This window comes from Vulpes lagopus, chromosome 5 (assembly GCF_018345385.1).
Source record: "Vulpes lagopus strain Blue_001 chromosome 5, ASM1834538v1, whole genome shotgun sequence".
Lineage (NCBI taxonomy): Eukaryota > Metazoa > Chordata > Mammalia > Carnivora > Canidae > Vulpes > Vulpes lagopus.
The window spans coordinates 92,544,696-92,688,874 of record NC_054828.1 but is presented as its reverse complement, the minus strand read 5'-3'; the positions used below and the strand labels follow the sequence as shown (position 1 = coordinate 92,688,874).

At 36.1% G+C, this 144,179-nt stretch overlaps 1 pseudogene; it reads left to right on the top strand.

Annotated features, from left to right (window-relative positions):
- The first annotated feature begins 28,514 nt into the window (after window positions 1-28,514).
- LOC121491846 lies at window positions 28,515-101,544 on the top strand (annotated as a pseudogene).
- Window positions 101,545-144,179: the final 42,635 nt, after the last annotated feature.

Here is a 144,179-nt window from a genome sequence, read left to right as displayed (position 1 = left end):
AGGGACATAGTCTTCTCTGTCCAAATAAGAACTCTAGAACACAGAATTCTAGAGGAGAAAATACCACCATCAGTGAGTACTTTGTTTTTGATAACTTTTAGGTAACTTCCTGACTTCCCTCTGAGCATTGTTTTCAAATGGATGCCTGAGCATGTTTGGTCATTTAGTTCTTGGTGACAGTGGTAAACAGACCCTCTGTCCATTTCTCCCTTTACAACAAGTTTCACTGTCCGCTTCCCTAATGCCTTTCACAAAGTAGGAGAATAAAATCATTATGCATTTTATAGCAACACACAGATTACATTTTGTTGCATCGGTCCCTTCTATTCCCAGAGATATTCTCAACTTTATTAATATCTCTCCAGACCAATATATATTACCAGTTATTTAAAATTCCCCAAATAGGACTTTGCACATGTTTATGACAAATATTTACCGGGTTGAGTGGGGTGCAATAAAAATGCATTCAATATTCCATTTGCATATGATGTAAAACCTATCTTTCTAGGAGAAAAGTCTCTTACATCTCACTTGTTTTGGTCAATAGATAAAATTAAATCATATGTAGTGATTAATTTTAACATTTTAATCTAAGTTTCTACTTTTCAAAATAGAAATAGAAAATTACCTTGCAGGTCTGCTGGGATATCAAATGTGATTATATATGTGTATTTGTGTGTATATTTGCATATGAATACATATATGTATGCGTATGTGTACACACATCTGTGTGTAAATGCCCATACATATTTCTTAACCTAATATTTGTGTTGTATTAAGAATTTCATCTATTTTAGATATAGTAATTGTTTTTTTCTTATAATTACTGTGTACCTGTGGAAATCAGGTTTCACTTGAATATTAACATGATTCAGGATACAATCTCTTACAAGAATAATTATGGAAAAGTTTTAAGACAGATTTTGGGGGAAAAAAAAGTCTAAAAGTATCAGGGATGGCATGCCAGGCAGATGGAGCAAAAGGTGAGGAAAAATAAATGTAGATGTACAAAATGGTGAGGCTTCTGATTTGAATAAATCATTTGGGAAGTCAGAATAGTAGGAGTATGAGATATTTGCTATAGGAAATTACATAAGGGCTTTGAATCCAAGCTATGGTACAGTCATTTTGTGCCAAACAGCCAAATGTTAAAGACCTTTCTGTTAAAATCAGACACATAACAATCCAGCTATGTGTTGGGACAAGTTAATTACTACTTCTCTCTGGTTGGATTGGTGTTTATAAAGAAAATAGATGCAATGAATAAAATGTGGATTGGTTATCAGCTTTTTGAATGAAAACCCTCAAAGAGGTTACCAATTTTTTTTTAAAGATTTTATTTATTTATTCATAGAGACATAGAGAGAGAGAGAGAGAGAGAGAGAGAGAGAGAGGCAGAGACACAGACAGAGGGAGAAGCAGGCCCCATGCAGGGAGCCCGATGTGGGACTCAATCCCTGGTCTCCAGGATCGCGCCCCGGGCAAAAGGCAGGCGCCAAACCGCTGCACCACCCAGGGATACCCAAGGTTACCAAATTTAAACTGGATTGGAGAATATACGTAAACCCAATGCCAAAGTAAGATATCTTATTATCTCATCTTGAAATAATATTTTAGCACCTACATATGGGGAAGTCCAGGTCATAATGCAGTGTTAAAATATTTACCAACCAGGTGCCCAGAGATCATTGTCTATTTTACAGACCTGTGTTCTAGGAAGATAGATCCCACAATGTCTTCTCAATGCAGTGACCCTGTCAGCTGGGAAACACAGCCCAATGAATGTGAAGGCCTTACTATCTTTACACAATTGGTAAGTTATTAATCTCTATAAAAGCAATTAGAAGAGTACAGAGGAACCTTGATTTTTCAGGAAAACGGAAGTTCCCACTTCTAGGGAAGCACGAGTATGGCAAGATTAGGGTTTTTCTTTTAATCATTGTGAAGTATCTATAGTAAGTATCATCATTCTTATTAGAGTTCTAGCTCATGTAAATATGATGTGGAAATAAGAATAGAAATAAAGCCATAATTATTTTATATACAATGATTTAATAACGTGTTTAGAAGTGACTGGGAACAGTAGAATTACACAAAGTAGTGTGTCTTTATGCCAGAAATCACAAGTTAGAAAATAAAATTTAATGAAATCCTATCCACTACAATAGAATTTAAAAATAGATATAATTATAGAAATATCTAAAGCATATTCCCAGAAATAAGTAGGCAGAAACTTTTAAGAGATAATATGTATATCTGACTAAAGGAGAAACATAATGGTGTTATATATTTGAATGGGTTAATCAAAAAATTTAAATATGGGGGTGCCTGAGTGGCTCAGTCAGTTAGGCTTTGTACTCTTGATTTTGGCTGGGGTACTGAACTCAGAGTCATGAGATCCAACCAGGAACTGGGCTTGGAGCCTATGGACCCTGCTTAGGATTCTCTCTCCCCATCTCCCTCCACCCCCCCCACCACCAAAAAAGTTCAAATATGGCTTTCCTCAAATGTATCCATTTGAAGATTTATGATTACTAAAATATAATGATAGTTAAAACTAATTTCATTTTAAATAGGACAAAAATAATATATTTCATTTACATACATTAAAAAGAACTATCTAGAGAGTATATACAGGACACTGTAGTGCTGAGTATCTTACAGGAAACAGATTCCAGGCTTGAATATCAGACTTAATAGAAATAATAAAGAAGATAGTCAAGAGGTATGAGCAAGGTTAAGGGGACAGACATGGGGTAGTAAACACCCCAGAGACAGGCAACAATGGAAGCCACTGATCACCCTAAGTCCAAAAGGACAAGAGAGGCAAGTGGGTCACTGGAGCTCATTGCCTTGGAATAGGGATGACTACCTGACAGGATTTGTCCTGTCAAACTGTGGAGTGCAGCCTGGGTCAGAATGGTGAGGGAGAGGACTAGGGGAAAGGACAACTACCTGTCTTCTTTCTCTTTCTGCATTTCTGGCTCTTGTTGCTACTACCCATTGCCCAAACCCAGCAAATAATCACAGGGCAGGAGTGAGTGGGTCAGGCCAAAAACATGGATGGGAGAGGGGAGAAATAAAAAATATCTTAAACAGGAACCACAGATAATAATAAATATAATAGGGATCCCTGGGTGGCGCAGCGGTTTGGCGCCTGCCTTTGGCCCAGGGCGCGATCCTGGAGACCCGGGATCGAATCCCACGTCGGGCTCCCGGTGCATGGAGCCTGCTTCTCCCTCTGCCTGTGTCTCTGCCTCTCTCTCTCTCTCTCTGTGTGACTATCATAAATAAATAAAAAATTTAAAAAAAAATAAATATAATAAATATAATGTTTAACTCTGATATGTGAGTAATACAAACAAAAATAAATGTTATTTTATTTATTTAAAATGTTTATTTAAAATATTTAATATTACTTAAAATAATACTTATGTAAAAGAACATTTTTTTTTAATCTTTTTTTTTTTTTTTATGATAGTCACAGAGAGAGAGAGAGAGGCAGAGACACAGGCGGAGGGAGAAGCAGGCTCCATGCACCGGGAGCCCGATGTGGGATTCGATCCCGGGTCTCCAGGATCGCGCCCTGGGCCAAAGGCAGGCGCTAAACCGCTGCGCCACCCAGGGATCCCAAGAACATTTTATTTTAAATAATATTACATATTTGCATCATGAAACACTGTAAAATAGTGCACTATAAAAGCACTATAAAATATTTAATATAATGATTAACTGACATATGAGTAATATATTTATATAGTGATATGTCTATGTGAATTGAGACAAATAGAAAATGCAGTAGAAGAGTACTTACAAATATACCTCTGTAGATTAGTTACCTTATATTACATTATGCAATGGAAACAAATAACATCAAAATCTCAGTGGTTTATAATGACAAAGGCTTATTTTCCTGCTTTAATCCTGCCCACTGCCTGTCAGATGCAGCTTTGCTCCAGGCTGCTTTCACTCCAGTCCCAGGCCAACAGAGCATACTCAGTTTGGAACATGGAACATGGCTGGTCTCTTGGCAGAGAAAAAAGGGACATGGCAAACTATATGCTGGCTTCTAAAGATTACAAGCATAATGTTATCCTTAGGAACATTTCACGGGCTAAAGAAAGTCATGTGACCAAGCCCAGTGTCACTATTGGTGGGTGGATTTAAGCATTCTTTGAAGGGAGGGTGGGGAAGATCCTTAAAAGCTTAGTTTTTTTGTTAACAGATAATATAATTTATCACATTCCATTATTTATGGATTAATATATGATAATGGAAGCATATCAATTGAAAGCCCATCTAAAAAATTTATTCATATGATTACATAGCCATAGTGAGTTGAAGGTAGAAGGGAGCTAGAGCAATATTCAGATTCCACTAATGTAGAAAACGAGTCTCAGAAAGATGTAATGATGTGTCCAAGGTCATTACTTTAACAAATTGGATCAGATTGAGAATATCCAGTTCTGCACTCAGGCCTCTTTCCAGCTTTGGTCAGTTCTTCATGAACAGGTTTTGTTAAGGTGGAAGGAACTTATATTTTGTGAATTTAAACACTACTTGTTGAAGGTCAATGCCAATCTCATCTTTAGCTAGGAAATATAACACATTTTTAAGGACCTGGAGAGAGAGATCACTATCAATTCATCCTTCCTCAAATCTCTCTTCCATACCTACTTCTTTATATGAGAAAGTTAATAATCGATAGATCACTTGGTCTTTGGTAGGGATAAAGAATATAGGCACCAGGCTCAGATTTCAAAAATCACATATTGTTTTTTCCATAAAATTTCCTAGATTAACTATGGATAAGCAACTATTTCCTGGGCCAAGATTCTAAATTGGGAATTATAAAGAATATACAAATAAATTGTTCTATTTAGATAGGGAGGTAATTAAAACCTCTTTGTTGCAAAGGTTGACCAGAAACCCTTCATTCATGCTGTGAAACCACTGAAGAGTTTGTTGATTGCCCTGTTTGAAATGGCAGGCCAAATCGTAATCCTGGAAAAGGAGGAACTGCAATGGCAACTTTCCCTTCATCACCTGAGAGGACAAAACACAGCATTGTCTATTGTCTTTATCCTTCAGAATAATGAGAAGACAGCTTTCAGATTAGCCTCCTAGGAATCACTACCCTTTATAAGATAATCAAATCTGATGTGTTATTTATCAGTTGAATGTTATTGTTAAGTTTGGGACACTCATAATGCATAGTTGTATAATATATTCTAATTTGTTGGCATTTTCTCATCTGACAAAACAAAGTAACTAAAAAATAACAGCCACTCCAGTGTGTGTGTGTGTGTGTGTGTGTGTGTGTGTGTGTAAGTGAATTTGTAGCTGCTAAGTATACTTGTAACATTCAATGATTTGGTAAGTCCGTGACATTTATTCCTAACTGCTCCTCATAAAATAATACTCAAAATTGCCTCTAACTCCTACCTCCATCTGTGTGGCATTATCAAAATTTGGTTAGACCAAAGCTTTCAGGATTTTAATGAGGTTGAGGAGTTAGACAAACAATGATTAATTTATAGGAGGTCACCTGGAAAGTACAATGAACACAGGGTTGTAATATGGCAAGAAAGATGGTGCAAAAAAAATGGGAGTTAAAAAAAGTTTTCGTATGTGCTCAAGATAGTAGGTTTACTACTGAATTATAACTCATCTGATAAGACAAAGGATATTTTATTCATTGTGTTTAGACATTTTGATATGTTTGGCTCAACTATGTTGGAAAAATTAGAGCGGGGCTGAATCATCAGAGCACACCAACCTGACTGAATATCTTTGTGCTTACTGATGTATCTACTTCTCACTCATTAGATACAATGGACATGCTATTTTCAAAGAGAGAAAGTACTTGCCAGCCATAAGCAGAATCTTGCCTGTGACCTCTAGTATTCTGTTAAGTGGTATCAGCTCTTTAGAGAGATTCTCATGTACTTCAAGAAAAACTCTACCTACAATAGGAGCTTCACCAGACAGTTGAAATGTATAAGACTGAACATGGGTTCTAATTCCTATAAGGCCAAACTGCCTGCCTCAAACATTTAAATATTCAATGAAATACTAGTTTAAGTATTCAATGAAAAAATATATGAAGAAATGCACTGTTAAACACAGTAAAAACATGCATATGGTAAAAAAGAGAAACTATTCTCTTTCCTAGACTTTAGTGCACCCAATCAAGAATTGACCGGACTCATATAAGACATTTTTCTAGAGGATAATTTTTGCCTAAAATAACCCAGAGGAACATTTGGGAATGTCCCAAACTATAGTTGCTATGTCAAATAAATCACATCTACTATTTTGTAATTTTAACTATTAAAACATATTAAGAAATATGGCCTGTCATTCTTTTGGCAGAAGCACATGATTAAGCAGCTTGGTGAATGGAATGAACAGGTGCTGGAATAAAAATCAGAAAGCCCATTCGTCTTCATGCTACCAGAGGAAACTAAATCTTTGGGGGATTTCAACCAGTAGGACATCATTTTCTTGTTTAGGTAGTTTAATGTACTTTGGGTGGTTTCAGAGCTTTCTCTGATGATTTCGGGCTAGTCCATGTGGGACACAGTCATATAATGAATTACTTGCAGTGTGTTTAATGCCTCATTGTTAAATCATGCCCAGCATTAAGAGGGAAGAAAGCTGTTCCCTACCATTTGGGCATTACTGAATTATACATATATATCTTTTAGGTACCAAGTGATAACATTAAACAGTGAATTCTGAATTCAGGAGCATGTCTAAATCCTTAATATCATATGTTCTTTGCATATTATAGTATTAAAAATGTTGGTTGAATGACTGAGAAGAAAACGATAATTAACTCAACAGGTAGGTAATGTTTTTGTACATGTCATCTTCTAATCCTGGGATGTCCTTCCTATCTGCTGTCCCCTACACCTGGTCCATGCTCATTAATCTTTTAAATTTATCATCAGACATCTCTTCTGACAGGTATCCTACCCCAAACAGATATAATTACTCTCTTCTCTGAGCTATCTCTATACCATCTGTATGATTTTGTGATATATATATATATATATATATAAACATGTGCATGTGTGTAGCTTTAAAGTTTGTTTAAATGTGTCTTCTCTTTGATGATTGAAGAGAATTCTTTTTTTTTAATTTTTATTTATTTATGATAGTCACACAGAGAGAGAGAGAGGCAGAGACACAGGCAGAGGGAGAAGCAGGCTCCATGCACCGGGAGCCCGACGTGGGATTCGATCCCGGGTCTCCAGGATCACGCCCTGGGCCAAAGGCAGGCGCCAAGCCTCTGCGCCACCCTGCGCCACCCAGGGATCCCTGAAGAGAATTCCTTTCGGTCATAGAATAAGTTTTTCTCTACCTCAGTGTGTGTGTGTGTGTGTGTGTGTGTGTGTGTGTGTGTGTGTGTGTATTTCCTGTGTAATAGAAAATTCTACAGGCTATGTAACAGACTTTTGATACAATTCAGGATGGGTAAATGAGTTAAGAAAGATACGGTGTCTATACATCTGAATTTCCAAATATCTTTAAATAAATATGATGTGTCATTAGCATGATATCAGTTGAATGTGATATGTGAGCTACTAATTTATTCTCTATTTGCTAAGGAATTCTTTGAAGATCTACTTTTTTCTAAATCCTGGAAAATGAATGTATGTTATATACATAAGGGAGGAATGACATTTAGGGCAAAAGTCACTGCAAATGCAAAGTTATTGACCTGAAATTTGGTCTGATTTATACAATGTGATGAATAGAAATTCACTGCTATACTAATAGTAAGAAATGAGAATATAAATGTAGACAGAAATAGGAATAAAGGTTCTATCCCATGGCTATGGAAAGTGGAAAGCCAAAAAGAAATATTCATTTATTTCTTTATTTCTTTCTAAGCAGAAGATGTGATATACCTTTGACCTAGAAAAAAAAAATGGAGCAATATGACAGATGGATTAGAATGGGCATAAATCTGTTTATATGGAGAGCAGTTAAGAGGTTCAAGTACAAGATAATGAGGACCCCTGGTGAATGAGTGGTTACATGTGTAGAAAGAAAAAAAATTCAGGGGATCCCTGGGTGGCGCAGCGGTTTGGCGCCTGCCTTTGGCCCAGGGCGCGATCCTGAAGACCCGGGATCGAGTCCCACGTCGGGCTCCCGGTGCATGGAGCCTGCTTCTCCCTCTGCCTGTGTCTCTGCCTCTCTCTCTCTCTCTCTCTCTGTGCGTGTGACTATCATAAATAAATAAAAATTTTAAAAAAAATTAGATTTAGAGATACATCTAAATTAAAATTGACCAAATATGTGACTATTTACATAGGATTGAGAGATATATTGCACATCAAGTTTTTTCTTGTTATTTTTTGTTGTTTGTAGCTCTAAGGTAATTATTGTACTGTAGTATCATTAAGAGATATAGAGAAATACAAGAATTGGGTGGAAAATGGTACATGATTTGTAAGAGACTAAATTCTCTTGCAGAAATATTGTTACTAGATCTGCAAATGAAATGTCCCGTAGGCACTATGAAATGAATGTATTTCATGGGCAGGCTATCAGATTACAATCATAGATTCTGAACTTAATGACCTGGAGATAGTAGCTGAGGAACTGGAAAGAAATAAGATGTGTATGGAACAAAGACAAAAAAAAAGTTTAGAATTTTGAAGATGATATTATTCTTACTATTAAGAATTAAACAGGAGAAAAGAAAAATGAACACACCAAATAAAAAAAGAGTTGAGCACACTAGTCAAAATATGTTTGCCTGATAGGATAACCCTTGACAGTGAGAAAAGTGAATACCTACGTACTTACCCATGTGTTAGGTTTATGAGGGAGATATGCTGAAAGGTTCCTACAAACAAAATTACTTTAAAATTTTTGCCATAAAACATTGTTCCTAGGTCACAATCTACTCTTTAGGTAACAGTGCTGAATCATATGGAGTTATAAGAATTCCTTCTGTCTTTTCTCCAGGTAAATGTAGGTATTAGAAATGTAACTGTGTGTCACATCTCGGTATATTTTCTTAGACCTGTACCTTAACTTAGACCCTACAGATTTTACTAATTCAATGATGAAGAAAGGAGAATACAAAAAAAAAAAAAGTAAACCAAGGAGAACAAGAGGTTTTCCCCAAAGGTGTACAACAGATCTTTTCTAGTTAGCTAGAAGTGTCTCCACAGAAGAGTAACACCTAATCTTGAAGTGACCTATGCAGATTTTAAAAACAGTTTAGAGTTTAATTGAGTAGAATAGTGAGCTTTTCCCGGAAGTCAGCATCAAGGGAGGGCAAGAGAATTGGAAATGAGGAAGAAAAGTTACAAGGAGTAAGATTCATTCAAAAGTAACAACACACACACACAAATAGGTTTAATGAACAGTGAAATTAGGTTTTGAAATTTAATAATTAAGTAGTAATAGATGGCCTATAAGATGTGATACACACATGACACTCAAAGCAAATATGGCAAAATGTTAATAATTGTTGACTCCAAGTGGAGTATGTATAGTTTTGCTTCCTAGAAGATGCAGCTCTAAAGAGCGAATGGTGGAGCACATGGGAAAATAGTGTAATGTGGTCTTCCTTTACAATGTTAAGAAGAAGAAAATAACAGATTTAAAGAACATGAAAAGCAAGATGGTAAGTTTAAAATAATAATGTAAAACTATGTAGAACAGAAATAGATTAGGGAATTAATCTCAGAAAGGAAGCTCCAGAGAAGCTAAAGGAAATTGATAGTTGAATAAGAAAAATGAACAGTGATGTTGGATGGATCAGACCCTTTGAAAATTCCAGCAACCTAAACTATGCAAAATATCAGATTAGGGAAATTATAGGAATAGTTGACAGTATATAAGATTTCTCCCTACACAGAAGAATATTTTACTTGTACTTCAACCTTTTCTTCACTATTAATTTTGGGAATTCATTTTTAAAAAATTAAAATTGATATGTGAATCAAAATGATAAATGGGAAAACCCACTATTCTACATTTATATACATTTTGTGCATCATGACTAATAAATGTTCTTTAAAGGGAGCTTTACAATTCCTCAAAGCTTTGCTTTGAATATATTTTATAAAAACGCATTTCAAAGATGAGGAACATGTATAAAGCTCAATCTTTTTATTATAGAATAAAACATCTTGGGTGCAAATGTAATAATCTCTTTAATAATTTAAGCAATTTTGTATCAGTGCACTCAATTCAAGTTGTCTGGATAATTTGGTAGGGAAAGGACTGATTGCTATGTAGAAAGAAATCTCTGAATGTAAAGAGAATATCTGCTACTGGATATTTAGCTAATTAATTAGTTTCTGTTGGCAATTTCAACAGTCTCATAATTCACAATCATTGACAGATCTTATGTCAAGTATGGAAATACCTCCTTGTTGCCCAAGGAGGAAAAAATAATGAACAAGGATCATATTAAGTTATAAGAAAAGATCTCCTTGGTCTTCACTCATTTTATATGAGCATAGTGAGGCTCAAAGTCACTCACTAAGTTGGTAGCAAAATTAAGACAAGAACCCAGAACTTCACTTTCCCAGACCCATATCTTCTCTGCAGCATTAGACAGGATTTTTTTTAAAAGGCTTGGAGTTTTGGATTTATGTCTCCTCCTTGGAGTCTCAAGATAAACTACTATGGTGGGCTCCTAACAGATTTAATGAACCCAGTTCCTCTAGTTTTTGAATCTTATTTTATTAGCTTGCAATGGTGTAAGAACCTTAGTGAGCAAAAACAATCAACCAGAAATTTCACCGTATTTTTTATCTTTTATTCATCATAGTACTAACTTCTGTGCTTTAATAAATATATACATAAATGAACAACTGAAATCCATAGTTGTTAATTCAGTAGGATAATTCCTAGGAGTATTTCCTAGTTTAACCGTTATTTTTCTATATTCATTCCATGCTACTCATTAGATTCCTGTGCTCCAGTTGGCAGGCCATAGGTATAGCCTGGATTTGGACTAGTGTGTAGCATTAATTGACGTATGTGACACTGGAATCATGAATTAACTTTGTTTGGACATAACACTATGGCAGTTGTATCTGTCAGGGTCCAAAATGGAAAAAGAGAAACTGACTCAATATTTAAGATAGATGAGATTTAGCAGAGGAAACAGCAAAGCAAAAGTCCTGAGGGAACAGCAAAGAAGTCAAAACAGCAAAGAAGTAAAAAAAAAAAAAAAATGTTTGTGTGACAACCCAAACATTAACAAAAGCAAGGGAAACCTTTACTCTTAAGAAGAGAGAGACAAAAGGAAAATGTTCCTACAGCCCAAGGCCCAAGAGTCAACTGATGGAAGATGGAAACAACATGTAGGTCTCAGGTGGGAGTTGGAGTTGTGAATACCTTACCTACAATATATTCCAGGACTGTTAGACATTCAGCCTGAGGTGGGGGGAACAAAGTAATGAATTTTGTCTTCCTCTTGAGATGTAATCTACTGCCAGTGTCTGCAGCACTGGGTAGAGCACAGCAAGGAATTGAGGTAAAACAAAAAAGATGAAGACCAGAGAAACAGTGTTTCTCAAAATGTGATCCAAAGAATAACCATAACCATTATAGAATCAACAATTGTTGAAAATACAGATCTGTGAGACTGAAATCTGAATTAATTATTCAGAATCCCCAGGAGTTGGTTGTGATTAAAAAACCTGCATATTAAGGGAGCTAAAAAGTTTTTTGAGCTCCAAATGGGAAAACTCCAGAATTACAGCTGACTAGAAATTGCTGAGGAATCAGATGACCTTGGCTTAAAGTTTGCTTTACTGACTATGGGATCTTTGAAAGTTTAGTTAAACTCTCCAGTCTCATTTTTTTATACCTAAATATAGGAATGCTATGACCTATCATATATATTGTAAAAGCCTGGTGTGTGAGTTAAATGAGATAATGTGGAATGTTAGAAATTATAATATTAAACATGCTTTCAGAAGTCCAATCATCTACAATAACAAAACTAAATCCAATTCTACTGATAAGCAACTTATACAGTTCCCTGGGGCAATACTGTATGGTCACCTTTATATACTGGGCATCTTTTGGTTCTATAACCATGATTTTTCTTGGACCTTAAAACTTACATTTTATGTAATATACCAAATACTTTTTTGCACAATAAGAGTTGTGCAAAAAATAATATTGTTAGTACTTTTCAGTTCAAACCCAGTTTATACTTTCTCTTTGATGTATTTCTTTTTTTTTTAAAGATTTTATTTATTTATTCATAGAGATGCAGAGAGAGAGAGAGAGGCAGAGACACAGGCAGAGGGAGAAGCAGGCTCCATGCAGAGAGCCTGACGTGGGACTCCATCCAGGGTCTCCAGATCATGCCCTGGCTTGCAGGCGGCGCTAACCCGCTGAGCCACCAGGGCTGCCCTCTTTGATGTATTTCTGACACCTATTATCCATATGTACACTATGCTACGTCAAATTGCCAATATATTTCTTTTCTTTCCACAAGTTAATGATAATTCATGAAATAACAAACTGGTTTTCACATAGAAAAAGAATATGGGGATGCCTGGGTGGCTCAGCAGTTTGAGCATCTGCCTTTTGTTCAGGGCATGATCCTAGATCTGGGGATTGAGTCCTGCACTGGGCTCCCTGTGAGAAGCCTGCTTCTTCTGTCTGTGTTTCTACCTCTCTCTCTGTGTGTCTCTTATGAATAAATAAATATTCTCTTATGAATAAATAAATAAGTCTTTAAAAAATAAGCAAAAAATGTGTACATATTTAAGCTATTTTGAAATGAGAAAATGAAAACTCCCTGAATTGACTGTTAGAGAAATTATAAATGTTCTACATGAATGCAAGATGATATTAAAACTTCAATATGTTTAACTGAACACAATAATAATCTAAACTTTGCAGTATCACAAATACTGCAAAGATGGAGAGAAAGGGAAGCAGCATTTGTAAATGTGTATTAATAGCAGAAATGCAGAAATAATATCTCTACTATATATTGATCATTAAAACACTACATGGAAATATATATTCCCCAATCTTAGAATTATGGTAACTGAGGCACTGATATTTGACATATATTTCATGCTCACGTCTAGTATTTGGCTGGGCCAAGATTTGAACTCATCTAGTTCAATTTATTAAAATGCCCATGACAATTTTCTTTTTTTTTTTTAAGATCTTATTTGTATATTCATGACAGACACAGAGAGAAAGGCAGAGACATAGGCAGAGGGAGAAGCAGGCTCCCTCCAGGGAGCCTGATGTGGGACTTGATCCCAGGACACCAGGAGCATGACCTGAGCTAAAGGTAGATGCTCAACCACTGAGCCACCCAGGTGCCCCCAAATTTTCTTTTATTAAATAAAAAACTATTACACCATTTTTGTCTATTTATTTTACTAATTACAGCAACTACATAAAGAAAAGTGCCAACATTAAGTGTATAGCTTGACGAATATTGATAAAGTGAACATATCCAAGTAACCAGCACTCCTTATAGCATCTTCCAGGCATTAGCCACCTAAGGCAAAAAACAAACAAAACAAAACAAAACAAAACAAAACAAAACAAAACAAAAAACCCCTCTGTCCCTACTTCTGAATAAGTGAAAGTCGAAGTGAGATTATTAAATTCACACAGGGGGCTATATAACCAAGTTCACGAAATCCCAGATATGGAGAAATAGATGCTGTATTAGCCAGAGAGAAGGGAACACATGTTTGGGCTCATGATATTTACAAGAACACTTTGTTCCTTCTAAATATTGGCAGAGTATTCCCATGATACTTACAAAAAGAGAAGGGAACTCCACCATGTTGGTTCTAAATATAGACAGGATAGCCTCATGATATTTACAAATCCACCATGTTATTGACTCTCAGTGGCAACCCATTCAGGACTCCTTCCACTCTAGAGAGCTCTCTTCTTTCCTTTCTGTTCTCACCTTTACTTAATAAATTTTTACTTCAACCTTTTGTGTCTGTGAGATTCATTCTTCAACTCTGTGAGACAAAAATCCTGCAAACCTGTGACATTTTTAAAAAAGATTTGATTTATTTGAGATAGAGCACAAGTGGGGATGGAGAAGGAGCAAAGGGAGAGGGAGAATCAAGCTCCCCACTGAACAGAGACCCCAAAGAGGGGCTTGATCCTAGGACCCTGGGATCATGACATGAACCAAAGGAACTCCAACCTGCAGCACTTCTAGTGTGATATATTTTTACCTGTTTTGAAATGTAAATATTATTACATTTTAGGTAGTATTTTTCATGTAGCTTCTTTCTTTCAGCATATTGTGAGTTCCAAACATTGTTTTGAAGTAGTAGCAGCAGCTAGTTCATTCTTATTGTTGTGTAGTATTTCCTTCCATGAGTATCCACAATTTAGTTATCATTAAACAGCCACGAAGTTTTTGTTGGTTATTAAAAATACTACAAATTTGTTCTGAATATACACCTAGAGGAAGAATTTCTGGGCTATTAGAATTGGCTCTGATTTGAATTAAATTCATATACATATACATGTGTATGTAATTATGCATATATAGTTTTATACATGAATATATGTGTATATTTTATATCCATATATATTCAACATGCTGAATGTAAGGTAGACACCTTGAGCATAAAAATATATGAAATAACATTTCACACTTAACATTTCACACACTATAGGATGGCTATAATTTCTTTTTTAAAAAAAGGAAAATAACAAGCGGTGATGAGAATGTGGACATATTGGAGCCTTTGTACACTGCTGATGAGAATGTAAAAAGATACAGGATTTATGCAGGGGAAAAAGGTTTAGTGGTTTCTTAAAAAGAGAAACCCAGAGTTATCCCCAGTAATTCTACTCCTAGATGTTTACCCAAAAGAATGGAAAGATGGACTCAGACCGATGTTTGTATGCCAATACAAACACTGCAGCTTTGTTCACAATAGTCAAAAGATGGAAACAGCCCGAGTGTCCATCAGCAGATAAATGGATAAATAAAATGTGATATATACATATGATGGAATATTATTCAGCTATAAAAGGAATGAAGTTCTGATAAACGTTAGGACATCAGTGAACCTTGAAAACTTTATGCTACGTGAAATAAGAGAAAACAAATTGCATTATATGATTCCACTTACATGAAATATCTTCAATAGGCAAATCGATTGAGGCAAAGTAGATTAGAAAGTTATCAGAGGCTGAAGGGAAGGGATCAATGGGGGAGTTACTGCTAAATGATCATAGAGTTTTTGTTTGGGGTGTTAAAAAAGCTTTGGAAATGCACTTTAAAAATAGTTAAATGTGGTTTTGCTATATATAGTTTACCACAATTTTTTAAAATGTATGAGAATCAATGACTTGAAGGAATTTGCTATTTATTTGAGAAGAAAATATGGAGACATGTGAGATAATGCACAATTTAGAGTAATTACCAAAGACATTTTACTTCCCCAATTTACCCCCTCTCCGTGTACACTTCCACACAAATACACAAACACACATAAATATACACCTACATCCTAGGCCAGTAAATCTTTCTGCATTGTCTGAACATAATTGCGTATCAGATTTCTGCTTTCCTAGGTCTGCTCTACATTTTCTTTTGTTTTATTTTGTTTTTGTTTTTGTTTTTGCTCTACATTTTCTTTTGTGTGATTTACTTAGTTTCTCAGCTTACTCCCTTGCCTCCAGGCTTTGTAGCCACTCCCCTCAGCTGTCTGATTGAAATTCTATTCATATTAATCATCTATTTGAAACCTTTAATAGATCTCCATCTTGTTTTGTCTATATTTTTAGATGTCTTAGAATTTATTATAAGATTTTTTTTTGATATGGCATACAAACCTATCTCCAGCCTCTTTATTCATTGTACAGAGATACCAATTACATATTTTCCACTTAAGAAGTGTGTTCTGGGGATCCCTGGGTGGCGCAGTGGTTCGGCGCTTGCCTTTGGCCCAGGGCGCGATCCTGGAGACCCGGGATCGAGTCCCACATCGGGCTCCCGGTGCATGGAGCCTGCTTCTCCCTCTGCCTGTGTCTCTGCCTCTCTCTCTCTCTCTCTGTGTGACTATCATAAAAAAAAAAAAAGAAAAAAAAAAAAGAAGTGTGTTCTGCTGGGCTTTGTAGATGCCTTTCTGCCCATCTGGAGCACACTACATCATCTATCCCTTTAGGAAAAAAATCTTAGCACTTTTCTCCTTTGAGCCATATCAGACCTTAACTAATTAGAACAACTGTACTTATAAAAGATTGTTCCAATCCTTTGCATATCTGTTTTCTAATGAGTAATACAAACTTTGAGAAAAGAACATTACTCACTCATCTTTGTAATCTCCACACCAAATAAATTTGTGTTAAATACATTAGAAATTTGATGGATAAAAGAAGGAGAGATCATTTCTAGCTGCAGGGAAAGGCTCTGTAAATAAAGGACAACTTTACTTTCAAAATCAAATAGTAACCAGAACATATTGCTCAGGAGTTGTTTCCAAGGAGTCACTCTTTTCAATCTATCTATTGGCCTCATTAGTAGCAGAATCTATCTGCATAGAGATAGTAACTATGTTAGAGCCAATAGATTGTTTTGTTCCTTTAAGTAAGCTGAGCATGTCTTTTACTATATCACTTACAAATGGGGTTGTTCATCATATCTTCTCACAATAGATTGTGTAACAGACATTAATTCTTGTATATTGAATCCTCACAAATCTGTGTAGCTCAAATTTAGTTAATGTCAGTGAGGGTCACACAGTTCCCTAACAAATCAGATGAATTGTTACCATACTGACATGTTCAACAACTAGAAAGCTAGTGAATCACTGATGCTAGAAGCTTAAAAGGAAGTTCTAAAATCAGTCTATAGTAATCCATTGTTAAGTCATAAATTGGTGTGTCTGGATGTCTTTAATTTTCAAAAAAGAACCCTTATTACATTTTTAATACTATTATTTCTTAAAGAAAAAAATTATGCAACTTGAAAGGCCCAAGTATAAGACAGAAGTAGCCTAAAAAATGGCTAATCCTAATTTTGCTAGTATAATTTATTTCCCAAGAAGAAACCTCTTTACTATAAACACAAGTAATTCAGCTGAAAATGCCAAGCCACTGCCAAAGCTTTTGGAACTTGTCTTTAAAAATAACCAGCATACTTATAATAAAAATGAAATTATATAGAAAATAAACAAGTTATCACTACTTAGTACAGCAAAATTGGCCTTTGAATTTTTAAAAGGGGACAGATGAAGAGTTTTCCAACACTTATTTGTGATATGGGAGATCACAGGGCAGCAGTAAAGAGGGAGAGGAAAAGAGAGAGGAGAGACAGAAAATTTTTAAAAAGATCTAATTGGGCTGCACAGACTTTGGAATCAGTGATGAGCAATTTGTAGCATGCAAGCTAGAATGGCACAGAGGCAGATTAATAAAGACAGAAGTAGCAATCAGCATTCTCTTTCCTCTTTTTTCATCTCTGCTTATTTCCACAAGTTTTCTCTGATGTCTTTGGTAGCTTTATGCAACATGAGAGACAACATATAACTCCCTCAAACCCTTAACCAGAGAGCAGAGTCAGAGTGAATTACCAACATCTAAAGAAATGTACAATATCTTACATTATATTTTAATCAAAGTGGAACATGTATAAATTGTAAAGTTAAGTCTTAGAATAGTTTAGTATGGAGAACAGCAATTTTCTCCCAAAGTTCACTTTGAGCCCAAATTTAGTTCACCCAAAAAAATACATAGATATACACATGACCTTTCTTCTATTCTTGAATGTGTTTCATGTGTTTTGTTAAATGAATATTCTTTTTATATTAATTACCATAAGTGTGAGCTATTGTCCCCAGGTGTCAGTTACAAGCTCCATATATTTTTTTTTCTTGAGAATTTTTACATATAAGTAAAAATTGCCACTTACTCTCTTTTTGAAATTTCTTTATGTTTATCACTATTACATGCACATGCTTTTTGATAGGAGTCAAAATCAACTGTCCATGAACATAAATACATTAATCATCCCCTTTTTGTTACTGTTTGGTGATGGAGCTTGAGTTATCTGGCACTATTTTGGACTGACTGTTTCCTTGGCCAGCTACGGAGCTGTGGATATGTGAAATCTGCACACTTCACTTCTACCTCCAGTCCCTGTTTTGCAGAGAGCTCAAGCTCTTTGCTATTGGTTTATTTCCTTGATTTTGAAGGACCGCATCCTACTTTCCTAAGACAAGTTTCAAGAATTTTTTTCTTTTTTATAATTTGCATGTATATTCATTCATTTCTTTCTCGTCATATTTGACTGTTCCACTGGATAGAGAATTTAAAGTCCAAATAATTTTCTCACAGAAGTAGAAGGCATGCTCTATTATGAGGTATTGATAGCTGGGAGTCTCATGTTATTTTGAGGTCTAGTCCACATTTGTAACTTTGTCTACATTGTGAAGTTTCACAGTAATCTTGTTTAAGTTTTCAAGTTGTTTGTTTCTTTTTCTATGATATGATTGAATTCTCTGAGGATAAAATCAAAACATTCCCTCTGGTGGTAGATAGGCCAATGGTGAATTTTTTTAATTTAATTTTTTATTTTAGTATAGTTGATATCAGTGTTATGTTAGTTTCAGGTTTCGGATATAGTGATTCAACATCTCTGTATGTTATACTATGCTCGCTACAAGTATAGCAACCACCTGTCACCATCAATACTATTACAGTATTATTGACCATATTCTTTGTGCTGTACCTTTTACTTCCATGACTTGATACTAAAGAAGAAGCATGAGATAGTTGAGAACACAGTAAAAGCAATTGCAATACACTTATTGTTGAACATTTATTGCTTCTTTTCAGTATCAGAGTGGGCTAAGAATATTCACTACATTGCTTCTGCTATAGGTAATATCTCTCATAAGCCCATTTTGTTTCTTAAAGAGAAGGAAGGAGAGAGGGAGAGAAAAAAAGATAGAGGGAGATTTAAAGAGAGAGCGAGCACTACTTTAGTATATGTTTCGTGGTTCATGTGACATCTTCCTGACCATGAAATACTGTTTAGGAAATGCAGAACCGGGAGAATAGTATAATTAACAGAGTCCATTTAAGTAACAGAGGCCTGACCAAATTAAATTGATCCCATTAGGATTCTATCCTTGCTTTAACTCTGAGCTAAGCAGTCTCAGAACAAAAGTCATTAAAAATACCATGAATATGCTTCAATCTCCAGGGGAGATTAAAAAAAAAAAAAAAGAAGCAACTCACCTAAACAAAAAAACAAACATTCAGAAAACAATCTACTCTAAAAGCCACTGAGTCATAAATCACAGGTGCATCAGAAAGGGAGACAGAACATGAGAGACTCCTAACTCTGGGAAATGAACAAGGGGTGGTGGAAAGGGAGGTGGGCGGGGGTGGAGGTGACTGGGTGATGGGCAAAGAGGGGGGGCACTGGATGGGATGAGCACTGGGTGTTATTCTATATGTTGGCAAATTGAACACCAATAAAAAATAAATAAAAAAAAAACCCAAAACGTTAAAAAAAATCACAGGTGCATTCTTGCTCTTTGTCACCACTGACTCATCGTCTTCTTCCCGCTGAGAAACTTATTTGCTCATGGGTTTCATCATAACACAAGTTGCTATGCAGATGTGAAAGTAAAGCTCACCCCTTGATTCTCTAACAAATGTTAAGTGGCCTCCCATGGAAAGGAAAAGCATAAAGGAGGGGTATACACATTCTGGATTACTTTCCTTGTTTGTAATGAGAATGGCATCTCGATACACAAAGCAGCTCTGTATTTATGTTTCTTAAAATTCATTTTTCTTCTAATATGTTCAGTTCTGTTCTTCTTGGAAGTTTCTACCTCAAAGCTTCCTCTATCTTTTACATCTATAAATGGATTCATCTCTTCCTAAGTCAGGCTTTTAATGAACATTCTTGCTACTTTTAGAAATCAAAATATCACACAATCTTCTATTGTGAATGGTAAGAGGTATTCATTTGCCTGTCAGATGAGTCCTTTCTGAGGCTGGGGCCAAAGAATATTGCTGTCAGATTATTTGTTTGATTTCTGCAAAAATCCATTTCCTTATAAAGAGGCTCAGTGAAGCAAACCGCAAATTCTAAATGTCATGCCTGTCAATTAGCAATATGACCTTTACCAAGTCACTCTCCTTCTCTGAGTCTCAGTTTTGCTTCTCTATGGCCTGTAAGGTTTGCTGCAGCCCAGGGATTTCTTTTCTAGTGATTTGTTTTTTAATGATATGAACAAAAGTATTTGACTTTTAGCATCTAACAGGAAGAGTTTGTGTTTTAGAAGTTAATGAAATTATTTGTTAGAAATATTTCATCGTTTTCAAATAAATCATTAAATTTATGCATATAATGACAGGCTTTAAAATGAGAAGGGTTTTAAACATTTGTAGAATGTTCATAATAGTTTGGTATATCCACACAAATTACTTAATTTTTTTTCTTAATTGGTTAAAAAAAAGAATACATGTGTTGGTAGAATTAATTAATAAAATAAGCATTATCAAGTTTAATAAAATCTCTGATGTTTATAAACTCATTAATATGGTATTCTAAAAAAAGATGAGCCCAAAGATTCTTGGTATTGTACACCAAGCAGGCCAGATTTTGCCAGAGTCTCTCTGGTACCAACTTTACCTTTCCCATCTGTAGTTGCTAAATAGATCAGGTCATGGAGATTTGGACACAGTTCTTGTTGCTCCTTGGATCACATCATCTATGAGCTGTCCTCTTCCTCAAGAGATCTAGTCAGACTAACTTACCTAAACCCTACTGCTTATGTCCCTGGAAGCACCTCTATTGTAGCAGTTATCCTGCTTCATTATGATGGCTTACTGTTAAACCCTCTAGACAGTAAGCACTTTGATGTTGGGGACTATGTCTTGTTTCTTTCTCCTTCACTTTCCATTCCTCCTCTCATGTCTGGTGTATATTACTCATGAGAGAATATACTCATGCAGCTCGAACTTTGTAACAAATGAGGCAATAGAAGTTTTAAAATAAATACAAATATAAATATAAATACAAATACAAGGAGGGGAGTGAGCCTGGGTGGCTCAGTCAGTTAAGTGTCTGACTCTTGATTTTAGCTCAGGTCACCATCTCAGGATTGTGAGATGGAGTCCCGCATAAGGCTCCAAACTGGGCAAGAAACCTGCTTAAGATTCTATCTGTGTCCTTCTGTCCCTCATTGCCCCTTGCTCACTCTCTCTCTGTCTCTCTCTTTCTCAAAAAGTAAAATAAATAAAATAAAGTAACTACAAATACTCCCCATTCTATAGTTATGAATCATACATTTGGGAAACTGGAAATTTCTGTAGGTACTATGTTCTCTGAAATTTCTGATGGACTGTCAAAAGGGAGCCATCTTACTGTACCATCTCTTCTTCTAGATACTCTTCTGCAATCACTTTTGCCCTAAGAGTGTCTCTCCTTAAGCAGGAATCTTCTGTCAGAAAGTCACATACTTAGAAGCATTATGTAGGTCCTGGTGCTGCCTAAAATGATTTTGGGCAGATCCTTTCACTGACCGATACACTGATACACAATTATCTAAACTAGATTTTCACTTCTTTCAAAGTTCTATTGCATATTTTATTTCTTCTGTTTCCATTGCTACTGTCTTAATCTGAATTAGTCCAAGCCCAGGCCCTCTACTCTTTCTAAGGATAACTGCCTTCCTACCACAAGGATTAGAAATAGCTTTGTCTTATGTGATAATTGAGTATATAATTCATATTGTAACTCAATATATTTGCAGAGAAATTGTAAAAACCAATTTGGACATTGATAAGAATTTCATTTTCTTGTATTATATCAAATAAATCTGAACAGCCTATAGTAATAATGATACTGGAATGCACTGTGAGAGAAAAGCTTTAAGAAGGAAAGAAATAAAAATCTAGTGTTTAGATTTCTCCAAGTCTCAACATCTCCTAAAAAGCCACGTTGAGAAATTACTATTATTATATTTATAATATGCTATATTGGTGTCCCACCCAAACTCATATGTTGAAACCAATGTGATGGCATTTGGAGGTGGGCCTTTGGGAGGCGATTAGGTCCTGAGTACAGAGCCCTCATGATTGGGATTAGTGCCCTTACAAAAGAGACCCAAAGGTGCTCTCTTGCTCTTTCTGCCATGTGAGATGGTAGCAAAGAGATTGCAGTTTATGAACCCCGGAAACTGACTCTCATTAGACATTGAATCTATTGGTGCCTTGATTTTGTACTCCCGAGCCTCCAGAGCTGAGAAATAAATGCTCATTGTTCATAAGTAACCCAGAGTATGCCATTTTTGTTTCAGCAGAAAACTGAGACAGGAAAATGATACTGAGAGGTACAGGTGCTGCTTTATCAGATACTTAAACATGCAGAAGCAACTTCAAAACTAAGAAATGGGTAGAGCTTAAAGAGTTTGGAGGTGCATACTAGAAAAAGCCTATGTTGTTATAAGTGGACTATTAAAAACGATTCTGGTGAGATCTCAGAAAGAAAAGAGGAGAGATGCAGAGAAAGTCTCAATCTTCATAAAGAACACATAAATAATTCTGAATGGAATATGGGTCGAAATATGGATGGTAAAAGTCATTCTGATGAAGCCTTAGATAGAACTGAGCAATATGTTATTAGGCAATGGAGAAAAATCTATCCTTGTTATAAACTGACAAAAACCTTGGTGGAACTGTTTTTGTGTCCTAGTGTTTTTTGGAAGGCTGAATTTGTGAGTGAAAAAACTGACGAGAGGGCTAAGACAATCTCTAAACAAAGTGTTGATAGAGCATCATCCTGGTTTCTTTTGATGACTCATGGTAAAAGCCAGAGAAGAAAAATTACTTAAATGCTGAATTGTTAAGCAAAAAGGAAATAGAACTCAAAGATATGGAAAGAGGTAAAAAAGGAAGAAGTGAAATTATCTCCATTTGCTGATGATGTGATCATATATGCAGAATATCCTAAAGGCTCAATAAAAAAAATTTAGAACTAAAAAGTGAATTTAGGGGGTGCCTGGGTGACACAGTTGGTTAAGCATCTGAATCTTGGTTTCAGCTCAGGTCATGATCTCAGGCTTCTGGGATTGAGCCCCATGTTGGGCTCTGTGCTCATCACAGAGTTTGCTTAGATTTTTCTCTCCCTCTTTGCCCATTCGCCCTCCCTCTCTCCCTCTCAAATAAATAACCCTATCTACATATTCACGTCCTTTGTAAAATTATGACCAAACAAATTGTATCTTTACATACAAGCCTAGAAAAATAATTTGTAATTATTGCTTTATGCATTTGCCTTTTAACTGAGATGGAAGAAGATGAATCTAAAGAAAGATACACTTATTCTATCTTCGTATTTACCTGTGTATTCAACTTTACTAGGTTATTTATTTGTATTGTGGATTGAAATTACTGCTTAATGTCCTTTTGTTTGACCTTGAAAGCATCCCTTTAGTATTTCTTGCAGGACAGATCAGTTGGCAACAAATTTTCAGTTTTTGTTTAACTGGAAATGTCTTTATTTCTCCTTTGTTTTAACAAATAGTTTTTCTGGATATTATGCTTAGTTAATAATCTTCTGTTCAGTACTTTGTGATGTTTTATCGTCATTTGAAATACATGATTTTCAATTAGAAGTGAACTGATAATCTCATCAAGGATTCCTGATATGTAATGAGTCACTTCTGCTGCTTTCAGGAATCTGTCTTTGTCCTTTGACAATTCGGTTATAATGTGTTCAGACAGGATCTCTTTGAATTCATTCACTGAGCTTGAATGTGTGGATTTGTATCTTTCACCAAATTTGGGAAGCTTTTAGCCATTATTTTTTCAAATATTTTTTCTGCCCTTCCTATCTTCCCATTCTGGGAATCTAATCATGTGTATGTTTGTACAATGATGGTATCTCCCAGGTTTCACTTTTCTTGATTATTTCTTCTTTCTTTTCCTCAGAATGGATAATTTCAATGATCTTAAACTTTATTATTATTCAACTTTATTTATTCTATGTTCTGTCTGCTTGTATCTGCTGTTGAACTCCTCTAATTAATTTTCATTTTAGTCATTATACTTTTTGGTTACAGAATTTTTGCTTTATTTCTCAATATAATTTCCATCTCTTTATTGGTGTTCCCATTTTGTTCATACAATGTTTTCTTCATTTCCTATAGGTTTTTTTGTCCATTTTATTTCATTCTCATTTAAGACAGTTATTTTGAAGTCTTTTCCCATTAATTCTGATATCTGAATTCACTTGGAAAGAGTTTGTCAATTTATTTTGGTCCTTTGTTTTTATTATTTTAATAAATTAATTTTTTATTGGTGTTCAATTTACCAACATTCAGAATAACACCCAGTGCTCATCCCATCAAGTGCCCCCCTCAGGGCCTGTCACCCACTCACCCCCAACCCCCCCCTCCTCCCCTTCCACCACCCCTAGTTCGTTTCCCAGAGTTAGGAGTCTTTATGTTCTGTCTCCCTTCCTGATATTTCCCACACATTTCTTCTCCCTTCCCTTATATTCCCTTTCACTATTATTTATATTCCCCAAATGAATGAGAACATATAATGTTTGTCCTTCTCCGATTGACTTACCGCACTCAGCATAATACCCTCCAGTTCCAACCACGTCAAAGTAAATAGTGGGTATTTGTCGTTTCTAATGGCTGAGTATTCCATTGTATGCATAGACCACACCTTCTTTATCCATTCATCTTTAGATGGACACCGAGGCTCCTTCCACAGTTTGGCTATTGTGGACATTGCTGCTAGAAACATCGGGGTGCAGGTGTCCCGGCGTTTCATTGCATCTGAATCTTTGGGGTAAATCCCCAACAGTGCAATTGCTGGGCCGTAGGGCAGGTCTATTTTTAACTCTTTGAGGAACCTCCACACAGTTTTCCAGAGTGGCTGCACCAGTTCACATTCCCCCCAACAGTGTAAGAGGGTTCCCATTTCTCCGCATCCTCTCCAACATTTGTTCTTTCCTGCCTTGTTATTTTGCTCCTTTGAAAGGGCTATATTTTCCTGTGTCTTTGAATGCTTTGCAACTGTTGGTTGTAAAATTGAACATTTGAATACTATAATGTGTTGACTCTGGAAATCATGTTCTCATTCTTACTCAAGGCTTCTCTCTCTCTCTCTCTGTTTCTCTCTCTCTCTCTCTCTCTCTTTTTAAGTTACTGAAGGCTAGTTAGAGACTTTTTAAAAATTATTTTTGCAGAGACTTTATTTCTTTTTCTGTATTGTCAGTGAAGTCTATGAAATTCTAGCTGAGCAGACTCAAAACTCTAAAAAATGTCTACCAACTTATAAAGTATGAGGTGAGGATTAATCAGGAGATCTGATTTCATGGTCAATAGAAGAAATGATGAAGGTGTGTGTAAGATTTTGAGAGCCCTTCAGAAACTAAGAATATGAGGGAATAGGCAACAAAATTTTCCTTTTCCCATAATGCTCAGTGAATGCTGTGTTAGTGGACCAACTACCTAAAAGGGATTTAGTAGGCCAGAGATTATATTCACACTAGTTTAAAGTAATTCAGTCAAACAAAAAGGGGAAAAAAAGAGTATACAGAGCACTAAAATTTATATTTTGTGGGATGTGTAGACATGTTACTCAGTGATCTAAAACCAAACCAAAGTTTTCATTCCTCCCTTTGACTACTTGGTCTTTGCTTTTTAAACATAATCCATGGAGGCAAGACAGGAAATATTGAAATATGAAAGTGGCAGGACATCAGAGGGCAAGGAAGTGACTTGAAGAAGAAATGAAATTACAAAGCAAAGCTGAATTTTTTTCTGGAAAAGCTACTTTTGAGTGCAAATTTCTCTCAATTTTGCATTTTATTTTCAAATCAATTTTGCTTGTTTTCTGCCTCTAACTACTAGATCATTGATTTTAAATACTGTACTAAGCCCTGGAGATACAACAGATAATTTAAATGGATAGAGGTAAATAATTCATGGTAAATCTAAATAATTAACCCCTAGATACATACAGAGGATACTCCCTAAAAAAATTCTTTACAGTAGTGTGCAAAACACAAGTTAACCTGAATAAATCTAGTGTTAGCTACATCTTAAATTCCACACATTTTGTCCATCCAGAAAGTGTTTTGTCTGCAATACTTTTCTTTAAAGTCATGTTTCTTACTCATTTGCAATTCATTATGGAAACAATGTTTACTAAGTTTTCTTTGAGTCTTCTTGTTTTATAATTACCTGACAAATAAGATTTTATTATTATTTAATAAAGCTTGGTTACATTTAACATAAATGCAATAAAATGTAAACAATAAGCCTAATATATACCAGAATTTTTTTGAATGAATAATAAATTTTTTAAAAATAAGATGAAATAAAGATATAAAGATCCATATACTATTCAAGATAATAGATGTATAGTGGTAAAGTTTAGGGGAAATAATGAACCCTATATCTTTTTATGATCATATCTTTTGCACAGAAGTAAATGCCTCCTAAAACTTTCTCATATATCAACAGCCTAGAAATTTAAAACCTTCACAATATTGCTATTAAAATATGAATAGTTAGAATAAATTATAGATGCCCAAGGTCATAAAAATAGTCAATAGCAAAGCCAAAATACAGACAGGATTCTCTGGACTCCTCAATCAGCACTCACACATTCTACTTTCCTCCTGCTATCCTGGAGCATTTATCTACTTTTTTTCTCTAGAGAAGTCCATTCTACTACAGTCTTACTCAATTCTTTTCCTACAAGATCTACATTTTTCCAATGTCTTGCTATCAAAGTAAAATATAAAGCAGAAAGAAAAATATATTATTTTATTTATTTTTATTTTTTTGAAAAATATATTATTTTAATATGAAAATGATCAGTAACAGTATTTCAGCTTCCCCAAAAGCATGCCATTTTCAAATAGGATGCTTGTTTTCCCTTTAGGGATAATCTTTAACTCCAAGCTATAGGCTCCTACTGCAACTTGTGACTAAGGTAGTGTTTCATTCCCAGTGCCAACAAAATAACAAGTGATCTGTTACACAGCTTGTCTTCTCTGAAACATCACACTTATTCATGAATAATGCAGTCCCTAAACTAATACTCAGTCTACAATTTTCATAGTGTTTCTACATGAATTATACCATTTAATCTAATGTCATAGAACATCACATATTCTGTCCTGATAAACTGACAAAGACTGTGAGAAAAAGCAGGTGGAGTCCATGACCATGTTCCAGACGAGTCCCAAAATATGTAAAGCAGTGTGCCATTACTGCTCAAGCTTTTACTTACCATAATTAAGTTTCCAGAAACCTATTGGTTTTGCATAGAGTCGGGTAAAGAACCCACCACAATCTTCAAGATATACTGTTGACATTTTTTGTCTGAAGGCCTTTTTGACCACTTTTATCTTTTGTCATGCACTCTGAAATTATAAAGTTTCTACTGATAATTTTGACATGTATAATCCACCAATGAAATAATTTCAGGGTTAATATGTCTTTGAATAAAACTAATCTGCAATTAACTAATGTTATTCTTAAAAATATCAAATCAAATCAAATAAGTATCTTTTTCTATTTCATCCAATTTTCCTTTTGCATCCAAACTGTAGTTTGATTGAGACTTGTTTCCACAGCCCTTCAACCCACAAAGCTAGAGCCACTTAACAAACTAACTACACAAATGAATTCCTACTTTTTTCCCATATTCTCTATTACTTTTCTGATGCTGAATTTTCTTTTTATTACTTGTAAAGTAGAATAATAATATAAATAACAGAAAAGTTATTTGGATATGAATTTTAGTTCTTGTTCAATTTGTCTTAGCTTGAGTTCCTGCTTTGCTTTCTTTTTTTTTTTTTTCTTCTTTTTCCTGCTTTGCGTTCTTGATATGGTCTTTCTCACACAAGGAAGGGACTATTGCCAATGTGGCTCAAAACTCATGACTTGTTTTCTCCAAATTTAAAACTAGATTACTGTTTTTACTGCTAAGATAATGCTTATTCTTTGACACCATATGGTAAAAATTTTGTAGGCTCTGTGTTGTTATAAAGGAAAGATGCTATAGTCATTTTTATTCTTAATGTGTAGGCTTCAAACATAGGAGTTGCTCAACAGATATTTGTTGAATTATGAATGAATACACAAGTAAATGAATAAAGGATGTTTTTCATGATTTAGTCCGCAGCTCACACTCTGGGGTTATATATCAGCATATTTGTATATATTATATAGGTATTTCTTCAGTCAGCAGATCCACCTGAAATATTTCATAAAGTCTTGTCATTCAATAAATCCTTGTCTTTTTGTATCCCCAACGAATATACTCAGTTTTTGAGACAAAACGTGAGATTAAGAAAACTGCCTTCAGTTAAATCATACCAAATGGGTTTGAATTTCTTATTTTTTTTATACAAACTGAAAGAAAATGTGCTAGCTGTTGCTAACTCCAGTCACAAAGGTCAGACAACAGTTTGGTTGTGGGTGAGTGACCTACAGAGTTTACTTGTCGTTTTGATGAGTTTGGCCCTCAATCCCAAAACTTTCCTGGATGGATTAACAGGGAACACAATAATGGTGAAACTTAAGTGGGGAATGGACTACAAAGGCTATGTGGTATCTGTAGATGGCTATATTAGCATACAGCTGGTAAACACAGAAGAATACATAGATGGAACATTGGGCATTTGGATGAATTTTTAATAAGGTGTAATAATGTCTTTTAGATTAAGGGTGTTGAAGAAGAGGACAAAGATGGGGAAATGAGAGAACAACATTTGTTGTGGGGAATTTTTAAATATATATTTCTAGAAAATAAACATTTTTTAAAAAGAAATTGAAAGTAAATGAAGGATATATAGTCTAAATCACATCTTGGGAAACTGAGTAATTTTCAGTAAAGTATCAGCCATGTGACCATGTTAGCTTAGGTTTTCCTTTTATCTAAAATATTTATTCAGAGGTTACTTTCGATATATACTATGCATCTGGTACTCATGGAATATGTTATTCAGAATTTTGAGGTGGAAGAAGTCAGTCATAATTATTTAAAACTGTAAAATACCAAATCTCCAAATCTTACAGTGATAGATATAGATACATGTAAAATGAATTTGAATGGATGGATTTAAACTGTTTCTTTTTAAACTGGTTTTTGTGAAGGATAACATATCACTTATAAGATAAGAGTCTTACAGAGTGATTCTTAACCAGAAGTGAACATCAGAATTATGTAATTTTTTTGGAGAAGTACACATGCCTGCTATGCTTTCACCATCAACCTAAGTTTACCGGGTCAGATATTCATTTTCTTAAAAGAATTTTCTAGGCAAATCTCACACAGCTCAAAATAAGTATGGTGGTTATTCAACTTCTATTCTAATGATGACAGGTGAAAAGCTGCATTAGTTTAAATCATGGAAACATCTGAAATAAGCACTCCCCAAAATGTCAGTGGCTCAGTTAGTTTCTTAATCAAATCTCATTTGTTATAGGTCACTCAGGGACTAATATCATTTCATGTAGTAGTTTCTACTATATGGAGTTCCTTCACTTAATACTATGCATATAGCCTTCACAGAAAAAAAGGGTAGGCCTGCTTGTAATCACCTCATCTCAGAATATCATTTTGTTAATAGAACACATTACATTGTCCAAATTAAATGGAAGTGAGGCAAGAAATATCAATTAGTAATGATCCAAGAAGAAAATATCAAACTTTGATATTGGTGATACCCTGTAACATAATAAGTAGCCAATAAATATTTAAAAATAAATATAATTCTGAAACATTATTTCTTACATTATGTGATCATTGTAAGTCTTACATCTAAATATGTCTGACTTCAGAAATGTAATAGATCAATATGATGACTACTACAAAACAAATTTCGTACTACTCTGGTCCTGGCTATAAAAATAAATAAATTACCTACTTTATCAAAAGTTCTAAAATCATCATTTAATTTGTTCAACTCTTATAAGATATCCACTTAGTTTAATTGGAAAAATAGGTCAAATCTATTTTTCATTGCATCAATCAACTGTTCTAACAATACATGGTCTTCTACCCAACAACTATTAATGAAGATAATTGCTCCAAGTATTGTGCAAAAGGGAAAGAATCATTTCTTAATGGAAAATTGTACTAGTCTATGAAAATTGCACTTTGGCTACAGATACAAATTTACTTCCTGTACTCTAATATTTGACTCATTTTCTTCCATGTGAGTAAGCTCTGATATACATTTTTAAACCCCGAATATATTTCGGTACCAAGAAAGGAATCCATGCCATTTGGTTTTCAACTTGTGCAATATGCAAGTCTAAAGATTAAAGGTAAAATAACCTGAGCCTATAGGATTGGTGAGATATTTGTAGCTTCTGTGCCATAAATTTCTACCTACTTTGTGCTTTTTTTAAAGGATATTGTGAGAATAATATATAATGTGCATTACATTATAAAATACAGCTATAAACAAACCAAAAACTTAATATATGAGGTGAAATTATTCAAGATGTGGTAAAACTAATATAAAAGTTTCTTGACCAATATTTGTTGAAAGAGTGAATACATACAAGAAGATTAATTTGATAGAATCTCCATATAGCTCATATAGAGATACTAAGGAGATCTGACACAGTGAACAGGTAGGAGATGTTTTTGACTAAGCAAGTGATGCACTTATTTCTTTGAATTAACTCTTGTCTTTAAGAGAAAGAGCCACTGTAAAGTCTGATATTTTTGCTATTCACAGTCACACAGAGCATACAATAACTTCTACAAAATAGCTGGGGACAATTGTTTGCAACTTGGAACTAATAATAGTTTGAACCATTTAGCTAAAATATATTTTCAAGAAGTCAAAGAGAGATCCCGAATAACCAGGGGAATATTGAAAAAGAAAACCAGGGCTGGAGGCATCACAATGACGGATTTCAGGTTGTACTACAAAGCTGTGATCATCAAGACAGTGTGGTACTGGCACAAAAAACAGACACATAGATCAATGGAACAGAATAGAGAACCCAGAAGTGGACCCTGAACTTTATGGTCAACTAATATTCGATAAAGGAGGAAAGACTATCCACTGGAAGAAAGACAGTCTCTTCAATAAATGGTGCTGGGAATATTGGACAGCCATGTGCAGAAGAATGAAACTAGACCATTCTCTTACACCATACACAAAGATAAACACAAAATGGATGAAAGATCTAAATGTGAGACAAGAACCCATCAAAATCCTAGAGGAGAACACAGGCAATACCCTTTTTGAACTTGGCCACAGCAACTTCTTGCAAGATACATCCACAAAGGCAAGAGGAACCAAAGCAAAAATGAATTATTGGGACTTCATCAAGATAAAAAGCTTCTGCACAGCAAAAGAAACAGTCAACAAAACTAAAAGACCACCTACAGAATGGGAGAAGATATTTGCAAGTGACCTATCAGGTAAAAGGCTAGTATCCGGGATCCCTGGGTGGCGCAGCGGTTTGGCGCCTGCCTTTGGCCCAGGGCGCGATCCTGGAGACCCGGGATCGGGTCCCACGTCGGGCTCCCGGTGCATGGAGCCTGCTTCTCCCTCTGCCTGTGTCTCTGCCTCTCTCTCTCTCTCTGTGTGACTATCATAAATAAATTAAAAAAAAAAATTTAAAAAAAATTAAAAAAAAAAAAGGCTAGTATCCAAGATCTGTAAAGAACTTCTTAAACTCAACAGCAAAGAAACAAACAATCCAATCATGAAAGGAGCAAAAGACATGAACAGGAATTTCACAGAGGAAGACATAGACATGGCCAACAAACACATGAGAAAATGCTCTGCGTCACTTGCCATCAGGGAAATACAAATCACAACCACAATGAGATACCACCTCCCACCAGTGAGAATGATGAAAATTAGCAATACAGGAAACAACAAATGTTGGAGAGGATGTGGAGAAAGGGGAAGCCTCTTGCACTCTTGTTGGGAATGTGAACTGGTGCAGCCACTCTGGAAAACTGTGTGGAGGTTCCTCAAAGAATTAAAAATAGATCTGTCAAAAAAAATAAAAATAGATCTGCCCTAGACCCAGCAATTGCACTGCTGGGGATTTACCCCAATGATACAGATGCAGTGACACGGAAGGACACCTGCACCCCAATGTTTATGGTAGCAATGTCCACAATAGCCAAACTGTGGAAGGAGCCTCGGTGTCCATAGAAAGATGAATGGATAAAGAAGATGTGGTCTGTGTATACAATGGAATATTACTCAGCCATTAGAAACGACGAATACCCACCATTTGCTTCAACGTGGATGGAACTGGAGGGTATTATGCTGAGTGAAGTAAGTCAATCAGAGAAGGACAAACATTTTATGGGCTCATTCATTTGGGGAATATAAAAGGTAGTGAAAGGGAATAAAGGGGAAAGGATAGAAAATGAGTGGCAATATCAGTGAGCGTGACAGAACATGAGAGACTCCTAACTCTGGGAAACAAACAAGGGGTGGTGGAAAGGGTTGTGTGTGGGGGTTTGGGGTGACTGGGTGACAGGCACTGAGGGGGACACTTAATGGGATGAGCACTGGGTATTATGCTATATGTTGGCTAACCGAACTCCAATAAAAAAATATACGCAAACAAACCTTCAAGAAGTCAACAATTAAAGATATGTGAAACAAAATGAGGTCCTTTATTAATCTTAATCTAGGCTATAGGATCTTAAAATCACAGACAACTAACCAAATTTTAAGTGCATAATGTTAAGTGGAAGAGTTTAAATTGATCACCGAAAGACAGGTTTTTAAAGAAAGTATGAAAAATTAAAGTTTAAGAATCAGAGCTATTAAAGAATAAAGGTACTACCATGGGGAAATATAAGTGGCCTACAAAAGGACATTCTGAGTTAAGAAATTCAATACAAACATTCATGCTTAACAATGTCAAGGTCAGGAAAGATATGGACTCTTTCATTTCAAATTTGCATATTCACATTTGGTAAAGCCCTGTCAGGTTTGTAGTTTCAAATACTGTTATGACATTAAACTAATTCCATTTAATTCCATTAAAAAATAAAAATAATTTATTATTTCTATACGTATAATTCCTGCGTTTTTTTCCCCAAATTTTTCATTTGAATGCAGTTGGCAAACAATATACATTAGTTTCAGGTGTATAACATAGTGATTTGACAAGTTTAAACATTACACTATGCTCACCAGAAGCATAGTTACCATCTGTCACTATACACTGTTTACCTCACTATACAATGTCACCTTATAATATCATTGACTACATTCTTTTTGCTGTGCTTTTTATTCTCATGACTTATTCATTCCTTAATGGGAAATCTGTATCTCCCACTCCCCTTCATCCATATGCCCATTCCCCCTGCTCCCCCTACCTACACCCCCTCAACCCCCTGGGGCCCTGGCAATCATCAAGTTGTTCTCTGTATTTAAAGGTCTGATTCTGCTTCTTGTGTTTCTTTTTCTTTTTAAATATTTTATTTATTCATGAAAGCCACAGAGAAAGGCAGAGATGTAGGCAGAGGGAGAATCAGGCTCCCTGTGGGGAGCCTTATGAGGTACACTTAACTCAGGACCTGGGGATCAAGACCTGAGCTGAAAGCAGATGCTCAACCACTGAGCCACTCAGGTGCCCCTTGTTTTCTTTTTAAATGGCATCACCAGATTCATAAGTAATGCCTGATTTCATAAGAAAATAAAAAGTTATCCTTCTCCCCTCTTTTTCCACCAGTAGGTATTCATGGTATTTTTTTTATTTTTAAGATTTTAGTACTTGAGAGAGAGAGAGAGAGAGAGGAGGGGCAGAGAGAGGGAGAGAGAGTGTCATATGAAGACTGCGCTCAGCACTGAGTCTGACATGGGGCTCAATCTCAAAACCCTGAGATCATGACCTGAACCAAAATCAATAGTCAGACACTTAATTGATGGAGGCACCCATGCACCTCTACTCATGGTATTTCTAAAGAAATACCAAGTCCTGCTTATTGTACTTCTTTAGCTCAGGGATTATTACATCCACTGATTGCGTTAAGAATGTCCTAACAAGTTTCACTATCGCTAGTTTGCCTCAATTTCAACAGTGCTATCAGATTGGTCTTTCCAAACTTCATGTCTGATATGTATTTTTCCTAAATAAAACTTTTTAAAAAATGATTGCCTATAAAGTTCGAAATGTCTACTGCATCAGTTACCAATATGACCTATGGTACAAATCCAACTTACAACTTATTATGGTAAGCTTGACAAGCTAAAATGATCTTTACATTGATTATATTTTAAGTAATTATATAATTACCTAAACAATATCTTTGTGCCTGTAAAGCCTAAAATATTTACTCACTGGCTCTTTATAGAACAAGATTGTAGACAACCATGCTAGAAACCTGTGGAAAGCCCATTACATACACTCTTACTCTGTCAGCCTTCTCTCTCACTACACCATTAACATTTAACTTTCTAACCAAGCCAATCCTGGAAACTGTTGAATTTTTAGAAAGTAAAATGCTCTGTTTTCAGCTTTGGGCCATACCTCAGTGTTCTTTAAGTCTGTAATATTTACTTCTGCTATCTTCATCATTGGACAAGCCTTTTCTTCCCTCAAATTCAGTTTACCTTCCAGAAAACTTTATAGAACTTCCTCGCTCTAAGAAGGTGACAGTTTGCTTCTCTGGTAAACTATCATTTTTAAATCTGTGTAGTACTTGTTCTTCAGTGGAATGTGTGGTGGTCTTTACCTGGTCTTCGCTAAATGGCTACCATAGTATCTTCATCTAATATGTTCCTCTGCACTATGACTTGTCACATCCTATTAAGTGGTAGATGATAGATCTCTATCCTCTGGATCTGGGCAGGATTTGTAACTTGAATAATAGACTGTGACAGAATTGACACTGTAACAACTATGAGAATATCTCTTATGAGGCCTGGCAGCTTGAGACTCCTGCCGCTTCAAAGCCAGTGCCCATGTAAGAACTGTTATTATTCTGGATCCATCAAGTGTTAATTAGCCTATCACCTAATAAGCCTAGTATGTGATGAAGCCATGGTGAATGAGATGTCATATACACAGAGAGGGGTGTAGGAGCAATGAGACACCAGCCACGTGAACGAAGAAGACACTATGGAAGCAGATCTGCAAGCCCCAGTGCTCTACTTTATACTACATAGATCATGGGCAAATTGCCCACCTGAGCTCCTTCTACATTTCTGACCTATAAAATGTGAACAAAATGAAATTGTTGTTTCAAACCAATAGCTTGTGGGGTGGCTTGCCATAATGCGACATACAGCCAGAACAAAATAACTGCCTCATTGCTAATTTGTTGTTCCCATTTGAATGTAAGGTTTAGATGACTGAATAGAATTCTCCCTTACTGAGTTTATTTCATGAAGCTTGGCATATGGGAAATACTTTTACATGCTTACTGAATGAGTGAGTGCATTTTCAGAGTTGAATATAAGATTGAATATGTAAACGGCTCAAGTTGCAAGAAGTATAGAGCTTGCAAACTCTGTCTTCTTTATAGAGAAGAAAAAAGTAAGGGAAATGAAAAGAAAGTGGCAAGAATGGTAAGGAGGCATAAAGTGGACTTATACAGGGAAGAGGGTAAATATTTGGTAGGAGGTGGTATAAAGGAGTGTTGGGGGTCACCGAGACCAACTCTAGTTTTGGTGATTCATTAAATGGATTTAACATATAGTCTAATTCATGACTATGATTTATTGTGGTGAAAGAATATAAAGTAAAATTACTGAGAGAAAGCATATGGGGTGAAATCCTGGGGAAACCGGATACACATTTTCAAAGGTTCTCTCCTGGGGGAATCATACAGGATGGCACTTAATTCCTCAGCAATGAGTTGTGACTGCATTTGTGAAATGCTGTCAATTAGGGAAGTTCATTACAGATTCAGCATCCGAGGTTTTTCTTCTAGTTTGGTAATATAGGCAGCTTCTGCCTATCACATACAGAACCTCTAGATATTCAGAGTAAATCAAGTGTTCGGTATAAATTATACTGTTTATACAAATAGTTTAGACATAGTAAATAAGCCACTCTTATCAGTTCTAGGGAAGGTGGGAATCCTTCTGATATATAAGTTTTTAGATGACCACTAAGGCACAAACTTTTAAGTGGGTCTTTCAAAGAATGACAGTCAGACCTTCTATTACAACTCTTTTTCTGCAAAGAAGGGAAGGTATGGTCCTTGGAGGCTACCCTCAGCCCCTCAGACATTGTTATCAAGACAATGTAATAATTTGTAACTCCAGAGGAAAAAAACCTACTAAATGTTGTGTTAACCTTATATTAAATAGATTCTTTTTTTTTAAAGATTTTATTTATGAGACACACACACACACACACACACACACACACACACACACACACACAGGCTCAATGGAGGGAACCCGATGCAGGACACGATCCTGGGACTCCAGGATCATGCCCTGGGTCAAAGGCATGATCTGAGCCACCCAGGGATCCCCAATAGATTAATTTTCAATTCAGATAATCCTCCACTGACAGTCTTTAACAGAACACTTAAAATATAAGTTTTTAGTATGAAAGATAAACAAATTCTTTCCAAATAATTCTTATATTAAAAGAGAATCTTTGATTTTTTTTGACTGCAAATATTTTTTAACTATCTGCCATGTACAAGGCATGTGCTAAGGATCTTCAGTGATGGTTGTCAAACAGAGACTTCCCATTAGGACTTAACGGTGTGGAAGACTGACTAATACAGAAATAACCACAGTGTAATCTGGCAAAGGCTATACTAGAGACCTACATAGTTTGCTTTTCACACATATCAAAGGAAACATCTAATGTTGGAGTGAATGCTGAGAATATCCCTCTTCTAAAGTGCCTAGTGGGTCAAAAACTTAATTATGAGTGGGATTTATTATGGCAGAAACAAGAATGATCTTGCCTTTTAAACAGAATAATTCAACCAAAGGCTTTACAGTCCATAACACATTTAAGAATTGCAAGTAAAGTCTGTTACTAGAATACCGATCTTTGAGGGGAAAAATTAGAAGTGAAAATAAAGAATCAGGGGAATTGAGATTATTAAACAGATTTCATGGGCACACTAACAGGTCTAAACTTCAAATAAAGGCAATGAGAAGTCAATGAAGATCTTCAAAGTGAAAAGACAAGGTTAGAGTATTTTAAAATAGATTTTTTTCAAGTCCTGATGTAAAGGATGGATTAGAACAGGTTTTTCTTATCTTAGTTCATCCTTTTTGTAGGACTTTATTTTTAGAGCAGTTTCAGATTCACAGCAAAGTTGAGGGAAAGATTGAGATTTTCAATATACACTCTCCCCTGACACATGCATAACCTCCTGCATTACCAACATTCCCCACAAGAGGTGGGGAATTTGTGAAAACTGATGAACTACACTGACATAAAATCATCCCATAGTCCATATAATGATTCACTCTTGGTATTGTATATTCTATGGGTTTGGTCAAATATATGATGACATATATCCATTATTATACTATCATACATTTTGCTGCCCTAAAATCCTCTGTGCTCCACCTGTTTATCTTCCTCCCACCTCAGCCCAGCAATCATTGATCACTCCATGGTTTTGCCCTGGATTTCCAGGATGTAATATATTAGAATCATACATTATTGTAGCTTTTTCAGATTGCAGTCCTTCACTTAGTAATGTGCATTTAAGGTTCCTCCATGTTTTTTCATGGCTTGATAGTTCATTTTGTTTAAGTGCTGAATAATTGTACCACAATTTGTCCATTCACCTAGTAACGGGCATCTTTTGCTTCCAAGTTTTAGCAGTTATGAATACATTTGCTATAAAAATGTGCATGCAGTTTTTTGTGTGAACACAAGCTTTTAACTCCTTTAATACCAAGGAGCACAACTACTCGATTACATGACAAAAATATCTCTAGTTCATAAAATACTAACAACTGTCTTCCAAAATTGTTGTACCATTTTGTATTCCTACCAGCATTGTATGAGAGTTCCTGTTACTCCACATCCTTGCTAGCATATGGTATTATCATTGCTCCAGATTTTGGCTATTCTAATAGGTATATAGTGGTTATTATTGTTGTTTTAATTTACATTTCTCTAATGACATAAGTGTGCAGTATTTTTTCATATGCTTACTTTGCATCTGTATATTTTCTTTGGTAAGATGTGTGTTAAGGTTCTTGTCTCTTATTTTTATCAAGGTATTTCTTTTCTTATTGTTGAGTTTTCAGAGTTCTTTGTATATTCTGGATAACAGTCCTTTATCAGATATGTCTCTTGAAAATATTTCTTTCAATCTATAGCTTGTCTTTTTATTCTCTTGATATTGCTTTTTATAGAGCAATTTTTAATTTTAACTAAGTCCAGCTTATGCATTATTTATTTCATGGATTGTGCCTTTGGTGTTATATCTAAAATGGTATCACCATACTTAGAGTTCATCTAAGTCTTCTTTTATGTTATCTTTGAGGCGTTGATAGTTTTGCAATTACATTTAGGTCTGCAATCTATTTTGAGTTAATCTTTGGTAGGGATATAAAGTCTGTGTCTAGATTTAATTTTTGGATGTACATATCCACTTTTTCCAGCATCATCTGTTGAAGATACTAACTCTGCTCCATTGCATAAATGTCCTTTGTTCCTTTGTCAAAGATCAGTTGACTATATAAATGTGGGCATATTTCAGAGCTACTTTTTCCATGGACTTATTTGTCTATTCTTTGTCAAAATTGAACTGCCTTCATTTCTGCAGCCTTATCATATGTCTTGAAATTGAGTAGTATTAGTTCTTCAACTTTATTCTTCTTCTATATTGTATTGGCTATTCTGGTCTTTTGCACCCATATAAACTTTAGAATCATGTTGATATTGACAAAATAATTTGGTGCAATTTTTATTGGAATAGCAATTACTCTGTAGATTGAGGTGAGAAGAACTGATATCTTAACAATATTATTTCTATTCCATGAACATGAATTCTTTCTCCATTTATTTAGTTTTTCCTGATTTCATTCATCAGACTTTTGTAGTTTTCCTCAAATATATCTTTACAGATTTTGTTAGATTTATACCTAAGGGTTTCAAATTTTGGTGCTAATGTAAATGGTATTCTTCTTGACCTCAAGTACAACTTATTCTTTGCTGGTATACAGAAAAGCAATTTGGCTTTTGTATATTAATTTTGCATTGTACAGCCCTGTCACAATTGCTTATTTTTTCCAAGAAGGTTTTTTTTTTCCCCACATAGATGATCATGTCACCTATAAATATAGACAGGTATTTCTAGGTATGTATGTATGTATGTATGTATGCATGTAACTGTCAAAGAGATCAAGAGATCACAAGCAGGTAGGAGGAATAGAGGGAGAGATAAAAGCAGGCAACCTGACGTGAGACTCCATACCAGAATCCTGAGATCATGATTAAGGCAGAAGCTTAACTGACTGAACTACCCAGGAACCCTAAACAGGGTATTTCTTCCTTCCAATTTGTATACCTTTTATTTCCTTTTCTTATCTTATTGCATTGGCTATTACTCCCAGGATAATGTAACAAGAATGGTGAAAGAAGACATCCATGTCTTGTACCTGATTTTAGTGGTAAGCTTCAATTTCTCACTATTATGTAATTTGTAGACTATTTTACATATTTTTTATTAAGTTGAGGAAGTTCCTCTCTATCCCTAGTTTACTGAGAGCTTTTATCATGAATAGGTTTTGTATTTTCTTGAACACATTTTTTTTTTACATTGATAAGATTGTGTGAGTTTTCTTCTTTAGCATATTTCTGGACATAGAACAAGTTGACTATTTAAATAAATTTTTCCAAATAAAGTAACAAGTAAATTTTCAGTATAAATTATTATTTTTTTTTAAAAAATCTTAATGCCTGGCTTAGCTAATGGCAAATAAAGGAACTCTTCAGAGAATAAAAAGCACAAGAAAATGAGAGTTCTGCCTAGAAGCAGGGATGCCAAGTCAACTTTTCCCATGAGCTTATTTATCAATCATGATGGCTTAGATCCAGAATTTGTAGTTATATGACTAAGTTATTGGGGGACAAAGAGAGAAACCCAACAGGATGGGAGTTCAGATTTAAGGACCCCACACAAAATCAAATCATTCAGGAAGCAATTCTCTCAATAGGTGAAGTTGAAAGAAAATCCAATTTTATGGAAATGGGGAGGATGCCTGAGTGATTAAGCCTTGTTTCTTTGTCAAAATAAAATGATCCTTAGAGAATTCATAAGTCTCTACTAACACGGGTTTATAAGTTGTAATTTATATTTGTTTGTGGGCAGCCCGGGTGGCGCAGCGGTTTAGCGCTGCCTGCAGCCGGGGGCGTGATCCTGGGGACCCGGAATCGAGTCCCACGTCAGGCTCCCTGCATGGTGCCTGCTTCTCCTTCTGCCTGTGTCTCTGCCTCTTTCTCTCTAGCTGTGTCTCTATGAATAAATAAGTAAAGTATTTTAAAAAAATAAAGTTTTAAAAATATTTATATTTGTTTGTATTACTCTCCCCCATCTCTCTGCCAAGCTACTTTGAGATTTAAAACAGCTCAGAGTTGGTAGAATCCACAGGCACTTGATAGCAATAAATGCAAGTCCTCTTTAAATTAAGATATCTTTAATCATAATTTTAAATAATTCTCAAAGCTGACAATTCAAGGCATAGAGGCTCATATTCAAAAACAACTGAATACCCGAGGAGCTGCAGCCATAAACAGAAGACATTAATGAAACAACAGCAACAAAATAATCATACAGACACACAAACCCTAAACTGAATACTGGAGCTACTAAGTATAAAAAAAATGGGTTTTATATATTTAAGAATTTTTTTAAAAAATGAAAGTATTATAAAGGTATAAGACACTAACAAATCTGACAGAATTGAAAATAAACTAAATAAACTTTACGGTTGAAAAATAAAAGAAATTATATAAAAATAAGACAGTGATTTTAAGCTTCAGATTTGTCACAGTTGAGGAAATTAGTGACCTGGACATTTATAATAAGAAGTTACACAGAATGAGGCAAAGGGACATAGATAGAGACAAAAATAAAGACACAGTCATTAAAAAAAAATAGAGTACATAGTAAGATGGTCGAGCATAAATGTAATTTGTTTCCCAAAAGAGAGACAATAAAAAATGAACATAAGCAATATTTGGAGAAATAATAGCCGAGAAATTCATTCTGGATGAATGAAATAGCCAAATTTCTATGTCAGTAAGTTTAATTCATCCAAAGTCAAATTAAACACACTCACACACACACTGACATAGGTTAATGTATCTATAGAAAATCAGACACCAAGATAATTACAAAAATAGCCTCAGATAAAATATAATCTAAAAATAACAATAATTATATGAAAGCTAAATGCTCAGCAGAAAGAATGCCTATCAGAGAATAGTAGAATAATATCCTCAGCTATTGAGGGGATATAATTGACATATAATAATTTTATACCTTGTGAAGTTATTTTTCATTTTTTTTTTTTACTTTTTTAAAAGAATGTTTACAAAATGTGACTATAAATCTCAGGTTTATCTTAAGAAAAATTAAAAAAAAATTCTGGGAAAAAGGTTTAAGAATTGAGAAAGGTCATATTATAGCCACTCCACAGAAATGAGATGAATCCCCAGTCAAAATCTGGTTGGGACTTATAATACTTATAATGTGATTCACTATAATAATGCATTAAAAATGCACTCCAATGATGATAATTAGGGTTGTAGGGCTGGGGTGCCGGTTTTTCTAAGAAATCAGGGTCTTGTATGCTTTGAACTTCTATAGTATTCGGCCATTTTTTTTTTTTTTTTTTTTTTTTTTTAGCATGCCCAAATGTGAGGCAGAATAAGAACAGGGAAGGGTGGGCCTTAAGGGGCATGGATAGATAAATATAACAAATGGGATTTGACTCTATTTCTGCTGTTAATCAATGACGATATTAAAAAACAACAAGATTTACTTATTAAATGACATGTCTGGTTCTGTAATTTAGCACTATTTTAGTCTCTACAAAAGTGTGTAAGAAAGGGTATATTTTAAAAATATAAGTGAGTGCATTAATTAACTACTATGAAAACAGACAAAAAGAGGATTAGGCTCCTCAGAATGAAGAAAAATGCCATTTTTTAATAACTTGGGTTGGAAATTAAACTTTTTTTTTGATATCATAAAGTGCATAAGGAAACAACATCATGTCACACCCACAGACATCTGTGTAACTTCTTTATGGTACTAAATAGATCATAAAGTTTCAGGAGCATTTCTTATCTAATTTACCACTAGGAAGAGATTTACGTAAGGAAATGAACTCCCAATTGTTCCTTTGCTGAAAGATCTTGACAACAACATCTATTCTTTTGGATACCATACAGTGTCCCACACCTGTTGAAATAAATGGTTAATTTGGAAGGAAGATAGCTTGTGCATCATTATTGTGAGGCTATTTGACTCTTCCATGCCCAGCATTTTAAGAGTTGCTACGGGGAAGTAGACATAAGAAGAAGATATAAAATAAAGTAGAAATAACAGGGGGCATCTGGGTGGCTCGGCTGGTTGAGTATCTGACTTTTGGTTTAGGCTAGGATTCTGATGTCACAGGTTTTCCAAGCTCAGTGGTAGTCTATTAGGATATTCTCTCCCTTTGGTCTTTCTCCCGCGCTCTCTCTCTCTCTCTCTGTCTCTAAAACAAACAAGCAAACAAATAAATAAATAAGAAACAACAAGGGCACAAAACCTCTTCAAGGGTTATATTCAAAGTGAAGGTAGCCAATATACCATGAGGAAATGTGGCTTGAGTCAGGAATTGAAGGAACACACTGATTAAAAATAGGAGGAGAATTCCTTAATTAAAATACAAATATAGAGGTGTTCAGGATATTTCCAGAGTGTGAGAAGGAAAGTAAGGTCAGAATGGTGAAACTGAGAAGTCCTTTTCAAGATCCACTTGGAGAAGGAAGGCTGGTGCAGCCAGCAGTAAAATTGAAAAATTATGACAAGAGCAGCATGATAGAATGCTTTAGTATTTCCAATTCTGCTACTTACAAAATCATCTTCTAATTTGGAACTTTGCTTCTTGGCTTCCCTCATGGAACCAAATAATTTTTAATATAAAATATTCAATTGGCTCTTTTAATATAAATATTAATTTTCTGAGTTTTAAACAGTTTTCCTAGATTTTATCTTATTACATTCTTTTAAAAAATCTATAAACCTCATAATTGCCTTTGAATAAATCCATATTTCCTATGTGCCATTCAGAATAATAATAAGCTCCCTAAGAACACATCAATATTTCTAACAAAATCTCTTTATCTCTACCCCAATTATACTGGTTTCCTTTTCTCTTAGTTTTCCATGTGTGAGCTTACTTCCATATTGATGATGATGTTCTTGTCATTTTTTATATTTTTATGTAATATTTTACTACTGCTACTCCTACTTCTCCTTTCCTCCTCCTTATTCTCCTTCCCCCCCTCCACACACACAGACACACACACACACACACACACACACACAATCCACCTCCATATAATCTCACCTCTGCCAAAGAGGGGGACATTGACATGATTCCAAGATAAAAAAAAAAAAAAAGATTAGGGCATTATGGGGCAGAGTTTGAGTGTGAAAAAAAATATTGAATTATCATTGTGTCTGTAGGACATATGCACTTTAGAACAAATGTACTCTGGTTCTTCAACTCCCTCTCCCTAAAATTATGTTGTTTTATTTGTTTTCTCTTTCTAAGAACTATGGGAAAAGACTGGCTTGGCGTAACCTCAATTTCATTGGGAAGTATATCTTATTTTGCAAAAGCTAAACTGGTCCCCGAAAAATAGAGGATCTATAGAGGCCACTTAAGTATGTCTTTGCCTAAGTCTAATGGGAATTCTCATTTCACAATTGGCTTTGTATTTTTTTTAGTTCTGAGGAACCACACTTGTACTTGGAGCTGATGTCTCATGAAAGCAAGTAAAGTGATTTCATTTCTATGACATTGTCCTCTATCAGGATTACAAAAGTGACATCTTAACCAGCACACTACCACTTCCCACCTGAGAACACAATTTTCATGAGGGCTTTTACACGTTGCCTCTTTCAACAACATTTTAGGGCATAGTACAATGTCTTTCAGGTTATCAAAAATTTAATAATTATTTATTGAATGCATGAAGTAACAGATGATAAATAAAGCATCTTTCAAATATTTAACAAGCTTTTTATGATGACCAAGATTCATAAAGCAAAGTTGTAGGCTTTGTTTAGGAGCCTGAGAAATTATTTAAATATTTTAAGCAGGGAAATTACAATAAAATTTCCACATGTATATGTCCCTTATGGCTACAAAATGGATAATAAATTTTAACAAGATGGAATTGGATGATGAAACCAGTAATATAGTTATTACCACATATAAAAGTGGTCTCAATGGATAAGGAGAGAAATGGACACATTCAAAATAGTTTTATGAGATAAAATCAAGAGGCCTTTGTTATGGATTATGTGCAAGCAGAGAGGGAAAAAGAAGTTTCAAGGATAATTCAAATTTTCAGGCTGCACAATTAGATGAATATTGGTGCCTCTTACAAAGACAGACAGAAAAAAAGCTTAGAGGAAAGCATGAATTCAATTTGAGGACTCTTCCTTTAGAAGTTTTCTTAAAATGTCTGAATAAAATATTTTATCAGGTTATGTATATGATTCTTTATGTCAGAAAGGTTTGTGCAGGGAATATTAGTTTAGAGGTCATCAGCACTGCATCATCTGTACCACAGGCATAGATAACATGGACAAGGGAGTCTTGAAGGGTTGGGGAAAAAATGCAATCTTTTTTTTTTTTTTTTTCAGAAAGGAGGCTTAGAAATTTTAGTATTCAACATCATGGTGAGAAAGAACCTCAAGAGTGGGAGGAGAGGCTACATTGTCATTGAAGATGAAGGAAGAAAATTTTAAGAAATAGATAATGAGACATATTTCAGGCATTTTTGATAAGTTAGAAGATCAACATACGCCCTCTGGATTCAGCCACATATAGTTTACTGATGACCTTAGTAGGAGTGTGTTCATCATGCCTGGGGACAAAGGGGAATGATGGTAGACTGAGTAAGGAACAGAAGGTAGGAGGAGAAAAAAATGGACTAAGTCTAGGGAAAAAAATATTTTTATAAGTTTGGCTTCAAGAGAAGAAAAGAGAACATTATCAGCCTCAACCCTACTCCCCCCAAAATAAGGAAGAGCTGAGTGAGTGGTATGTTTCTTTGGTTGTTTCATCTTTTTCCTCATTTAAACTGGTTTGATTTGAAAGGGACTTGAAGATGTTTAAATCTCCCTGGTAAGCATCTTTTGTGAATGAGACAAGATGAAAGACATCTTGGAGATGATCATTGACCATCTTTTGGTACTTAATGGGCCCAGACACAAATTCAAACATACAGTGATCTCTAAACAAGTTGATATGAATTCCTGCAATACAAACTGGCCACTATAAGCCTGTCTGGACTGCCTTGCCTGAGTGGGAACAAAGAACATTCATACTTCTCTTTCTGCCTCCCCACAATGCTAAAATCAGTGTAGGAAACCCAATTAATGTTAACCAAGCATATCCATCTTCTCCTGATTTCCTATTGCTTGGCACAATTCCTGGCATGGAGGATGCCCTGTATAACTATTTGTTGTTTAAACAGTCAAATAAATGAGTTGATAAGGAATAAATCCAGTAAGACAGTCCCTCAAGAAGCCTCTGCTAGCTGTTTTCTTAATTCTACACAATCAGAGAATATGTTGGCTATGGGGTAGGTATTCTACACATTTCTTATTTACCTGGAAACTTTTGTGTTCCTGGAAAAGAACCACATAAATAATAAAATCACACATTTCCCTTTCTATGTCCAGTTAGTGTAATTAATCTGATACAGATCTAATGGCTCTGATAATCTTAATGGGTACTTCTTTTAGGGTTTTTACTTTTTTTTGCTCAACTTAGTTTGTTTTCCTGCAAATAATTCTGGGTAAGGATATCCATACACCTCACTGACTTTTATTATTACATTAAATGTAAAATGAAACACATATTTCAGATGGACTTAATGTCATTTGTTTAAATGTATTTTTTTCTGATTTTTGTCTTCCTTACTATTATCGCCTACATGTTAGATGCACAAGAATGCTTCCAATCAGTATATTTTAAAATATAACAGCAAACTGTTGAAGCAAAATAACAGTATGCAGAATCTGTTTGGAAATTTAATTTTTAGTGCAAAGAGAGAGCTGGGCTTGATCTAGAAACTCTCATTCCAGTCTGACATGTTCTTGGTTTTAGGGAACAATACTTGGCAGCTATCTTCTTTGCTGTTGGAAAATGATTGGAAGACAATTTCTTTTCTTTAGCAGGGTTTTCTGAGAGCTGTATGATGCTTCACTTACTTCATTCTGGTATACAGTAGAATAGCATTTTCCCCTCTATCTCTCAGAAAGATAGGGGAAACACGAACCATGTATGTCCCCTCTCTCTTTGGGCTCTAGATCTCATTGTAATGACAGCAAATAGATCCATTCTATGACTTTAAAAAAGATTGTTGATAAAAGAAAGAAATAGAATGAATTCAACAATTTTACAATAATAATAGCTTTTGTGACATTCCACTAATAAAAACTCTTTTACCCAGCTCAGTCATATAGTTTTAATTTCATGGCCATGACTTCCAGGTACTTAAAAAAAAGAAACAAACAAATCACCAGAAACATGAAAATTGATGTAAATTTGGATCTCATATAGAAGCCAATCACTGTTTCAATTAATTCCTATCTCAAAAACCTAAAGTATGATGTACTAGATAGATTTCTAAAGAAGTGCTACTAAGTTTTATACATGACTTTTGTTTTAAAAATGAAAAAAAAATGTGCTTATTTAAAACACTGATTAGTGCAAAAGGGCTTTAATGAAAAACAACACTTCCAGTTTCAGATATCTCCTCTAGCTGATAGTTGTTCCTTCTGGTAATTGCTCTTATATCTATAATGTCCATGTTATCTTAGTTTTAATCATGGAGGTAATATCTTTAAACTTCCTACTAAATTATTTTTATTTTTTTCACTTACACATCTCCCATAGCTTCCAAATATCTGTATCTCAAGTACCAACTTTATTTTGCCTCTTTTGATTTTCTTTCATTTTGGACATCATAGCTTAAATTTCTAAAATTCTTAGGTTATTCCTTTTCTACAGAATTATTTTTGTGTAGAAAAGGAATAGTGGATACAGTGTTTTCATGATTCTCTTTGAATATATTTACTGGGATAATTATGAAGTTAAAATTCACTCAAATTATTTGTTTCCTCCAGGGCATATAATATTTTTTTCTTGCTCTTTAGTTTTTATCCTTCATGACTTCCTAAAATATATTTTGTTTCCTGATTGAATGTACATGAGTGTGTGTCCATCTGTGTGCCTTTATGTGCATGCATATTTCAAAATGAATCTATTGAAAGTTAACAGAAGTCTCTAGAGCTTGTTAAATGGTAGGTGTCACCATACTTTCCATGAAGCCCACTCCAGGTGGAGAAAAGGAATAGTTAAGAACCAACTGTTTCATACTTAGATCTTTAAGTAATTCCCCTCCTTTCTATCCGAGGTCTCGTGTCCACCCTCACTTTGGGACCTGGTACTTCAGAATCTTTCCAGGGGAAATATGTTGGGCTGATTGCTTCTACCATTTGCTCTGACCTATCATGTCACATGCTCAAGGATACTACTTCTTCTCCTTTTGTCAAATATGCCTCCATTTATTCTGTCTTGATGTGGAAATTTGTTGAATTGCTTAGTATCTGAATCTCCATCTTATTTTCATATCTTTGTGGACTTACATCCTTTAATTTTTTGACATTATTTTAGTACAGCCTTTGAAGGAAAAAGAGATAGCGTGTAATTGTGTCAATAACTATAACACGGTGTTCTGTTTGGTTTTGAGGTTAGGTTTATTTTCATTCTTTTAAAATGTCCCTTTTTTTAGGGGAGAGATAACAGCTTCAAATAATCTAAACACAGCTGGTGGGATCCCTGGGTGGCGCAGCGGTTTGGTGCCTGCCTTTGGCCCAGGGCGCGATCCTGGAGACCCAGGATCGAGTCCCATGTTGGGCTCCCGGTGCATGGAGCCTGCTTCTCCCTCTGCCTGTGTCTCTGCCTCTCTCTCTCTCTCTCTGACTATCATAAATAAATAAAAATTTTAAAAAATGAAAAAAAATAAATGCAGCTGGCTCTTGTACGAAAGAGTGCCAAGCTGCATGTATTGCACAGAGCTGAAGTCCTACCCAATTACATTGTCTTTTAAAACTGCAAAAACAGACAGAACCTGCCTGGGGAACTTAAACTGTGTCCAGTTTACAGATTCTCATTACAACAATTAAGGAGAATAATCAGTAGGACTTTCCTACTGATTGTGCAAGACCTAGCAGAGTGCAATGCATGAATTAAATAATGCACTATATGTGTATACATTCTTCAAAGATTTTATACTTCTGAGTGTTTACAATGTAAAGACATTTAAAGCATGACATTAAAACATCAAAATACTGTGTAATGTGACATCCATAGTTCTTTCCAATGTATAACTATACCAGATATTTTGAGGCTAACAAAAATGCAATGAAATAGACGCTATCTCTCCTTCCCCCCCCCAAAAGGAAAATAAAATATTATACTCTAAGTCCACAGATGTGAATAGTTGAGTTCAAGATAAATTATCTCAGGTCACACAACTCTGGGACCAAATTTAAATACATTTAATGACTCTTTCAGTGTTTTACATTTCCCACAGCCTTGTCTGCTAAATCTAAAGATACATATCTCCTATCAAGTATTACATGAGCCTTTACAACAATTTAATACATTCAAGGCAGCTATAGAGTGTCAGTATCTAAATGCTTGCTTTGTAAAGTTTAAATGTATTTTGTCTAGCAATTTTTTTTTTATTTCTACTTAGTAATCATGCTTTAAATTCCACTACTAAAATTTCATTTTGTTAATTTATCCTAGTAGGTATTTTGTCCACCTTACAACACCTTCTTCTAGGACATGATGCTTTAAATGTGCTCAAACTGAGTTGAAACATTCACATCAGATTTAAAACACTTCAATGTGAAAAAAGAGAAAAAGGTGTTAGCTACTATCCACCAGAATGTATTTGAACTGTTGTTTTTTTAAGATTGTATTTATTTATTCATGAGACACACACACACACACACACACATACACACACACACACACACAGAAGCAGAGACACAGGCAGAGGGAGAAGCAAGCTCCACGCAGGGAGCCTGATGTGGCACTCGCGATCCAGGGACTCCAGGATCACGCCATGGGCGGAAGGCAGGCACTAAACCGCCGAGCCAGGGATCCCTGAACTGTTATTTTTAACCAGTGTTTATCTAAAGGATAGATCTAGAATCGGGCGCACTAAAGGAAAATAGAAGGCCATTTCATAAATTTCATTAGGCTCAGTCCATTCTGGGTGCCTGGTTAGGATCAAGCATAGCATCAGGCTCCCTGCTCAGAGGAGGGCCTGCTTCTCCTCTCTCTCTGCCTATTGCTCCCCCTGCTTGTGCACTCTCTGTTTCTCTGTGTCAAATAAATAAATAAATAAAAATCTTTAAAAAAAAAGATCAGTGCACTTTGAGGACATATAAGCAGCCCTATCTTTACAACACATTCACTAGCCAGTTGTAATTGCATTTCAAGCTACCATATGAATGGGAGAGAATGTGTGATTTCCTTGCAAATTACTCTTATTTTTTTTTACTGAACCCTCCTCTTTATGACAATCTTAAATAGAAACTGGATTCATTTAAAGTAGTTAGTAAGAGCGAGAGGCATATCTACATGACTAAGTAGATTGATTCTTTTCAGGTCAATGAATGAGCAATTGAACAGATCATTGCACAATTGATTCAATCCGAGGAGCAAATTGACCGTATTTCAAAAAAGCCAGATCTCTCATATCAGGGGAGTTAAGCACAGCACAGGAGTTCTGGGATACCTGTATAAATGTTCTAACAAATTAATAGCATTCTGATGTCCTTATTCTAGTGACAGAAGTATAAAGGAAAGAAAACTAAACTAAGTCTCTAGGGGGCATTTAGAGTCCCTGTACTTCTATTAATTAGCTGTAAAAAGTTGGAAGACACAAAGAACAGAAACAAGAAAGCAAGGGATAAGAGAGAAATAAGGCTTCAATCTGAGATGCTTCTCTTTAGAAGGGCAGCACTCACTAACTTTGAAGTAATGCTTCCAAATACTGGCAGTACCTTTTAAGTATTCTGGTGTACAGAAAAAAATATATATATACACACACATTTATGTATATATACATATATATTTATTTTTTTAGTTATGGATCTAAACAAAAGATTTCTTCCACATTCAAAAAGTTTAGAACACTCTATTGATTCATAAAAGCCATGCATGATGGCTTTGTGATATGTCAACTTGGTTAGGCTAAAATATATTCCCCAGAATTCCCTTCCAGGTATTTTTAGTAGGGTGAACTACAATGGGAATTCTCTCATTAGATCTGGTGAGCAGAGGAAGGCAGCAGACATTTTGTAGCATACACATACTTCTCCTAGTTACTCAAAGACTAGTACATGTGCTGCTGCAGAGGTACTCTGTAAATGTAATTAAAGTCCTCTATTACAGTCCTCTATTATTAGTCCTCTATTAGTTGATTTTGAGTTAATCAAAAGGAAAAAATGTCATGGGTGCTCCTGACTTCAATAGATGGAAGGCCTTTAAAAAGGGACTAATGCCCCCTACATAAGATGCAGAGACTCCAGAATGCAGAGAAGAAAGAAAACTGCAGAATCTTTCTTCATTCTAGGACCCTCACATTCACTTCATTGCTTGCTGATCTGGTTCACCTTAATGGTATGAAGCAGCAGCTGGAATATGATCTCTATCTTCCCCCTGTAACTTTCTTCAGTTTCTATGACTTTTGGGTCAGGTGTACATATGTGTTCAGCTCCATGACAGAGATACCAGCTTCTGTGGGATACCTTGTTAGGTAAGAAGAAACAGGAATTGGCATGGTTTTGAGTCCATTCTTGTTAGAGTGTCTGCTCATGCTCATGGGAGTCCAGGCTGCACTTGGTTTTCTCTTCCTATCTGTCATGGATCATATATGGATTATAGCATTAGTCACGTGAGGACAGTCATGACTGCTTAGCCAGGACCCACAAATTCCTACAAATATGAATACATATTTTATTTTATATATTATAAATATATACTTAAGCTTATATATTAAATTTGTGTAGATAATAAATATGTATAAATAAATATATATAAATATATGCATAAGTATATAGGTTATATAAATACTAATTTCTCTTTTTTTCTTTTTCTTTCTCTCTTTTTTCTCTCTTCTGCAATGAACGCTTATATCACAGGGGTGATCTAAGTGTGAAAAAAAAGGGCTTCTAAGCAATTAAATTATGTAAATATATATGTATGCTTATTCCACTGATTCTGCTTTGCTGCTTGAACTTGAAAAGATAAACCTTGTAAGATATAGTGAGAGGTGATAGGAACTCAAAAAGTTGGACACTCAAATCACATCCACCAATGACTGTCATTCACTCTTCTGAAAGGCACAATAGAGAAATGTGCAAAAATATAAGCTGAGTACCATATTAGCCCCAAATTAGATTAAGCCTTAAATCCTATGGTATAACCTAAGTGAACTAAGACTATATAGCAAGAAATCTCAAACTTGACTACATATTAAAATAACCTAAGTCATTTTTACAAAAATAGACTCATGCTTGGACTCTACCTACATAAATTCTGATTTAACTGGCTTGTGTGCAGTGGGACCTGGGATCAGGTGTATTTGTAATGCTCCTCATGCAGCCATAATATATATATATATATATATATATATATATATATATATATATATATATTATGGAGAGCTACTGTGGAGAGCTACTGTACCAGTTAAGTAGAAGATTCATTTTGCCTCATTTAAAGGTAGGCTGAGGTGACAACTTTTCCCTTTTCCTAATTAGCCCAAGGCTTAATCTATTATCCTCTGCAATTTGCCACCATACAATAAGAAAAACCAGGCCATTTAAGTGAAAGTCAACAATTCAGTATGAGAAACAATTTTATTAAGATATCAAAGGAAAGCTGCTCACCTTAGATATTTTCAGGTTGCGATATTTCCCAAACTAGAACTGCCCTCTCAGCCCATACTTTGCAAGTAAGTTTTGTAAGAGCGAAACTCATTTGAGGTGTAAAAACATTACTCATGCTAAAAGTTGAATCACTTTAGTTCTTTTTTTTTAAAAAAAAGATTTTGTTTATTCATGACAGACACAGAGAGAGAGAGAGAGAGAGAGAGAGAGAGAGAGGCAGAGATACAGGCAGAGAGAGAAGTAGGCCCCATGCAGGGAGCCTGATGTGGGACTTGATCCCAGGTCTCCAGGATCACACCTTGGGCTGAATGCAGGTGCTAAACCGCTGAGCCACCCAGGGATCCCAGAATCACTTTGGTTCTTACAGTATTTTCTTGTACTCACTTACACTGCATCTCAGTAGAATGTCTTTTCCTGTGACTATTCCTCAACCTTGGTGGAGGAATGAGAACAGGGTGGGGAATGTCAGAGACTACTTGCCCTAGACACAAATGTTGTGCATCTAAATTCATTCAGCATCTGGGAATAAGGAAGGAATAATATTGACATTTACAGAACCCTTCACTGAAGAACACAGTCATGATTCTAATTACGGTGATAAACAGATCAGGGTAGAGTTTAATTGAGCCACAGCAAGGAACTGAAGCTCTTTCGTCCTTTCTTCCTTTGTCCATCTCTGTTTTTCATTCAAACTTAGTATGCCTAATAAGATAGAGTGATAAAGAAGTCAGCTTATCCCATTTGCAATTATCTGTATACTAAGAGTCTGAAGAGAGGTATTTTTGTATAAATGGCCAAAATTGAATCAGTACATTATGCAACTTTTTGAAAAGATGCAATTAGAATTTCTCTAGGCAAGGGCAGCTCCAGGTAGCACTGTGAAATGGGTGGGGCTTGTTTTGTATATTTCCATTGGTCCACCTCCCATACCCTCTCCAATTTACATTAACCACACAGTGATTATCTCCTACTTTTCTAGACCTATATATTAAAACATCATTTCTGGAGAAAGCAAAGATAATAAGAAACAGACATTTATTAAGTATTTTAAGCCAGGCACTGAGTTAAGCATCCAGAGGAAGCAAACTGATGGAACTTAGAGGATTTAGTTACTTGGGCTACACACATAAAGACAAGCAAGGCTGACCAATCTGTCAGGTAGACCATCTAAGTAGGAGGGCTACAGTACAATGTTATTACTTAAACTGGGTCTCTGCTTATTTCAAGACACCCAGACCACAGGAACCAGGCAGCTGAAGATGAGACTATTTCACAACTCCAATGACTAATAGAGCAAACAGCAAATATCCTATCAATTAAGTTTCACTGGTGTTAGGTCTGAGCAAGATTAAATTCTCAAGTGATTTAAATTTATTATAAGCATCCAATAACATGGACTTGACAAGTTTATATGGCCTCCAAATGAATGTTCCACAGTGGCCACTTACTGCTGTCCCAAATTGACCTCTATATTTTTATATTTGCTAAACATGTTTTTCTCAGTTCCTTAATTCATTCCCCAGTCTTCCAAGTTATAGAGCTTGTAATGATCATTAACTGTTCCTGCTTCTTCACCCTTACATCCAATAATTAATTAATCAAATATCTTCCCCATAAATCATTGAAAGATTGCTGTTAGTTTACATTCTAGCACCATACTTACCCTAAACCTTGTCTTATTTACCGTGAAATTTTGGAAACTCTCTTGACTAATCAACCCTCTTTTAGTCCCTGAAAGTAGTCTGAGTTGTGTACTTGAATTATAAAGGCACATGTTTGACTCCTATCTCTATCATTATTTGGTACATTTTATTTGAGAAAGTAACAAATCCATTGAAAATTACTATTATTACTATTATTTTTGCAAAAATGTAGACAATGATACCTTTTCCACACATTGCATTGCTTATGAAACAACATGGTAGGCATTCCAGAAGTTGTGGTGGATTCTGAATACTTTTCTTACTCTTCTAGGACATAATTTTGATCAACCAGTTGTTCAATTAGAAACTATAATTTTTACCAAATGCGTTATAATATTTAATTAAGCTTTGTTCCCAAAGTTCCTTACCACATTATCAGTTTCCTCACCGTTCAGCTAACAAACAGATTTAATTGCATTCTCAAAACTTAGAGATGCATAAAGTGTCACCCAATCAAAACCCATTAATCATAGGGCCTTGTCTCAAAATAAGGGAGATTAGGAACCTGTCTTTATGATCAGGCAGGAGTATATATCCTCAGAATTACAGGAGTGGAAACATATGTAAGGATTCTAGTTCCAAGGAAATTCAGGTAATAGTCATTTGTATTCAGCACACCTATGCAGTAAGTTATGTGTTCAGGAGTGTTTGGTTCATGAATGGTTGATTTTCAGCGAGGTCATATCATATCACATTCTTTCTGATAAAAGTTTAGTTCCTGTCTCATCTTTTAGAAACTCCTTTAAGACCAAGCTAACTAATCTTTAAATTCTACCATGGTCCTCTCATCTATCAAGAAGGACATATGCTGCCTCAAATTGATATCTTTCTGATCTTATTGACTCTTTCCATTCTTTTTCATTGTGTTCTAGTCCTGAAAGAGGTTTCCACATATCTACCTACCTACCTACCAACCTACCTATCAATGATTAATAACTTGCACATTAAAACAATTTATTTTTGATGCTTTCTCCCTCAAATATCTATGGATAAGCATTCAGGCCATGTGATTTTCTCAGAACATACATGTGATGCACAGAGAAATTAATCATTTCTTCTATTTAAGTAGTTTTACCACACCTTCTCATGGGAGTGATAGTGGTAGGAAAAAAGAGGCTGCATTCTAATGGATATGAAAAATCTTTTTCTTCTTGTTCAATATTTCATGGTAACAAAATCAACACTCTCATGAAGTAAAAGCCATTGGATCAGATAATGAGGATTTTTTTTCACCAGGAAAAAAAAAAAAGGACATATCTTAAACTATAATTATCTCAAATCAAGATCAATTCTTATTTTCATTTAGTACCTTTTATATGGTATATTCTTTCTCTGGCCTTGTTGGGAAGACTTCTAATCCTACAGAACTTCTTATTAAATGTCGACTGAAATTACAAGCTCTTATGCTAAGGCAAATATGGTAGGCAGGAAGGTACTTAGAGGTAAAGTTATGGAAGAAGTAAAAGGGGAAAATACACAAATTATCTGCCTGTCTGTCTGTCTATCTATATAATTTTGAGGCTCAACATACAAATGATCACACCTGATCCAAACAAAAACATCTTCTAAAATGTTGAGGGGTTTAGTAAATTGTACAAGATATCAAGTAGATGGGTAATTGAGGATTAGAGGTAGGATTCTCTTATTCTTTTGTTATTTTCTGGCTATTTCTAAAAGGGGATATGCAGAAATCAAATGAAGCTATCTTTTCCTGGTAGGTAGAAAAATGGCAATTACAAAAAAAAAATGGCAATTACTTTTGTATATGGGGTAATGTTTCATGTTATAATTATCACTGTAGGTCACACACATTCATTTAATTTTATCCAAATAGTTTTATTTTCTTTAACTTATGGTGTTTTATCATCTAAAATATTTCTGAGAGATTTAATTATTAGGCAATGATAATAATCCATAACAGAAGAAGGGAAAGGAAGAGGCCATCCCTGTGGAAACCCAAGTTAAATTTTTTTAGCAAAGTTTCTTCCATTTTAATGTACCTCCAGGAATTACATAGTCTAATTTGCATGTCTGCATATTAATTTACTTTGTCTTTGTTTTCCCAGAGGAGCACAACTTATTTTCATTGTCTCTTCTCTATTATCTCAATGTTTGTGGTAAGCTCAGTTGGTTATTATCCAACCATTTTAGCAGAATGCATTATTTTCCAGAATTACAATGCTCTTATTGTTGGCTAGTAGTGATTAATTACTGATTGCATAATTACTTTATCATAGAACCCACAACACAGATGAAATAAAATGCTTGAGTTTGTTTTCCTGTTTTTATTTTGAGAGAATTACTATTGGATTTTTCTTCACTATCACTTGAATGGATTAATTCTTAACTCAAAATTATGGATTGAAAATACCAACATCATTTAATACAAAGCGACTATGTATATATCTGACTTAAGGATTTTAAATGGCACTACAAAGTGGAATGCTTACTAAGTAGTGCCTAGGACTAGCAAATAAAATATGTAATAAACCTGCCACTCTTGTAAATTGATTATTTTTAATTATAATTAGAAGAAATAAAATCAATCTTGGAGTTTTAAAAGGACATTTCTTTTTATAGGATCATGGATCCTATCAGCTTAAAGTAGTCTACTTTATGTCTTTCTGGATAAAACAAGCATATTGTTTTCTGAGCAGGCTGCTCACAGGGAATCTTGCATTCTAGTTCCTTTTACATCTTCAAATGGAACAAAGGAAAATACAACAAAATAAACTGTCCTCCCTTTTAAAATAATTATATACCTATTGAGTAAGTATCTATTATATGCTATAGATTATATTCAGCATGTTACGGATGAGAATACATCATGAGATTTTGTATCTTGAATGTTATTCAGTTCTTGTGAGCAGGTCTTAAGAGAGTTCTATAGGCAAAATAAAGGTATAATATAATTATACATATGTACATACACACACCCCTACATAAGTAAATAACTGAATTGACCTGAGTAGTGAGCAAAGATATGCTGCTATCTAAGCACAGACTGAATAATTAAGAATTTGGTTTTCCAGGAAAGTGTGAAATTCAGATAGAATCTTTGGAGTCTACATTTGGCCATAATCTTGCTATGATATGTATTACTCATTTAACCAATCTCAACATTAGTGTTTAGGTTTATATAGAAATCATTTAATCTAGGTCATCTCCATTATCTATCTTTTGAAGTTATGAAGACTCCTCATTTAAAAGATAGACATCAGGAAAAAAACAATTGGTAAATTGGACCTAATTTAGCATAGTGTATTACTGAGATGAAAGTTTTTGCTAATGTGCAATATTGGACATTTTATACCTCTTCATATCCTTGCCATTCATCTGCCATTCACCAAATTAAGCATGATTTCATGTCCCTTCACAACAAACCTTAAAGAGATCTCTATCTCAAACACCTGGAAGATTGAAAATTCAACTAAAAAAACATTTACATACCAAGAGGTATAGCCTTATTGAATTCATCATCTCAAGAAGTGATAAGAGCCAAAATTATATTAAAAGTTTCAAATTAGAAATGATGTCCAAAATTTAAGAATTTACTTTTACCAAGCATTTTCATACATGTTGACAAAAGTTTTTTCTTAATGAATTCTGGGAAAACAACAACAACAACAACAACAACTAAACATGAACTATAGGGATTGTTCCTTAATTTTGAGACTGATATCAATGAACCCAAGCAGAGCAGTACAACATATTCCTCAACACTGTTAGAAACCAATTCCCTAATTGAGATTCTCCTTATTCTGATCCTATGAGATAACTTTTTTTTCCCCATGAATTTTAATTTCTTCTCTCTTTGGGCATAATTAAGTCAGAACCACCTTATAGTAAAATCATTAGAAACAGAAATTTAAAAACACCATAGATTTCCCACCAGAAAACATGGATTTGATACTAATTTTCCCTAAAGTGGGATATTTCTATAAAAACTAATGTCTTCTATGGAACAGCATAGGGAATATAGTCAATGGTACTGTGATAGCATTGTATGGTGACACATGGTAGCCACAGTTGTGGTGGGTATAGCATAACATACAGAGTTGTCAAAGCACTATGCTGTACAGTTCAGACTAATGTAACACTAATGTAATCCCGAACAAGAGAAGACCTTGTTAATTCAGTACCTTATCCTATGATACTTTTGCAATTACTAAAATATGAAATCCAGCCCAAGTTTGGCAATTACTAAGTATGCAATTTTGATCATATCATTTAATCTCTAATTTTCAAATTTTTCATCTGCTGTGAAGATGGATATGTGCATGAAAACTACTTAACAGTATCTGGCCAAGAGTAATTGCTCAAAAACATTTTGCTTTTATTTCCATTGTTCAAAGCTGCCATTCATATTAATCTAGTTTTATGTAGATTCATATTTTCAGGGTACATATAGGTTAGGAAGAGTGTATAACATAGGAACAAACTGCTTTATACTCAAGAAAGTGTTTACGATTTTTCAAGAATTTCTAAAACTATTATGAATGAGGTAAACCCTACTTCCTAGATGATAACAATAATCATCCCAAGTAAAGATGGAATAAATAAGTGCCTTCTTATATTTCCTCTTGTTTTGAAGAAACTGAATTTTATATATATCCAAAATCATGTTTTAGACTTTAGTTACTTTACATTAAATAAAACATAGTCTTCTCTCAACCATCAATCCTTTTCTACCACCTTTGTAGAAAATTAAAAATTTATCAACCTTCCCAAGTCTAATATAAGTGCCATATTTTCTGTAAAGCCTTTGAAATTGCTAAAGCCAAATTGTTTTTCCCATCTTAGAACTTTTACAAAATTTATATACCTTAAAATTAATTTTAGTGTCTCAATCAATGTGTATTCATATATTGGTCCCAGAATCTAATCTCTGATGTTAATAAAGGGACACAATAATTGACGGATACTAAGTGACAACAAAAACCTGTTTATTTGAGTTTTTATATTAACCTAGTACATAAATTGCTACATTATATTGCACTATGGTGGCCCCCAAAGTGGCATGTGATTTACTATTGAATTGCTATTGAAATCCATTAAATTATTATTGAAAACTTAAGTACATAAAAAAACAAGTGCTAGATTCTGGAAAAATTAAAGAGAAAAACAATTAATTTTATGTTAAAACTATCATTAAACTGATAAACACTGGCTTCCAAGCCTACTGTATTGCAAAAGTCTTAGTCTTTGCATTAATTTAGTTGTGAAGAGAACAATAATCAGTCCAGTATCTCTGACATGGTTCAGCAGAATAGCAGTGTGCATGCTTCTTATCTGCCATTATAGAAACTTCTTAGCAATATCACAGCAGGCTCATTGAAGGGTCACATTCCTTTAAAATCAAGAGTCTACAGAACCAAGAAATTACAAAAATATATTATTTAATGTTAAACTAGGAAAATGGGTGCACTTAAGGGCTGAATTTCTTTTCTCTGTAAGGAATATGCTGGTGTACAATTTGTAAAAATCTGCGTTTAAAACATCCAAACTAATTAAAAAATAAATTTTCTTTTCTTTTTATTACATGTTAGTTATCAATTTTAAATATTTAAATAAATATTGCTTCACACAAATTGCTAAGTCAAGTCATCAATGCTAAAAATAAGCTTTTAAAAATAATACTAAATTCTGTATTATCTACTTCAGAGTTGAGGTACATAATGGCAGGAATATAAAGTGACGTCATGTGTCATTCAAACATTATGCATGCAATTAATTTTCACTGCATTCCACTGTAATGCATCAAAGTGGCCAGGTTAAGTCACAGATAATTTGGTTTATGATGTTTAATGATTCACTTTACGTCTCTGGATAATAATTTATAGTAAAATTGGGATTTGGACTACATGAACTCTCAGGTGGCTTTGAATTGATAACACTACAAGGATTAATGCTTTGATCAACCAACAGCTACTTTAATACACACAATCAACTCCCTCAAATTTTTTTTTTAATTTTTAGAACTATTACTACATAGAAGAAACTGCATGTATGCAATTTATTTAAGGATACATGATTTATAATCACAAGCATAACAATTTGCCAAGTTACTTTTTCTTCCTAAATTTCTACATGCAATATTTTTAGATAAAGAGGACTGAATAGGAGAATTACTGAAAAGCATACTTAAAGGGTAAAAAAAATGAATAGGCTAGGAACTAGAATATTACTACTTTCTAGATTATCTGTAATCATTATTACTAAACAAATATTTGATGAAGTCTTAATATGCTATGAGGTTATACTTAAAGCAACCATGGCCCATATCCTTCTTAGTTTAGAGTGTGTTTACAGAAATAAGGTTCTTTGAAATTACCAAGTGATAGTACATGGTATTCTGTATTAAACAGATACATTAGGGATACTAAAACTAATTTGAAAGACAATGATGATAATATTAGAAAGTGCAAGATGCTTAGAAAAAAAGTAGGATTGGATGGGCCCTTGAGAGATAGGTAAAATTTAAATGGTAATAGGAGAGATTTTAGGTCTTAGTGACATGCAGAACAGCTTGAAACACATCTGAGTGGGTTCCTTCAAGCTATTCTCTGTTATTGAGTGTGTAGGCTTCCTATGTAATAACAGTGTATAGGTCTCTGAAAACTCTCTTGTGTTTCTTACCATTTAAAACCCCCATTAATTCTCTCTACTACCTTCAGTTCCTCAAAATCCTATACACAAATTCCCTATGTGAGACAAAACTAAGAAAAAATACTAATTCAATTTTACTATATATTTTATAAAGATAGGAAAAATATTGGTCCGGTAGTGCTTAAGAGATGGAATTGTCTACTGAATATAACAAGACTCCAACATATCTTCAAATATATGCAAACTTGTATTAATCACAATTTAGAAGTAATCATGTACTTTCAGGCTGGCTTTTCTGCCCAGAATGATCTCTACAGTCACTCACATAATAATCATATTCATTATTTTAGGCCTATCACAAGTTAACTCATCTGTGAAGCTGTTTATAGCTTCTCATTAATCTATCTTATATTTTCACTTCAAAAGTACATTGTGCATAGTTAATTCTATATAACACTTATACATTTTCCACAACCTGGCAAGTGGAGTCCTGAAATGCTAAGTCCAGACCAAGATACTATGTAAGGACAGCCCTTTCACCTTAGGAGGAAAAAGGTGGAGTTGAGAGATGACATCTGAGAAAATATTCATGTAAAAACTGGTGAGCCATCTATAAAAATCTACCATATTGGTAGCACATATCTTTGTAGGTAGTTAAATACTACAAATCTCCTCCTCTTTTTCGTTGTTGTCATGGATAAACAATAATGGAAGCAATTCTTAGACCAAACTCTACCAAATGAGGGAGTGGACACATTAAAAAGTATGTTACCTGTTGCTGTACAGGGAATACATCTTTAGACATTGAAAATAGCACACAATTTTAAGGGCTCATTCCAAGGAAAACACAACAATATTCTGATGATGGGAGTGCCAAGTTTTGTATGTAGATCAACGAAAAGTGTCCTCTGAGACTGAAGAGCTAGTGTGACTGCCCAATGGTAGGAAGTTACTGGGCTTGCGAGATTTTCATACCTACTTCATGAAAAGTGGTGGGGTCCTTACTATGTTTCTACCAAACACTCTCCTTGAGCATTGCCCATTTCACACACACATACATACACACACACACACACACACACACACATAATTTAAAAATTAATTATGTTAGTTGACAAAAATTCTGTTATCCGGTTCATCATTGAATGACATAAGCAACTGTTAGGGATGCCAATTTTCTGGCCATCTGACAATCCGAATAAAACGTCTGGTACTTCCAAAGCTTAACTACTAATAGCCTATTGTTGATCAGAAGCCTTACTGATTACATAATCATTTAACACATATTTTGTATGTGTCATTATATACTGTATTACAAAAAAGTAAGTTAGAGAAAATAAAATACGTTAAGAAAATCATGAAGGGGGATCCCTGGGTAGCTCAGCGGTTTGGCGCCTGCCTTTGGTCCCGGGCGTGGTCCTTGAGGCCTGGGATCGAGTCCCACATAGGGCTCCCAGCATGGAGCCTGCTTCTCCCTCTGCCTGTGTCTCTGCCTCTCTCTCTCTCTCTCTCTCTTTCTGTGTGTCTCTCATGAATAAATAAATAGATCTTAAAAAAAGAAAATCATGAGGAAGAGAGAATACGTTTACAGTACTGTACCATATTGATAAAAAATCTGCATGTAAGTGGACCTGCATAGTTAAAACCCATGTTGTTGAAAGACCAAATGTACATTTAGATAAAGAATTTTAAAAGGTGAATACAGTTTCTGCAATGTTAATATGTGATATGAATATTTTGCATACAAACTGCCCCTCAAATATTAGAGATATACATCATGGTATGTTATATATACACATGAATTTTTAAAGCAAGCATGCTATTACAGAAAATATAACAACACTCAAAATATGCCCTGTTGCAGGAGAGAGAATCTTGGTAAGAAATGAAAGGGTGAAAACTAGGGTAATAATAGAGAAAAAGGGGTAAAGGGAAAAATAGAACAGAAAAAATAAAAAAATAGAAACAAGTCCCAAGGAGAAGGTGAGGGTAATTTTCTGGCAAAAGGCATTAGATGAAGAAAGCTTTGATGTCACCAAACACTAAGCATATGAAGTTGTCTAGATGAAGGTAGCCTTTATTTGCTCCTAATATAGGAGCAAATATATTTTCTATATTTTCTATTTTCTAATAGAAATATATTTTCTATTTTGATTTTAAACTTCTTTTAATTTTTTAATTGGAGTTCAATTTGCCAACATATAGCATAACACCCAGTGCTCATCCCGCCAAGTGCCCCCCTCAATGCTGGTCACCCAGTCACCCCAACCCCCGCCCACTTCCCTTTCCACCACCCCTTGTTAATTTCCCAGACTTAGGTGTCTCTCATGTTCTGTCATCCTCACTGATATTTTCACTCATTTTCTCTCCTTTCCCTTTATTCCCTTTCACTAATTTTTATATTCCCCAAATGAATAAGACCATATAATGTTTGTCCATCTCCAATTGACTTATTTCACTCAGCATAATACCCTCCAGGTCCATCCACATTGAAGCAGATGGTGGGTATCTGTCGTTTCTAATGGCTGAGTAATATTCCATTGTATACATAGACCACATCTTCTTTATCCATTCATCTTTCGATGGACACCAAGGCTCCTTCCACAGTTTGGCTATTGTGGACATTGCTGCCATAAACATTGGGGCGCAGGTGATTTTAAACTTCTTAAAAGCCTGGGATGCTTTGTTACCACTGCATTCGTCTTTCTCAGTGCCTATTATAATGCCTTACATAGAGTAGGCATTTAGCAAATAATTATTTACACAAATGAAACTACACTGTTTTCTTCACACATTCAATTTGGAACAGTCCCTACTGACTTCTGATGGTTACGAGGTATGATGCTTATGGTAGCCCTTGGATAATTGTTTATAGTTATAACCATTTTCTTTAACATTGATAAGAGGAAATAATAATATTGCTCCTAGAAATATACCCCAAATAGGCAAACACTTGAAACTATATTTGCTGTAAAGCAAATGCAAATGTATTTAATAAGATTCCAATTCAGAAGGCACATTGCTTCCTGCAAACCTTCAGCTATCTTCCAAGAACTGATAACTTACAGACTAACCCAGGAGAAGGTATAACAGAAGCATAATTGAATAATATTACAAGATCTTAATCATACAATGCATTTAATTCCAAGGGCAACAGATTGATTTTAAGTGAAAAAAATTCCTAAATCTTGCTTTATTGCTGAAGAACATCAATATATACAAGGCTTTTTAATGCTCTAAGTTTTTCTTGTTCCTTATTGAATGCACTGTGGATATGATCCTGCTAATGGTTAATAACTGCAAGTACAATGCATCTTAATACTATTGTATATCTGAATTTGCTAAGAGATTAAAAATTTGCTGAATGAAAGGGCATGATTTCTGTAACTTTCCTCCATGTAATGAATGAAGTAAATATCACATTCTTTTACATGCTAACACATTTTAATTAAATTGCTTCAACAATTAATCAAAATGTTTCATTTTATAGATGAGAAAGGTTAAATTATTTCCCCCACATCAAATAGCTGTCAAAAGAAGAAATCCAAAGATTTCATATGATTATATGAACTTTATTTTCTTAAACTGTATCATCTACTAAATGATATTAATACTCAAGGTTTATTATTATTTCCATTATGCAAGGAATGTATTTCTTAGATTTTTAGCTGGGGTTTTGAGAGCATAACCAATGGCAGAAATATTATAGGGGGCTTATAGGCAAGTGTAAGAAATATTAGTAACATACAAGATGGATAACTAAAACTACAGACTAGGATATGCCAGCTACCAGGTACAGACATTGAATGTTAGCCAGGTTTGGTGCAATAAAAATTTTTTTATCACTGCACCCCCCCACCAAACTACTCCACACCTCTCCCACACACACACACACATATATAAACATTCATACACATACAGTAAATGAAGAAAAAGTTCTAGGCTTGGCATGGTGTGGTATGTACCTTTCTACTAGGGGAGAACAGATACTGAAAAACGATGGACACCCCCCCAAAAATATGCTAAATTTCAGAGTATTGGAACTGACCAGTTTGATCAAACACAATTATGAGGACTTATTGGCAGACTTTTGGAGCCACCGAATATTTCAAGATACTTATTTAGCTGAGACCTTCATTTTCCCAACTGTAGCTTTCTTACTTTCTTCTTCCAGTTGATCACAGGATACTTAGATATATACCTATGCATCAAAATGTAAAGATGCTCTGTTTCTGCAATAATTTTAAGTGCAGGATGCTTGCATAAGAGTAAATGAGGTGCATTGTACTACTAACTTTCAAATATATGGATGCCAGCACATCAGGTTCCTTCCATTTAGGTTAAGTTTAAGCATAAACTTAATGTTTCTTTTTTTTTTGTGTGTGTGTATGTGTGTGTGTGTGTGTGTGTGTGACAGAGGGAAGAGGACAAGGAGAGAGGGGGACTGAGAGCAAGAGATGGGGGGACAGAGAACAAGCATAAAGAACTCGAGCACATAAAGCTTCACTGAGACTTAATTAAAAATTAAAGAGGTGATATTTATTCTTTTCCAAGAAATATAATAGAAAATATAACTAGAAATCAACATTTTCCTTTATTGCCAACCCAATATCTGAATTAGTCCTGTGTCTGATAAGACCTCAAGAACATGTTCGGGATTATGTTCCCATGTTCCACTCTCATTGTCTTCCATGAGCTTTGGCTTGTTTGCTTTTCAGTCAGAGATAATGGCACAGTTCACGTGTGACTTGCTAGGCTGGCAAAGTACTGATATGACCAATTAGTTGGATCCCTCTGGAAATATCAATAATATACTCAGAATCTTGTGTTGCTAAGTCAGTCTGTCTTACTCACTCTCCTTTATTTCTTAATTAATTGAGCCAGAAGGAAGGGATATATATGTAAAAATACATATATATTTGTTATTTGCATATAAATTGGAAATTATTCTTTTCCCCTCCATGGGGTCACAAATAATGTTTCCTCTACTTGTGTCGGAACAACAATCTCCATCTTTAGATGAGGCCTGTCCAAATTATTGGAAAATTATAACATTTGCTGACAGCCTGCTTAGAAGTGATCAATCAAATTTCCCCAAGAGAAAATTGTATTTTTAAAGGAAGCTTTATAACTTTGATGGCTTCAAAGGTCAAGTTATTTCTTTTCTTCAACTTAAGGACATATCTTGGAGTCAATCAATTTTAATTCAACATAAGACCTTAGTCCCCTCTTTCACCTCCTACATTAACTAACATAATTAAAGCTGCATTGCTATGCAAAATGCTGATTACCTTTTTCTGGTGGACAAAGTACTGCATCTGGATTTTCCTTTTTTTTTTTTTTTCAATTTTCATCACTTTGAAAGCTATTCTTCTTGTACTGAACACAAAATAAAAACAATTACCCAATACACTTTAGCATTTGATAATGAGTTTCGAGGCTTTCCCACCTCCATCTTTCAGGCATGGAACTAGTTGAGTTGTAGTGAGTGGTAGCTTCCTAGGACGGTGTCTAGTGAGTCCTTGCTTTTGAAGACTTAGTGAAAGTCATAGAAAAGATCGACTCTCTGAGATAGAGCTCAACACCCTTTAAAACTCTGTCTTTTGACTTTCTCCTTCTCTGCTTTTAACACTATGAACATTATCCTGAATTAGACTGACTTGATATTTTATTTCTTCATAATACTTCCCATGATGTTTTCTGGAATTCCCAGTGACTTTCCTTACTTTTATCTTAGACCTCCACTAACTGATTCAGATAGATTCCCATTCTTCCATTTCTTCAGTGCTCGAAGCCCAGTGCAATTTTGCTTCTCCAACAGTAACAGTAGTAGGCCTCACTGTACCTACTACATGCACCATTATACATCTAGAAATTCCTTAATACTAATGGAAAAATGCTGATACTTACTTTTAGAAAACAATTATATCTAGCAAAAAGTGAACTAAAATGTAAAATCAGGTTTTTCATTCCTAATGCAACATTAGGTAATGTTTGTGAAAATTCTATGAAAAATATTGAACACATGTAAAAAATATATAGATGTATGAAATTATGTATAAAGACATAAAAAGTGGAAACACATATGCATAAAACATATAAAAAGCTTTCCTATATATAATTCACACTGGACAAATGTTTTTCTATACCAAAGAAAAAATACAATATAAATAAGGAACATAAAATAATAAATAATTATATATAATTATATAATAATAGAATAAAATATAAAATTCTATGTACCAGAAATTTTGTGTTTTGACACATATAGAAATTTGGGAAGATACATATTTTTATATATCACATTCTCAGTGAAGTTTTACTATCTGTCTCATTAAATTGTGATCATTCCCCTCCTCTCCTTAGATCTGGTCTACCGTTCCTATTTTATTTTTATCTTAGTACTTACCGGCATCTAACATGTTACATACTGTTCTTGTTAATTTCTATTTGTGTATCTTTATGACAGGGACAAATCCTCCACAAGAACAGAAATTTTAATCTGTTTTGTTCACAGCTGTGTCTGTAACACCTAGAAGAGTATATGGTAAGTGCTTAACAAATATCCTTTTATATTTTTAATGATGATGCTTTTAATGATGCACCATTTATGGCATTCTTAGTATATGCCAAGTATTCATAATCTCATTTAATTTTCACAAAAAATATGCTTAAGTTGATATTATTCACATTTTTAATATTGGAGAATATTGATATTAGTGTTTTTAAGTTATCTGACTAAGGTCATATTGTGGGAGAATATCACCTCAGACGCATATATGCTCAATGTGAAAATTCATGTTTTTATGCACTGAACGCTTTCAGCTTCAAGATATAGAGAGCACATAAGAGGTTTTGCATCTTTGCTGAAGTTGCTTATGCTACTAAACCTGTTAATACGTATTTATATTCAGGATTTCTGCTAGAATTAGGTAGGTTATTGAATCACTAAAGTGAGAAAATAGTTGATTCTAACAAAGGTGAAACAAAAAAGGGAATTTAAGTACTATTTTAACGAATTCATTTGTCAGAATGCATTAATAATCACAGGGAACAATCTGAGCGATGAGTTCATTCCTCTAAATCACAATGATGTCAGTCCAGATTTTCTTTTTCTCCCTTCAAATGTGTATGAATATAGATCTTCAGGAAAGTGTAATCAACCTTACAGAACAAAAGTAACAAAACAATAACAACAAAAAACCAAGTGATATGAATTTTTAACTTTCTTTTCATTAAGTTACATTTCCTGTGTCATTTTTAATAATACATTCAACTTTTATTTATATGTTATAATAATTAAGTTTATTCATTTTACTCCTTCAGTTATGACATGCTTATTGCTTAAAACATGCCAGATATTCTTCTTAGGATTGGCGATGTAGCAGAGAACAAAGTTGAAAATACTTTCCTCTCCCTCAAAGCTTATATTTTAGTAGTTTTTTTTTTTTTTCTTAGTTCAGGTTAAATTATTTTGTGAGACCAACTGGTAGGATTCTTCTCTGTTCTATTTTTGTTCTTCTCTTCTTCACTGAGTCCAAAGCCATAAGAATTTTCATTCAAATTTTTATATTTTATACTAACTAAGTTTAAACAAAGAAAAACATGCAAAATTCTTTCCACCCACTTTATTTTGATGAATCCACTAACTGTATGATTCTTTTTCTTTTTTATCAGTTAATTAGAGCATAATTAATTCATGTTTCTTCTTCAAAGACATTTGTTTTATTTGAGACCAACCTCATAAACTTCAAATTTTATCTTCTACTATTTTAGGAAGCTGAAGGAAATTTGTCTAAATTATACACCTGAATAAAGATTTAAACCAAAACAAAAAAGAAAGAATCTCACAAAGACATTACAAAGGATCGCTACCTAGCTGTTATTTTTAATATTTGATACTGATTTTTTTTAGTTGTTACACTCTTTAGAAATATTTCTCAGTAACCTAACTGGATTTTAGAATCAATTAACTATCAAATGACACTAAACTTCCAATTATTTATGATAAAAACCACTCAAATTTCTGACTAAAACATTATTATTATGTCTTTTTTTCATTGTTGTTATTTCTGTCCACAGAGAAGTGGAGCATTAAATACAATGGTAGGTTATTTTGGGTAGTGTCCCATATTTGAATCAAATTGTGGAGCCATTGTTGAGCAACTCAGCAATATTAGTTAAGTGAACTAACTTGCATTAGTAAAGTCTTCAACTCAACAATAGAATATTGTGAAATTTATATAATTATTTTGAGGTTTGAGGTAAAAGAATGTAGTAAAGAAGCCAAAAGTTATAGCAGTTAATATCGTCATCATCATCATTACTAAGTTTCAATGCTTTTACCCACATCATCATCATTATCATCACTATCAATGCTTTTATTCCACTAACTAGTATCATTAACTATCACTAAATATCAATGCTTTTATCCCACAAACTAATACAGGATGTATAGGGAAACATGACTAGATTCAGACATCATGGCAAGTTGATTTAGCTCTACATGTTATCCTCAATATGATATCTATCCTGCTAATTAGATATAAAGAAGTTTCGGTTGTTCTGGGGCATCTGGATGGCTCAGTCGGTTGAGTATCAGGCTTGATTTCAGCTCAGGTCAAAATCTTAGGGTCATAGGATCGAGCCCCCAGTCGGGCTCCATGCTCAGCATGGAGTCTGCTTGTCCCTCTTCCTCTGCTCCTCCTTCTTGCTCACACACACACTCTCTTTCTCAAATAAATAAATAAATCTTTTTTTTTTTAAATTCAGCTCTTCTGCTTTCTTGTAAGTGCAGATTCTTTACCATGTTTCTTATAATCAAAGACTAAAGAAAAAGGAGCAATTCAGTATCTCAAAATCCAGCAATGCTACTGGAGATGATGCATTATAAAAGTTTAATTGAAGCCTTAATTCCCCTCTTAAAATAAGTTTCTAAAATCATACACTTAACTAGAATAAGAGGTAACCTGCAAAGCAGAATAAATATCTGTTAAATAGTGTTTATTCACTGATGTGATTAAGTGAGGTAACCATGCTGCATGAAGGTTTTCCTAAGCAGAGAGCATTTTCTTAAAGCATGTGGTTAATGGTGGTCTATCTCTGACAGATCACTATGATGAAACTGATAAAGACAATTAGTGCAAAACCTTTTAGCTTTCATATACTGGCCCCTTGGAGATAAAACAAGAGATCCTCAGCTAGTCTCATTAACAGCTGGAGGTTCCTCTGTAGGCAGAGGAACCAGCATAAGGAAAAGCCTTGGGTTAGAAGGTCTGAAGTTGTGTCTGTGGGTGAATACTCTGGTGTTAGTAGACCGTAGATATGCTAACTAGAAGGGAGGACTGAGACTAAGCATATAGCATCTAGTTGCTAAAGTGACTTGAATAATTGCAATTACCAGTGAATGGTACCTTTCCTTACTGTTTGCCTACTGGATACTGACTAGAGAAAAGGAGTTAGGGGACTGTGAGCACTGAGGGGTGTGAGGTTGAGCCAAGTTGAAAAGATATTGGAGAATTGTCAGAGTGGTTGAAGGAAGTCAGTATGTTTAACCTTATACATGAAAAATGTAAATGTGGGAGGAGGGGCAAGATGGCAGAAGAGTAGGGTCCCCAAATCACCTGTCCCCACCAAATTACCTAGATAACCTTCAAATCATCCTGAAAATCTACGAATTCGGCCTGAGATTTAAAGGGAGAACGGCTGGAATGCTACAGTGAGAAGAGTTCGAGCTTCTATCGAGGTAGGAAGACCGGGGGGAAAACAAAGAAACAAAAGGCCTCCAAGGGGGACGGGCCCCGCGAGGAGCCGGGCTCAGGCCGGGGCGAGTGTCCCCAGGACAGGAGAGCCCCGCCCGGGAGAAGCAGGAGCTGCACCAACCTTCCAGGGGGGAAAGCGGCCCGCAGGGAGTTGGAGCAGGACCCAGGCGGGCGGGGATGCCCTCGGGCTCCCTGGGACAGTAACAGGCACTTGCGCCCCGGGAGAGTGCTCCGAGCTCCCTAAGGGCTGCAGCTCGCACGGCGGGACCCGGGAGCAGCTCGGAGGGGCTCGGGCGGCAGCTCCGCGGAGGGGGCTGCGGGGCGGGAGCGCGAATCCAACAGCGCAGGCCCCGGGGCACAGGGCGCCGGGACACAGCCCAGGATCCGGCCTCCCCTGGGACAGGAAGAGGACTGGAGGGCCCAGGACAGCAAGGACGTTCCTACCCTGAGCTGAGCAGATCAGCGGCCCGCCCCGGAGCCTCCAGGCCCTGCAGACGGAGAGCCCCGGAGATACTGCAGGAGCTGACTCCAGGGATTCAGAGCTGGCCCCACCACTGCGGTTGTTCCTCCTGGGGCCTCACGGGGTGAACAACCCCCACTGAGCCCTGCACCAGGCAGGGGGCAGAGCAGCTCCCCCAAGTGCTAACACCTGAGAATCAGCACAGCAGGCCCCTCCCCCAGAAGACCAGCTAGACGGACCAGTCCCAGGGGAAGTCAAGGGACTTAAAGTATACAGAATCAGAAGATACTCCCACGTGTTTTTTGTTTTGTGTTTTTTTTTCTTTCTTTCTTATTGATTTCTGATTGCTTCCCCCACCCCCCCTTTTTTCACCTTTCTTTCTTTTTCTTTCTCTTTTTCTTCTCTTTTTTCCCTTTGTTTCTTCTTTCTCTTTTTTCTTTTCTCTTTTCTTTCCTTCTCTCTCTCTCTTTTTCTCCTTTTCCCAATACAACTTGTTTTTGGCCACTCTGCACTGAGCAAAATCACTAGAAGGAAAACCTCACCTCAAAAGAAAGAATCAGAAACAGTCCTCTCTCCCACAGAGTTACAAAATCTGGATTACAATTCAATGTCAGAAAGCCAATTCAGAAGCACTATTATACAGCTACTGGTGGCTCTAGAAAAAAGCATAAAGGACTCAAGAGATTTCATGACTGCAGAATTTAGATCCAATCAGGCAGAAATTAAAAATCAATTGAATGAGATGCAATCCAAGCTAGAAGTCCTAACGACGAGGCTTAACGAGGTGGAAGAAAGAGGGAGTGACATAGAAGACAAGTTTATGGCAAAGAGGGAAACTGAGGAAAAAAGAGACAGACAACTAAGAGACCATGAAGACAGATTAAGGGAAATAAACGACAGCCTGAGGAAGAAAAACCTACGTTTAATTGGGGTTCCCGAGGGCGCTGAAAGGGCCAGAGGGCCAGAATATGTATTTGAACAAATCATAGCTGAAAACTTTCCTAATCTGGGAAGGGAAACAGGCATTCAGATCCAGGAAATAGAGAGATCCCCCCTAAAATCAATAAAAACCGTTCAACACCTCGACATTTAATAGTGAAGCTTGCAAATGCCAAAGATAAAGAGAAGATCCTAAAAGCAGCAAGAGAAAAAAGGTCCCTGACTTTTATGGGGAGGAATATTAGGGTAACAGCAGACCTCTCCACAGAACCTGGCAGGCCAGAAAGGGCTGGCAGGATATATTCAGGGTCATAAATGAGAAGAACATGCAAGCAAGAATACTTTATCCAGCAAGGCTCTCATTCAAAATGGAAGGAGAGATAAAGAGCTTCCAAGACAGGCAGGAACTGAAAGAATATGTGACCTCCCAACCAGCTCTGCAAGAAATTTTAAGGGGGACTCTCAAAATTCCCCTTTAAGAAGAAGTCCAATGGAACAATTGACAAAAACAAGGACTGAATAGATATCATGATGACACTAAACTCATATCTGTCAATAGTAACTCTGAAAGTGAACGGGCTTAATGACCCCATTAAAAGGCGCAGGGTTTCAGACTGGATAAAAAAGCAGGACCCATCTATTTGCTGTCTACAAGAGACTCATTTTAGACAGAAGGACACCTACAGCCTGAAAATAAAGGTTGGATAACCATTTACCATTCAAATGGTCCTCAAAAGAAAGCAGGGGTAGCCAACCTCATATCAGATAAACTAAAATTTACCCCAAAGACTATAGTGAGAGATGAAGAGGGACTCTATCTCAGACTCAAAGGATCTATCCAACAAGAGGACTTAACAATCCTCAATACATATGCCCCAAATGTTGGAGCTGCCAAATATTTAAACCAATTAATAACCAAAGTGAAGAAATACTTAGATAATAATACTCTTATCCTTGGTGACTTCAATCTAGCTCTTTCTTTCTACCCTCGATAGGTCTTCTAAGCACAACATCTCCAAAGAAACGAGAGCTTTAAATGATACACTGGACCAGAAGGATTTCACAGATATCTCCAGAACTTTACATCCAAACTCAACTGAACACATATTCTTCTCAAGTGCACATGGAACTTTCTCCAGAATAGACCACATACTAGGTCACAAATCGGGTCTGAACCGATACCAAAATATCGGGATAGTCCCCTGTATATTCTCAGACCATAATGCCTTGAAATTAGAACTAAACCACAACAAGAAGTTTGGAAGGACCACAAACACGTGGAGGTTAAGGACCATCTTGCTAAAAGATGAAAAGGTCAACCAGGAAATTTTTTTTTTATTTTTTTTTAAATTTTTTTATTTATTTATGATAGTCACAGAGAGAGAGAGAGAGAGAGAGGCAGAGACACAGGCAGAGGGAGAAGCAGGCTCCATGCACCGGGAGCCCGATGTGGGATTCGATCCTGGGTCTCCAGGATCGCGCCCTGGGCCAAAGACAAGCGCCAAACCGCTGCGCCACCCAGGGATCCCGGTCAACCAGGAAATTAAGGAAGAATTAAAAAGATTCATGAAAACTAATGAGAATGAAGATACAACCGTTCAAAATCTTTGGGATGCAGCAAAAGCAGTCCTGAGGGGGAAATACATCGCAATACAAGCATCCATTCAAAAACTGGAAAGAACTCAAATTCAAAAGCTCACCTTACACATAAAGGAGCTAGAGAAAAAGCAGCAAATGGACCCCACGCCCAGCAGAAGAAGAGAGTTAATTAAAATTCAAGCAGAACTAAATGAAATCGAGACCAAAAGAACTGTGGAACAGATCAACAGAACCAGGAGTTGGTTCTTTGAAAGAATTATTAAGATAGATAAACCATTAGCCAACCTTATTAAAAAGAAGAGAGAGAAGACTCAAATTAATAAAATCATGAATGAGAAAGGAGAGATCACTACCAACACCAAGGAAATACAAACAATTTTAAAAACATATTATGAACAGCTGTACGCCAAAAAACTAGGCAGTCTAGAAGAAATGGACGCATTCCTGGAAAGCCACAAACTACCAAAACAGGAGCAGGAAGAAATAGAAAACCTGAACAGGCCAATAACCAGGGAGGAAATTGAAGCAGTCATCAAAAACCTCCCAGGACACAAGAGTCCAGGGCCAGATGGCTTCCCAGGGGAATTCTATCAAACATTTAAAGAAGAAATCATACCTATTCTACTAAAGCTGTTTGGAAAGATAGAATGTATGGAGTACTTCCAAATTCGTTCTATGAGGCCAGCATCACCATAATTCCGAAACCAGACAAAGACCCCACCAAAAAGGAGAATTACAGACCAATATCCCCGATGAACATGGATGCAAAAATTCTCAACAAGATACTAGCCAATAGGATCCAACAACACATTAAGAAAATTATTCACCATGACCAAGTAGGATTTATCCCCGGGACACAAGGCTGGTTCAACACTCGTAAAACCATCAATGTGATTCATCAGATCAACAAGAGAAAAACCAAGAACCATATGATCCTCTCATTAGATGCAGAGAAAGCATTTGACAAAATACAGCATCCATTCCTGATCAAAACTCTTCAGAGTGTAGGGATAGAGGGAACTTTCCTCGACATCTTAAAAGCCATCTACGAAAAGCCCACAGCAAATATCATTCTCAATGGGGAAGTACTGGGAGCCTTTCCCCTAAGATCAGGAACAAGACAGGGATGTCCACTCTCACCACTGCTATTCAACATAGCACTGGAAGTCCTCGCCTCAGCAATCAGTCAACAAAAAGACATTAAAGGCATTCAAATTGGCAAAGAAGAAGTCAAACTCTCCCTCTTTGCCGATAACATGATACTCTACATAGAAAACCCAAAAGCCTCCACCTCCACCCCAAGATTGCTAGAACTCATACAGCAATTTGGTAGCATGGCAGGATACAAAATCAATGCCCAGAAATCAGTGGCATTTCTATACACTAACAATGAGACTGAAGAAAGAGAAATTAAGGAGTCAATCCCATTTACAATTGCACCCAAAAGCATAAGATACCTAGGACTAAACCTAACCAAAGAGGTAAAGGATCTATACCCTAAAAACTATAGAACACTTCTGAAAGAAATTGAGGAAGACACAAAGAGATGGAAAAATACTCCATGCTCATGGATTGGCAGAATTAATATTGTGAAAATGTCAATGTTACCCAGGGCAATTTACGCGTTTAATGCAATCCCTATCAAAACACCATGGACTTTCTTCAGAGAGTTAGAACAAATTATTTTAAGATTTGTGTGGAATCAGAAAAGACCCCGAATAGCCAGGGGAATTTTAAAAAAGAAAACCTTAGCTGGGGGCATCACAATGCCAGATTTCAGGTTGTACTACAAAGCTGTGGTCATAAAGACAGTGTGGTACTGGCACAAAAACAGACACATAGATCAATGGAACAGAATAGAGAATCCAGAAGTGGACCCTGAACTTTATGTTCAACTAATATTTGATAAAGGTGGAAAGACTATCCATTGGAAGAAAGACAGTCTCTTCAATAAATGGTGCTGGGAAAATTGGACATCCACGTGCAGAAGAATGAAACTGGACCACTCTCTTTCACCATACACAAAGATAAACTCAAAATGGATGAGAGATCTAAATGTGAGACAAGATTCCATCAAAATCCTAGAGGAGAACACAGGCAACACCCTTTTTGAACTCGGCCACAGTAACTTCTTGCAAGATACATCTACAAAGGCAAACGAAACAAAAGCAAAATTGAACTATTGGGACTTCATCAAGATAAGAAGCTTTTGCACAGCAAAGGATACAAAGCTAAGAGACAACCTACAGAATGGGAGAAGGTATTTGCAAATGACATATCAGATAAAGGGCTAGGTTCCAAAATCTTTAAAGAACTTATTAAACTCAACAGCAAAGAAACAAACAATCCAATCATGAAATGGGCAAAAGACATGAAGAGAAATCTCACAGAGAAGACATGGACATGGCCAGCACGCACATGTGAAAATGCTCCGCATCACTTGCCATCAGGGAAATACAAATCAAAACCACAATGAGATACCACCTCACACCAGTGAGAATGGGGAAAATTAACAAGGCAGGAAACCACAAATGTTGGAGAGGATGTGGAGAAAAGGGAACCCTCTTACACTGTGGGTGGGAATGTGAACTGGTGCAGCCACTCTGGAAAACTGTGTGGACGTTCCTCAAAGAATTAAAAATAGACCTGCCCTACGACCCAGCAATTGCACTGTTGGGGATTTACCCTAAAGATTCAGATGCTATGAAATGCCGGGACATCTGCACCCCGATGTTTCTAGCAGCAATGTCCACAATAGCCAAACTGTGGAAGGAGCCTCAGTGTCCATCGAAAGATGAATGGATAAAGAAGCTGTGGTCTATGTATACAATGGAATATTACTCAGCCATTAGAAACGACAAATACCCACCATTTGCTTCAACGTGGATGGAACTGGAGGGTATTATGCTAAGTGAAGTAAGTCAATCGGAGAAGGACAAACATTATGTGTTCTCATTCATTTGGGGAATATAAATAATAGTGAAAGGGAATATAAAGGAAGGGAGATGAAATGTGTGGGAAATATCAGGAAGGGGGACAGAACATAAAGACTCCTAACTCTGGGAAACGAACTAGGGGTGGTGGAAGGGGAGGAGGGCGGGGGGTGGGGGGAGAATGGGTGACGGGCACTGAGGGGGACACCTGACGGGATGAGCACTGGGTGTTATTCTGTATGTTGGTAAATTGAACACCAATAAAAATGAATTTATTAAAAAAAAAAGAAAATGTAAATGTTAATTTAGGAAATCTGTTAGGGATATTCAGTTAATTAATTCACACACTCATTTATTTAGTCACAAGATCCAACAGAGTTCTGTCCTCTAGGCATGGACTAGGTATTAGGGGAGCATTAATCACCTTATCCTCATGGCAGGTAAGAATCTCAGCTATTCCTAGTTCTGGGTTATCAAGCATGGCCTAGCCTCCTCACATATTCCTTTTGTAGCTTTGGATTGAGGCCCAGGAATCAGTATGTCTAAAATATTCCAAATGTGGAGACAGAAGAACATTGGTATCAACTCATCACACCATTTTATCTGTGCAACTGAATGTACTTGGATGCAAAGTCCTCAGTGGCGCTTGTCTTCAAATCCTTGGCCTTCCCTTCACTGTACACACATAGTTCTAAGCCTGGCATAGGTCCACTGATCGATTCTGTTTTAGTTTCATAGATGGCACTGGCATTCAGTCAGGTCAAGATTAATTCTGTTTCCAGTCCTACATAGAAACCTAGCTTTAATTATTTCCAAATGTCAAACTGTGCATCATTGGGTAATGTTTTTGACAAGGATGGTCATTTAATAAATTCATTCACTGCTCATTTATTACCCAAATTACCCAGTGCATTTCTGTTCTGAGAACTGTGCCTCAGCAGTCACATCTGTAAAACAGAGATGATCCTAATATTTATCTTTTATTGTTGTGGGAGTCAAGAGTTCTTAACACAATGCCTAGTATAGAATATATTTTCTAAAATATGAGCTAATAATAATAAAGATGGTACTAGGTTTTCTGTTTCTTCTGATTAAGGAATAAAAAAATCCTAATTTTAGCAATTAGGTTTTTGTCTTGATTCTCAAATGGTTGACTATTCTGTTTCTTTGCTTGCTTCCTCTGAAACCGTAACATAACCTCTCTAGGTATAGAGTAGTTTTCCTAACTGAAATTATAGAAAGACAGAAATTCCAGTTTTTGTCTCCTAATTGGCAATTTGGAGATGCAGGGGTTTATGTATAGAAGATGGTTTGTATTTAATAGGCCAAATTGCAACAGTATGTAGTACCCTGCTTGTCTACCAGTATATGTTTCCAGAGCTCTCACTATTGTACCTCTTCCAACATGATTATCTTTCACTGAGCACTTGTCATATGCTACAGAGTACACAGAATTAATTGTAGCTACATATGGCTTATCTACCATCCCTCACATTTTATGGATTAAGAGGAGGAACCTGAGATTAAAGTGACATGTTCAAAGTAACAAAACCAATGTGGTAGCTATGATTCCAACATAACTTTTGTCAAACCTGAAAGCCATATTCTTTCTGTGGCTATGAATACAAAACTATTTCAATATCTTAGAGTGCACTCATTTTCTAACTGTTTAAATTGATTTGTCAGTTGGAAGTTGGGGTTTAATGTGCTGAATTCCTAGAACACTACTTACATTTGTACAAATAGTTTATAATTTTTACAGTAACTTTGTATAATGTATTATTCTTTGACTGAATGTATAGGTTGTAAGGGGTGTCTCTCCCTTTCTTCCACAAAAGGAATAAGTACAACAAGGAATATCTTAACCCTAATATAAATACTAATTCCCATACCCTTCACTTATCATTTGGTATAAGTAACTAAGGACAAGATTATATGGTTACTCAATCCATGGGACCCTTTTTAGAAGGATTTTAGAAGGATGGGATTTTAGGAAAAAATTAAATATTAAAGAGAAAACATCTTTAGCAAAGGACTCCTAACGGAGAAAAGGTTTCACAAAAGAGGAATCAAGTGTGGCTCCAGCAATTTAACCATTTTAGGCACTCCTAAAATCAATAATCTTATATAACTATGGTCCCTAAAACATATCACTTCTACTCCAGAATTAGACTAGGTCGACTATAAATACAATATGGGACCCAAGAAAAAGGAGAGATTACCTCCCTCTCCATTGAAGAGACCCTAAACAAAATGTGAAGAGCCTTCTCTCATAGGGAGCTACAGGGAGCCCTAAAACAAACCGCCAGGTGATAATACTATACAGGAAGCACTAATGGAAGCTGGATGCTTATTTCACCAACTGGCCTCATCATTGAACACTAGAGACTGTGTACTGTCAGTCTATTCAAAAACATTTCCTAATAATATCCTCATGAAAGAAAATAGAATTGAATGTCTTCATGTAAACTTGATTTACCCTATAGGGTCACATATTCCATATGCACATGCATTCAAGAGTAATAAGCTATAGCATGTTCCAAGTAAGATTAAATGACTTAAAGAGTTGGAAAAAATGACATTATATACTAGATGATTCCACATCACTCATTTTAATATAATACAAAGAAATTCATATTAAGGGGTAAAAACTATAGAACAAGTCTGCACTGAAAATACTTCTGTAATACTAAGAATAAAGTCTGGCAGGATGATGAACAACAGATTTAAATCAAAGAGCAATTAGGTGATCACTTGCTGAGATAATAGTAGGTAACATAACATAATACATAGGAATGGTTTTTCATGCACCAGAAGATGCTGGTGAAGACAATCTTCAGAAGCATATCTGATTATTCCTCAAACCTACATAAAGATATGGACACCCAGTGTGATATGCACCTGTTTATCCATTTCAAATGTAACTCAATCATTTAAAAATACTTATTATTTAGATTTCCCATATAATACCTTTTCAGAATTTCTCAGACTTCCCCAAACTTCACTTTTCAAGTTTTCCTTCCTCTCTCTCTCTGATTAGACAGATTATTAATATACAGTAATAATTATGAAACATGAGAAGATATTTTGATATTACATATATATACTTAGGGATAAATCATGAATATTATATTTGCTAAGCATAACATGAAAAATTATATCTGGAAAAAATTCTTTGTTTTCCTCTGCTGCATTCTTTAATAGAAGAACTTCTAGTTATGAGTTGTTTTTTGTTTGGTTGTCTGTTTTGTTTTGTTTTGTTTTTAAACACTGGAATGACTTTGAAATAAAAAGATGTGGAAGCAGAGAATAACCCGAAGCTCTTTTAACAATTTAGGATCTTCAGGACTGCTGGCTAAAGACCGATTCATCTGGCTCTTCTCTACCCACTTTATGATCTTTTCAGTGTTCTTTGACAATAACCTTACATATTCAATATCTTGAATTGTCGAGTTGATTCTGCCCTCCTGGGCTGCTGACTTCACTGCTAGTTTTCTGCTGTGTTCCAAATCAATTCAGGCAACCAGTATTTTTTTTTGTCACCCAAACCAAGCCCTGATTATTAATTATTTCTTAGTAACTTCTCAGAACTGGCCAAATTACTTAATGAAAGTGGATATCTACATATTATGCTTTTAATACACACACCAACACACACACACACTTTTGTAAGGGTGAAGGAGAACTACAACAAACATATTAATTGTTTCTAAGTAGCTAAGTGCTACACGGCATGGCAGTAAGTCTAGAGGTCTAGAGGCTGTAAGTCTTGAGGTCTAGATAGAAGTAAAAGGTTTGGAATGTTCCAGTAATAAAGGGATATGCAGAAGATAGAGGTTTCATTGGAATGCAAGATCAATTATCTATTATATTCAGTTTCAGTCATTTTACGTTGTCCCTTGCCTACCATGCCCATCCCAAAGGCCTTTAAATATGAGTGTTCCAAGAAGCAGTTAATTGGTATTTTTTATTATAGAAAATGTTTTTTTTTTCACAACTTTTTATTGTTTTCATGTAACTTTACCGGTGGGGATGCATCAGGTTCTGCCCTAAGCACCATGGCTTCTCTTGGCTTAAGTGCCTTTACATTCTAGTATATGTAGACAATTAATTTCAGGAGAATTAGTGGACAAGGAGGAAATATGCAATGTTGTTATTGTTTTTGTTGTTGTTGTTGTTACTTTTGGGTGACTAGCATTCCATTTCTCAGTTTTTTCACTAAGTACAACATGGCCCTATTCTAGGAGCATATCAAGGCAGTACCAAAGGCCAATGAAGAGAAAATGGGAGATTCTGTACATGATTGGATGGGGTGACTGGGTAACCGGCACTAAGGGGGGCACTTAATGGGATGAGCACTGGGTGTTATATGTTGGCAAATAGAACTCCAATAAAAATATACATATTAAAAAAAGAGAAATATAAAGTCAAACTCCATGGAAGATACAAAGGACAATATCATGGAGACATTAAAAGTCATGGTTCAGGGACACCTGGGTGGCTTAGTGGTTGAATGCCTACTTTTGGCTCAGGGTGTAATTCCAGAGTCCCAGGATCAAGTCCTGCATCAGTCGCCCTGCATGGAGCCTGCTTCTCCCTCTGCCTATGTCTCTGCCTCTCTCTCTGTGTGTCTCTCATGAATAAGTAAATAAAATCTTAAAAAAAATGTCATGGTTCAGAGACTGATGGAAAACTGACAGGTTTGCACATCCAGGTGCACCTGGGATGTGAACCAACAGCAATATAAGAAACCACAGTCAGAACTGACAAGCATGTTGGACCAAACATCCCCTTTAATAGCCTGGATCTGATGTGGCTTTAATAAGCAGCAAATAGGGGTGCCTGGGTGGCTCAGCTGACTAAGCATCCAACTCTTAGTTTTAGGCTCAGGGCATGATCTCAGTGTCATGGGTCTTTATCTCAGGGTTGTGTTCCATGCTGAGCAGGGAATCTGCTCAAGATTCTCTGTTCCTCTGCCCCTCCCCCTGCTTCTGTGTGTGCACTTTCCCGCTTTCTCTCCCTCTCTCTCCCTCCCTCCTAAATAAATAAATAAATACATAAATAAATAAATAAATATTTTTTAAAAAATAAGCAGCATATGCATTTTTCTGCATCCAAGTGTCTTAAAAGCACAGCCCAATTTTGTACTTGTCAAATAATCAATTCATCTTTTAACAACCACCTTGAATTGTACTTACTTCTTGGAAAAATTAGGAATTATTACATCAGGCAAGTGTGCTACTAGAATTGGTTTCAGATATACAATCAAATATCCTACTACTTAATTGTACACTTCTGCTGCATATGTGTGATCTTATTTTGCTACCATAATCTCAAGGTCAAATACCCATTCCTAGCTTAGAAATTCTCAGTAAATAGTAAGAGGATTTTAGTTCACTTGACCAATACCTGTAAACAGGTTGCAGAGATGACCATTTTAGAGGAAAACTAACAATACACATTTTGTGGAATTGAAAATTTTCATGTAGTTAATCATCAGTAACATATACTTGCTTGTCAACATAAACTCCAGAACACATTTTTTTTTTCAAAACTAGGAGTTAGAAAGTTATTTTTAAATACTTTTCAACATTCATTCTCAACCTAAGAAATTTACTGTCATTGCCCTATCTTCAGGGAAAATATCGGGGCAGCCAGTCAATGATTGCTTGCTTTCTGGACCATGAGTAATTCCATAGCAATTGTCTGCATGTTTGGAATAGTGGAGGATGGACAGCAGATTCATTGCTGGGAAATATAATCTCTGTAATGGCCTTTGTCACATTTTGCAGCATATAAAACATCCCTGGGAGACAAATATGACTCACTTAGTTTGCAGCTAGCTCTTTAGGCTTCATCTGTCTTCACAGATGTGTCAGTAAAGACACTAACAGCATGGTGGAGTGTGTTCTTCAGGGAAGTTTCATTTACTCTTTAATGCAACAGCCATTTATAAAATACTGCTAGAGAAAACAGTCATTTAAAAGAAACTCATCAGTGGCAATACCATCTCATTCTGAAAGCTGATACAAATGAACCAAGACAAAGCTGATTTAACTTCCTCAAAGATGTCCTCTTCTGATTATCCCCTTCCAGCATAGGAGAACAATCACAAAAGCTTAGAGAGGGAAGCTAATATTATCTTCTTTGCTCCTGATGCAGTTATGTGCTCCCACTAGAGGGCTTTCCTCTATGCAGTTAGCACACTGACCTTCAGCAAGCAAAGCCGACAATGCAACTCTTGACACCATTTTTCTATATGTTGCACCATAATTATCTTACTAGAAAAGATAAGAACATAACTGGTGATAGAAATATAAATGCCCTCTTTTGTGTGTGTGTATGTGTGTGTGTGTGTCTGCTTGTCCCTCTCCCTTCTCCTGCTTGAGGTCTCTCTGTCTGTCTCACTATTAAATAAACAAACAAATAGACAAACAAATAAATATATAAATAAATAAAATATTTTTTGAAAGAAAGAGGGAGAGAGAGAAACAGAGAGAGAGAGAGAGAGAGAGAGAGAGAGAGAGAGAATGGATGCCTATCTCCATTAAACAACCAGAGGTGGTTCTTTAACAACAACAACAACAACAACAACAACAAAAACGGTGAAAGTGGATGGGTTTTTCTCCATCTTCTCCAATTAATTTCACAATAGCTCAGATAGAAGTCACAGGAGAATGCATATTCTATCTTTTTCTGTGTGTGAGGGGCTTCCCTCCATAGGAAAGGTGTTTACTAGGAAAATGTACTTTAGCAGTACTCTTAGTTCACCATGCTTATCTTGCCCATTATGGGACTCAAGTTTTTAGATTAATCTCACTGACACCTTCTTCCTCAGGTTGTTTTTGATTTTCTTCTACTGAACCTTTGTTATGTAATGTCATTAATTTAATATTATAATAATAAAATAAATGATGAAATAATGGTAGAATTATTCTAGGCCAATATCAATAGCTGATAGTGGCTTAGAACACTATGAACTTTTGGAGTTTTGGCAGTTCCATCAAAACCAGCATACTGTTACCCAAAGAAGTTATTAGGTAGAAAGTTTTTAGGAAATAGTATAGATTTAAGACATTATTTTGGTATTTGGTTGCTTTTATTCATTTGGCATCATACAGCCATCCCTTGTCACTCTACTTTTCATTTTCACTTCAGATATAATTTCTTTGTCTCTGCCTCTGATGTGGGCCATGAGTTTCAAATCATCATAGTCCCCTTCTCCTGTATGATACAGTTCCTGGTTGTACCAAAAAAAATAAAATAAAATCTATCGTATATGCTAGATAGCAACCAGCTGAGGAATGGAAGCTCAAAATCATGGAAATACACACTGTATCTTAGAGAAACTTTTTTGTAGCTAACAGATAAGGTATTTATCAGTGTGTCAGCTAATCAGTAGAGATTTAGTCACTTCTGTGAGACAACTGCAACTATGAGATTTGAGAGGAGAGATGAGGAGAAGGCAACTGTGCAGTATTCTGTGCAGTATTCCAGGAATAGAATTCTTTCTGAGGAGAATGAAAACATCTATTCATCAGACTACAGGAACCATCTAACATTAACCTTCCTACATATCTTTTATTGGAATATATCCTATTTTAATTTTTTTAAAAAGTTTTAAAAAGTTGTTTAATTTAATAATGTTTTTTCCATTAGGAATGTAGCATGAAACATGAAATTTTCAGTTGGGATGATATAAGAAAGTGTTACTTTCATGTTAAAAACATGAACACCATGCTAGGACTTAGCTATCAATGATTAGCTGGAGAAAATGTTACATCCATCTGGGATTGCACACTGCAGGGATATGCCAGATATAGCTTCCAAAGTGATAATTCCATTTAAAAAAGACAAGACCTGTCTTTTTCAACAAATTTTATTTAAATATTGAATATGAGTATGAAACAAGAGAAACAAATAAAACTCTGCCCTTCCTCATACCACATATAAAACTTAGCTTGAGATAGATCATAGACTTGAATATGACATGTAAAATAATAAAACTTCAAAAGAAAACATAGAAGAGTATCTTAATAAACTTAGGATAGTCAATACTTTCTTAAAACACTTAAAAGATTGATAAATTTACTAAGTTGAAATTAAGAACTTCTATTGATTTAAAGTCACCATTGCAAGTGAAAAGTTAACCCACAGAGTGAGAGATAATTATTTACAATACAAGTATGTGCATAAGGACTCATTTACAGATAATATTTAAATAACTCCTACAAATCCATAAAAAAGTCACTCACAGGCACATACATTTTCCAAAATAAAAAAAATGGGTAAAAAGCTTAAAACTGGGTGAAAAGCATTATTTATCATGAAATACTAATTAAAACCACAATGATAGCATTCAGAATGGCAGGAAAGACTAATGGCATCAAGGATAAGCTATGGTTTCTAGTGGCTAAAACATTCATACATTCATGGTGAGTGTATCAATTTCTATAATCACTTAGGAAGAACTGTATATATCTAGTAATACTAAAAATATAAGAATAACCTATAGCTCAGCAGCTCTATTATTAAGCATAGATCAAAGAGAAATGAATCAAAAATAAAATAAATAAAACTAAACTAGACAAAAGATGTGTATAGTAATGCCCATGACAATTTATTCACAATAGCCCCAAAATAGAAAGATTCCAGGGGTCCAGGAGCAGTATAGCAGGGTAAATATGCAAATTTAGTGGGACCCTACAGAGTTATCAAAACACTGTATATAGTCCTGCTATATACAGTAACATAGTAGGCACAAACCCAGAAACAAACCAGCATTTTTATCACTCCACTTACATGAAAGTCAACAGTAGCAAAACCAGAAATGGTTCACCTTGAGTAAGGGTTATTGACTGGGAGGTGCTCAACAAAACTTTCTGGAGTCTTGAAATTTTGGAGCAACTCAAGTTGAACAATGGAAATGTAGGTATGTGTACTTATGAATATCCACTGAGTTATACATTTGCATTTTGTATTCTCTCCATAAATAAAAAAAAAGGTGAAATTCAGAAGTAAGGGCTATGAAGTGATCCATATTTTTCTTTGTGCAGGGAGTCTCAGTGTTTGTTCTTGCCTCAGTTTCTGATAGGCCACAACCAAGTTTGAAATTATTCCGAATATCTTATCTGGGTCTCAAATGCTAGACTTCTTTTTGGGATGGCTTCCCTCCTTCACTGATCATGAATAAATCGGAGTTGTTAACTATTAAAATATTTGTACCTCAAAAGTTAAAATTTGAGCTCTGGACTCTCTTAAATCCTTGGTGCCACTGGTCAGAAGATAAATGGATCTATTTCCTTTGAGCCAATGTTATGGCCCTAAAGAAATGTCACTGAAATGTACATACAGTTCAAAACACATCACTTGCCATTTATTAAGTGTACCACTGTGTGTGCAATCAATGTGTGTTAAAAGCCTTTTGTTCCTTTGTTGGCTTTAATTTTTTTTTTTTTCTATCTGGATTCCCTTCTGAAAGCCCAGTCCTTAAACTGCATTGCCCTACATGTGCACTAACACAAATAAACACAAATAAACCAACATAGTTTCTTTTCTTGGCTTCCAGAGCTCCAATACATTAATGCAAATAGAATTGATCTTGGAGTTGAGTTGGAAAAGTATATGTGAATGAAACCAAATTTAAACTCCATTTTGAATAACGGTTGGGTTTTATATGCAAATGCAATGGCAGTTATCAGCAAAGAAGTGACTTTGTGGTTTCAGGAGCTTTAGAAGCAAAATAATCAGGTTCACTTCTTTCTGGATTTAATTTATCCTTTCAAAAGAGAGCCCAGTTTGTACTCATATTGATTTTGTCAACGTTTAAAGTGTTTCCCTTTTATGATATATGTAGTCTGTACCCAGCCATTGATATCTCAGCTTCCAAAGAAGAAGAAAAGATAACATTGCCAACTCTGTCATTCTTCCATCATTTCCGTTCTTTATATAGCATATGTCTGCTGGGACAAGAAACGTAAAAAAAAGAACAAAAGAGTAAAATGGAAGGAATGTCTATATAGAGAATGAGAGTCCCTCAGTAAACCCTTATCAAAGAGAAAAGAAAGAAGAGAAAATCAATGAAGAATAAGAAATCAGGAGAATATTAGGTATAGGGAGGGAAAGTAGTGATATTAACTATCGTTATTTATTGTGTTTGGATTATTAAACATTCTAACTTTATAAAACGGATTAATCTTCACAATTACTCATTGAGGTAGCAGAACAAGAAAAAAGGAAGAGAGGAGTGAAGGAGAAAAAAGGAAAGAGAAGGGAGGCAAGATATAGAGCAGGAAAAGGAAGGTGGAGTAGAGAGGGGAAAGCTCCAAAGGAAATGTGATAGAGCTGAGGCTGGCTTCCAGGGGGTGGTGCTCCTGCTCAGGATGGCCTCAGATATAGTTTAATGCCCTTCTGTCTCCTTATTGACAATCTTAATCATTTTTAATAAGCATTTTTTTTAAATTTATTTATTCAGAGAGAGAGAGAGACTAAGAGGCAGAGACACAGGCAGAGGGAGAAGCAGGCTCCATGCACCAGGAGCCCAACGTGGGACTCGATCCTGGGTCTCCAGGATCGCACCCTGGGCCAAAGGCAGGCGCCAAACCGCTGCGCCACCCAGGGATCCCCCCCTTCATCATTTTTAAGAAGAAGCTCTGCATTTCATTTTGCACTGGGCCTGCTAATTATGTGGCCCATCCTGGAGAGAATTTTTTTTTTTTTTTCTGGAGAGAATGTTGATAAAAGATACCAAAGGAGAGAGAGTGTATTGTTAAACTTACTACTCTTTCTGTAATTCAGTTCTTGAGGAAAGAATTAGAGAATCTGGAAAGGGAGGAGGAGAAGGAAAAGGAAGAACTACAGTTTGGATAAAAATGTTATTCTATATTCATGTTTAGGAGGCTCAGCACTCTTAGGCCATTTTTGAGTTGGTACATACTTGTCCAGATATTTCTTTCGTTTTGAGTAGATAGATAGTGGGAGTAGTTTAGTAGTTTATTTTTTATTTATTTATTTTTTAGTGGGAGTAGTTTAGATGATAACAGTAGTGTTATTATTGGGATAGGAAAACCAGAGTTGGGATTTATTTCTGCTTACATCTAGGGTCCAATGAATAAGAGAGAAGCCTTCCAAATTTCAGCACGATACCCACCATTATCTGTTAATGTTAGAGTGTTTCATTGTAAGGCCCAAATTGAGGAGGTGGGAGTGACTGTTCTCTTCATTTAATGAGGACAGTACGATAGCTCAAAAGACAGATAGTTATTGTAATATCTCAAAAAAAATGAAACTCTCAGATCAAATGGGCAAATTTGAAACAAAATTAATAATTGTGCTGGCAAGATGCATTTAATTTAAATTCAGGTATTTTCAGAGTAAATAAATCCCAGTTCATATGGAAGGCCCTCATTTCCTCTTTTTTACTTGCATTGCCCTCTTTCTCCCTACTCTTCTTTGCTGAGACATCAGAAACCACACGGAGAACAAAAGCAGATGACATTTAGCATGTACCTCAGGCCAGGGAGATACAAAAATGCTTCAGACACAAGATAGAATCTATTGAACCTGGCTTGTTACTTCAGTTGGGAAGAATGGGGGGGGATCTAAAAGGATTCGGATTCTCAAATCCATTTTGTGTGGTGTGGGGAGGTTCCCCATACCACCAAGCAATTCTCTGCAACACCAGTTGAGTGCCATGCAATTTAACTCAATTCCAACACTATGTACCTGGAGACAGTGTCAGATACCATAGGTTAAGGGCTCAGTTCACCAGATTCTCCTCTACTTCAGATACTATTCCCAAGTGGTATCTCCAGGACAACTTCTGTCCAGTTTGGCTACATATTAGAGGTTCTCACAAATCATTCTTCAGGTTTGATTAATTTGCTAGCATGGCTCATAGAAATCAGGAAAACATGTGTGCCAGTTCATTGAAGGATATGATAAAGGATACAGATGAACAGTCAGATGAAGAGATACATAAGGTGAGGTCTGGGAGGGTCCCACTGCAGGAGCTTCTGTCCCTGTGGAGTTGTTGGGTGACACTTCTCTGTGGAAATATTTACCAATTTGGAAGCTCTCTGAACCCTTTACTTCAGGATTTTTTTAAAAAGATTTGTATTTATTCGAGAGAGAGAGACAGAGAGACAGAGAGACAGAGAGACAGAGAGAGGCAGAGACACAGGCAGAGGGAGAAGCAGGCCCCATGCAGGGAGCCCGACGCGGGACTCCATCCCGGGTCTCCAGGATCACCCCCTGGGCGGAAGGCGGCGCTAAACAGCTGCGCCACCGGGGCTGCCCTGTACTTTAGGATTTTTATGGAGGTTTCCTCACATAGCCTTTATGGATCATTTACTCTATTTCCAGCCATTTTCCCTTCTCAGAAGAATGAGGAGCTAGGCTGAAAATTCCAAACTTCTAATAATCATGGCCTGTTCTTTCCAGTGACCTTATCATATCCAGGAACCCAAATGGTGGATATTTGTCATTTCTAGTGGCTGGGTCATATTCCATTGTGTGTGTGTGTGTGTGTGTGTGTACACCACACCTTCTTTATCCATTCATCTTTCGATGGACACTGAGGCTCCTTCCACAGTTTGGCTATTGTGGACATTGCTGCTATAAACATTGGGTCAGGTGTCTCGGTCTTTCACTGCATCTGGATCTTTTGGATAAAGCCCCAGCAGTGCATTTGCTGGGTCATAGGATAGGTCTATTAGGTCTATTTTTTGGAAGGAGGATGGGATTACTGGGTGATGGGCACTGAGGGGGACACTTGACAGGATAAGCACTGAGTGTTATAGTATATGTTGGCAAATTGAACTCCAATAAAAATATACAAAAATAAAATATCCAGGAACCCACCCAGAGTCACCTCATTAAAACAAAAGTTACTTCTATCCCCCCAGGTATTTCAAGGATTTCAGGAGCCCTGTGTCAGGAATAGGAGTCAAAGACCAAATATTAGAACAAAAGATGCTCCTAATGCTCTTCTTACTTAGGAAATTACAATGGCTTTAGGTGCTCTCTGCTAGGAACCAGGGTGGGGTAGGACAGAGACCAACATATATTTTCTGTTATGTCACAGGACCTAAAAGGGCTAAATTCTTCATTTGGGGAATTGAAAGATGAGGTTTAACAATGATGAAAAAAACAGAAAATATGTGTGGTCAATAGGACATGTACCTGAGATATCCTACTGTTCCCTGAAGCCTTGGTTTAGTCCTGGGGTGAAAAGCAGCAAGTTGGACAAATCAAAAGCATAAAAAAGTTTGCCTTGAAAAAATACTTGGAAACCTTGAATAAAGAAGTATTTAAAGTGGGTGAGAGGTTTAAGTAAATAATAGATCTTGATTACATAGCAGAGAAGTAATTTTCTTGGGATGAGGTCCAGAGTGACCTCAATGAAAGTTTTACAAAACCAATACAGAGAAAAATATAATGCCAGAGTAGGAATAACAAGAGAAGAAAAAAATAGTATCTATCTACCTACTTTAAGAAGAAATACTCTGTAAGAAAAGAGACTGAGAGTTTAAGAATTTAAGATGAAAGCCTAAGCTAGAAATTTATTAAAAATAGTTTAAAAAATGGAAATGAATTCATATTAGCTTATTTTGAAAATGAGTCAATTTATACTTAATTATGGACCAGAGAAATTAAGTGGGCCTAAAAATTCAAATAAATTGACAGATAATGATACATAAATACAAATAGATAACAGAAGAGACAATTTAAAAGAATGAACTTAAATGACATTCACAAATAGTTATTTGATCCAAAAAGCCATTAAGATATTTAAACCTAAATATATATATAAATAAAAGGAGGAAACATGTCTTTAAATCTTTGAGAGTTCTACTGTGCAGTTGCTTGAGATATGGGATGATGAAAGAGGGAGGACTACTGATGAATGTAGAGGACTTACTAGTATAATTTTCAAGACCATATTTAGATGAAACAGCCTCTTTTGCCCCAAGCTCACTTTGAGCGCCTTGCACAGAGAAAATAAAGACCAAATGGAAGATGAAATTTTAAAGATTTTAAAGGTGCATAGAAGACATATATAGGAAGAAAGGAACCATAGTTAAGATCTGGAGACCAGAGCTGCTAATAATGCAGATTTCTAATTTTATGAATTCAGGAAAAGAAAAAAGCATTTAAAATACCACGGGAAGAGGGTTCCCTTTCTCCACATCCTCTCCAACATATGTTGTTTCCTGTCTTGTTAATTTTCCCCATTCTCACTGGTGGGAGGTGGTATCTCATTGTGGTTTTGATTTGTATTTCCCTGATGGCAAGTGATGCAGAGCATTTTCTCATGTGCTTGTTGGACATGTCCATGTCTTCCTCTGTGAAATTTCTGTTCATGTCTTTTGCCCATTTCATGATTGGATTGTTTGTTTCTTTGCTGTTGAGTTTAATAAGTTCTTTATAGATCTTGGATACTAGCCAAATGATAGGTCATTTGCAGATATCTTCTCCCATTCTGTAGGTTGTCTTTTAGTTTTGTTGACTGTTTCTTTTGCTGTGCAGAAGCTTTTTATCTTGATGAAGTCCCAATAATTCATTTTTGCTTTAGTTCCCCTTGCCTTCATAGATGTATCTTGCAAGAAGTTGTGTGGCCAAGTTCAAAAAGGGTGTTGCTTGTGTTCTCCTCTAGGATTTTGATGGAATCTTGTCTCACATTTAGATCTTTCATCCATTTTGAGTTTATCTTTGTGTATGGTGTAAGAGAATGGTCCAGTTTCATTTTTCTGCATGTGGATGTCCAATTTTCCCAGCACCATTTATTGAAGAGACTGTCTTTTTTCCAGTGGATAGTGTTTCCTGCTTTGTTGAATATTAGTTGACAATAAAGTTGAGGGTCCACTTCTGGATTCTCTATTCTGTTCCATTGATCTCTATGTCTGTTTTTGTGCCAGTACCACACCGTCTTGATGACCACAGCTTTATAGTACAACCTGAAATCTGGCATTGTGATGTTGGTGGGAATGTGAACTGGTACAGCCACTCTGGAAAACTGTGTGGAGGTTCCTCAAAGAGTTAAAAATAGATCTGCCTTACAACCCAGCAATTGCACTGCTGGGGATTTACCCCAAAGATACAGATGCAGTGAAACGCTGGGAAACCTGCATCCCGATGTTTACAGCAGCAATGTTCACAATAGCCAAACTGTGGAAGGAGCCTCAGTGTCCATCGAAAGATGAATGGATAAAGAAGCTGTGATATATATATACAATGGAATGTTACTCAGCCATTAGAAATGACAAATAGCCACCATTTGCTTCAATGTGGATGGACCTGGAGGATATTATGCTGAGTGAAATAAGTCAATCGGAAAAAGACAAACATTATATGTTCTCATTCATTTGGGGAATATAAAAATTAGTGAAAGGGAATATAGGGAAAGAAGAGAAAATGAGTGAAAATATCAGTGAGGGTGACAGAACAGAGAGGGTGACAGAACATGACAGAACCTAACTCTGGGAAATGAATAAGGGGTAGTGGAAGGGGAGGTGGGCGGGGGTTTGGGGTGACTGGGTGATGGGCACTGAGGGGAACACTTGGCGGGATGAGCACTGGGTGTTAAGCTATATGTTGGCACATAACTCCAATAAAATTTTTTTTAAAAAAAGCTGTGAGAAGAAAAAATAAATAAAAATTTAAAAAAAAAATACCATGGAAGAGGGATGCCTCAGTGGCTCAGTGGTTGAGCATCGGCCTTTGGCTCAAGGTGTGATCTCACAGTCCTGGGATCAAATCCCACACAGTACTCCCTGCATGGAGCCTGCTTCTCCCTCTGCCCACGTCTCTGCCTCTCTCTGAGTCTCTCATGAATAAGTAAGTAAGTAAGTCTCTCATGAATAAAATAAAATAAAATAAAATAAAATAAAATAAAAATACCATGGGAGAAATACTACTGAGAGAATAGTTATTAAGTCCAAGTGGATTTTCTGTGAATGGAATACTGTGACAAGTTCCCCTTACCTCTGCTTTCTTCCATTCTTCCAACAACACTAATTCTCTGCCTTGGTCCTGACCAACAATGGCATTGTGGGTTTGTAGATTTTGCGTTGATAGTGAAGTGACCTAGTGCCTTCTGCTCTCATCTGCAAGATCTAGTAGTTAAAGTCAAATAAATTGGACTTTTTGTATTTTTCAGTCTTCCTTATGTGGATCTGCCATCCTAACAAATCCTTCAAAGAAATACTCTCTTTTCATGACAACTATTACATATAATTGTGAGATGTTCAAGCCACAATAAGCAAAAAATTAATGATTAAGGTACGTTTACTATTTCTGTAGGTTGCCTATTTTCAATATAAGCAGTTTGGAATGCTGAACTGGCTCTCTTCACTATACTGAAAGGAGGCCCAAGATGCTCAAGTGATGAAGTAATCCAGATTAAGTCTAAATGAAGCTCCTTTGTCTAAAAAAAATTGAACTAAAGATTGAGGACACATGATCTTTTAGTTGAATCTTAGAACTTAACTGCACATTGAAGGAAAAAATTCTCACTGGGTACTTATTAATGAATGAAAGTTTATTGTCAACTGTGTGGCTGTAGTGAGATACTTCTCCATGACTCTCTTGTACTCCAGCTGGTCTTGTTGGATATATTCTGAGTTCGAGGCCCAGCCTGCTCCTTGTCTAGGCCATTATCATGTTTGTGATGAGCAACCTTCAGAAATGAAGTAATGTTTCTCTGCAGAAAAGAACAGAGGCTATAAAGCGGTGGATTCCCCAGGCTCAGTGTTTTACTGTAAAGCAACCTACTGTTCAGGCATCTATAGAACCCAATGATACTCAACTAGAGTGATTTTGTTCCCTTAGAAACATTTGGGAATAGCTAGAGACATGTACTGTGGATATCATGTTTGGAATACACACATACGCACACACAGATATACATATACACAGTATGCTATATATCTGTGTGTAATATGCATATATATGTGCAGAGAGAGAGAGAGATAGCAAAAAGTATATTGTATAAATGGATGCTAGTAATGGCTGCTGTTCTTAAAATATGTTAAAATTTAGGTATCTGAATTTGATATCTTGAAACAGCAAATGACCATGCACAGCTGAAACCAGCCATTAGGCATTGTCAGGAGGCACAGATAGCACTTACCTTATAGTACACAAGACAAAACAAACAAAAGCTCACTGCACTAAAAATAAGATCATTTATTGTTCCCTGGGTAGTTACTTCTTTTAATTAGCAATAGTATTTTCCTTTTTAAGATTTTATTTATTCATGAGAGGAGAGAGAGAGAGGCAGAGACATAGGCAGAGGGAGAAGCAGGCTCTCCACAGGGAGCCTGATGAGGACTCGATCCCAGGACCCCAGGATCATGACCTGGGCCAAAGGCAGATGCTCAACCAGAGACACTCAAGTGCCCATAATTAGCAATAGTCTTAATTTATTAGATTCCATTATAGAAATAAGTGGGAAAAAGTAAGCCTTAAAGCTCTTATGACAGTTAATTTTATATGTGAACTAGAATGGGACACAGAATACCCATATATCTGGTCAAACATTACTCTAGGTGTTTCTGTGAGGGTGTTGCTGGATGAAATTAACTTCTTAGTCTGAAGACTGAATAAAACTGATTGCTCTTCATAATGTGGGTGAGCTTCATCCAGTCAGATGAAGGCTTTAGAACAAAGGTTGAGTAAGAGAATAAGAGTAAGAGAATTCTCCAACCTGGTAACTTCTGAATTGGAACATTGGTTCTTCCTGGTTCTACAGCAATTTCTGGCCTTCCTTCAGACTCAAACTAGGGTGTGTGTGTATGTGTATGTGTGTGTATAATTTATATATATAATATATAAATTTATATAAAATATATATTAGTTTATACACATATATATAATTTATAAATAGGATATATGTACCGCAAACCCTTTTGGTTCTGTTACTCTGTAGAAGCCTAACAGAGTTCTTTAAGCATTAAAAAAGTTTGATTATTTTTAAAGGAATGATCTTTCTCCTTATGCTCTATGCTCTCCTTTACTTTACACTTGTTTTGATATCAGTAGATATTTCACAATATTTTGACTACTTGTGCATAAAATATGAGACAAAACTGTCTTATTTACTAAAACATTTCCAAGGTTGCTGATATCTGGTACACATGTGCATTAATGGTTTTTGCATTATGCCAGTATAAATGAATGTGTAATTAAATGTGACCGGATTATAATTCTTAATTCATTCTCAAAAAAAAAAATCAAATAATGCCTAGAGAAACAACAGTTACCATCAATGGGTTAAAAAAATAATTCCATTCAATTCTAAGCTGCAAAATATGAAATGAATCATACTATCAACCAGTATTTTGAGAAACATGTTTCTGTTTCCCACTATTCCAATAAACACAGTGGTCCACAGTGCATTTTTTTGTTTGCTGCGTTCTAAACAATGCATATTGTGAAAACTTAAAAAGTAAATTCAACCATTTCCTGGATTTTCTTGATTCTAGATCAGATTATCTTTCCAATGCCTGCACTTTTGTCAGTCTTTCCAAAATTTTACATCCAGTAAATGAATCAAATCTTTTCACTCTTTCATCCAAAACCCTGGAAGGAATTTCTATCATATTTTAAGGTAAGGAAAGATGGCCTACACACCCTTCTTTGATTTTTCTTAAACTGGATTTACATTTATATAACATGTACAGCTTTGATAACATACCTATGCCTCAGACATATCCAAGACCATATACATCAGATTCTCTGGGGGGAAGGGACAGGGTATTCATTTTTTTTCCACAGCTTCCTCAGAGTTGAAAACCATTCTCCTCTTTGTCCTGGCTCTGGTATGCCTTTCTGAATCACTCCCTTAATATTTTCTTCCTTGTTTATGTAACTCCAGAACCACTGGCTTTTTGTGGTTCCCTGAATAAACCGAGCTTGCTTCCAACTCCAGAACTTTCACTTGGGTGTTTGCTCGTGGTACTCCCATCCTCATTTTCTATTTCAAGAAAAATTCCTCTTGCATCCTATCATGCACATCGGTCTACTTCATTTTTCTTCATAACACTTATCACTGTGATATGTATGTATGGTATGTGCTTTCCATCTCTTCCACCAAAACACAGTGTTGTTAAGGGAAGGATTATTTTCTATCTTTTCCTTGATCTACCTTTCATGTTTAAAACTTTTAACGTTTTAAACTTTTAATATTTAAAATATAAGCACTTCATAAATAATGCCAAATGGAAACACCTATCAAATGGACACCCTGGACAAAAGATGGGTGATAATGTCAGAAAATGTCTGATGACCTGACCTGATGACCCTGATGACCTGTGTCCTTTTTTCAGATTATAATCTATCTGGCAGCAAATGTAGGAACTTCTGAAGTTAAACAAAAGAAAGGACATTAAACCAGGACCCAATTTTGTAGGGCTATAGACTGTTTGCTGGTATAACCTGGTAGCTACAGCAGCTTCTATTAAAGGTAGTCTGTGGTACAAAAATATTTGATATATAATCCAGTATTTTAGCATTCCATTTCCTCTTCCATCAAGTAGAGAATCAGACTTGCTTTTTAAAAATATATTACTTTAGCCTTTCAGGGAGAGCTGGGGTAGATATTTCAGGAACATTCCTCTCTTTGAGGATGTGGATTGTATAGAAAACAAACATACAGGATTTTGGAGCAACATGAACAGGATCAGAGACAGGATCTGACTTTTGCTAGTAATCCCTCAGTCAAAAATTCATGGATATTTTGATTGACGTAGAGTAGGTCTGGTTTATTAGGAATATCATTAATAAGAGGAAAGGAAGGATATATCATTTTCACCTGGGTGTATGCTTTCTACAGATAACTGCAGATCCACCCCAACACAGTTCTTTTGAGAATCTGTTCTCTTTGTTTCCTTCCCAAATGCCTGTATTCATTCATTCTTGTTGCATGTGATTAGTGTGAGACGGTGCTGTGCATACTTGCAGACTGATTAGCATTTCCGTGTCAATTTGCTCTAAATACTAGCAAATTAGAAGCAACGACACTGTCTCCCTAGTTCCAGTTATAATTTTTAAGACAGCACCAGCTTCTGTCAAATAACTTCACTTTTACATGAATAACAATAAATATTTCTTTGCTTTCTGTTTCTCTTCAACTGAATCACAAAAAATTCTGTTTATACTTCTGTAACCAAAATTAGCTGTGGTGATGATTCATAAAGAAGACATTGAATGCTCTTTTTTCTAATCCCAGTTTAGGGGCACTTGGGTGGCTCAGTTGGTTAAGTGTCTGGCTTTGGCTCAGGTCACAATCTCAGGGTGCTGTGATACAGTTCCACGTGGTCCCCACACTCAGCAGTGAGTCTGCCTCCCCTATGCCCCTCCCTCTGCTTGTCCTCTCTCTCTCTCAAATAAATAAATAAAATTTCTATTTTTTTAAATTTCAGTGTAGTATAATGATTCAACAATTCCATATATTACTAAGCACTCATCAAGATAAATATACTATTTTGTTTTTAACATTTAATTTTAAGTAATCTCTACATTCAAACCTGGGGCTTAAACTCACAGTTCTGACATCAAGAGTCTCATGCTTTACCAAACAGAGCCAGACAGGTGTCTCAAGATAAGTGTACTTTTAATCTCTTCCATATATTTTACCCATCCCCCCATTAACCTCCCCCCTGGTAAATATGTTTTCTTTCTTTTTTTTTTCAAAGATTTTATTTATTTATTCATGAGAGACAGAGAAAGAGAGGGAGAGAGAGGAGAGAAAGAGAGAGAGAGAGAAAGAGGCAGAGACACAGGCAGAGACACACAGAGAGGGAGAAGCAGGCTCCATGCAGGGAATCTGACGTGGGACTTGATCCTGGGACCCCAGAATCATGCCCTGGGCCAGGGGCAGGTGCTAAACCACTGAGCCACCCAGGGATCCCTAAATATATGTTTTCTGTAGTTAAGAGTCTCAGGTAATCTGGTTAGCTCAGTTAGTTAAGTATCTAACTCTTGATTTAGGCTCAGGTTATGATTCCAGGGTTGTGAGATCTAGCCCTGTGTCAGGCTCCATGCTGGGAGTGGAGCCTGCTTGAGATTCTCTCTCTCCTTCTGCTCTTCCCTCCCACCCCCAAGCATGTGCACACACATTCTCTCTCTCTCTGTCTGAAAAATTTAAAAAAAGAATGATTTTGACCAGTCTATTTTTTCCTTTTTCATTTGTTTCTTTTTTTAAAATTTTTTTCATAATAAATTTATTTTTTTATTGGTGTTCAATTTGCCAACATACAGAATAATACCCATTGCTCATCCCATCAAGTGTCCCCCTCAGTGCCCGCCAACCAGTCACCCCCACCCCCCGCCTTCCTCCCCTCCCACCACCCCTAGTTCATTTCCCAGAGTTAGGAGTCTTTATGTTCTGTCTCCCTTTCTGATATTTCCTACCCATTTCTTCTCCCTTCCCCTCTATTCCCTTTCACTATTACTTATATTCCCCAAATGAATGAGACCATATAATGTTTGTCCTTCTCCGATTGACTTACTTCACTCAGCATAATACCCTCCAGTTCCATCCACGTTGAAGCAAATGGTGGGTATTTGTCTTTTCTAATGGCTGAGTAATATTCTATTGTATACATAAACCACATCTTCTTTATCCATTCATCTTTCGATGGACACCGAGGCTCCTTCCACAGTTTGGCTATTGTGGACATTGCTGCTAGAAACATCGGGGTGCAGGTGTCCCGGCGTTTCTTTGCATCTGAATCTTTGAGGTAAATCCCCAGCAGTGCAATTGCTGGGTCATAAGGCAGGTCTATTTTTAACTCTTTGAGGAACCTCCACACAGTTTTCCAGAGTGGATGCACCAGTTCACATTCCCACCAACAGTGTAAGAGGGTTCCCTTTTCTCCACATCCTTTCCAACATTTGTTGTTTCCTGCCTGTTAATTTTCCCCATTCTCACTGGTGTGAGGTGGTATCTCATTGTGGTTTTGATTTGTATTTCCCTGATGGCAAGCGATGTGAGCATTTTCTCATGTGCTTGTTGGCCATGTCTATGTCTTCCTCTGTGAGATTTCTGTTCATGTCTTTTGCCCATTTCATGATTGGATTGTTTGTTTCTTTGCTGTTGAGTTTAATAAGTTCTTTATAGATCTTGGAGCACTGGAAAGTTCCAGGGGAAGTCAAGGGACTTACAGTATACAGAATCAGAGGATAATCCCCTTTGTTTTTCTTTCTTTCTTTCTTTCTTTCTTTCTTTCTTTCTTTCTTTCTTTCTTCTTCTTTCTTTCTTTCTTTCTTTCTTTCTTTCTTTCTTTCTTCTTTCTTTCTTTCTTTTTGATTTCTGTTTGCTTCCCTCCCCCTTTTCTCTTTTTACTTTTTTCTCCTCTCTTTTTTTCTTTTTTCCTTTTTTTTCTTTTTCTTTCCTTCTTTCTCTTCTTTTTCTCCTTTTCCCAATACAACTTGTTTTTGGCCACTCTCCAGTGAGCAAAATGGCTAGAAGGAAAACCTCACCTCAAAAGAAAGAATCAGAAACAGTCCTCTCTCCCACAGAGTTACAAAATCTGGATTACAATTCAATGTCAAAGCTAATTCAGAAGCACTATTATAAAGCTACTGGTGGCTCTAGAAAAAAAAAAGTATAAAGGACTCAAGAGACTTCATGACTGCAGAATTTAGATCTAATCAGGCAAACATTAAAAATCAATTGAATGAGATGCAATCCAAACTAGAAGTCCTAACAATGAGGGTTAATGAGGTGGAAGAACGAGGGAGTGACATAGAAGACAAGTTTATGGCAAAGAGGGAAACTGAGGAAAAAAGAGACAAACAAAAGATCATGAGGATAGATTAAGGGAAATAAGTGACAGCCTGAGGAAGAAAAATCTCCATTTAATTGGGGTTCCCGAGGGCGCCGAAAAGGACAGAGGGCCAGAATATGTATTTGAACAAATCATAGCTGAAAACTTTCCTAATCTGGGAAGGGAAACAGACATTCAGATCTAGGAAATAGAGAGATCCCCCCCTAAAATCAATAAAAACCATTCAACACCTCGACATTTAATAGTGAAGCTTGCAAATTCCAAAGATAAAGAGAAGATCCTTAAAGCAGCAAGAGAAAAAAAGTCCCTGACTTCTATGGGGAGGAGTATTAGGGTAACAGCAGACCTCTCCACAGAGACCTCGCAGGCCAGAAAGGGCTGGCAGGATATATTCAGGGTCATAAATGAGAACAACATGCAAGCAAGAATACTTTATCCAGCAAGGCTCTCATTCAAAATGGAAGGGGAGATAAAGAGCTTCCAAGACAGGCAGGAACTGAAAGAATATGTGACCTCCAAACCAGCTCTGCAAGAAATTTTAAGGGGGACTCTCAAAATTCCCCTTTAAGAATAAGTCCAATGGAACAATCCACAAATACAGGGACTGAATAGATATCATGATGACACTAAACTCATATCTATCAATAGTAACTCTGAACGTGAATGGGCTTACTGACCCCATCAAAAGGCACAGGGTGTCAGACTGGATAAAAAAGCAGGACCCATCTATTTGCTGTCTATAAGAGACTCATTTTAGACAGAAGGACACCTACAGCCTGAAAATAAAAGGTTGGAGAACCATTTACTATTCAAATGGTCCTCATCAGAAAGCAGGGGTAGCCATCCTTATATCAGATGAACTAAAATTTACCCTGAAGACTGTAGTGAGAAATGAAGAGGGACACTATATCATGTTTTGTTTCTTAAATTCCACATATGACGAAATCACATGGTATTTGTCTTTTTCTGACTGGTTTATTTTTCCTAGGGTTCTATTCTTTAGATCTATCCATGTTGTTGTCAGTGGCAAGATTTCATTCTTTTATATGTCTAAATAATATTACAGCATATAAACTATCACTTCTGAGATATTTGTGACATATTTATTCACCTAGTGATGGACACTTAGACACTAGTAGATGGTACATGGTCTTGAGGTGTGTTCATTGTCTTCTATAGCTTTGCACTATGGATTTTAGCTGCAACATCTTTAGCACATATGGCAATATTTAACCCACTTGAGCATGTTTTTCAGACTTGACACAGTGACTGGCTACTGAACAGCAGTTTCAAAAATAGCTTCTCTGATTCAGTTTTCCATCAGTTTGAGCTCAATATGAACTAATGTATGCCTTGTATATAAAGGGTTCTGTAAGTTGAGGGAGGCCTCAAAACTCCTCTACTATGACAGAAACTGACCCCTTCTGAATAATTTTGCCCCACTACTTCCACAAAGCCCCTTGAAGGCTAACATTAATCACTGGTATTTGTCATATTATGTCAGCAAAATCAAAAATAGAGGTGGGATTATGCCCACAATCTCTAAAACAGATCCCACTCCAAAATCTCCAGACAACAGCCCTCCCCTAAAAACAGTGTTTCTTTTACCTAGGGTTTGATGGAAAAATTCCCCATCTGAACTGACATGTTTTTAATGAGCGTCAACATGAAGCCATACTTATGTCTGGTGAATCACATTTCTATTTTTCTATATCTATACACCTTCTCAGAAAAAAAGTGCCCTCATATTCTCAGATACCATATCCCTTCACTCCCTGAGTGCCAGTTGTCATATAAAGAGAGCTACCTTCTATTATCATTCTTCTACTATCTTCATAACTTATGCATATTTAATTGAAAATATTAAACCAAAATATAAGTAGCCAGTCCCATGAGGAATATTAAAGGAGTGAGGATGATCTAGAGACAACCTAATACAGCATAGTTCCACCACACCTCAATTTCGTTACCTTTTCCTTCTATCAACATATTTGTTGTTGCATTTTTCCTACTATCAACATATTTGTTTGTTGCATTTTCAACCTGTTAATGTTTTATATAATAGTATTAATAATAATACCAAAATTGGCCTCTATAATAACTGCAGTGGACAAAATAAATATATCTAGAAAATCACAATATGAACCAAAAGCACTTTTCTAATGTATAGAATTGTGTCTCAACTGTTGTTTCTCCTAAACTCAGGCTTACATCACAATGCATTTTATGTACTTTATCTTTTAGCTAGGGTCAGGGCCTACTTCTCACTAGATGGATGTGATAACTCCTGTAAGATTAGACTTCTCTTCAGATTGGAGTAGAACCTAGCATTGTTCTGAACACAAAGGGAAAGATCAGACCCAATCATACACTTCCTCTCAATTTCAGAGAATTTCTCATACCCTGTTCCATCTCCATAGAGCAGCAAAATCACAAAGTTTACATATCTCTGGTTTACAACCGAAATTCACTATGACTGTCAGACCCAGAATCCTGCCAGCAGTTATGTCTTCAGAAAAGCACACATGAAGGTCACACAGTTCTGCGGAGTCAGTATTACCATAACACTCTAAGCCTGGAAGAAAATAACTCTAAAGTCGATATTCACTTCAGGTACCTTGAGTAGTGATTTTGAAGAGGGTTAATGTGATGGAACGGGGTTGGGAGAAACCAACACTGTTGGCTGAATTTGAACTGCTGATTTTTTTTAATTAATTGAATTGATCTTCCCTTTGTTCTTCTACAGTACCTTTGTTTCATCCTCCATAATCAAAGGAATTTATCATGCACAGAAACGTTTGCAAAGGCTGTTTTTTGCCTTTACCTGAGTAAAAAAGGCATCATAAGGATTTCAACAGGGCAAACAGAGGAATGTGAGAAGAATAACAGAAGCCTGGAAAAAGCAGTGGCCAGACTACAGAATAATCTAGTGGCCAGAAGAGGAAGAGGCTCCTACTCATATACTATAATTTGGCTGAGACTCCAAGGTTTATCTATCCTGTTAGCTTAAAAACAGTCCCTGAAATTCAAACAGGTCACCCATTAGTCTAAAATAGTCCCAGAAATTCAAACAAAATTGATTAGATTAAAGCATCTAGTTAAATATAATGTCTGGCAGGTTTCTTACATTGATGCAAATTGTTAATGTGTTATATAAATTGCATGAAATTGGCATATTTGAAAAGTGTAGCTGGCTCTTTATAAATGGAAATATAATAATTAGAATCTATGGATTTGAATTTTAAGATAGCATATTTTGTACACACATATTTAAGTTCTGGAGTTGTCTAACAATGGTGGGGGGATGTTGCTTAGGTAAGCAGTTGGCTTCTTGTCGTTACAAGTATTCAGTCTGCAATTCACATTACAGAATAGCACTCTCTATAGGAAACAAAACGTGAACCAGAAATGTAAGCCACATATGTAATTATAAGTTTTCTAGCTCTCTTTTAAGAGGGAATTTTAAAAGTAGAAATTAATTAAATAACGTATTTTATTTAAATCAGTATATCCAGAATATTATCATTATACCATATTATCAATTTCAGTTACCCTTGAAATAGGAATCAATCATATTTCCATAGTTGCATATGCCCTGTGGCTACTGAATCAGACAGTGCAATCATAAAAAGTGTCCCCAGATAGGATAAAAGATCCATCCTCTAAGGTTATTTCCACATTTATTTTTTTTTATTTCCACATTTAATATTTATTTATTCAATTGTTTAATAGTCAAATTAGATGGACTTCCAAGTGGGTGGAATAATTTTATTGAGGACTTTCTTAGCTGGGTACAGGGAGGAGAAGCCCATGGAGGGTACAGGTCATTTTTAGGAAAGAAGGACAACACAAATTGACTTTTTCTTTTTCACAACCTTGAACAAAAGAAAAAAAGAAAAGAAAAGAAAAGAAAAGAAAAGAAAGAAGAAGAAAGAAAGAAGGAAGGAAGGAAGAAAGGAAGAAAGAGAAAGAAAGAAAGAAAGAAAGAAAGAAGAAAGAAAGAAAGAAAGAAAGAAAGAAAGAAAGAAAGAAAGAAAGAAAGAAAGAAAAACACCAAAAACCTATAACTGCTGAGCTAAAGGAAATTGGTTAGACAAAGAAATGAACTTACTTCAATCCATATTTATTGGCCATTGGTTTTGTGTACAACATTATGGAGAAATCAAAGTCCATACCCTCACAGAGCCTATGAAATATGGGGAAGTCAGACATCTACTCACATAGAAAACTAATAGTAAACAGTGTGAAAGAGGGCCAAAGAAGTTCTCTGGGGAAAGAGTCTTATAAAAATTCATGGAACAAAAATCATTATGGCATTTAGAGGAGGTTTCTTGATGAAAATGGCAGGCCTGAGCTGAGTTTCTGATGATGGACAGGGCTCAAACAAACACAGAGGAGAATATTAGCAGAAATAGTGAAGTGAGAATGTACTAGGAGCACTTTTTTAAAAATATTTTTGAATTTATTTATTCATAGACACACACAGAAAGAGAGAGAGAGAGAGAGAGAGAGAGAGAGAGGCAGAGACACAGGCAGAGAGAGAAGTAGGCTCCATGCAGGGAGCCTGACATGGGGACCCAATACAGGATCTCCGGGATCACACCCTGGACTGAAGGCAGCGCTAAACCACTGAGCCACCAGGGCTGCCCTAGGAGCACTTTTTTTTTTTTTCAATTTTTATTTATTTATGAAAGTCACAGAGAGAGAGAGAGAGGCAGAGACACAGGCAGAGGGAGAAGCAGGCTCCATGCACCGGGAGCCCGACGTGGGATTCGATCCCGGGTCTCCAGGATCGCGCCCTGGGCCAAAGGCAGGCGCCAAACCGCTGCGCCACCCAGAGATCCCAGGAGCACATTTATTTTTAATTTTTATTTATTTATGATAGTCAGTGAGAGAGAGAGAGAGAGAGAGAGAGAGAGAGGCAGAGACACAGGCAGAGGGAGAAGCAGGCTCCATGCACCGGGAGCCCGACGTGGGATTCGATCCCGGGTCTCCAGGATCGTGCCCTGGGCCAAAGGCAGGCGCCAAACCGCTGCGCCACCCAGAGATCCCTAGGAACACTTTTTTTGATGGGCAAAAAGTAAAGCAGTATGGATTGTAAGGATACTATTGCTTTTCATTACTATTCACACATCATAAGTGTAGCTACCTTATTTGGGTGATGGAACTTTCCAGATTTAATAGCTATGAGAAAAAAAAATTTAAATGTCCTTTGAATATTATACCTTATTTTCACTATCTGTTTCTTCCTAATTCCATCCTCACTGATAAAAATGGGCATTTGATGCTGACAATGGGCTATTTGCAAGTTTGGTGCAGGGGCCTAATTGAAACTGGATCCCTATACCAAACATCAGCACTAGATGTGTCTTGGAAAAGGAGTGGAGATAGGCTAAAAGGGGAGACCAACTGTACAGGCTACATTTTTAAACAGGGGAATAAAATTAGATGGTTCAAATTAGACAGACTGATTTTAAGATTTCAAGTGCTCTGAGAGAAAGAAGGGAGACAATAGATAGCATGAGGTCAGACTATGGGCACTTTTCCTGGCAATCACATACAATTCTAAGAGGGGATATGGGAAATTTTGAGTATTGGGGAAGAGGTTAAAAAGTGAGAACAAAAGATGCTTCTGTTTGCTCAGGTAAAAAACTTTGGCCTTATTCTTGATTCCCCTTCTTCCTTCCCTTCTTCCTTCCTACCTCACACAATTTGCCTTCAAATTCTGTTGGCTCAACTTTTAAATATATCCAAATCCTGACCTCATTTCACCACCAAATGCTGCTACCATGCTGGATCAGTAAACCTTCATCTCGTACCTTGACAACTAGGTATTAAGTCTTCCAAGCCAGGTCCCTTTCTGACTTTCTCTCTTTGAGGTCTCTTCCCAGCAGAGTGGGATCCCTTTATTTATTTTATATTTTTATATTTTAAAGATTTTTTTATTTATTCATGAGACACACAGAGACACACAGAGAGGCAGAGACATAGGCAGAGGGAGAAGCAGGCTCCATGCAGGGAGCCCAATGCAGGACTAGATCCCAGGACCCAGGATCACAACCTGAGCTGAGCCACCCAAGTGTCCCAAGTAGGATCCTTTCAAAACATGCATTGAATTATATACCTCTTCTTTTTTGTTTTCCCAACTCAGTCAAAATAAAAATGCATAACTATGTTCTAAAATCCTCTGCATGATCTGCCTTCCCCATACCCCCTGCAACTGCCTCTCTGACTTTATATCCTTTATTGTCTTACATGTTCTTTCTGCATGCTGAGATTCTTGTTGTTTCTCAAATACTCCAGCTATAGCTCACCTACAGAACTTGGAACTTGCTGTTTCCTTTATTTGATGTGCCTATCCTCAAGCTATCTGCTTAGCAAGCTCACCTGCTTCATTCTCACCGTCCAGTGAACCCTCTCCAGTCATCACATTAAAAAATTTCACCTGATACCTCCAATTTTCATTTACTATAATTATTTTCTCCTTAGCGTGCATCCCTATTTAACATACCGCATATAATTACTTATTTATCATGTTCATTATCTTCCTGTTGACACTGAAATAGAAACTCCAAGAAGGAAGAGATTTTTGCTCTATTGCATTCTGCTATATTCCTAGTGCATAAGACAGTATTTGACACATGGTAGGCACTGAATAAATATATTTGAATGGATGGATGGATGTTGCGGATGGAAAAAGAATATGCATGTATCTTGTTTGACAATAGTAGACTATAGAGCAAAAGTAATGAATAAGGAATAAAACCGATTATTTCTCTAGCAACTCAAAAGGTTGTTTTTCTGCAGCTGGGTAGCTAGAGAAGGCTTCTGGAGATATACAGAGTGGCTAGAGGCAACTGAGGGGCAGAGGAAGAAAGGAGGCAACGCTGTGAAGAGGAATCTGGCAGGGAAAGTGAAATATAAAATAAATACAGTACAGATTATTTTCATAAGTCACAAACACAAATGTACAACAAGCATAACTTTTAAAAAATGATCCTTTAGTTAAGATTGATTTATATCTCAATCTCTTTTGTCTACCTGAGGGCAGGTTAATTAATCTTGGGCACCACTGGTCAAGACGGAGAAGGGGAAATACATTCCATGCCACTACTCTAGTTTATGTAAGCATCAGATTCAGAATCAACTCAAGTGAGACAGAATGAGAGCAAAAATAATATTAATACAAGTGAGTTTTAAACCAGATATGGCTGTAATTAATGAACCTTAACCAGGCTGGGTGGAATTTACATGGTATGATCTATTTGTGTATCTATATATCTATCATCTGTTTGTCTATAGCTAGACCAGATTTATATAGAGAATCAATATCAAACTTCAGAAATAATGTTTTCACAGGAAGAAGAAGCCCTATGCAAGAAACTCTCCAGCAGTTGTCCCATTTACCAGAAAAAAAGGAAAGTAGGATGTAGTTAAGAGCTTGCATGTATCATAATGCCCGTGTGCTATGTAAATCGGTTGAAGATGGCCCCTGTATATTGTCCCTATGTCGTTTACTTCTTCACAGCAGTTTAGGACTATTAGCTCAAAAGCCCACTGGTGCCAGACTCACATTTTTATGCCTCCAAATGTTTGAAAACTAGCCCAAATAAGTAATTTCAGCCATGGAATGCCTGCCTTACATAAAACTCAAAACTGCACCCAATATCTGCTAGCCATAAATAAGACAACCCTATAACAGACCCAGGCCACTACTGACGTCTTCTAAGCTCTCAGACCCATCACGCTGCTGAATGACAACATCAAGAGACTTCAGCTCCTCTGTAATTTCCCTATCCCTTAAGAGCCCTCTTCCTCTTCTTGGTTGTCTCTGGAAGGTCTTGTTATGTCAGGGACTTAACAAGAGAGAAGACTTATGCAGGGACTTATGCAGAGAGAAGTTTCCCCTGTCAAAGGTCACCCAACTAAAGCTTGTTGTGTATTACTGCCACCACATGGTCATAAAATTTTCCTTGATTAGCCCTTAAATCCTTCAACTCACTAAACAAAGGAGTATCAGACTGCTTGCTAGTAGGCACTAGGTGACCTTTAGGACAAGGAGGCTCATTTCTGCTCTTGTTTTATCCTGATATACTCCCTTATCCATTCTTTAAATGTACAAAATGGTAACGCGTTTTGTCTTTTTTCTCTTCCTCCTGTTTTCTCATCTTTCCAAGTAATTTTTTCTATTTATTGGCCTTTAAGCATAGAGATAGTGGTATTTATTATTTTCCTTCCCTTTTCTCTTAAGGGAACAAAAAATGATCTCTCAATGCAATTAATATAAAGCATCAGAGTCTGATCAACTTTTCTTCCAGCCTGCTTCCTCTGTTTTGAGGGCATAGGTACGATTTATACATAGAATAAACATCAGCCCTCAAGAATTAAATTTATTAAAGCAAAACAACCAAAAAAACTAAAATTGTACTCTGCCTTCCAGCACACATCGTGTTCTCAATATAGCTCAATCAAGTTTACATCTTCCCTTTCCAGTCTTTCTCTCCTTGGCCAAGCATATTTTGCAGTTTCTCTGAAAGCCTCTGATCCCCTATCGGCCTCACTTCTCTACTTTTGTTATCAGAGATACCAGTCTTGAGATATGATGGCACCTATCATCTATCTCAAACTTCTCTTTAATTAACTCCATGCTTCTGTGGGTCTGTAATCTATTCTCCTTTCTGTTTATCATAGTGATCCCACTGATTATACCCTTATTTTTTTGGCCTTATTCTTTAACCATACTTATAGCATCACTCAACCCTCACATGAAAGACAGTGAACAGGCTTTATGGGTACTTTTATCCCTAAGAAAAAGACATTATGGATAATAAAAATATTTTTATCAGTACCAGTTTCATTTAGAAAAAATGGAGTATATTCAATAATAACATAATGAGCTACTAAGCCATAAAAATACATGGAAGAATGTTAAATGCAGATTTCTAAATGAAAGGAGCTAGTCTGAAAAGACTAAATACTGTATTATTTTGACTATGTCATATTTTGGAAAAGACAAAACCAAAGAGACAGCAAAAAGATCAGTGGTTGCTTGTGATTCAGTGAATGGGAAGAGTTTTTAGGGAAGAGAAATAATTCTACATGGAAATTTAATGGAGGATAATAGGTATTTGTCAAACCCACAGAGCTTTACATAACAAAGAGGAAATCTTTTTTTTTGGGGGGGGGGCAGAGGGAGAGGGAGAGAGAGAATCTCAAGCAGAGTCCCTGCTGAGTGCAGAGCCCATCAGAGGGCTCCATCTCAGGAACCTGAGAGCATAACCTGAGGTGGAATTAAGTCAGATGCTTAATCGACTGAACCACCCAGGACCCACAAAGAGTAAATCTTAATCTATGAACCATAGTTAATAATGATGTATTCATGTTATTTCACTACTTTAAACAAACCTCACCAATGCAAGATGTAAGTAATAGAGGAAAACTGGGGGAGGGGTAGGATGGGGAGATATATGGAATTCTGTGTACTATCTGCTCAATTATTCCATAAATCTAATAAAATGAAGTCTAATAATTATTTAAAAAGAAGAAGAAGAAAAGAAATACCCAGTTTGATGTACTCAGGGATTAGAGACCAAGAAACCTTTCTAGTAGCAATAAGTTTAAAGACTAACAATACCCATAGTTAGCATGTTTACTGCTAATGCAATTGTAGCAATTGTTTTTTTTTTTTAAGATTTTATTTATTTATTCATGAGAGACACAAAGAGAGAGAGAGAGAGTCAGAGACACAGGCAGAGGGAGAAGCAGGCTCCACACGGGGAGCCTGACATGGGACTGGATCCCGGGACTCCAGGATCACGCCCTGGGCCAAAGGCAGGTGCCAAACCACTGAGCCACCCAGGGATCCCCAATTGTAGCAATTGTAAATTGACTCTTATCATAAATGGCCCTGCACATTGTAAAATAAATCCCATGGCTTTTATGTATGCCAAAAATGGGTTCTTAACATGTAAATGCACTCCCTTACATTGTAGTATAAATTCCATAAGATTCTATTGATGTAATAAATCAAGCTGTACATTATTAGGAAATATTGGAGTTACAATGGTTTGTTGATTTTCACTTAAAATTTTCCCAAAGGAGAGATGTAAAGTTAGAGAAATTAATTTAGTTATTGCTAAGGATAGTCTTTCACCTTGTTAATTGCAGTGGGGGCTGATGCTGTTGATAGACTATGAGATAAATGTTCTCTTCCTATAAAATATAAATCAAAGGTCCCATGAAAGATGCCTCAAATGTTGTTTGGATATGTTAGTGAACAGGCAGCATAAAAAGAAGGGTCAGTGCTGGTTTGAAGGAAAAAATCTGTTGCAAGTTTATTTTTCCTTTCTCCATTCTTGATCCCATTCAACAAAATCCAGTGGTTTTTGTTTTTGTTTTTTTCAAATCACCTCTCACCTTGGCAGAATAACAATAAACAAATAAACAATAAACTAACAGATTTATTAATTAAAAAGCAAACCTCTACCAAGTTTCTCTGCTATTATTTTGTCTACTTCATAAGATTAAATTAGTATGAAGCTCTGCCTACATAATAAATACAAAAAAAAAACATATCTAATATCAGAAATGTAATGTTTCTGATTTGGCCACATATTTAGAGGTTTATAGTACACCTCCAGTTTCTAAGGCAAGACAATCAATATAGAGAAGGCATTGTAGCTCATAATGTTGCAACCCTACAAAGGAACATATATCTCAGACTTAAGCTCAGATGAAAGCCAGTAACTCTTTTGAAAAGGAGAAAACAAGGATGTCTGGGTGGCTCAGTGATTGAGCTTCTGTCTTTGGCTCAGGGCATGATCCCAGTCTTGGGATCGAGTCCCACTTTGGGCTCCAGTCCCACTTTGGGCTCCCTGCAAAGAGCCTACCTCTCCCTCTGTCTATGTCTCTGCGTGTGTGTTTCTCATGAATAAATAAATAAAATCTCTCTGTGTGTGTTTCTCATGAATAAATAAATAAAATCTTAAAACAAAGGAGAAAACATAAATTGATCTAACTCCCAACTCATTACAAAATTTATAAATTAAACAGCAAGAATGTAAACTATTAAAAATAAAAAGCGCCATATATCTTTCAATATCCTTCTTACCAGCTTTCACACCTTATCAAACAATTCTTGAAAAGTACTAACAGAACGGATATTCTGGAGAATAGAAACTTATTTTCTGCTATCCAACTAACAAATACATATGCTCCATCACCCCATCTTCTTTATTGTCTCCATTAAAATGAAATTGTAGGCTCTGTACCCAGAAATTAATATATTTGTAAAATTATTGTTATTTCCATCACTAGAGCTCTTCAGTAGCTTTCAATTATATTAGGATAAAGTACAAAATCCTTACACTGGCAGAGGGAAATGATGCTATGTTAAGTCATAGTGGGAAATCTGGATTTTATTTAGAGTAACAGTGCACCATTAATGAGATTGTACAACAGGACTGATATAAAAAGTTTTTATACTTTGAAAAAAATCCCTCAGATGATAGCAATGGACAGATTTCAGAAAGCATGAAAGTAAGAAAACCACTAATACTTGCAATTTTGCAGGAAGATGATAGTAGTTTGGCACATGATGCTGTCAGTAGAGACAGAATAGACACATTTGAAATGCATTTTGGAACCAGAACTAACAAGTGTTTTGTAAGAAGGGTCCCTTCCTGGTTGTCATTTGGGTGGCAAAGTGGGTGACTTGTTATTAGCCACTCTCCATGTATCAGGGTAAGGGAAGAATTCTGCAGGGTTGACACAGCTTAAGGGACGACTTAAATGGTGAAATTTACCAAGCCAGTGTCTGTGCAAGAAACCAAAGCCTAGTTCCCCAATTAACATATGGAGAGAAGTCCTGGAGCCAGGGCTGAAATCACAGGGTGAACACATTCCAATGAAGACACTTCACAGCTCATGTTACTATTCCTTCTTATAAGAGGCTTGTCTTTTTCAAAAAGGGAAACAAATTATCTGGATGCCACAAGGTTCATATTGGCTGCCAACTTTTCACAGGTGTTTGGGAATACCAACTGCCCAGCAGCATATGATCACCTTGAGATTACAATTACAATCCTTCTGTTTAGGGAAGGAAAACAAAAGCCCATTTCTACTTGGAGGGAAAAAAAAAAAGGATCTTCATTACCATGTTTCTCATTGTTTAGGATATGCAGAGTGAGTGCTGAGGGTCATTTTCTATATTTTTGTTTCATTCATCAAAGTAAAACTTTCTGATAAAATTAATTTGGTGCTGAAAAAAGAGAAATCAAGGGTAAATTCTAAGTGTCTGACTTGACACCTGAGAAAGCTAGTGGTATTATTTACTAATGTGGAAATGTGAGAGGTGGAATTTTTCTTTTAAAGTCATAATTTATTCTGCACAAGATACATTTGAGATTACCTCCAAAGAATCTAATCAGAATTGTTGATAGTAATGTTTGAATATAGGAGTCAAGAGCCCAAAAGAGAGATAAGCCATGGAGATATACATCTTGGAGTCATCAGCATGTAGGTGGAATTTAAAATCTTGGGGGCAAATATAGCTCCATAACAAAACAAAGAGACAATAAAAGGTCCAGGGTTTCCACCCCAGCACACTACAAATTTCAGAAATTTAAAAGATAAGGAAAACTAGCCAGTGATTCTAAGATGTACTGTCCCATGAGAAAAGAGGGGGACAAAAGGTGTCCCTAAGGGCAACATTTCCAGAAAGGAGGGAATGACTGCACAGGTCAACTGCTGCCATAGTTCAAATAAGAAGGCTGAGAAATGACCATTAGAATTGGTAACATGGCTCTCATTATCTTTGACAAGAGCACCACCAGTGGAATGATAGGGATGAAAGACTACAGAGCTTTGAGAATGCAAGAAGTGAAAGGAGAAGTATGGGATAGCACAAGTGTAATGAACAACTATGAACTACTTTGCTTGTAAAGTGGAGAAGGGAAATGCCATGCTGGTTGACATATTTGTTGTTAATGTTTTCTTATAAAAATGGAAATGCCTTTACATGCCCACGCTGAAAGTTGAAGATGCAGGGAATGCTCTGAGATGCTATCAGCTCTAAAGATGGAATAAACTTGGATTATATTCCCCAGTTAGGCAGTGCTCCCCAATATCCTCAAGGGCACTCAATCTCAGTAAGTAAAAAAAAAAATCACAGTAAATCTATCGATGTATGTATGTATGTATGTGTGTATCTATCTATCTATCTATCTATCTGTCATCTATTATCTATCTTTGTTGTAGTGTTTTGGCCATTTGCTAGTTTTTCTAATCTCTAATCTCTGAAATGTATTATAAATATTCCTATGTATCTATCATGCCGGAAAAAAATAGTAGAGGTAAAGGCTACAGTATTTCTTTTTTATTTTTTTAAGATTTTATTTATTTATTCATGACAGACACAGAGAGAGCGGCAGAGACACAGGCAGAGGGAGAAGCAGGCTCCATGCAGGGAGCCCAACGTGGGACTGGATCTCGGTTCTCCAGTATCACACCCCGGGCCAAAGGCGGCGCTAAACCGCTGGGCCACTGGGGCTGCCCAAGTATTTCTTTTTCAAAGGCATTGTATTAAAGGATAACATGATAACACAAGGCATAGTGAATTATCACAAAGTGAACATACCATGTAAACTTTTCCCAGGTCAAGAAATAGAACATAGAGGCATCCAAAAGTCCCTGCAGAGCCCCTTACAATCACTATCCTCTTTCTCAGTTAAATAGTATACTGAATTCTAACATGATAAATTCATTTTGGATATTTTTTAGCCTTTCAAAACATAAAAAATATCCAGCCCTTACAAAAGTAGAAAGAACAACTTAATGAAGCCCCATACACCTATCTCCTGGCCTCAATAACCATCAACTCATGGACAATGTTGTCTCATCTGTCAAATGATTCTCAAAATGTGATGCCTGTGCCAGCAGCAGCAGCATCACCCAAGAACTTGTTAGAAATGTAAATCTTCAGGCTGAGACATACTCAGTCATGAACTCTAGAAATGGAATCTAGCAATCACCTTGCAGGTAATTCTAATGCATGAAAATGCTTGAAAACCATTCATCTAGATTCAGACAGATGCCCTTCCTCTGCTAGATTAGTTTGACACACATTTTATATATCTTTACACATCTTCTGATTTCTGCCATAAATATTCATTTTTTAAAGATTTTATTTATTTATTCATGAGACACAGATATATATATATATATATATATATATATATATATATATATATAGAGAGAGAGAGAGAGAGAGAGAGAGAGAGAGAGAGGCAGAGACACAGGCAGAGGGAGAAGCAGGCTCCATGCAAGGAGCCCGACGTGGGACTCGATCCTGGGTCTCCAGGGTCACTCCCTGGACTGAAGGCGGTGTTAAACTGCTGAACCACTGGGGCTGTCCCGTCTATAGAATTTCTAAGTCTGAATTTTGCTCACTGCATCTCCATGGGTATGTGTGTACACAGATGTAAGCATGCACCCACACATATAACAGGTTCATCTTTTCCTTGTGTTTCCTGAAAATTGGTAGTGAGATGCAGTGACTTTATCATGATTAGATTACATTTTGGTGAGAATATTAAGAATTTTTTTTCCCTATGTGTCATATGGCCTCTGCAGTTTTTTAAAAAAGGAGTGACCTAAAGAAAGAGGGTTTTAGAAGTTAGAATGAAAAGATATGGGGTGTAGACTGGAATGGATAAGGAGACAGGCTAGCTGAGAAATCATGAAATTGTCAAGAGTGCAGTGATTACGGCATGTTTTCAGCTGCTGGTAGGAAAAATGGATAACAGGAAACAATTGAGGGATATGATAAAAAAAATAGCCTTGGTGACTAGAGATGAAAGATAAGTCCAAGTTTCAGTCCTGGTAGCTTGAGATTGTGGTGTCATTCACAAAATATCATTTAGATTAATGCTAGAAGAGGAGGATACTTCTGAAGTAAAGTTTTGCATTTAATTTATACAAAATACATTTATGATGGCTGTTAAGTGATCCATAGAAAGCTGCAAAATTCTCAGGTATGACTGGCTGTACTTTCCCTCTTTCTTTATGTTTCCATAACAAGAGTAATGTAATATCACTTCCACAATATTAGTTCACCTTTATAACCTGCTTAGATATGAAGAAAATACTTTGTCTCCCGTTGGTGTAGAAAAAACATTCTTCCATTGTTTTGTTACCTTTCATTTACTTTTTAAATAATATCAACCTCTTACTATAAATATTTTAGTGTTTTTATTCTGTGCAAAAATGAAAATTCAAATTGTTAATTCGTTTACCATACTCACAGGGTTGCTCTTGTGTCAGATCCTGTTTCAAGATCCTGTGCTTGGGACAGAATTCCTTATTTTATCCAAAGGACTTCCCCTTCCTACTCTATCTTCTCTCCACTCGCATGATCCAAGGAGTCTATAGTGCATTAAATTGATAATTTTAGGGGAAGAAAAGTGGATGGAAGTGATCTCAGACACATTTCACCACTTATCACAGACAATTTTTTTTTTTGTAGGATGTAAAATGAAATGGTTACTTGCTTTGTAGTCATCCTACAAATTGAGGAATAGTAATCCTACTATTTAAGGAATAAGAAATGTAACATGTTAACAACCTAATACATGCTTTGGCATATAATACATAAAAAAAGAGGGGGATTAAAGTTCCCTGGCCGAATCTAGGTGAACAGTGCAACCTGCACACTTCTCTTGGTGTTATCTCTGCATAGCATGAAGAATTTGGGGAAGGATTCTTTCCCTCCCCTGGAGCTCCATTCCAGAAATTTTATAATTTATCTATTCAAAAAGAGTACTACATAGGAGGTTATGGGCTATATTCCCTGGCAGTGTGTCCTGTTCAAAAATTGCTTCCTCCCTCTCTGCATCAAAGCTTTTTCTTTTTTAAATGTCAAGCTCTCAGAGAATAATAAACCAAGGAAAAAAACAGTCAGACCGAAGTACTGAAAATATACCTTAATATGTTACTCGTCTGAAGGGGAGCTAATTAAAACAAGGAATGTAAACATCTTTGAAAATAATTTTAAAAAGTAAGTATCACTATAGATGTTCAACTCAGATTTGTCACTAACATACTGAAAATCCGAATAATCTCTTACTGAATTCCAGCAGTAAGCACATAAAGATGGCAATTCAAATTAGTTTTTTACATATATCTTAAGAACCTTGTTCACAGGGTAATAATTAGTACATGAACATTGCAGTCTCCAAAAAAACATTATTTCTGCTTTAGTTTTAGTTACTGGGAAGAATAAAAGAATCTCTTCTCTTCCTATCTTCAGGCAGTTGAGGAAAATGATAGATGAAAAATTCAAGCATCAAAATCAAGTATTCATCTCTCATCTTTATTAAACCACTGCTTGTCACAGTTCACAGTAGAAGGTGTTTAATTCTTTTACAAAATCACACATAAAAGTGTATGCTTCAGTTGAAATTGTTGTCATATCAGAGTTAGTCCTCATTGCCTTGTATGCTCAAAGCCTGAAAAAGTCTTTCATTATACTCATTGATATAGATGCTTTATGAATTTCACAAGAAAAAAAAGTATATTTTTGGTCCTGGCATCTTAATGTATAAAAGCAGCATTCAAAAACTGAACATTTTTTTGAAACCAACAGCCCACTGCTAGGAAAAATATTACTAAAAGGATAAAGAAGAGAATACATTTACTCTGCAAATAACATTGATATGTTCAAAGTATTGACCAAACATGATACATCAGATATGCCCATGTAGTTCATTAAACGCTGAAAATGAACACTTCCTTTGGTAGGGATGTTGACACATTCATTCTATTATTTTAAATATTTTCCTTTCTTTGATGTTGGATTATATCACCCCTAAATACATGTTCCTAATTGATTTTCTTTTTTTAAACCTGGACCTATCAGTAGAAATTGAATAGATTCCAAGTAACATACTTGTAAGCTGTACAACTAAAGGATATGGAGTCATTTTTAGTTCCTTGAGAAATGAAGCAATTTTGAGTTTGGCAACTGCAAAGTGAACAAGAAATTGGTTCTCAGGATGGAACTATGAAGCTGCAGTCATTTCTAAATGGGTGTCATTCCTGAATAGAGTTGTTTCTGGTGACTTTGCATAAATATCTGTCCCTTTTGCACTTAAAAAAAGAGAAAATAATACTCTTCCACATACTTTATTACCTTCCTTTTCTATTCTTTCTTCTTTTTACTTTCAAACCTTCTGAAAAATATAAAGGCCAGGGAGAGCAAATTTAGGCAGCTGACCAAAGCCCTGACTAAACCTCTCGGGGCAACAGAGTAGTTAATTTCTGTCCCTACCGACCCTATGATTTCTTCAAGGCAACAATGCCAATGCAAAAATATGCAAGTCATTGCAGGTATATACTTACTCAATTTATTTCTTACACTGTTCTAAGCAGTATCTGTGGGAGCAGCAAGTGATCAGCAGTACTTACAAGCTCTCATGAGTTCACAGAACCAAGTTAGCCCTTTATATATACTTTGTTCTTTACATTCATTTTATCATTCTTTACTTACAATTTCTCCCAGTATATATAAAGTAGAAATAAAAATGTTGACCTTTGTGTTTGCATATGAAATAATAATATTGATTCAGAAGATGATGAAATATTTCATGTTATTTCATATGGAAGGGAAAGCCAGGGAAAAATATGAGAAAAATTGAATATATTCACAGAGTGAAATTTGATATACTGATGTGGTTAGCACACAATTCTCATAGAAATGAGAAAGCTAGAATAAGCGAGTCCCAAAATGTCATGTTAATCATCTGTCTTTTATTTGGCAAGTAACAGAAAATAAGAGACAACTAGGCCACATACAAAGCTTGGCCAATTAGTTTTCTCCTATTCTTACCACCTTTCTGATGGAAAGAACCACTCCTACAGCCTCCATTCAAGCAGCATCCCTGGCTGATTCAATTCTTGTAGGAATGACCAAGCTGCTTTCACATGACCCCAATCATATGACTACAGATGATTTAAAGAGATGGGAACTCTGTGGTTATGAGGTAGCTGGGTGTAAAAGCACCCTTCAAAATTAGATGATAGCAATTCTTTAAAATAACCAAATGCCTGTGTCTGGAAATATGAATAGGTGATACCAGAAAACAGAAAGTTTACAGAGGGCAAGGAAAAAGAGAAGATATGAAAGATACTCTGAAGAATCAAGTACAGGGAGTCAGTGAGCTGCATTACAGGATAGGCACTTAGCAGTGGGAACTAGCAGACCTCTAATTTGTATGGAGCTCTTGAGGCATCAGCTGAAGTCACACAAGCAAGGTGCCGAAGAGTGCATATATTATTCTATCTTTGTGTAAGAAATACGAAATTACCTCTTTGTGTTTGCTTATATTTTCACAAACACTAAAAAATGTGTAAACAACAAAGATAAGTTATCTATCTCTGGGAATAAGGAGATGAGGTGAAGTGAAACAGTAAGAATGGAAATGGGGGTGGGAGCTAAATTTATTTTCTCTTTCTTAACTGTATTTTTTTTTAAATCTAAATGGACTTTATTTCTGATCATACATACCCTTCCTTGTAGGATAGATTTTTAAAACCGAAAAATTTGTCTCATGCTTTTGCTATTTGAAATTCATTCTTCCCTACAGGGAAATCATTGAGTCCTTATGAAATAATTAAGGATAGGCTTATGCTCTCATGTACTATAATCCCCGAAAAGGGATTCAACTTTCCCCCCTTTTTGATTATTTCAGTTTCTGTGATAAATTGACCTGAGACGGTCTGAGTTGGAATCAACGGATGGTTTCTGCTCTCACTTCAAGTTTGCATAAGTTCCAGCTAGGGCCTTTGGCAAGAAATAGCACCTTTTGGAAGAAATATCAAAGACAATCAGCCTTAGGGTCTCAATGAAAAGGATTGCATCATGTATTCTCAGCAAATGATGCCTCAAAGAACACACTCTGGGGTGCATACTTCCCAGCTATGACTAGCTACCATTATACTAGCCAGCGTGAGCAATCACCTAATAGACTATACAAGGAGTCTTAAGCTCAGGATTTCCAGGAAGCAAGTATTGAAAATAATTGCTGCTCCTAGAAAAAAATAATTGTAAATTTTAAAGCAATAAATAATGAAAGAAATCTGATTGTGTAATATCTTGAAAAAATTTTTTGGATTATTGTGTGTGTGTGTGTGTGTGTGTGTGTGTGTGTGTGTTTTTACCTTTCTAAAATAGGTTTTTAAAGAATAGGTTTTGTTTTACAGAGAAGCTATACAATTAGTACAAAGGATTTCAGTGTACTTCATACCCAGGTCCCTTATTGTTGACATTACATTGCTATGATACATTTGTCTCAATTAATGAGATATTATTGATATATTATCTAAATATCATAGTTCACTTGAATTTCCTTAGTTATTCCGTATTCGCTGTTTCAGGATCCCATCCATAAAACCACATTGTATTTGGTCATCATGTCTCTTTAGGTTCCTCTACACTAGAACAACTTCTCTGACATCTTTTTTTTTAATATTTTATTTATTCATGATAGACACAGACAGAGAGAGGCAGAGATATAGGCAGAGGGAAGGGAAGCAGGCTCCATGCAAGGAGCTCGATGTGGGACTCGATCCCAGGATTCCGGGATCATGCCCTGAGCTGAAGACAGATGCTCAACCACTGAGCCACACAGGCATCCCCAACTTCTCTTTTATTTCCTGTGAAGAATCTTGGCAGTTTTGGGGGGTTAGGCATTTTATAAAATGCTCTCCATAAGGTTTTGTTAATGTTTTCCTCACCATTAGACTGAAGTTATGGTTCTTAGGAGAAAGACCACAAACGTAAAAGACCATTCCCTTCACAACACATCAAAGGTACATGTGATTAACATGACTCATCACTGTTAATGTTGATCTCGATCATCTGTCAGAGGTAGTGTTTCCAAGGTTATTCCAGACTTTACAATGTTTCCTCCCTTACCATATTGCACTATTTGGAAGTCATGACTTCAGACCATTTTTTTTAATTTACTTTGTCTTTTATTTAAATCATTATGTAAATATGAATATTTATTTTATTACTTGAGTTACAGTCCAACCACATTTTTGTTGTTGTTTGTATATTATTTACTTTGCTGTTCTAATGGTTCTTTTTTGAGCACTTCCTTACTTCTTTGAACTAAGAGTGGCTCCAGGCTCATCTTGTGCATTCCTTGCCCCAGCCAAAGAATCAGCCTCTTTTCCAAGAAAACATTGTTCCTTTTATTAGAGAATAGAATGAGAAACCAAGTCTTGGGTGTTGGATCTTTTCATTGGTACTGGGACATCTTTGATTCTAGGCTTTCCCATTGGACAGAATCTAGATATATATGTGTGTGTGTACTAACCTACAGTTAGTAAATCTCTTCTCAAAAAAAAAAATCCCTGGGCAGCCCTGGGGGCTCAGCGGTTTAGCGCCACCTCATCTCAGGGCATGATCCTGGAGATCCTGGATCGAGTCCCACGTCAGGCTCCTTGCATGGATCCTGCTTCTCCCTCTGCCTGTGTCTCTGCCTCTCTCTCTCTCTCTCTCTCTCTCTCTCTGTGTGTGTCTCATTAATAAATAAATAAAATCTCTTTTAAAAAATGCCTTTTTTTTTTCTTATTTAGCCTTTCTCTCCTTCCCAAACTCTGGCAAATGCTGATTTTTTCCTTTTCTCCTTCCTCTTCCTTTTCCTCTTCCTCCCCCTTGTCGCTTCTTCTTATTCTTTTTTTCTTTTCTATAATGTCATGTAAATGGAATCATACAGTTTGTAGCATTTTCCATTTGGTTTGTTTCACTTTGCAATATGCATTTCAAATTTATTAATGTTGATGTGTGAATAGTTCATTTTTTAAGAAAAGATTTATTTATTTATTTATTTATTTATTTATTTATTTATTTGAGAGAGAAACAGAACCTGGGGAAATAGAGGGAGAGGGAGGGAAAGCAGACTCCCTGATAAGCATGGAGCCAGACTTTGGCTTGATTCACAACCATGAGATCACCACTTGAGCCTGAGCCAAAATCAAGAGTTGGGGGCATAACTGACTGAGAAACTCAGGTGCTCCAGTTCATTCATTTTTATCAATGAATAGTACTTCACTGTATGCATGCATGTACCACAACTTTACCCATTTACTTACTGAACTTGCATTTTTGTGTGATGATCAATAAAGCTGTTATAAACATTACTTTCATGAAGGTTTTTGTGTGTACATCAATTTTCAAATCAGTTAGATGAGTATCTTTGCAGTATGACTGCTACATTGCACAGTAAGCCTATATTTAATTTTATAGTGCCAGACTGTCTTCCAAAGTGGCTATACCATTCTCCATGGTATGAACAATGAGTGAGATCTCCTATTGCTCTGCATCCTTGACAGCCACTGGTACTGTCAGTTTTATTAATTAACTTAATTTTGGGCACTCCTATAGATATGTCATTATAGTTCATTGTTGTTTTAATTTGCATTTAATTTCCCTATGAAAAATGATGTTGAGCGTTTCATCTGCTTATTTTTCATTTGTATATCTTCTTTGGAAAGATGTTTGCTTGGGTATCTTACCAACTTTATAATTGAGTTGTTTATTTTCCTATTATTCCATTCTAAGAGCAGTTTTCTAGCCTTTCCTTTTAATTCTTTCTCATAATGTCCATACCGAAACTGACATTACTCATCTAGTTTTGCATGTTGTCTACTTTTGCCAATAAAGCCCTTAACATAGTAATTATAGCTATTTTAAATTCCATGACTGAGAAATCCAATAGCTGGATCATTTTTATAAGTCTGGTTCTGGTAGATGTCTTTTCAGATTTTCTTTTTTCTGGTCTTTTTTTTTCATGCCTTGGGTATTTTTTTATGATTTTACTTTTAAATAATCTCTACATCCAATGTGGAGCTCAAATTTACAACTCTGAGATCAATAGTCACATGCTCTACTGACTGAGCCAGCCAGGAGACCCATTCCTTGATTTTTTTTTCCCAAAATTCGGACACATTGTATCAGCAAAAGAAATTAACAGGCCTTTATTATGAGAATTTATGTGAATCCAGCTAGGAGTTGAGCTGTGTTTAATGTTTGTTATAGCTACTGGTATCAAAGACTTCACATCCCTCTGGTGTCCTTGTTTTCATCTCCCTTCTTGGCTTAGGGCTTCTTAAGTCCATGTGCTGAGTGAGTCTGTATCTTCTGGCACTTTCAGCTATAGTCAATTGTTACCATTCAGGAGCCTTGTTCGTGGAATGGGAAGGTATGAGGAAACAGGTGCATTCTATAATCCTCTGATCGAATTTCAGTATTGTGACAGGCTGTGTCTTGGGAACGTGGCCTTCACAAGTGTTTCTGTTCCTCCTCCAGACATATGTCTACTCCCCAACAAAGCCATTCTCTGTTCCCTCACCAGCTGCAGTAGTCCCAACATACATGCTTGATGTCCTGCCCCTAGTTGACTATATTTTCTTTTCTTGAGGTGAGAGAGGAAGGTGCTAGGTTTTTTGTTTGTTGTTTTTCAACACTCTTGTACATATTATTCCAACACTATTTACTTTTAACATTGTTGACACTGACTTGATTTGTCTCTTTTTGTTAAACATTATTTTATTTTGCAAGTGACAATATTTTATTGCAATCAAGGTGGATAGTGGAGACTATTTAAATAAATACTTGTTGTCTATAATCTCAAAATCCAGATTTAACACCATTATTTTTGGGGTGTTATAGAATTTTATCTACAATAATTTATTTCTACAAAATCTGATCATATTATGCATACTGTTTTTTGTTTTAAGGATTTTATTTATTTGAGAGAGAAAGCATAAGAAAGAGAGAGAGTGCACACATCAGGGCGTTGGGGGGGGGGAAGCAGAGGGAGAGGGAGAAGCAGACTCCCTGCTGAGCAGGAGGCCCAATGCAGAACATGATCCCAGGACCTTGAGATCATGACCTGAGCCAAAGGTAGACACTCAACAGACCGAGTCACCCAGGTGCCCACATAATTGTTTTTTTAACTGCTTCCTTCAACCAAGAATGTACTGAAAGAACTTTGTGTCTAAAATCATGTATCTATACTAGAATTATGAATTTAATAAAATGTTTTATGTGTATATTATATTTATCAAATCACCATTTGTTGACCATTGTGGTTGGTCCTATTTTGCACATTTAGAACATACTGCAGTAAATATGCTTATGCATGGTTCTGTAAAAAGTCTACTATTAACCTTTTTGGATAAATTCCCTGACTGGTATTTTTGAGCCAAAAACTATTTATATTAAGACTTTTAAAAAACATTTAAAATTGTAGTTAAACACACTCTGTATGGCTTTGATAAAATTAGCAATGCAATGTCCTGAAAGTTAGTAACAGTTTACTTCCCTACCAACACTATATGGCAGTCTACAGCTAAATATTTTACATATTAGAAGAGTATGCCTCTTCCGAGATTAATTCTCTCAGGGAGTTGTTATGGGAATATAACTCCTTATCTTCAGTCCATGTTACATACTTGGAATTCTCTTAGGAAAACCAATATTTATATTTATTAAAAGAAAAGCATTACCTTTTCCTCTTATCGGTCCCTCAGTCTGAGAGTGTGGATAGATGAATAACTTATTAAATACTTTATTCTCAGAAGACCTCCTTCTTTTACATAAGTATCCACATGCTTGAGCTCCCACAGATATGACAGATTTTATTTGTTATTTTAGACCAGGGAATCTAATTTTCCCCATACTTGTGATAGGAACTGGTGCTAAGAGAGAAACAGAAAAAATAATGAAAAGCTCCAAAGTCAGATTTCCCAGGCAATATGCCTAATGGAGATCACGTTATTTTTTTAACTTCAATTTTCTTCTTGGAAAAAAAAGTTCAGCATTTCTTTATTGCTCTTCTCATCTGGTAAATTGGAAATAATCTCTGAAATTCCTATCAGTGCTTCCAGAATCCATTGTGAACTGAAGATAGCATTTGTTTAGATGTCAGCTAATTTAATAGAACATTTAATATTGCAAGCAAACAAATGCCTTTTTTTAAATGTATCTAAAAGGCAACTAGAGACAACTTAGGTAATTTGTGCACTTGTAATATATTATTGTTGGTTCCGTATATTTTGGAAAGCAATTTTCCATGAAATTGCTGTTACCTTTTAAATGTGAGATCCTTTTGTACAATGCTCATTTAAGGAAATTAACCCTCTGTATAAATATCAGTCAGTCTAACTATACAAATGGTGTCAACATATTAATCCCTTTAAATATATGGTTTGGGGGATAAAGGGATACTTTTCTATATTCTAAGTAGGACCTGATTATCATTTGACTTAGGGCATATTTCTAGCTGATTTATTTGCATAATGCTATATTTGACCCCATGACCTCAGAATATATAGGCCCCATTTTATATACAAGGGATCCCAAATGATAGCTAAAGGTTAAACTATCTTGCTAATAGGCATCAACAGAATTTTAATTCAAAGGTATTTCAAATAACATTTTCCTATGAAAAGGAAGAATTTTTTCATTATTATTTCTCTAATAGAAAAAATTTTTCAGAATTTTTTAATTATTGTTTCTCTAATAGAAAAAGTATGCATTTCTTGTTCTTTTCCCAGCACCTGGAATCTTAATACTTCTTTTGGATTTCTAGGCCTTGTATGATATATCCCCACTTGAGTTATTCATCCCATGATTGTAGATAAGCTAATCCTCTCAGCAATCAACAGACCTATTTTCTTCTTCTTTTTTTCCTAGAGAGGCTTCACACATTTTGCCTATAATATTTCCGTTTTTCTATGAGAAGATGTGATAAAGAAATCACATCTTTAAGGAGCAGAATCTCAGGAAAATTGATGATTACAAACCTGGAGATCATCTAAAATGTCCCCAGTGCTGGAAGGCTTTGTTTACCACATATTTATGTTTGCTACTCTTAATAATTTACTCAATATATTGATACTTTATTTCTCCTAAATCAATGTCCTCTTTAATTTCACAGAATAATTTTTCCAAATCTTTGCCAGTCTTCCTATGCTCTCTAAGTAACCAACCTTTCCAGTAACAGAGTCACTTTGTGTTGCCAAGATATTCTTTTATTTAATGTTTTAGAAATTTATTACTTTTGTAAAGATTTTATTTATTTATTCATGAGAGACACACAGAGAGAGAGAGAGAGGCAGAGACACAGGCAGGAGGAGACACAGGGTCCATGCAGGGAGCCCAATGTGGGACTCGATCCTGGGTCTCCAGGACCACACCCTAGGCTGAAGGCAGCACTAAACTGCTGAGCCACCCAGGCTGCCCATGTTGCCAAGATATTCTAAAACATCACATATGATATATGGTTTAAGTCATTTACTATAGAATTTTTAGTCTTCTATACAAAGAAGCAATGCTCAATTCTACCTCTTTTCTGTACTTGAAAAAATTGTATTGGTTAATTTATTTTCCTTCTGGTTATCTAAGGGCAAACTAGGTTTTATATAATTGGGAGGTATACTAAGAAATGGAGTGAGCATTCTGAAAAAAACTGAGGATATGGGTTGAATTTATCATGTGCCAGAAGATACATAAATTATTCGAGGGGATATTATGAGGATTGTAAAAGAAAGCTTAATGGATGACAACAATAAAAGTTCAAGAAAAGAGAAATTACAGAAAGAAATTCATTTTATGTGATAAACAAGAATGGCAGGGGTACCTACCATGGCAGTATTAAATGGGTTCACAATTCAAAGTGGAGCTTTGATATTAAATTTTGTTAGATCATACTGGTCTTGACTTTGAGTTTTGAGGACAGAATAGTTTGATGGTTTAGTGGTCTCCCTCCAATTCTTTGACTTTACATCATCATCATCAACAATGCCACTCTGGTTAACAATTTTGAGCCCACAATACTTACAACAGTTGGCAATCAGTACCTTACACCCACAGCCTCATGTTCAAATACAATGACTATACATAATTTTTCAAGTTTACAGAGCTGAGATTTAAACTTCTGTGTCCAAATCACTAGTTCATGTTCTTTCTAAAATATGCCATTGACTCTATTCCCATCATAAATGGCTTCCTCACTTCTCTTCCATACTAGATTCTTCTTAATGAAGAGTAATCTTCCTGTCCTTGAAGAAAAACACACAGGCTGCCCATGATTTTTTTTTTTAAAGGATTTTTGATCACTACCCACCTGACCCAGGACACTGCTACATATTGATTGCTTATTTAGAAAAGATGAATTTTTAAGCAATCTTGATGCCATGTAGTGATTCCAGGCTCCTTCCTTACCCCAGATCCTACTTATGAATTTCTGCTTAGAAGATGCTTTTTCTTAATCTTTATCTCATGCTAAGAACAGTACCTCACACTAAGTATACTAAGAAGGATAGGCAGTATTCACAGGAAAACAGGTGAGATTTTATGGATTAAATTCACCAGGAGCAAAGGAAAAAGCCTTCTTGGGCTTGTAGTTGCTGGAGAAGAACACTGATTAAACTAGCTAGTAACCAAAGCATTTAAGGATACCTTATAATAATATTAAAATTTAAAATATTCTTATAAGAGTTATGCCTATATGAATTTGAACACCATGACTTAATTAGATATTTAAGAAATGTTCAGAGATGTCTAGCATTTGATGAGAAAAGGCTCCAGCAATACCTGTCCAGCTTTCTTTGGGATCCTTACCAATGAAAAACCTCAAGAGTACTTCAAACACTGATGGGGCTTCTGAAAGAATCACTGTGTAATCTAGAGCCCATGGAAGACTCACAGACTGCCAAATGAGCTCCTTTTATGTTCTTTGTTAATCTTCAATAATCAGAGGATTTATAAATTTGTGGGGTTTGTCATCCATCTAGAGATTTCCCTTTTTCTCCCTTAATAGGCCACAGGAAAATAGAAAGTAAAAATATGAACTTAACTAACATAAGCATTCCTTGTCCTTACATATAACTAATAATCTCAGACAAGTCTGTAAAATGCAAAATGCAATCTGAATAATTGCCATAAGCTACCAGTAATACTTCAAAATTGTTGCCAAGTCTTTGATTTCAAAGCCACTGATGACTTTAAAATATGTATACCGCAAACAACCAAGGTACAACATTAATATTTCACTTAAAGTCTATTTATAGGTTGAGGACAACCAATAAAACTTGGGCTGCTTAATTTTTGCCTTTTCAGTTAGAATGATTAAAAAAAATCAAGCTTACTTCATGCCACCATCCAGTCTTGAAGTTCCTATGAAACACCAGTTCCTTCTCAAAGTGTATCTCAACTAGAATCACCTGAAATACTAGCTAACCTGCATATTCCTAACCAGACTAAATCAGAAACCCTGGGAGCTGGAATATGGCATCTGGATTTTCACAAGACTCCCAAATGATTTCAATCATAGCGAAAGTTGAAAATCATGTTTTAAGACCTTCCTGGTTATCTCTCATCAACCTTTTGCTTTTTGTTATACTATGGTCTCTCAAGTTCAAACTGACATTTATATACTTGGCTGGGACAGCACTTTTGAAAATTACACGACTCCTTTGCCAGTGGTTCCCAGTTACACTGTCTCTAGAGGGCAGCAAATGGATGAGAGAAGACAGGAGGAGAAAGAAGTCACATGCTCCCTTATGTCAGCTTGTCCCTGCCAGCTTCACCCCAGAGATGCTTTTTTTCGCTCTGCACTGGCAGTGTGTTCCCATACTTTCAACTGATGATTCCTGGCTGCAGGATTTCTGGCACTCCCAAAAACAGTACTACTGTTAGCTAGGATGCAACAGGCAGTTACTCAAATTAGAGGGCTGAAAGCTCTCAGGAGAAGAGAAGAGGGGGAAGGGACAAAAGCAGAGAAGGAATGGCTTTTGTTTAGCAGAACTGGCAGTTCCCACTAAGGATACACCCAGCTAGGTGTTTCAACTGGCAACTATCAAGTAGAGCCCCTTCCTAGGTGGTTAGCTTAATAGCCCTTTATATGAGCCAGTTTGAGCCAGTTAGGAGCTGAGGACCTAAGTGCAGAAGCCCCCCTGAGTTGTCCCAAAGTTACCTTTAGCTCCTAAAACTAGGATCTCCTCCTATGGGAAGATTTTCTGCCATTTTTTGAACGTATGATACATGCACTGGCATGCTGACATGCTAAGAGGAAGCATTCATCCTAGATGCGTAAATAATAGACTACGTATACATTCCCTAATGATATGCAAGCTCTCTGCCCCTGCCCAACCGCATACTGAATAAAAGCTTCCAGTACTAGCCCCACTGGGAGACAGTGCTTTTGGAATTATCTGTCTCCTTACCTGCTGCAAATAGTAAGAATTATTTGCTCAAACCGAAAGGACTTGAGCTGATCTACTGGCTACTGCACTCAAATGGCGAGTCCTTTCAATTAGCTCAGTCTCTTGCTTTGTTCCCACTGCTCTAGGGATGTTAACTTTTTTTCTGAGGGCATTATCTAAGAGATACTTCTTTCACTATGCTTCTGGTTATCAGTTTCTTAATACTTGATTAAAAATTCTTTGATTTAAACCCTCTTTGTTAAAATAATTGACGTATTTTTTTCTAGTCTCTAATAGATTCTGGAAAATTCAAGCTTCAAAGAAATAAATTCATCACCCCTCCCTGCCTCATGAAAATTCATCACATCATAACAAGACAGCTCTTTTTCTTGGAAAATTTTTTCTCCATAAGGACCAAATTCAGTTCCTCTGCCTGTGCGATGCATCTCATGTTTTGGTACATAAAGGTGGGTACCTTGTTACAATCCTGGCAAAGCAGAGGCTTAATCATGTGTAACTTCAGTATATTTTCCCTGAGATATTTTACTTTCTGTTTCAAAATAAAGTACTATAAATGGGTGAATCACAACATTGTAATCGGTGTTTTAAAATATTTTTTACCATTAATCCTTTCAATAAATATGCAGGGAAGTTACCAATACTCTCATTACAGATATACAATCTCAAATCTGTGTAAATTAAGGTAACTAAGTTGTCTACTGGTAATTCACAAGACTGGTAAATGGTAGTGATGTTCCACACATTAATTTTATCTAAACATGCTTTTATGACTCTTAAATATCCTGTATTTTTATTTTTAATAATCCAAAAAGAAGTGTCTCAGCTAGACTGCTGGTTTTGGCATCTGACTGGTTCTTGCAGGGCACTCACCTGAAACTGTGAAAGGGAAAAGAAAAAACAACAAAAAATCCAGGAAGAAATAGAGAGACATCCTCAAGTTGAATGTTTATAATAGTCCTGCAGGTTTTAAATATTAAAATATTACATGATAATTTTAGAGTTGACTGTTTACATATATATTATATACTACATCCATATTAATTCTTTTTGTTGTAGCTATGTTTTTGAAAATTTATTACTTTACTATTATAAGCATTTTTGATAGTATCACCCACTATAATAAAATAATTATAAATCATTTATTTAGGAATATTTATCTTATTTTCCTCATGATATATTTGGTCTGATGGTATAAGAATTAGCACTGACAGAAGGATAATAATTTAAACTGTTCGCCTTTCTTTTTGAAAATCAATTTGTTACATAAGCAGTAGTAAATACTGACTCCTCTTTCAACATATGAAATCAATTTTATCCTCTGCAAAAACAATAATTACTTTTTATGAATTTGGTAGAGTAAATAATTGTTATATTTAAAAGTAAGTCACAGGGTGCTGGGTTGGCTCAGTTAGTTAGGTGTCCAACTCTTGACTTTTGCTCAGGTCATGATCTCAGGGTCGTGAAATGGAGCCCTGCATCAGGCTCTGCTCTGAGCAGGAAGTCAGCTTGAGGATTCTCTCCCTCTTCCTCTGCTCCTCTAAAATAAATAAATAAATCTTAAAAAATAGTAACTTGTAGGCTATGTTTTAAATATCCAGGTAGTTAGAGAAGTGTGATTTTCACTGAAAATAGCATTCAAAAAGAATTTAAAAACTCACACATGCACTCAATATTTTTCTTCCTAAGAAAATTGTATGATTTTTAACAATCATTGGAAATAAGAAACACTGATTTTGAGTTGTAATTTACTCTAAAATCATTAACTTACGATCTTCCTAAGCTTTTACACTGGAAAAAAGAAAATAAATTTCCCTTTAGTTTAGAATTGCATTATCTGTATTAAGCATGAATGGTACCTTAATTAATGCTGGTATATAGGAGAAGTGATCTGAGACACAAGAATTCACCCAGGTTTTGCAACTGGTAAAGACAAAGTCCGTGTCTTTTAATTCTGAAAGAAAGCAACTTTACTCTTCAGTAATTCCAATAAAATTTTTCCTAGCTAAAATTAAGTCTGTTGGAAAATATCAGAGAGAGTAGAGAGGTAACTTTACTCCTTGGTTTCTCTTATTTCAAACATAGACAAGTGAATACAGCAGGCAGGTTCCAGAGGGCTAATCACACTCCCTATCCTATGTTACTTCAGATTGACTTTCTAGAAGATGGGAGAAATTTTAGGCTTTCCAAGATTTAATCAAGCAATGAAAAAGTCTAAACTCAACTGTTTACATTTATTTCTTAATATGAATGGGTTATAGGTGTTATATAGTCCAATTTAGAACCTTAAGCAGGCAGTCTGATTATGACTTTTCTAATAAATGATTACCTCATCTTGTTTAACTTTTCTAGGATTTGATTTCTGTAAAGGAGCCCAGCCTTTTGTGATCCAAATTTAATTTTTAGTCAAATTCTGCCTGAACCTTCCTGCAGTTGATACTAATTTTACCTTTATAGCTATACAGGATAATTTTAATAATTTTTCTCTATTGTTATCTTTACAAATGTGTAATCAGTGATAGCTGATAGCATTATACCCTCCAATGTCATGTTTGATTGTTTTATTTGACACCATCAAACATATTTAAGATGATGTAGTTTATACCTCATTACCATCCTTGCTTTCTGCAGGGAATATTGCTACTTTTTTGCACCACATTATTATTCATTTACAAAACTGTAAATCTACTAGTAATACAAAACAGAAACAATATAAAATATAAAAGTCCAAGCTGTGTTTCTATTAATGAAAATGAGATTACAGATGTTCTTCTTTATACTGAGTTTTGGGACTACCAATGGACCCACATTTTTTAAAAAGATTTTATTTATGTATTCATGAGAGACACAGAGAGAGAGGCAGGCAGAGACAGAGGGAGAAGCAGGCTCCATGTCAAGGGACTCGAACCCAGGACCCCAGGATCATGCCCTGAGCCGAAGGCAGACGCTCAACCACTGAGCCACCTAGGCAACCCTGGATCCACATTTTTAATTTATTTTTTTTATTTTTTTAATTAAAAATTTTAAATAAAAAGATTTTTTTGATCCTCAATTTTTAATGGAGTAATGTTAATGTACATTCTCACCTTCTCAGGTCTATGTATTTTTATCTAATTACTAAATTAGATAAATTTGGGGAAATTGATCAATTTAGCATGTGATATAACATGTTATTTAGCAAGTAATACAATTTGTTGAGCACCAACAACTTTTCTTTAACTGTAGAATGAAACAGTGTCAGATAAGATAACTAGATAAGAAGTATGTATCTGTTACAGAAGGGAAATTAGAGAAGAAAAGTTTTCAACTATTATAAGATCTTATCTTGCATTAAATAATGCTACAAAGCTCTGTGACTCTTTCCATATGAATACTATCTAGCCACTATTACTAATCACCAAGTAATGGACCAGACATTAAAGTAAATTTCTTATAAGCCTTATCTCACACACTTTATCCAAAAGACCTAAGGTAAAGTGTCAGTAGTCCCATTTAAGAGAGAGCAAAGAGGGACATCAAGTTAAATTATTTGTAAAGACATGACTATCTTAAAAAAAAAAAAAAGACGTAACTATCTTGAAGCCAAGTCCAAATTCAAAACCAACCCATTTTGATTCCAAAGTCATTCATATTTTCACATCAGAAAAATATACACGTTTTTTCCTTGAATAAACATACTAGGCATCACTTATATTATTTACTTTGTATCATAAACACAAAGTATGAATATTCAGTAAAGATGTACTCATAAATTGATATGCGCAGATCCTTCATACCCAGACCATATTTCTAAAGAAAAATAGTGCCCTCAAACATTGTACCCGGATTGTGAGCTGCTTTCTTAGTAGTGTTTTTGGCTCTGCTATTAAGTTGCTAATCAACGCTATGAGATGTTGAATACATCATGTAGTATCATTACCTGGGTCTTTGGCACAAGTTTTAAGTTAGCTCAATAAACACATGGGTGCTAGGTATGTGATGCACACTGTGCTCCAGATCTGCACATTGCTACCTCCTTCTCATCATTTAGGACCTTATTCAACCATTTCCCGCTCTCTTCATATCCATCCACCTTTATATCACCACCTCCCTTTCCGTCTCATCTATCCTTTACAAAATATGTAATTTTCAGCCATGTAACCTCTGATCTTGTTTTTAGTTTTCCCCTTTATAATAAAAATAACCACCACTATTTGAAACAACCTCAGCTGTGTGTGCCATTGTTTGTTTATATTTATATTATCAGTCTTCCCACACTGGTCTATCTACTTGCTAAACAACAACAACAACAACAACAAAAAAAACATTCATCTAGCCTATTTACTCTTCATCCTCCATGTCTAAAATACTGCCGTATACTTGGGGACTTCCAACACCATTACTTTAATAGATGAATACACACACACACATATACACACACACATATCATGGAGTTTCTACTATACCTTTAGAAAGATAAATAATCTTTGCAATATATAAAGAACATTACACACAGCTTGAAATAACTCCTTTGTTCTAACATTTTTAAGATTTAAAGATTAAAAAATAACACTTGAAGTTTTAGTAGCATTAATCAATACAACTGGTTTAGTTTAAAGACATGAGAAACATAAACTATCTATTACTTTTCTAAACATATGACAATAATTATATGTTGGTTATATACAAATTCAAATGTAACAGTGTATTAAGCAGGGTTTTCCAAAGAGAACTGTTTTTTCTCATGTGTGTGTGTGTGTGTGTGTGTGTGTGCGCGCTAGGGAGAGAAAGGGAGGGATAGGAAAAGGGGCAAAGAAAGGAAGAGAGAGGAGGAGACACAGACAGACATTCATTATAGAAATTGACTCATAGTTTTGGAGGCCTAGAAGTCCCACAGCCTTTAAGTTGTAGAACAGAAAAGCTGGTAGTATAATTCAATTGAAACCTGAAATCTTAAGACACTGGGGGGTCAATGGTTTAGTCTTTCTCTGAATCCCCAGGCCCAAGGACCAGAACACCTATGTTTGAGGGCAAGAGGAGATAGATGACTCAGTTTAGAAAGTGAATTCACCCTTTCCTTGACATTTTGTTCCAATGAGGTTCTCAGTAAATTGGCTAACGTCCATCCTCACCGGTAAGGGCAGATCTTTACTTAGTATACTGTTGTAAATGCTATTCTCTTCCAGAGACATCCTCATAGACATACCCTGAAATGTTTTCCAGCTATCTGGGCATCCCTTAGCCTGGTCAAGCTGATGTATAAAACTGACCGTCACTTTTAATGTGAGGAACTTATTCTTATGCTGCTTGTATTTGTGTGATATTTGGAGTGGTATTACTTACTACTATATTATAGATGCACATGGTTCTGGAAACACTTCAGTTTATATAGTGTCCTCTGCATTCTAATACACTCCTATAATTAAAAAGCCCCCCAAATGTGTTGATGTTTGTATTGACTGAACTGAGACTTTATTTTTGGGGGGAAGAAAAACATAGTGTGCTAGAGACATACAGAAAGAACTTTTATATGAGATGTTGGACTTGGCAACTGACCTATTTGTAGATGGATAGTGTGGGATAATTGTTCTTAACTAATCTTCTCATTAGCATTTCATACTAAATAGTTATTTAAGAAACAATACTCAAATATCATTCTGTATTTATCTGGCCACTTTCATAGCTCATCATCCAAGGGTCTTTCCTCTGACTAAGTCAAGGATAAGTTCTAGCTACCAAGACTATTGTGTCAAATTTACATATAGTATTCTGCTTGAAGAGTGAAGCCTAAATTAAAAGAACAGGGTAATGTTCATGGAGGGTTAGGTGGGGGTAGATAAATCTTAGGAAAGGAGCAAAACGAAAACAATAACCATAATTTCCTCAAATCTAAGATAGAGAAAAGAAGAAAAGGTATGATATCTGAATTCCAAAGAGGAAACAAAATTAAAAATTCCTAAATATCAACTTGTTATTAGAAGTATAAAAATCACAAAGTTTTGTAGGAAAAGCCCAATGCAAATAAAAGGTGCATGATAAAAAACAAAATGCACCATCTCTTTCTCTAAACTCTGGGGCCATACCACAAAATACCTGCCATAAAATTTATCTTTCTTTGCCTTTTCTTATTTCATATATATGCTATTTTTCAACAACCTGGAGAATAATGCACATGCACATGGTTAATAATCATAGCTACTAACCTTTGTTATTTAAAAATAATGCTATAATCATATTTGAACTTGTATTTTATATACATATAATTATACTATGTATTATTTGGGAGTAAAGTTGCTGGGACAAATGACACTATAAAATTTCTTCCAAGAGTCCATTTTTACTCCCATAAACATAACAGGAATCTTCTTTCTCTATATGCTCACGAACATTGGTGAACACTGGATTTTATCACGCTTTTAAAATGCTTCCAAGTCAATTTAGTGAAAAATTTTCTACCATCTATTCAAATGACTTCATCCTCAACAGTAAGTGAAAGGAGTAAGTGTCATTTATTTACAAAATTTTTTTCTATAAAATTTGTGAACTTATTTTTAAATTCTGACTGTTGGCTTTCCTTTTTGTAATTGTTAACAAGTATATTTAATTACAGAATGAGTTTTCTATTACAAAAAAAAGAGAAAAACATAAGGAGGAGTGAAAAGGGAGATATAAAAGATATAAATTTAACTTGTAGATATGAAAATCACAATGTCAAAAACTAAAAAAAAAAAAAAAAAAACTATGAGAGGACTAAAAGATACTGCAGAAGAAAAAACCGGTGAACTTCAAAACACAGAAACAGAAACTAACCAAAAGAAAAACTGAGGGAAAGAGATTAAAATAAATGAACTGAGAATCAGTGAGCCATGAGACAGTATCTGGCAATGTAAGTGAATCCCAGAAGAAGAGAAGAGAGAAGAGGTCAGAACAGTTATTTGAAGGAAAAATGGCTTGTTTATTTTCAAATTTGATAAAAATTATAAACCTACAAAGTAAAAGAGTTCAACAAACAGTAAGCAGGGGAAAAAAAAAAAACAACAGAAAGAAAACACTAAGACACATCATCATTAAATTGCTGAAATCCACCAATAAAGGAAATAGTGGTGGACCACAGAACAGAAGGACAGCTAATGTCAGAATGAACATCTGTCTGCTTAAGTGAGTCTCATGGCCTTTCTGAGAATTATTATCCTTGGAAAACATTGGTGACAATTGTTTCTTGCTAAAAATTACCAATCAAATAAATTTAATAATACTTTTTAAAAGACCGATGCATTATATTTTTGTGGTAAATATGTTTGAGTGTTCTGAAATAAGATCTTTTCTGAACAACTAAATTATTATGATGAAAATAAAGCAGCAGTCTCAGTAGGCTGCTGCTTATGTTTTCCTATTTATTTCTGTAACTCAAGTCCAGTATTAAACCACAAACTATCTCTCTCTCTTTCTATACACACATGTGTAGTGTTATGCCACTACAAGTGATATGCTCACCATTTCTAGTATTTCTAGTATATCGTCATTCTAAAATTTTTACATAAATTTAATCATATAGTATGCAACCATTACACACATTAGCTTTTTTCACACAGCATATTTCCCTAATTATTTATCCAAATTATCATATATACTAACAGTTTGCTCTTTTTATTGCTTAGTGTTCTATGGTATGAATGTATTGCAGTTTGCTTCACCATTAACATATTTGATAACATCTAGGTTGTTTCTAGTTTTCAGCTACTACAAAAACACCTACTATGAACATTTGCTTACATCTTAATATATGAACACAATGTTCATTTATTTGGGATCAAAAACTGTATAGTAGGGGCATATTTAATCTTATAAAAAATGCTCAACTTTTTCAAAAATGACTGTACCATTTTACATTTCTACTACTAATGTGTAAGAAATTAAGTTTCTCTTCATCCTTACTGGCATAAATGTTTTCACTTTTTTTCTCCAAGAGGGAGAGGGTGTGGTAGAGGAAGAAGGAGAGTGAGAATTTTAAGCAGACTCCACGCCCAGTGCAGAGCCCAGTGTGGGGCTTGTCTCACAACCCTGAGATCATGACCTGAGCTGAAGTCAAGAATCAGATCATTAAGGTCCAATTGACTGAGGCACCCAGATGCACCTGTTTTCACTATTTTTTATTTTAGCTGTTCTGATAGGTGTATAGAAATACCTCATTGTCATTATAATTTGCATTCTCCTTATAGCTAATAATGCTGAAAATCTTCTCATCTATCTGTATATTTTCTTCAGTGGAATTTCTCATGTTTTTTGCCCATTTTCTAATTGGATTGGCAGAACTGGTTAACACCTTCACTATGGTGGTAGATACATGGACCTACTACACAGGTGTTAAAATTAACATGAGGAGGGCACTTGATGGGATAAGCACTGGTTGTTATACTATATGCTGGTGAATTGAATTTAAATTTAAATAGTTTTAAAAACTGTGTACAACTAAATGTGCACATGTGAGTACAAGTGAAGCTGAGAAAGTCTGAATGAGATCAGTAGATTGTTTTACTTTCAATACACTCTTTGCATAGCATATAGTTTTGCAAAATGTTACCACAGGAGAGAAGCTGGCAAAGTGTACATGGGTATCTTTTTATTATGTCTAACAATAGCAAGTAAATTTACAAATATCTCACCAACGTTTCAATGAAAAATAGTGTATTACTGTGCTATGTCACCAAAAGTTGAATAGGGTCTCTAGAATGTGAGAAATGTATTCACTGCTTTAATTTACAACAATTTTTCTTTACATTATACAAAATAATAGGGTAATCAAATGCCCCTCCATAGCAGCATATCTAAAGCAGCCTTGAAATCAGAATTAAAAATTACTTTTTGTTCCACTCGTCTTCTCTTCATCACTTACATGCAGGTGAATAACATCAGTGAACTAGAAATCAGAGGGGGGCGGGGCAAGACAGCGGAGGAGTAGGGTCACCAAGTCACCTGTCCCCACCAACTTACCTAGATAATTTTCAAATCATCCTTAAAACCTACAAATTCGCCCTGAAATTTAAAGAGAGGACAGCTGGAACACTACAGAGAGAAGGGTTTGCATTTCTGACAAGGTAGGAAGGCGGCAATCAATCAATGAATCAATCAATCAATCTAGTGGGGGAGGGGCCCTGTGAAGAGCCAGGCTAAAGCCCACGGCAAGAGCCTTCAGGACAGGAAAGCCCAGCCCCGGAGAAGCGGGAACTTTAAAAATCTGCACCAGATTCTTCCCCGACAGAGAGTCGCTCAGCGGGGAACCCGGGCAGCAGCGCAGGAGGGGCAGTGGAGCCCGTCTCCCGGGGTCACTAACAGAGGAGGTGCACCCGGGGGAGAGCCCACCGCACCCCGCGGGCCGAGCTCGGTGAGGGGCTGGAGCAGCTCGGCTGGGCCTGGGGAGCAGCTGGGGGGGGGGTCGGGGCTCCAGGGAGGGGGCTGTGCCCTGCTGCCTTCGGAAGCAGTGGCCCCGGGAGCAGGATTCCAGCAGCGCAGGCCCGGGATCCCAGGGCACCGGGGACACAGCCTAGGATCCCGGGCTCCCCCCGGGACAGGCGGAGGCCGGGAGGGCACAGGACAGCGAGGATGCTCCTGCCATCGGGCGTCCCCGAGCTGTGCAGATCGGTGACCTCCGCCCGGGAGCATCCAGGACCCTGTGGACTGGGAACTGCGGTAGTTCTGCGGAAGCTGACGCCAGGGCTGGAGATCTGGCCACCGCCAGTGTGCTTGTTCCTCCTGGTGTCACCTTGTGCTTCGGATGGAGGGGGGCTGCCAGAGAACAGGGGCCTCACAGGATAAACAGCTCCCACTGAGTCCGGCACCTAGCAGGGGCGGGGTAGCTCCTCCAGGTGCACACACCTGAAAGCACAGCAGGCCCCTCCCCAGAAGACCAGCTGGAAACGGGAAGAGCAAGTTCTTGACCAAGCAGCGATGGAAAGCTCCAGGGGAGGTTGAAGGATTTACAGTATATAGAACTAGAGGATACCCCTCCTTGTTTTTGTTTTGTTTTGTTTTTTTCTTCTTCTTTTTTCCTTCCTTTTTCCAATACAACTCATTTTTAGCCACTCTGCACTGAGCAAAAAATGACTAGAAAGAAGAACTCACCAAAAAAGAAAGAATCAGAAACAGTACTCTCTGCCACAGAGTTACACAATTTGGGTTACAATTTGATGTCAGAAAGCCAATTCCGAAGCACAATTATAAAGCTACTGGAGGCTCTGGAAAAAAAGCATAAAGGATTCAAAAGACCTCATGATGCAGAATTTAGATCTAATCAGGCAGAAATTAAAAATTAAATGAGATACAATCCAAGCTCGAGGTCCTAATGATGAAGTTTAATGAGGTAGAAGAACGAGTGAGTGACATAGAAGACAAGTTGATGGCTAAGAAGGAAACTGAGGAAAAAAGAGAAAAAGAATTAAAAGACCATGCGAAAAAGTTAATGGAAATAAATGACAGCATCAGAAGGAAAAATCTACGTTTAATTGGGGTTCCAGAGGGCACCAAGAGGGCCAGAGGGCCAGAAAGCATATTTGAACAAATCATAGCTGAGAACTTCCCTAACTTGGGGAGGGAAACAGGCATTCAGATCCAGGAGATAGAGAGATTTCCCCCCCCTAAAATCAATAAAAACCATTCAACACCTCAACATTTAATACTGAAGCTCGCAAATTCCAAAGATAAAGAGAAAATCCTTAAAGCAGCAAGAGACGAGAGATCCCTAACTTATATGGGGAGAAATATTAGATTAACAGCAGACCTCTCCACAGAGACATGGCAGGCCAGAAAGGGCTGGCATGATATATCCACGGTACTAAATGAGAAGAACATGCAGTCAAGAATACTTTATCCAGAGGCTCTCATTCAGAAAAGGAGAGATTAAGAGCTCCAAGATACGCAGAAACTGAAAGAATATGTGACCACCACACCAGCTCTTCAAGATATATTAAGGGGGATCTCTGTAAAAGAAAGATGATGCCCAAAGAAATAATCCACAAAAACAGGGACTGAATAGGTATTACGATGACACTAAATTCATATCTTTCAATAGTAACGCTGAACGTGAATGGGCTAAATGATCCCATCAAAAGACACAGGGTTTCAGACTGGATTAAAAAGGAAGACCCATCTATTTGCTATCTACAAGAGACTCATTTTAGACCTAAGGACACCTACAGTGTGAAAATAAAAGGTTGGAGAACCATTTACCATTCAAATGGTCCTCAAAAGAAAGCAGGGGTAGCAATCTTCATATCAGATAAAGTTTATCCCAAAGACTGTAGTAAGAGATGAAGAGGACACTATATCATACTTAAAGGGTCGATCCAACAAGAGGACCTAACAATCATGAATATTTTTGCCCCTAATGTGGGAGCAGCCAAGTATATCAATCAATTAATAATCAAAGTAAAGACATACTTAGATAATAATACACTTATACTGGGAGACTTCAACATGGCACTTTCTGCAAATGACAGATATTCTAAGCACAACATCACCAAAGAAGCAAGAGCTTTAAATGATACACTGGACCAGATGGATTTCACAGGTATTTACAGAACTTTACATCCAAATGCTACTGAATACACATTCTTCTCAAGTGCATATGGAAAGTTCTCCAGAATAGACCACATACCAGGTCACAAATCAGGTCTTAACAAATCAATACCAAAAGATTGGGATTGTCCCCTGCATATTTTCAGACCATAATGCTTTGGAACTAGAACTCAATCACAAGAAGAAATTTGGAAGAAATTCAAACACGTGGAGGTTAAAGACCATCCTGCTAAAAGATGAAAGGGTCAACCAGGAATTTAGAGAAGAATTAAAAAGATTCATGGAAAGTAATGAGAATGAAGATACAACCTTTCAAAATCTTTGGGATACAGCAAAAGGTCCTGAGAGGGAAATACATTGCAAAACAAGCATCCCTCAAAAAATTGGAATAAAACTCAAATACACAAGCTAACCTTGTACCTAAAGGAACTGGAGAAAGAACAGCAGATAAAACCTACACCAATCAGAAGACAATTAATAAAGATTCAAACAGAACTCAATGAATTAGAGACCAGAAGAAGTGTAGAATAGATCAACAAAACCAGAAGTTAGTTCTTTGAAAGAATTAATAAGATAGATAAACGATTAGCCAGACTTATTAAATACAAAAGAGAAAAGACTCTAATAAAATCAGGAATGAAAAAGGAGAGATCACAACCAATACCAAGGAAATACAAACAATTTTAAAGACACAGTATGAGCAGCTATATGCCAAAAAAAATAGGCAATCTAGAAGAAATAGACACATTTCTGGAAAACCACAAACTACCAAAACTGGAACAGGAAGAAATAGAAAACCTGAACAGTACAATAACCAGGGAGGAAATTGAAGGAAATTGAAGCCGTCATCAAAAACCTCCCAAGACACAAAAGTCCAGGGCCAGATGGCTTCCCAGGGGAATTCTATCAAACGTTTAAAGGAGAAACAATACCTATCCTACTAAAGCTGTTTCAAAAGACAGATAGGGACGGGATACTTCCAAACTCGTCCTATGAGGCCAGCATCACCTTAATTCCAAAACCAGACAAAGATCCCACCAAAAAAGAGAATTATAGATCAATATCCCTTATGAACATGGATGCAGAAATTCTCAACAAGATACTAGCCAATAGGATACAACAGTACATTAAGAAGATTATTCACATGAACAAGTAGAATTTACTCCCGGAATGCAAGGCTGGTTCAACACTTGTAAAGCAATCAACGTAATAGATCATGTCAACAAGAGAAAAAACAAGAACCATATGATCCTCTCAATAGATGCAGAGAAATAATTTGACAAAATACAGCATCCATTCCTGATCAAAACCCTTCAGACTGTAGAGATAGAGGGAAAATTCCTCAATATCTAAAAAGCCATCTATAAAAAGCCCATAGCAAATATCATTCTTAGTGGGGGAAAAACTGAGAGCCTCTCCCAAAGGTCAGGAACATGGCAAGGATGTCCACTCTCACCACGGTTACTCAACCTTCTAGTACTTCTAGTACTAGAAGTCCTAGCTTCAGCAATAAGACAACAGAAAGAAATAAAATCATTCAAATTGGCGAAGAAGAAGTCAAACTCTCCCTCTTCACAGATGACATGATATTGTACATAGAAAACCCAAAACACTCCACCTCAAGATTGCTAGAACTCATACAGCAATTTGGCGGTGTGGCAGGATACAAACTAAATGCCCAGAAATCAGTGGCATTTCTATACAGTAACAATAATACTGAAGAAAGAGAAATTAAGGAGTGAATCCCATTTACAATTGCACCCAAAAGCATAAGATATCTAGGAATAAACCTAACCAAGATCTATACCCTAAAAACTACAGAACACTTCTGAAAGAAAGTGAGGAAGACACAAAGGGATGGAAAAATATCCCAGGCTTATGGATTGGAAGAATTAATATTCTGAAAACGTCTATGGTACCCAGGGCAATTTACGTGTTCAGTGCAATCCCTATCAAAAATACCATGAACTTTCTTCAGAGAATTGAAACAAATAATCTTAAGATTTGTGTGGAATCAGAAAAAAATCTGAATAGCCAGGGGAATATTGAAAAAGAAAACCAGAGCCGGGGGCATCACAATGCTGGATTTCAGGTTGTACTACAAAGCTGTGATCATCAAGACTAGTGTGGTACTGGCACAAAAACAGACACATAGATCAATAGAACAGAATAGAGAATCCAGAAGTGGGCCCTCAACTCTATGATCAACTAATGTTCAACAAAGCAGGAAAGACTATTCACTGGAAAAAGGACAGTCTCTTCAATAAATGGGTGCTGGGAATATTGGACATCCACATGCAGAAGAATGAAACTAGACCATTCCCCTTCACCAGACACAAAGATAAACTCAAAATGGATGAAAGATCTAAATGTGAGACAAGAATCCATCAAAATCCTAGAAGGCAACACACTTTTTGAACTTGGACAAAGTAACTTTTTGCAGGATACATCTATAAAGGCAAAGGAAACAAAAGCAAAAAGTACTATTGGGTGTTATTCAAGATATAATGTTTCTGTGCAGCAAAAGAAACAGTCAACAAAACTCAAAGACAACCTACAGAATGGGAGAAGATTTTTGCAAATGACATATCAGATAAAGGGCTAGTTTCCAAGATCTATAAAGAACTTATTAAACTCAAGACCCAAGAAACAAAAAATCCAATCATGAAATGGACAGAAGACACAAACAGAAATTTCACCAGAGAAGGCATAGACATGGCCAACAAGCATATGAGAAAATGCTCCGCATCACTTGCCATCAGGGAAATACAAATCAAAACCACAATGAGATACCACCTCCCACCAGTGAGAATGGGGAAAATTAACAAGACAGGAAACAACAAATGTTGGAGAAGATGTGGAGAAAGGGGAACATTCTTGCACTGTTGGTGGGAATGTAAACTAGTAAAGCCATTCTGGAAAACTGTGTGGAGGTTCCTCAAAGAGTTAAAAATAGAACTTCCCTACGACCCAGCAATTGTACTGCTGGGGATTTACCCCAAAGATACAGATGCAGTGAAATGCCAGGACACCTGCACCCCGATGTTTATAGCAGCAATGTCCACAATAGCCGAACTGGAAGGAGCCTCGGTGTCCATTGAAAGATGAATTGATAAAGAAGCTGTGGTCTATGTATCTATGTATACAATGGAATATTACTCAGCCATTAGAAATGACAAATACCCACCATTTGCTTCAAAGTGGATTGTACTGGAGGGTATTATGCTGAGTGAAGTAAGTCAAACAGAGAAGGACAAACATTATATGGTCTCACTCATTTGGTGTTATATAAAAAATAGTGAAAGGGATTAAAGGGGAAAGGAAAGAAAATGAGTGAGAAATATCAGTGAGGGTGACAGAACATGAGAGACTCCTTACTCTGGGAAACGAACAAGGGGTGGTGGAAAGGGAGGTGGGCGGGGGGTTGGGGTGACTGGGTGACAGACACTGAGGGGGGCACTTGATGGGATGGGCACTGGGTGTTATGCTATATGTTGGCAAATCGAACTCCAATAAAAAAATATACCAAAAAATAAATGGAATACAATTAAGTAATACAATATGCATGCAAAAAAACATCCTCATGGCTCTTTAGAAAATAAGATTAATTTTACTCAACAATTAGTATTAAGTTATTGATGAATTTAAAGGTTATAGTCTAATAAGACATTTATCTTGACCTGACTCTTCTACATGGCAAAGGAGGGGCTAAGTCTGAGCACAATCAAAGGCCTACATTTATTTGATCTGATATGCATACACTCACACCAGAATAATGTATATACAGTATGGAAATAACACTAGCACAAGCAATTTAAAGGATGATAAGAGTGGCAAGCATCTACTATTACAGAGGTCGAAAGTTGGTGGGGGGAGTGCATTCATTGGAGTGAATGGTACAGATATCATCAATGACTTTTCAGACAGTAGCTTCTATAAAATGTTGGGAATTGACCACAGATGGCAAGCTGCTGGGGAGTAAATGAGTGATGAGGGAATAGAAGAAAGTGCTGAATGTATTTTACTGCTGTGGATAAGAGATTGTGATGAGATCCTCAAAAGAGACCGGGGGGTTTCTGGCCAGCATAAACCTATAGTTCATGCATTTAAATGTTCTTTTCCCTTCAAAAATGGCAATGATAATAGTAAATAAAAATGAAGCAAAATGAAATGATATAACCACAAGCAAGAATAAGATATTTCCACGGATCAGAATATGAATAGAAACACAGTGTAGCAAGCAGAGGCTGAAGCTATGTGCCTGCTGGGATCAAGGACTGAATACATGAAGAAAGGATCTGAGGCTTCAGTTCCTGGATAACAGGGTCTAAAAGTACCTTAGGCATTACTGAGCATCAAAGTCTGGCTCGCCTTGTGAAACCAGAGGTTGGAGCTCCCTACCTATTAACAGAAGCTGAAAAAAACCTATGCCAGTTGCCTGGGGTTTGCATATAATTCCCTGCTTTCGTTGGCTAGAGGAAAAATAGAACTGGCAAAAAGCACATGGGCCAAGCTGAAATGAAGCTAGCCCCAATATCAGCAAATGCCTCAGAAAGGCACTAACAACTATGAATCCAAAATATGGGATGTATACTCCCCACTAATCTCTTTGAGGATGAGCCTGAGAATGAAAATTTCAAAATAAATGGCAGGAACTAATACCCAGATTTATAGCCAACATTTGTAAAAATGAGGACTTTTGGCTATGTTATGCAAAAATACAAACATGAATTATATTAAAATACATATTTGTAATTCCTCAGATAGATCATTGTAGTACTGACATGTATTATAGTAGCATGATCAAGGGAGAAAGTTATTATAAGCTCAACTAATAATATGAATTACCAATAGATGTATATGAAAGAAACCATATAAATATAAAGAAAGAACAAATATGATGAACTAGAATTAGAATTAAGAATAATAGATCGGGACACCTGGGTGGCTCAATGGTTGAGTGTCTGCCTTTAGCTCAGAGTGTGATCCTGGGGTCCTAGATTGAGTCCCTTATCAGGATCCCTGTAGGGAGCTCACTTCTCCCTCTGCCCATGTCTCTGCCTCTCTCTGTGTCTCTCATGAACAAGCAATTAAAATCTTTAAAAAAAGAATAATAGATCATAATTTGTAGGCTGGATATACATGAAGTTGGAATTTAAAAACAGGAAGATGATCATGAAAAATTCACTGTTAATTAGCATTTAAAATGTGGTGGTTATAAAAAATCAAAAACACAAACAAACTAAATCTCTAGTGTCACCTGGCTTAGTGATCAAAGGAAGAGAAGAAAAGTAGATTTCATTATGGTAAGAAGAAGGTGG